Genomic DNA, 134,255 nt, shown 5'->3' with positions numbered 1-134,255 from the left:
GCATCCCAAACATGCTCAATGGGTCACATATCTGGTGAGTATCCAGCAAAAGGTGCGCAAAAAGTGTGCCTGTGTAATGATCATGCTGTTTAATCAGCTTCTTGATATGCCACCCCTGTCAGATGGATAGATTATTTTGGCAAAGGAATTGTGTACACAACAATTGAGAGAAATAAAGCTTTTTGTGCCTATGGAACATTTCTGAGATATTTTATTTCAGCTCATGAAACATGGGACCAACACTTTACATGTTATCTTTATATTTTTGTTCAGTGTATATGCATTCTTCTATACTGTTTCTTGTTCAACACAGAGGTGTATATTCTAGTACTTTTTAAGTTCTCTTTCTTGTCTATGCAGCCAGACGACCTCCACCCACGACACGCCCCAACATGCTGAGGCCCTGACACCTCTGGGCTGAGTGGGCTGGGAGAAGCCCCTCACCCCTCATAGCTAAGCTCTTCAGGACTATATGGGGTAGGGAGGAGCAGAGAAACAAGTACAATATCCGTTTTATACTCTATACAGGTATGCTGGAGCCACCAAAGGTTCCTGTAGAGATAGGACGCGTCTATTTTAGCTTGTGGAACCGTGCTGGAAATTTGGTTTGAAATTAAAATATCTAAGCCAGCTTACACTGCAACAGAAAACTGTAATTTATACGATAATGTGGGCTATTATCAACAGTAAAATACTGTGAAATGTTTTACTGCAGCATACTATAAATTATGGTGCATTATGGGACAAATTTGTGGGCGGGGAAAGAACTGCTGTATTTCTAATGGTACTGTAATTCCATCCCACAGAATACAGTACTGTACCGTATTTTTGGAGTGGTATGTTTTTTTCTGTCTCATTAATATATTTTGAGGCATGCCTTGTAAGAGGCTTAAGTTTGTTGCAGCCGTTAGTGAGAGTGCTGTACCAATTTAACTGATAGTTGTGCCCCATCAAATTTAAATGTATAGGAGACAGATTGGGGTGGCAGCAAGTCTTAAACCTTTAATGGTTGAGCATTTTGCCATGTCTTTTTGATCTGTTTAGCCCTGTAGTCACTGCCAGGTTAGTATTTAGTATTTTATTAGTATTTAGTATTTCATTAGGATCCCTATTAGCAGCAGCTGATACTATTCCTGGGGTCCAAACAGGAACAAAACAACACATCAAAACAACAAAAATAGTCTACATCAAAAATAAAACAACACATTTTTTTTTTTTTTTAAACAGGTCGGCCAGTTGAGAACAAGTTCTCATTTATAACTGCGACCTAGCCAAGATAAAGCAAAGCAGTGCGACAAAAAACAACAACACAGAGTTACACGTGGGATAAACAAAAGTACAGTCAATAACACAATAGAAAAATCTATAGGCCATAGTAGCGAAGTAATTACAATTTAGCAAATTAACACTGGAATCATAGATGTGCAGATGATGATGTGCAAGTAGATGTACTGGTGTGCAAAAGAGCAAAAAAAGTTAATAAAAACAATATGGGGATGAGGTAGGTAGTTGGATGGGCTATTTACAGATGGGCTGTGTACAGCTGCAGCGATGGGTAAGCTGCTCAGATAGCTGATCCTTAAAGTAAAGTAAGGGAGATATAAGTCTCCAACTTCAGCGATTTTTGCAATTCGTTCTAGTCATTGGCAGCAGAGAACCTGAAGGAAAGCTTTGGGGATGACCTGCTGGAGAGCGGTTATGGTGACCAGTGAGCTGAGATAAGGTGACGCTTTACCTAGCAAAGACTTATAGATGACCTGGAGCCAGTGGGTCTGGCGACGAATATGTAGAGAGGGCCAGCTGATGAGAGCATACAGGTCGCAGTGGTGGGTGGTATATGGGGCTTTGGTGACAAAACGGATGGCACTGTGATAGATTGCATCCAGTTTGCTGAGGCTATTTTGTAAATGACATTGCCGAAGTCGAGGATCGGTAGGATAGTCAGTTTTACGAGGGTATGTTTGGCATCGTGAGTGAAGGAGGCTTTGTTGAGAAACAGGAAGCCGATTGGAGATGCTTAATATGAGTCTGGAAGGAGAGTTTACAGTCTAGCCAGACACCTAGGTATTTGTAGTCTACATATTCTAAGTCAGAACCGTCCAGAGTAGTGATGCTAGTCGGGCAGGCGGGTGCGGGCAGCGATCGGTTGAAGAGCATGCATTTAGTTTTACTAGCGTTTAAGAGCAGTTGGAGGCCACGGAAGGAGTGTTGTATGGCATTGAAGCTTGTTTGGAGGTGGATCAAAGAATCACCCGCAACAAGAGCGACATTGTTGACATACAGTGCCTTGCGAAAGTATTCGGCCCCCTTGAACTTTGCGACCTTTTGCCACATTTCAGGCTTCAAACATAAAGATATAAAACTGTATTTTTTTGTGAAGAATCAACAACAAGTGGGACACAATCATGAAGTGGAACGACATTTATTGGATATTTCAAACTTTTTTAACAAATCAAAAACTGAAAAATTGGGCGTGCAACATTATTCAGCCCCTTTACTTTCAGTGCAGCAAACTCTCTTCAGAAGTTCAGTGAGGATCTCTGAATGATCCAATGTTGACCTAAATGACTAATGATGATAAATACAATCCACCTGTGTGTAATCAAGTCTCCGTATAAATGCACCTGCACTGTGATAGTCTCAGAGGTCCGTTAAAAGCGCAGAGAGCATCATGAAGAACAAGGAACACACCAGGCAGGTCCGAGATACTGTTGTGAAGAAGTTTAAAGCTGGATTTGGATACAAAAAGATTTCCCAAGCTTTAAACATCCCAAGGAGCACTGTGCAAGCGATAATATTGAAATGGAAGGAGTATCAGACCACTGCAAATCTACCAAGACCTGGCCGTCCCTCTAAACTTTCAGCTCATACAAGGAGAAGACTGATCAGAGATGCAGCCAAGAGGCCCATGATCACTCTGGATGAACTGCAGAGATCTACAGCTGAGGTGGGAGACTCTGTCCATAGGACAACAATCAGTCGTATATTGCACAAATCTGGCCTTTATGGAAGAGTGGCAAGAAGAAAGCCATTTCTTAAAGATATCCATAAAGTGTCGTTTAAAGTTTGCCACAAGCCACCTGGGAGACACACCAAACATGTGGAAGAAGGTGCTCTGGTCAGATGAAACCAAAATTGAACTTTTTTGGCAACAATGCAAAACGTTATGTTTGGCGTAAAAGCAACACAGCTGAACACACTGTCAAACATGGTGGTGGCAGCATCATGGTTTGGGCCTGCTTTTCTTCAGCAGGGACAGGGAAGATGGTTAAAATTGATGGGAAGATGGATGGAGCCAAATACAGGACCATTCTGGAAGAAAACCTGATGGAGTCTGCAAAAGACCTGAGACTGGGACGGAGATTTGTCTTCCAACAAGACAATGATCCAAAACATAAAGCAAAATCTACAATGGAATGGTTAAAAAATAAACATATCCAGGTGTTAGAATGGCCAAGTCAAAGTCCAGACCTGAATCCAATCGAGAATCTGTGGAAAGAACTGAAAACTGCTGTTCACAAATGCTCTCCATCCAACCTCACTGAGCTCGAGCTGTTTTGCAAGGAAGAATTGGAAAAAATTTCAGTCTCTCGATGTGCAAAACTGATAGAGACATACCCCAAGCGACTTACAGCTGTAATCGCAGCAAAAGGTGGCGCTACAAAGTATTAACTTAAGGGGCTGAATAATTTTGCACGCCCAATTTTTCAGTTTTTGATTTGTTAAAAAAGTTTGAAATATACAATAAATGTCGTTCCACTTCATGATTGTGTCCCACTTGTTGTTGATTCTTCACAAAAAAATACAGTTTTATATCTTTATGTTTGAAGCCTGAAATGTGGCAAAAGGTCGCAAAGTTCAAGGGGGCCGAATACTTTCGCAAGGCACTGTATACAGAGAAAAGAGTTGGACCGAGATTTGAACCCTGTTGCACCCCATAGAGACTGCCAGAGGTCCGGAAAACAGTGAACTCTGTCTGAGAAGTAGTTGGTGAATCAGGTGAGGCAGTCATTAGAGAAACCAAGGCTGTTGAGAATAAGGTGATTGGCAGAGTCGAAAGCCTTGGCCAGGTCGATGAAGATGACTGCACAGTACTGTCTTTTATCGATGGCGGTTATGATATCGTTTAGTACCTTGAGCGTGTCTGAGGTGCACCCTTGACCAGCTCAGAAACCGGATTGCAGGTACGGTGGGATTCGAAATGGTCAGTGATCTGTTTGTTCACTGACCATTTTTGTTCACTGACCAGGCAGGGCAGGATGGATATAGGGCAGGATATATATAGGTCTATAACAGTTTGGGTCTAGAGCGTCACCCCCTTTGAAGAAGTGGATGACCGCGGCAGCTTTCCAATCTTTAGGAATCGCGGATGATACGAAAGAGAGGTTGAACAGACTGGTAATAGAGGTTGCAACAATGGCGGCGGATAATTTTAGAAAGAGAGGGTCCAGTCCTCCCGGGTGGCGCAGTGGTATAGGGAACTGCATCGCAGCGCTAGCTGTGCCACCAGAGACTCGGGGTTCGCGCCCAGGCTCTGTCGCAGCCGGCAGCAACCAGGAGGTCCGTGGGGCGACGCACATTTGGCCTAGCGTCGTCCAGGTTAGGGAGGGTTTGGGACAAGGGATATCCTTGTCTCATCGCGCAGCAGCGACTCCTGCGGCGGACCGGGCGCAGTGCGCGCTAACCAAGGTAGCCAGGTGCACGGTGTTTCCTCCGACACATTGGTGCGGCTGGCTTCTGGGTTGGATGCTCGCTGTGTTACGAAGCAGTGCGGCTTGGTTGGGTTGTGTTTCGGAGGATGCATGGCTTTTGACCTCTGTCTCTCCCGAGCCCGTAGGGGAGTTGTAGCAATGAGACAAGATAGTAATTACTAACAATTGGATACCACGAAAAGGGGTTAAACATTTTTAAAGAAGTAAAAAAAGAGAGGGTCCAGATTGTCTAGCCCAGCTTATTTGTACGGGTCCAGGTTTTGCAGCTCTTTCAGAACATCTGCTATCTCACCATTCCTAGTAAATCATCATTATAATATTGTAATACCTCCCTCCATTCTACCATGGTGCCTCACTAGGGACTGAACCTCCCCATCTGCAAAATTTCTACAGAAATTTCCCCACAAAATACTTTTTTTTTTTACCCAAGAGCACAATGATATTTCCTATTGACTGACTGTGGTCCTTCAAATCCCCCAGCAATACAGCTTGCAGGTCCAACTGCACCCTGATATTATGACATAATAACCATTCCTGGACCCAACTCCAAAAACAAGCCACCGATGGACAGTACCAACAGAGATGCTCTATTGATTCTGTTTCCGGGAGTCTGCACCGGTCTGACTGTTCCACATACTGAGCATACTTTTTGTAGCGAGAATTGTATATAATAGCTTGAATTAAAAAGAAAGCATTGATGCGTCAATTGTTGTTTTGTACATCAGTTCATAAACCCGATGCCATTTTTGTAGCAGAGATGCGATGAGTTGGTTATAATTTTGTATTGAGCATTCATCTCCATACACCTTGATTAATTGGATGTGTGTGGGGTGGAAATTCAACACCGGGGGACACCTAAAGTCAATCTTAAATGAATCACTATATTTTCAGCCGGCTGGAAAGGTTACAATAAACTCTGCACACTGTACAGGTCTATCAGAAAACTCAGCTTGGGCAGTCCCAACAATTGTCTTATATACGGCTATGCACGGACAAGTTATATTTGCATGATTTAGCATAATTCCTTCATTCCTACTGGTGGCTCGTACATGCGACTGACCAATACCTCTTGAGGCTCTCTCTCTCTCTCTCTCTCCAAGTTGAGACCTTGAAACTGAGATACCTCGGTTGTTCCCATAGCAATATTCTGGGCGTACTGCCAAGTTAAGGATCAGTGATAGTGAGGATTCCTCCATGTACGATCAGTCAGTCACCTGCATGAACCCATCTAATTGGTCACAGTAAGTAGTATTGATCTTGATAGATTTTTGATACACAAACATAACACTTCCCTTACATGTGACATAATTCTACCATCGTTGTTTACAATGTAATTCATAAACATGATACCTTCCTTTCGTGTTCTCTTCAAGAAGATTGCTTTATCCTCTATCAGTTAATTGGAGTTTTGCCATATTATTTGCTGTAATATATGTTGTTTTGCCACTTCTGTAGGATAAAATTGGAATTGTAGCCAACTCTGTATAGCTTCATTTAAAAATAAGAATACTTTAAAACAGGGTTCCATTGTCAATCCACTGGAAATTGATAGTTGTAATCTGTATAACAGCAAAGAGCCCTTTTTAAACATTGGATGTGCCTCTCTTAGTAGCCTACTGGAAAAACAGTTTGGATTTTGATAAAGTTTCAGTGTAATTCCATGATATTTAATAGTTTTTGCAGAAAAATGAATTAATTATATACATACATTTAAATGGGTGTATCTGGTTTTCCATTCTAAATAAACATGAAATTTGCTCACAATTTGAAAAAAATATTATTGTGGACTATGTAGCGCCATCAATAGATATTTAAACTGTGATATCACTATAGATTTAATCAGGGTAATTTTCATTTAACTTTTCCGGGATGTGTACACCAAGCAAATAAACTGAACCATCCACCCATTTAATCGGGAGACCACATAGCAATTTAAAGTCTGTCTTTTAGAGACCCAATCCATAATATAGTACATGTATTATAGTTGGCATTTAATCCAGATAAACTGGAGAAACGATCCAGGTCCTCAATAAGACTGTTCAGGTGTAAAGATTGAACGCAAGAGAACTTGAATCATCGGTATACATTGATACCTTGGATCTAATTTTTTATAGCAAACAATTCAATAGCCATAACAAACAAGTAATGTATGGTGATAGTGGGCAACCTTGTTTCTCTCAGGTAAATAACCATTATTTAGTATTTTACATAAGAAGTTTGCTATAAAGATAGTCCCTGCATTCTCATAGTTTGCAATGATTCTTATTGTCTCCTATCTCCAATATATCTTCCTTTTAAGAATCCTGTCTAATCGTGATTGATAATATCTGTTAAGACTTTAAGACCATTTTAATTTTATGAGCAATAAATTTGCCCAATATTTTTGAATCGTAACATTGAATAGTGAGGGGCCTCAATTTTTTTTGCAAGACTGTCCCCCTGGCTCCTGCTTCAGTAGGATAGAAATCATCCCCTCTTTGGTGTCAGACAGTTTATCATGTACAGTTGAAGTCGGAAGTTTACATACACTAAGGTTGGAGTCATTAAAGCTAGTTTTTCAACAACTCCACAAAATTCTTGTTAACAAACTATAGTTTTGGCAAGTTGGTTAGGGCATCTACTTTCTGCATGACAAGTCATTTTTGTAGACCTCCACAATTCTGGCTCATCCTTGGGAGCAATTTCCAAATGCCTGAAGGTACCACGTTCATGTGTACAAACAATAGTACACAAGTATAAACACCATGGGACCACACAGCTGTCATACCGCTCAGGAAGAAGACACGTTCTGTCTCCTAGAGATGAACGTACTTTGGTGTGAAAAGTGCAAATAAATCCCAGAACAGCAGCAAAGGACCTTGTGAAGATGCTGGAGGAAACAGGTACAAAAGTATCTATATCCACAGTAAAATCAGTCCTATATCGATATAACCTGAAAGGCTGCTCAGCAAGGAAGAAGCCACTGCTCCAAAACCACCATAAAAAAGCCAGACTACGGTTTGCAACTGCACATGGGGACAAAGATTGTACTTTTTGGAGAAATGTCCTCTGGTCTGATGAAACAAAAATAGAACTGTTTGGCCATAATGACCATCATTATGTTTGGAGGAAAAGGGGGAGGCTTGCAAGCCAAAGAACACCATCCCAACCATGAAGCACGGGGGTGGCAGCATCATGCTGTGGGGTTGCTTTGCTGCAGGAGGGACTGGTGCACTTCACAAAATAGATGGCACCATGGGGACGGAAAATTATGTGGATATAATAAAGCAACATCCCAAGACAACAGTCAGGAAGTTAAAGCTTGGTCGCAAATGGGTCTTACAAATGGACAATGACCCCAAGCATACTTCCAAAGTTGTGGCAAAATGGCTTAAGGACAACAAAGTCAAGGTATTGGAGTGGCCATCACAAAGCCCTGACCTCAATCCTATAGAAAATGTGCGGGCAGAACTGAAAAAGCATGTGCAAGCAAGGAGGTCTACAAAGCTGACTCAGTTACACCAGCTCTGTCAGGAGGAATGGAACAAAATGTCCCCAACTTATTGTGGGAAGCTTGTGGAAGGTTACCTGAAATGTTTGACCCAAATGAAACAATTTAAAGGCAATGCTACCAAATACTAATTGAGTGTATGTAAACTTCTGACCCACTGGGAATGTGATGAAAGAAATAAAAGCTGAAATAAATTATTCTCCTCTACTATTATTCTGACATTTCACATTCTTAAAATAAAGTGGTGATCCTAACTGACCTAAGACAGGGCATTTTTACCTGCATTAAATGTCAGCAATTGCAAAGAAAACTGAGTTTAAATGTATTTGGCTAAGGTGTATGTAAACTTCTGACTTCAACTGTATGAATAATGAAAACTAGTAGTGGATCTTTCAATAATTCATAAAACTTTTGATACATACTGAAAAATATATAAAATGCAACATGTAAAGTTTTGGGCCCATGTTTCGTGAGATGAAATAACATACCCCAATGTTCCGATTGCACAAAACGCTTGTTTCTCAAAAATGTTGTTCACAAATTTGTTGACATCCCTGTTGGTGAGCATTTCTCCTTTCCCCATATAATCCATCCACCTGACGTGTGGCATATCAAGAAGCTGATTGAACAGAATGATCATAACACAGGTGTACTTTTTGCTGTGGGCAATAAAAAGCCACTCTAAAATGTGCAGTTGTGTCACACAACACAATGCCACAGATGTCTCAAATTTTGAGGGGTTGTGGTTGTGAAGAGTATGAGCAGGCACAAGCTACGGACAACAAACACAATTGCATTTTATTGATGGCAATTTGAATGCAAAGAGATACCTTGGCGAGATCCTGAGGCCCATTCTTGTGCCATTCTTCCGCCGCCATAACCTCATGTTTCAGTAGGATAATGCATGGCCCCACAATCTGAAAATGTCCAAGTTCTTCCATGGCCTGCATACTCATCAGACATGTCATCCATTGAGCATGTTTGGGATGCTGTGGATCGAAGTGTACGACAGCATGTTCCAGTTCCTACCAATATCCAGCAACTTTGCACAGCCATTGAAGAGGAGTGGGACTACATTCCACAGGCCACAATCAACAGCCTGATCAACTATGCGAAGGAGATGTGTGGTGATGCATGAGGCAAATGGTGGTCACACCAGATACGGACTGGTTTTCTGATCCACGTCCCTACCTTTTTTTTTAAGGTATCCGTGACCAACAGATGCATATCTGTATTGCCAGTCATGTGAAATCCATAAATTAGTTCATAATTCATTTCAATTGACTGATTTCGTTAAATTAACTGTAACTCAGTAAAATCTTTTAAAATTGTTGCATGTTGCGTTTATATTTTTGTTCAGTATAATAGAACCCTCCTCCATCCTTATCTTCGGAATGTATACTTCTGAGAGTGTGAGACAATAAAGTAGCGTAGTTCTAACCATAAATTCACAAGGGACTGCCCTCATAAGTCATTGAATGCTGCAAAGCCCGTTTTGCAATGTGAAGAATTTGGCTCATAGAAAAGGAAACTCAGAAGATACCGAGAGGAAGTTATCTACACGGAAGTGCTACAGAAGCCAGACTTTTGCAATAGAGTTGGAAGATCCCATATCAGTCAGAAATTCAGAAATTCCAGGGAGTAGAGGGAAAGTGTAAGGGAAGTGTCCAGGGAGTAGGGTCTTAGGGTCTCTACTTTCTGGACGAACCTTTGTTTCTGTCTGTTGCCCCACTCCTCCTACAGATGGAGACAAAATACATCAAAACTAAAAGAGAATTGAACTTTTCTTGTGTCCAATCAGGTTGTTTTCAGGATGGTTTTCACTGACCTGTGGTTAAATCAGTTTGGTGAAACTTTCCGATTGTTGCAGATAGAACGATATGAACTGATACAGATCAGTGAGTCATATTTGTCCAACAAAATCTATTTATATCTGTAGATTGTTGAAAGTTGCACTCTAATGAATAGATGTTGTACACAAATTTGTTTACATCCCTGTTAGAGAGCATTTCTCCTTTGACAAGATAATCCATCCACCTGACAGATGTGGCATTTCAAGAAGCTGATTAAATGGCATGCTCATTACATAGGTGCACCTTGTGTTGGGGACAATAAAAGGCCACTCTAAAATGTGCAGTTTTGTCACACAACACAATGCCACAAGTTTTGAGGGAGTGTGCAATTGGCATGCTGACTGCAGGAACACCCAACAGAACTGTTGTCAGAGAATTGAATGTTAATTTCTCTACCATAAGCCGCATCCAAAGTTGTTTTGAGAATTTGTCATGTACACTGCTAAAAAAAATAAAGGGAACACTTAAACAACACAATGTAACTCCAAGTCAATCATACTTCTGTGAAATCAAACTGTCCACTTAGGAAGCAACACTGATTGACAATAAATTTCACATGCTGTTGTGCAAATGGAATAGACAACAGGTGTAAATTATAGGCAATTAGCAAGACACCCCCAATAAAGGAGTGGTTCTGCAGGTGGTGACCACAGACCACTTCTCAGTTCCTATGCTTCCTGGCTGATGTTTTGGTCACTTTTGAATGCTGGCGGTGCTTTCACTCTAGTGGTAGCATGAGACGGAGTCTACAACCCACACAAGTGGCTCAGGTAGTGCAGCTCATCCAGGATGGCACATCAATGCAAGCTGTGGCTAGAAGGTTTGCTGTGTCTGTCAGCGTAGTGTCCAGAGCATGGAGGCGCTACCAGGAGACAGGCCAGTACATCAGGAGACGTGGAGGAGGCCGTAGGAGCGCAACAACCCAACAGCAGGACCGCTACCTCCGCCTTTGTGCAAGGAGGAGCAGGAGGAGCACTGCCAGAGCCCTGCAAAATGACCTCCAGCAGGCCACAAATGTGCATGTGTCTGCTCAAACGGTCAGAAACAGACTCCATGAGGGTGGTATGAGGGCCCGACGTCCACAGGTGGGGGTTGTGCTTACAGCCCAACACCGTGCAGGACGTTTGGCATTTGCCAGAGAACATCAAGATTGGCAAATTCGCCACTGGCGCCCTGTGCTCTTCACAGATGAAAGCAGGTTCACACTGAGCATATGTGACAGACGTGACAGAATCTGGAGACGCCGTGGAGAACGTTCTGCTGCCTGCAACATCCTCCAGCATGACCGGTTTGGCGGTGGGTCAGTCATGGTGTGGGGTGGCATTTCTTTGGGGGGACGCACAGCCCTCCATGTGCTCGCCAGAGGTAGCCTGACTGCCATTAGGTACCGAGATGAGATCCTCAGACCTCTTGTGAGACCATATGCTGGTGCGGTTGGCCCTGGGTTCTATCCTAATGCAAGACAATGCTAGACCTCATGTGGCTGGAGTGTGTCAGCAGTCCTTGCAAGAGGAAGGCATTGATGCTATGGACTGGCCCGCCCGTTCCCCAGACCTGAATCCAATTGAGCACATCTGGGACATCATGTCTCGCTCCATTCACCAACGCCACGTTGCACCACAGACTGTCCAGGAGTTGGCGGATGCTTTAGTCCAGGTCTGGGAGGAGATCCCTCAGGAGACCATCCGCCACCTCATCAGGAGCATGCCCAGGCGTTATAGGGAGGTTATACAGGCACGTGGAGGCCACACACACTACGGAGCCTCATTTTGACTTGTTTTAAGGACATTACATCAAAGTTGGATCATCCTGTAGTGTGGTTTTCCACTTTAATTTTGAGTGTGACTCCAAATCCAGACCTCCATGGGTTGATAAATTTGATTTCCATTGATAATGTTTGTGTGATTTTGTTGTCAGCACATTCAACTATGTAAAGAAAAAAGTATTTAATAAGAATATTTCATTCATTCAGATCTAGGATGTGTTATTTTAGTGTTCCCTTTATTTTTTTGAGCAGTGTACATCCAACTGGCCTCACAACCGCAGACCACGTGGAACCACGCCAGCCCAGGACATCCACATCCAGCTTCTTCACCTGGGGAAACATCTGAGGAGGGGGAAAGGGGGTGCTGAGGAGTATTTATGTCCTTCATAAAGCCCCTTTGTGGAGAAAAACTACTTCTGATTGGTTGGGCCTGGCTGCACCTCTGCCCAGTCATGTGAAATCTATAGATTAAGGTCTAATGCATTTATTTCAATGGACTGATTTCCTTCTATTAACTGTAACTCTGTAAAAATGTTGCATTTCTATTTTTGTTCAGTATATTTCTATTGGAATGCCATCAAGGCCAGGGGTTTTCCCCGTCTGAAATAGTCAATTGCCAACTGTAATTGTGTTGCAGCGAGTTTAACCTGATTTTTAAGGAAAATAATATCACAACACTCTTCCTCAAGTTTTAAATGAATTAAACCAGATATTTCCTGGAGAAGTTCCTCAAACTCCTTTTGGTTTGCGTCTAAACTATTCAGTACTTCTGTAGAACATGCGTCCACACCATTGATGTGCCATGTTAGTTCTACCTCTGCTGTAAGTCTTTTCTATGAATAAATTCAGCATATTGACATGTCCCACCGTGCACCATCTGTGACTTATAGGAAGATTTGAACCCACATATCCCCTTTCCTGCAGTCTTAACATTATTAATATTCTTCAGAATATCATAATTAATGAACATTGTTTTGTTTTTTTTACTTGTAGAAATTCCTGTGTTTCTATGTCAAAGGGTTTTGTTATATTTCAGTCTTCTGTGATGTACAGTACCAGTCAAAAGTTTGGACACACCTACTCATTCAAGGGTTTCTTTATTTTTTTACTATTTTCTACATTGTAGAAGAATAGTGAAGACATCAAAACTATTAAATAACACACATGGAAACAAATAGTAACCAAAAAGGTGTTAAACAAATCAAAATATGTTTTATATTTGACATTCTTCAAAGTAGCCACCCTTGGACTTGATGACAGCTTTGCACACACTTGGCATTCTCTCAACCAGCTTCATTCAATTAACAGGTGTGCCTTGTTAAAAAAGTTATAAAGTCATATCTCAGACTGGCCAATAAAAATAAATGATTAAGATAGGCAAAAGAACACAGATACTGGACAGAGGAACTCTGCCTAGAAGGCTAGCATCGCCTCCTCACTGTTGGTGGGTACTATTTAATGAAGCTGCCAGTTGAGGACTTGTGAGGCATCTGTTTCTCAAACTAGACACTAATGTATTTGTCCTCTTGCTCAGTTGTGCACCGGGGCCTCCCACTCCTCTTTCTATTCTGGTTAGTGCCAGTTTGAGCTGTTCTGTAGAGGGAGTACGTCAACAGCGAAGAGCAGCAACCCTTTGCCTTGATGACAGATTTGCGCACTCTTGGCATTCTTTCAACCAGCTTCATGAGGTAGTCACCTGGAATGCATTTCAATTAACAGGCGTGCCTTGTTAAAAATTAATTTGTGGAATTTCTTTCCTTCTTAATGCTATTGAGCCAATCAGCTGCGTTGTGACAAGGTAGGGGTGGTATACAGAAGATAGCCCTATTTGCTAAAAGACCAAGTCCATATTATGGCAAGAATATCTCAAATAAGCAAAGAGAAATGACAGTCCATTACCTTAAGACGTGAAGGTCAGTCAAGTGCAAAGTTTCTTCAAGTGCAGTCGCAAAAACCATCAAGCACTATGAAGAAACAGGAAAGGAAGACCGAGTTACCTCTGCTGCAGGTGATAAGTTCATTAGAATTAACTGCACCTCAGATTGCAGCCCAAATAAATGCTTCACAGAGTTCAAGTAACAAACATCTCAACATCGGCTGTTCATAGACGACTGTGTGAATCAGGCATTCATGGTCGAACTACTGAAAGAAACCACTAGTAAAGGACACCAATAAGAAAAAGAGACTTGCTTGGGCCAAGAAACACAGGCAATAGACATTAGACTGTGGAAATCTGCCCTATGGCTGATGAGTCCAATATTATTTTGTTCCAACCGCTGTGTCTTTGTGAGACGCAGTATAGGTGAACGGATGATCTCCGCATGTGTAGTTCCCACCATGAAGCATGGAGAAGGTGTGATGTTTGGTGGTGGTTTGCTGGTGACACTCTCAGTGATTTATTTAGAATTCAAGGCACTCTTTAACCAGCATTGCTACCATAGCATTCTGCAGCAATACGCCATCCCATCTGGTTTGCGCTTAGTGGGACTATCATTTGTTTTTCAACAGGAAAATGACCCAAAACACATCTCCAGGCTGTGTAATGGGCTATTTGACAAAGAAGGAGCGTGATGGAGTGCTGCATCAGATGACCTGGCCTCCACAATCACCCGACATCAACCCAATTGAGATGGTTTGGTATGAGTTGGACTGCAGAGTGAAGGAAAAGCAGCCAACAACTGCTCAGCATATGTGTGAACTCCTTCAAGACTGTTGGAAAAGCATTCCTCATGAAGGTGGTTGAGAGAATGCCAAGGCAAAGGGTGGCTACTTTGAAGAATCTCATATCTAATATATTTGTATTTGTTTAACACTTTTTGGGTAACTACATGATTCCATATGTGTTATTTCATAGTTTATGTCTTCACTATTATTCTACAATGTAGAAAATGGTCAAAATAAAGAAAAACCCTTGAATAAGTACCAAGCTTTTGACTGGTACTGTATATAAAGTATAATATTGGGATGCAAACTCGAAAACGTAATACATTTCAAGCCCATAACCATGTGTGTGTGAGGTGTATACTTTTGTTTCAAAGTAGATTGGTTTAAGACCAAGAAACACTGTGTGACCCTGATTTAGCCCACTGCAGTAAAAGGTTAACCCCAACATTTCACCATCATTGTAAAGCCCTAGTTATTTGGTTGCTTAGACAAAGACAAGATTATTATTTATTTCATGTGATTAGTTTTAAGGTGAACATTTATTTATGTTTGTCCTTCATTTTAAATCAACCCTGTTATGTGAACTGAACTCTATTACAAGTGAAACTATTTATTTATAAATATTTTTTTCAAAATAAATATTTAACATCTAAAACGTAAACTCAAAGTGTGAAAGCAGGTGAACTGGTTCTACTCCTTTTGGCAATTTTCTGGTGTTCTGTGGTAGACAACTGAGCGGATTGAGCATAACACTTCAACCCTGTTACCCAAAGTCAGGCTATTCATGTTGACAATGTGAGGACGTTGGTAAAATGAAAAAATGCAGAGTCAGGCGCAGGACACAGTTCTGAGTAATCATCCAAAATAAGTACGATTCCAACAAGGAACAAATACAAATAATCCCAAGCACGAACAACGAGAACGCACATGACAAACAATAATGCACAAAACAGAGAGGGAAATCAGAGGGTTAAATAAGGAACATAATTAATGGAATAGAAACCAGGTGTGTATGATCAAGACAACTAAAACATAGATCGGTGGTGTCTAGAAAGCCGGTGCCGTCGACCGCCGAACACCGCCCGAAGAAGGAGAGGGACCAACTTCGGCCGAAGTCGTGACAGTAGCCACCCCCCCCCCCCCCCCCCCCCCCTTGACGCGCGGCTCCAGCAGCGCGCCGACCTTGATCAATCTCCTCAGGACTTTAAATGGCCCCACAAACCGCGGACCCAGCTTCCGGCAGGGCAGGCGAAGGGGCAGGTTTCGGGTCGAGAGACAGACCCGATCCCCCGGTGCATACGCCGGGGGGAAACTGTGGTGGCGGTTGGCACTCGCCTTCTGCCGCCTGATGGCCCATTGTAAACACACATGAGCAGCGTCCCATGTCGCCTCTGAGTGCCAAAACCATTCATCCACTGCAGGAGCCTCGATCTGGCTCTGATGCCAAGGTGCCAGAACCGGCTGATAACCTAGCACACACTGGAAAGGGGATAGGTTAGTGGAAGAGTGGCGAAGGGAGTTTTGGGCCAGGGGATGAAAACCGACCACTCCCCAGGCCAATCCTGGCAATAGGACCGCAGAAACCTACCCACATCCTGGTTTACTCTCTCCACCTGCCCGGTACTCTCGGGGTGAAAACCTGAGGTGAGGCTAACCCGAGACCCCCAGGCGTTCCATAAACGCCCTTCAGACTTTAGACGTGAATTGGGGACCCCGATCAGAAACTATATCCTCAGGCACCCTGTAGTGCCAGTCCATAGGGAGACCGGGCAAAGGAAGGAGAAGGCAGGACTTAGAAAACCGATCCACAACGACTAGGATCGTGGTATTACCCCGTGACAGGGGAAGATCCGTCACGAAATCCTGTGGAACGGGAAGAGGCTGTAATTTCCCTCTGGGCAGGTGTCTAGGTGCCTTGCACTGTGCGCACACCGAACAGGAGGAAACATAAGCCCTCACGTCCTTGGCTAAAGTGGGCCACCAGTACTTCCCAACAAGACAGCGCACTGTCCGACCGATGCCAGGATGGCCCGAAGAGGGTGACATGTGGGCCCAACAGATAAAACGATCGGGGACATCAAACGGAACGTACAGATGCCCAACTGGACACTGTGGGGGAGTGACACCCGCTCGATGTCCGCATCCACCTCCCATACCACCGGTGCCACCACATTCTGGGAACCTGGTCTGTAGGATAGAGTGAAAACAAAGCGGGTGAAAAACATGGCCCACCTCGCCTGGCGAGGGTTCAGTCTCCTAGCTGCCCGAATGTACTCCAGATTGCGGTGGTCAGTCCAAATAAGGAAAGGGTGTTTAGCCCCCTCAATCCAATGTCTCCACGCTTTCAGTGCCCTGACAACAGCCAACAGCTCCTGGTCCCCCACATCATAGTTCGCTCTGCCGGGCTGAGCCTCTTCGAAAACAAAGCGCAGGGGCGGAGCTTTTGTGGCGTACCCGAGCGTTGAGACAGCACAGCTCCTATCCCAGCCTCGGACGCGTCCACCTCAACTATGAACGATAAGGAGGGATCAGGATGAGCCAGCACAGGAGCCGAGGTAAACAGAGCCTTTAGTTGACAAAAAGCCCTGTCCGCCTCCGCTGACCACTGCAGTCGCACTGTTCCCCCCTTCAGCAAGGAGGTAATGGGAGCCGCTACCTGACCGAAACCCCGGATAAATCTCCAGTAGTAGTTGGCAAACCCTAAGAACCACTGCATCTCCTTTACCGTGGTTGGAATCGGCCAATTACGCACGGCTGAAATGCGGTCATTCTCCATCTCCACCCCTGACGCTGAAAAGCGGTACCCTAGGAAGGAGATGGACTGTTGGAAGAACAGACAATTCTCAGCCTTGATGTACAGGTCATGCTCCAACAGTCAACCAAGCACCCTGCGGACCAGAGACACAAGCTCGGCGCGTGTAGCGGAGTATATTAGAATGTCATCTATATACACCACCACACCCTGCCCGTGCAGGTCCCTGAAAAACTTGTCTACAAAAGATTGGAAAACTGATGGAGCATTCATTAACCTGTACGGCATGACTAGATATTCATAGTGCCCAGATGTAGTGCTAAAAGCCGTCTTCCACTCATCCCCTCCCTTGATACGCACCAGGTTGTAAGCGCTCCTGAGGTCCAATTTTGTGAAGAAGCGCAATGACTCTGTCATACTGGCTATGAGAGGTAGTGGGTAACTGTATTTATCGTGATCTGATTCAAACCTCGATAGTCAATACACGGGCGCAAACCTCCACCCATCTTCACAAAAAATAAACTTGAGGAGACAGGTGAAGTGGAAGGCCGAATGCATCCCTGTCCCAGAGATTCGGTGACATGTGTTTCCATAGCCACCGTCTCCTCCTGTGACAGAGGATACATGTGACTCCTGGGAAGTGCAGCGTCTACCAGAAGATTTATCGCACAATCCCTACGTCGATGGGGTGGTAATAAAGGCGCCTTCTTTTTACAGAAGGCGAGAGCCAAATCGGCATATTCGGGGGGGAATGTGCATGGTGGATACCTGGTTTGGACTCTCCACCGTAGTGGCATCTAAGGAAACACCTACACACCTCCCTGAGCACTGACGAGACCATCCCTTGAGAGCCCTCTGTTGCCACGAAATAATACGATCATGAGAGGCCAACCAGGGAAGGTCCAACACAACAAGAAACGCAGGAGTCGATCAGAAAGAGACTAATTCTCTCCTCATGATTCTCCTGCGTTATCATACGGAGTGGAGCGGTGACCTCCCTGATTAGCCCTGACCCCAACGGACGACTATCTAAGGCATGTACAGGGAAGGGGACATCAACAGGAACAATAGGAATCCCTAAACTAAGTGCAAAGGTACGATCAATAAAGTTCCCAGCTGTGCCTGAATCTACTAGCGCCTTATGCTGGGAAAACTCAGGAAAGGCTACATACAACCACATGTCTGCAACAGGGAGCTCTGGGTGAGGCGTGTGCCTACTCACCTGAGATGATCCACCAGTGCTCCGCCTGCCACCTCGATTACCTGGGAAACCTCCCCAGCACTGACCAGCAGTGTGTCCTCTGCGGCCACAGTTGGTGCAGGGAACGGTCCCCCGTCCAGTCCCCCTCATAGCAGCCCCTCCACAACTCCATAGGGGTAGGATCAGAGGTGCTGGGGGATGGAACTGACGGACCCCGATTTGGACGTCCGTGGGATGCCAACAGGTTGTCCAGCCGGATGGATAGGTCCACCAGCTGGTCCAGATTAAGGGTGGTGTCCCTGCAGGCTAACTCCCTACGAACGTCCTCACGTAAACTACACCTGTAGCGGTCGATCAGGGCCCGCTCGTTCAATCCTGCGCCAGCGGCCACAGTTCTAAAATCCAGAGCAAAGTCATGAGCACTCCTCATCCCTTGTCTAAAATGGAACAAACGTTCCCCCGCCGCTCTCCCCTCAGGTGGATGATTGAAACGTAGTTGTCCAACGTCGGGCCTCCTTCTCCCCAGATGGCGTTGTCCCAGACCAGTGCTTTTCCAGTCAGACAAGAGATGAGGGCGCTCACTCTCTCGCGTCCTGAGGGAGCTGGCTGAACAGTTGCCAGGTAGAGCTCCAGCTGGAGTAGGAACCCCTGGCACCCGGCAGCCGTTCCATCATATGCTCCCGGGAGCGAGAGTCGAATCCCACTGGATTCTGATGAAAGAAGTATGGATCTCTGGATTGGTTGATGTGAGAGCTGGGAAGGTGCTGATGGGTGAACCGGAAAACCCCCTCTCTCCCATCGGTACATGGTTTGCAGCAAGCGATCCATGGCTGTACCGAGACTCTGTAACATGGTCGCGTGCTGCTGAACACACTCCTCCATTGGGAGAGGAGGGCTGGCTGTACCTGCTGACTCCATTTGTTGGTGCATTATTCTGTGAGGACGTTGGTAAAATGAAAAAATGCAGAGTCAGGCACAGGACACAGTTCTGAGTAACCATCCAAAATGTACTCCAAAATAAGTAAGATTCCAACAAGGAACAAATACAAATAATCCCAAGCACGAACAACGAGAACCCACATGACAAACAATAACACACAAAACAGAGAGGGAAATCAGAGGGTTAAAATAAGGAACATAATTAATGGAATAGAAACCAGGTGTGTATGATCAAGACAAAACAAAACAAAAATTAAACATAGATCGGTAGTGTCTAGAAAGCCGGTGACGTCAACCTTGTCAGCTTAGGGGTTTGAACTTGCAACCTTACTAGTCTAACACTCTAACCACTAGGCTACCCTGCCGCTCCTGCAATATGAAATACAGTACCTTACCACTAGTTGCTTATAAGTTACTGTCAAATGCAACCCGTTTACATTGTAGTACAATTCAGGTTGGCCCTATAGTGTAAATCTGGTATGAGTATAGTGGCACTGGTAATGGAAGAAAATAGCCACATTTCTCTCAAAGGACTCTGGGAAGACTAGTGTTTCCCTCTATTCCTCCAGAAGGACGGTGGTTTAGCACATCAGCACCTGGCCTAAAAATGAGCTCCCAGACTAAAATTTGATGGATGCATGGCTGCTTTCCCTTTCTTGTCATGTGAGACTGTAGAAACTTCCGGGAGCTAGTCTCAGAAATCCCAGACCTTGGCACTACGTAAGCCTAGATTTCCACAGAGTCGACTCTCTCTCTCATAGAGCAAAAACATGTATTTGCATAAAAAGCATAAACTGCACACCCTTAGGGGAATGTTATATGATTTGACACACTCCCTCAGGTAACAACACAGTAAATCGGGGGAAGTTGCTTTTTAAACATTCTGGAAATTCTTAACTAGATAACACACCCTCATACATATCCTAGGGGCAAGATGAGATCGAGAGTGATGTTGAACCACGTGGAAATGTTCAACAAATGAGCCACATACATACATCAATGAGGTATTTGATCTCTTGCATCGATACGGTGTCTCTCAGGGGATGCACCCAGGGGATACAACCAGCTGTGAAACTTCTCAAATACCACATTCAACGAAGTATGAAATGTATGAGTAATCGCAGTAGGTTCTGTGAAATAACTAACCTGAACCAAGCTTCTACTTCCTCTTCTGTGCTGTGCTCACCAACGGTATTCTCCGTCTCTCTCTCTCTCTCTCTCTCACACACACACACACACACACACACACACACACACACACACACACACACACACACACACACACACACACACACACACACACACACACACACACACCCCCTGCAGGTGGCTGGTTGGCAGGTGGGCTTTGGCGTCATTGGGCGAGACACTGTAATCTGTCTGATCTAACTGGGAAAGACATTTATTTCACCGACTCATTTCTTTATTGAGAAATTGCATATATTCCTTCTTCAGAAACCCGCGAGAGGAATCCCCTCTTTAAATCAGCCTGGCAGTCTCAATCATACAAGTAAGAAAGTGTTTGCTTTCGTATGAATTATTATGGATATTACTTGACACGGGGAATTTCCTCAATAGAATACACTGGAAATGGGAGTACACAGCTGGGTTTATGAGAAACAGGTGGGTTTCTGAGAACATGAATAGGTGAAAAACTATCCACCCTTCCTCCCCTTTTCAAAAAGGCACCACGTATCAATATATCTCATATTTTGTTTTATAGGTATAGTCCTTCACTGTAATCATATCCAAGTTCTCTATTGAATTCATATGTAAACTGAGTATAACACTGGACTTAAGAATAGTTTAAAAGCCTAATTTGTGTTTTAGTTCTACAACAAGGAATATCAAAGGGGAACAGGCATGGTGTGTGAAGGGGAATAAAGGAACATAATTATACAAGTGAGAATGAGAGAAGGGAAAATAGACGTTTTCCTTAACTTGTCCAGTGATTATTTTTGTATTTTTTAGGGTCACCATTTAGAAAGTTCGCATAGAAAATAGGTGCAACAAATGCCTGCTATTGTGCGTTTCGACTGAACGGTCGTGTCGATAAAAACAGTGGCCAACGTGATTTGCACTCCCGTAGATCTGAAAAAAATGAATGGTGAAACTTGCATCAAGTCAACTAGAAAAGCAAGACAAAGCAATTCAGGCAACTTTGAAACTCAAGATGTCCTGCAAGAAAAACCATTGTTATAGTTGAAAAATAGATTTAGCAAGCAGTATGCATTTAGAATTAACTGTTTATAGTTACGTGATGAAATCACGTGCTCCAGGTACTTTCAAAAGGATTCGGCAATCATAAATCATTCGAAAAACACCGCTTCTATCTTTTGTCGCAATACAGTTTGACAAAAGAAAAATCCACCAGGTAGAATGAAAAACATTATAACCCAGATTTTTGGGAGAAGGCCAAGAACTACAGAAAGTAAAACGTGAGTAAGACTAAGACCAGGCAGAAGTAAAGATATCAAATCCGACATGAATGAATGAGTAATCAAATGAATTGGTGACATCATTAAACGTGCAGAGCCATGCCTGATCATTTAAAAAACTATAGGCTACCTAATATACACTCTTAAAAGTGCTTGATTATATACATTGACAGAAACAAAGACATGGCATTTCCCCCAAGCTTGTATTTCTCCAAAAACATATCACATATTCTGATCAACACCCTATTGGTTATTATGTAACCATCAAGCAATGCAGGCAGTGTTAGGTTGTTTTCTGCTTCTAGCTCTTATTTCACAAAAACACTTTCAAAACATTTCATGAATGTAGAATGCCCACAAATGGCAGGTCATTGCTGCGGCTCAAATGACAGTAGAACATATTTGGGTGTACATTTGATGCGACTAGTTGGATAATTAAGGTACAGAAGTAGGATGGCGTGACAACTAGTATGCACATGCCCCTCTCTCTCATTATGCTGTCAGTGGAATAGCTACCGAAACCTGTTATTAGAGCCAATTCAATAGTATCTTCTATGTCAGCGTAATAATCTTGCTGTGTAATTGTCTGAGGATATTGTTCAGAACTTCTAGCATTCATTCATCATTATGTGAATACCTACAGCAGACCAATATGACATCTGAATACTTCATAAAATAGACTAAATGAACTGAAGCAAATATCTGATACAAATGATTAAAGATTGCAACAACAAAAAAATAGTTACATGTATGCCTCACGTCACTTGTAGTGACAGCCAATGGAATTAAAGTAATTGGGTTACAATTCAAAACACACCCGCGAAGACTTACTCACGCACATAAAATCTCTACTGCGAAAAACAACTGTGCACATTTCAAAATACAAAATATTGAAATCGTTTAATGGTATGTGAGAATCTGGACGTTTCCTTCAGATTCTGTATGTTCTATTTTGAACTCATTGTACGTCGCAAATTGCACTCTATTCACGCTTCACCCATGTAGACATTTTCAGTTGAGTTCCCCTTTCTGATGACCAACTTAAGCTGGAAGAGACGTAGAGATATTTTCAAATAGGGTAGAACACAGCAATGTGCCAATTTCCTCGAACTTATGAACATGGACAGATTCTGTATATTGTGCTAGTCAGGGTTACTAGTCACATGTCCAAAATTGTAATTGGTAATCACTTTTGGATTACCCAAACTCAGTAACATAATCTGATTACTTTCCCTCTAAGAGGCATTAGAAGAGGACAAATTAATATTACCAATTGAATGAGATTCACTACCGTTCAAAAGTTTGGGGTCACTTAGAAAGGTCCTTGTTTTTGAAAGAAAAGCACTTTTTTTTGTCCATTAAAATAACATCAAATTGATCAGAAATAGAGTGTAGACATTGTTAATGTTGTAAATGTCTATTGTAGCTGGAAACATCTACAAACTGTAGGACTACAGAGGCCCATTTTTAGCATCCATCACTCCTGTGTTCCAATGGCACGTTGTGTTAGCTAATCCAAGTTTATCATTTTAAAAGGCTTATTGATCTTCTTCAGACTAATTGAGTATCTGGAGCATCAGCATTTGGGTTCGATTACAGGCTCAAAATGGCCTGTAAGGGTATTTCTTCAAGTTGGAAAATCTTTGGATGATGTCGACAGCAGTCACACCATTGGAAGACATAGCTTGGACTGTAGCCTATTAAAATCCTCTTCCTGCTCTTTTCCCGCAATCCATCAAACGCATTGGTGTGTCATAGTGGTCTCTGACTTGTGGTCAGACTCGCTCAGATGGAAAAACGTAAACCTGCGCCTTTTTTCAATGCGGATTTAAATGTCATTGAGAAAACAGAAAGGCGTCCGATTTTTGTTGTTGTTGTTGTTGTTGCTACAATCCTTTCTGAATTTAAAAGTAATTATCTAATTTGATTACAATATTTTTGCAATCTGTTACTCCCCAGCACTGGTGCTAGTAATATGGTCACGCTATGCTCATTCAAATTTAAAAAAAAGTTTTTCAGATGCGTCAAATAAAACAAGTGTACACTTTACCGTGAAGTGCTTACTTACGAGCCCTTTCCCAACTATGCAGTTAAAAAGTACAAATAGATACAAATAAAATAGTACGAGGCTATAAACAGGCTGTAGCCTGCACATTTTTTAGGGCCTTCCTCATTCAGAGTGTTACTTACACTATGTGTGGACATATTTATGTCAACAAATCAAAGTGGCTGAAGCCATGAGAGAAAGACAGTACTTGGCAGGCCGCAGGAATTCTGACACATGTAGGAAAACAAACCATGAAAACTAGAGGCTAAAAGGCTAGGTGAACTAAGCTTGAATTAAAAAAAAAAAACAGCAATAGTACCGTTTGTCCATCTTGAGACGCTGTAGCCAGTGAGACTGCTTCAAAATAGTCTGAATTAATCTAAGATAACTCAAGAAATACAGTACCAGTCAAAAGTTTGGACAAGGGTTTTTCTTTATTTTTTAAAACTATTTTCTACATTCTAGAATAATAGTGAAGACATCAAAACTATGAAATAACACATATGGAATCATGTTGTAAGCAAAAAAACTGTTAAACAAATCAAAATCTATTTTATATGAAATTCTTCAAAGTAGCCTTGATGACAGCTTTGCGTTTTTGCTGAGGAAATCTTAATCACGCAATTTTAAATCTAACTCAGATGTTTGGTGCAGTACTTCTCAAGTGAAAAAATGTGCATGAATATGTTTTGTCTCTCATTGAAAGACATACTTCATTTATGAATCCCTACTGTTGACCAATCACCGATGAAGGGACTTCGGTTTGCAGTGGGCAGCTGGGAGGAGGTGTTCTTATTCTCCATGGACTTTACAGTGTCCCAGAACTTTTTTGAGTTAGTGTTGCAGGAAGCACTGTCACCACTGATAAATCCACTATAATTGAGAATTTCAATAAGCATTTTTCTACGGCTGGCCATGCTTTCCACCTGGCTACTCCTACCCCGGTCAACAGCACTGCACCCCCCACAGCAACTCGCCCAAGCCTTCCCCATTTTTCCTTCTCCCAAATCCAGTCAGCTGATGTTCTGAAAGAGCTGCAAAATCTGGACCCTAGAAATCAGCTAGACAATCTGGACCCTTTCTTTCTAAAATTATCTGCCGAAATTGTTGCCACCCCTATTACTAGCCTGTTCAACCTCTCTTTCAACCTCTCTTTCGTGTCGTCTGAGATTCCCAAAGATTGGAAAGCAGCTGCGGCCCTCTTCAAAGGGGGGGACACTCTTGACCCAAACTGCTACAGACCTATATCTATCCTACCCTGCCTTTCTACGGTCTTCGAAAGCCGACCATTTCGAATCTCACCATACCTTCTCTGCCATGCAATCTGGTTTCAGAGCTGGTCATGGGTGCACCTCAGCCACGCTCAAGGTCCTAAACGATTCATTGATCTGGCCAAGGCTTTCGACTCTGTCAATCACCACATCCTCATCGGCAGACTCGACAGCCTTGGTTTCTCAAATGATTGCCTCGCCTGGTTCACCAACTACTTCTCTGATAGAGTTCAGTGTGTCAAATCGGAGGGTCTGCTGTCCGAACCTCTGGCTGGGGGTGCCACAGGGTTCAATTCTTGAACCGTCTCTCTTCTCTGTATACATCAATGATGTCGCTCTTGCTGCTGGTGAGTCTCTGATCCACCTCTACGCAGATGACACCATTCTGTATACTTCTGGCCCTTCTTTGGACACTGTGTTAACAACCCTCCAGGCAAGCTTCAATGCCATACAACTCTCCTTCCGTGGCCTCCAATTGCTCTTAAATACAAGTAAAACTAAATGCATGCTCTTCAACCGATCGCTGCCTGCACCTGCCCGCCTGTCCAACATCACTACTCTGGACGGCTCTGACTTAGAATACGTGGACAACTACAAATACCTAGGTGTCTGGTTAGACTGTAAACTCTCCTTCCAGACCCACATCAAACATCTCCAATCCAAACTTAAATCTAGAATTGTCTTCCTATTTCGCAACAAAGCATCCTTCACTCATGCTGCCAAACATACCCTTGTAAAACTGACCATCCTACCAATCCTCGACTTTGGCGATGTCATTTACAAAATAGCCTCCAATACCCTACTTAACAAATTGGATGCAGTCTATCACAGTGCAATCCGTTTTGTCACCAAAGCCCCATATACTACCCACCATTGCGACCTGTATTGTTGACTGTATGTTTGATTTACTCCATGTGTAACTCTGTGTCATTGTATGTGTCGAACTGCTTTGCTTTATCTTGGCCAGGTCGCAATTGTAAATGAGAACTTGTTCTCAACTTGCCTACCTGGTTAAATAAAGGTGAAATAAATAAACCATCATGTTTGGAGGAAAAAGAGGGAAGCTTGCTAGCTGAAGAACACAGTTTCAACCGTGAAGCACGGGGGTGGCAGCATCATGTTGTGGGGGTGCTTTGCTGCATGAGGGACTGGTGCACTTCACAAAATAGATTGGATCATGAGGACAGAAAATCATGTGGATATATTGAAGCAACATCTCAAGACATCAGTCAGGAAGTTAAAACTTTGGTCTTCCAAATGGACAATGACCGCAAGCATACTTCCAAAGTTGTGGCAAAAGGCCTAAGGACAACAAAGTCAAGGTATTGGAGTGGCCATCACAAAGCCCTGACCTCAATCCTATAGAAAATGTGTGGGTAAAACTGAAAAAGCGTGTGCGCACAAGGAGGCCTACAAACCTGACTCAGTTACACCAGCTCTGTCAGGAGGAATGGGCCAAAATTCACCCAACTTTTTGTGGAAGCTTGTGGAAGGCTACCCAAAACGTTTGACCCAAGTTAAACAATTTAAAGGCAATGCTACCTAATACTAATTGAGTGTATGTAATTGTCTGATGCACTGGGAATGTGATGAAAGAAATAAAAGCTCAAATAAATCATTCTCTCTACTATTATTCTGACATTTCACATTCTTAAAATAAAGTGGTGATCCTAACTGACCTAAAACATGGAATTTTTACTTGTCAGGAATTGTGAAAAACTCAGATTTAAACTATTTGGCTAAGGTGTATCTAAATGTCCAACTTCAACTGTAAATACATTAATTATTTCTTACCCAAATGGGCGGCGGTTCGGGGTAAAGTATTAGGATCACTGTGAGCATAGTTACAAGAGAGAGTGTCTCACTTTCTTTTTCCCCTCCCTCTTTTGATAAACGGTCATATCATCGTTAGTCCACTAGGGACCTATTTTCATCGTATTAAGTTTCTAATCAATAACCTATACCGTGTGTGTGTGTATCCTGTTTTATCATTTAGTTAGTTAGTAAATAAACAATTAAATCAATTTGTGTGGTACGGAATGATCAGTAAAGCTTAGGTTTGTGCAGATACAAGGAGTATGCAACGTTCAGAATTATGAGACCGATATGAGGTAATGATTAATAAATGACTTATCGATATATAATCTAGAGTTTAATTAGGGAGAACTCGTTAAACAACTTCTTCTGCGGTGCCCCAAATCCTAATGAGTTAATTGTTACATGACTCCTTTAAATCACGTAACAATTAAACATAGTTGATTCGATACATAAGTCATCAGATTAATGAGTCACGTCACGACAGTAGTCATGGAGAGGCTGGGAATTGGGTAATTTATCTATTATACACCGAACAAAAATATAAACGCAACATGTAAAGTGTTGGTTCCATGTTTCATGAGCTGAAATAAAAGATCCCAGAAATGTTTCAGACGCACAAAAAGATTATTTCTCTCAACGGACAAGGTCACAATCAACAGCCTGATCAACTCTATACGAAAGAGGTGTCGCACTGCATGAGGCAAATGGTGGTCACACCAGATACTGACTGGTTTCCTGATTTACATTTTTTTTAAGGTGTCTGTGACCAACCGGTGCATATCTGTATTGTGAAATCCATAGTTTAGTGCCAAATGAATTTATTTCAATTGACTGATTTCCTTATATGAACAGTAACTAAAAATCTTTTAAATTGTTGCATATTGAATTCATATTTTTGTTCAGTATAAATGAGTGAAACACACATCTATATTATGCGATAAGGTGGGGAGGATCACAAAAGAGTGGACCATTCGCAAGGGAACTTCTATCCTAAGGTTATTTGTCTTACCACCAAACTTCCACTCCATGTCAACCAGCTGGTTGACCATAAGAGTCTGCCCTACAGCCAGCCTGGACAACACAGGGTAGTGGCTGCTCCACTGAAAATAATTATTCAATCAATTACATTTTTTCTCAATTCAATATCCAACATGGAGGATAGGATATTAAATGTTGTAACATACCTGTTGTGAAAAATGGGCTGCCTTGGCATCATTGAATCCTATCAATTAAAAGTTATGGTTAAAAGTTGTTTAATGATACTGTAAAGCTCAGTATCAATATGGACTGTGGAGACTGGAGTATTTGCAGCTTTGATAGTGTACATGGGGTTTATTACATATATATTACAACATACCTAAAGCCAGAAGGTCCTCTTAGACTTGGTCTGCCGTCAGATTTTTCTTTAGGGCACCTAGAATTTTTTTCTTCCAATCTTGGTTTTGAGTTAAAATAAACTACAACATGTACTTTGTCCATTTTAGGTTGCTGTAACCACATAATTAAATTGAACACATTTTACAGTGCATTCGGGAAGTCTTCATTTCCTTTGACTTTTTCTTATGTTACAGCCTATTTCGAAAATGTATTGAATGGCATTTTCCCTCAATCTTCACACAATACCCCATAATGACAAAGTAAAAACAAGTTTTCAGAAATGTTTAGAAATTTATAAAAAATGTTTTGTTGAAATATCACATTTAGTATTCAGACCCTCTACTCAATACTTTGTTGAAGCACCTTTGGCCACGATTACAGCCTCGATGCTACAAGCTTGGCACGCCTGTATTTGGGGAGTTTCTTCCATTCTTCTCTGCAGATCCCCTCAAGCTCTCTCGGGTTGGTTGGGAGCGTCGCTGCACAGCTATTTTTAGGTCTCTCCAAAGATGTTCGATCAGGTTCATGTCCAGGCTCTGGCTGGGCCACTCTAGGACATTCAGAGAATTGTCGCGATGCCATTCCTGCGTTGTCTTGGCTGTGTGCTTAGGGTCGTTGTCCTGTTGGAAGGTGAACCTTAGCCCCATTCTGAGGTCCTGAGCTCTCTGGAGCAGGTTTTCATCAAGGATCTCTCTGTACTTTTCTCTGTTGATCTTTCCCCTCAATCCTGACTAGCCTCCCAGTCCCTGCTGCTAAAAAACATCCCCACAGTATGATGTTGCCCCCACCATGCTTCACCGTAGGGATGGTGCCAGGTTTCCTCCAGACGTGACGCTTGGCATTCAGGCCAAAGAGTTCAATCTTGGTTTCATCAGACCAGAGAATTTTGTTTCTCATGGTCTGAGAGTGCTTTAGGTGCCTTTTGGCAAAATCCAAGCTGGCTATCATGTGCATTTTACTGAGGAGTGGCTTCTGTCTAGCCACTCCACCATAAAAGCCTGATTGGTAGAGTGCAGCAGAGATGGTTGCCTTTCTGGAAGGTTCTCCGATCTCCACAGAGGAGCTCTGTCAGATGACCATCGGGTTCTTGGTCACCTCCCTGACCAAGGCCCTTCTCCCCCCATTGCTAAGTTTGGCCGGGCGGCAGCTCTAGGAAGAGTCTTGGTGGTTCCAAACTTCTTCCATTTAAGAATGATGGAGGCCACTGTGTTCTTGGGGACCTTCAAGGCTGCAGAAATGTGTTGGTACCCTTCCCTAGATCTGTGCCTCGACACAATCCTGATTCTGAGCTTTACGGACAATTCCTTCGACCTCATGGCTTGGTTTTTGCTCCGACATGCACTGTTAACCATGGGACCTTATATAGACAAGTGCTTGCCTTTCCAAATCATGTCCAATCAATTGAATTTACCACAGGTGGACTCCAATTAAGTTGTAGAAACATCTCAAGGCTGATCAATGGAAACAGGATGAACTTGAGCTCAATTTAGAGTCTCATAGCAAAGGGACTTAATACTTATGTAAATAAGTTATTTCAGTTTTTTTATTTCATTAAAATTTGCAAAACTTTCTAAAAGTGATATACTAATTGATATACTAATATACTAAGATATGTGCTGGACTCTTTACCATATTTTGGTTTAGGTGTATTTCACGTTGTATACACAAGTTATTCCTAAATCTCTTTATTTGTGAGTGCTGTCTGTCAGTCTCACCATAGGGAAGCAGCATGAAACTCTTCATACGGTTTCTCAGAGGGCCTGCACTCATCCCATTCTCCTCTGCAAACTCACTCAGCTGCTGCAAGAGCCTGGCCGTCTGCAAATACACACCACAATGAATGAAGGAAACACAGTCAAGTGGCAGTCTGTTCACACATCCAGCACACAATTAAGGATAAGATAATATATGTCTGTCCTCATGAGTGTGTTTACCTCTTTTGGCTCCAATAGGAAATTGAAAACAATCTCAGTCAGACTTGTAAATTGCTGCAGAGAAACAGTTTAAGAATACACAGTTTATTGGTCTATTCAGTACATTGATTCATAGTTGCCATAGATCTACTTTGTTGTTAGGTAAGATGGGCCAGACCTCATATGAATCATGTGACCGTACCTAGTCATGTGACCTGGGACGTGTATAGCCTAACTACACACATTTCGAAACATTGCATCATACTAAAAGCAGCATGTTTCGAAATCAGTTAGGCTTTATGTCAATTCGTAAGTACAAGCAAGCATGCAGCTAATATTTGCAGGGGTGTATTCATTTCGTTCACCCTTTAAGAACCACACGGAAGCAAAGAGAAAACGAGAGCTTCTATTGGACAAATTCAGGTAGGTCCCGCCCCGTTTCGTTCCGTTTAAGAAACGTTTTGCATCAGAATCGGACAAATGAATATACCCCTGCAGTGTTTACAGTTAACTTTTGCTCACTGTACTGAGTTCATGCTCAAAACGACCATTTCACGTTATCGAATGCTCACCTGCTCGTTGAATTTGTTAATGTTCAGAAAGTCATTGCTCACAGAATCTGGTAAAGTATCTTTAGTAAATTGAAGTTGCACAATTGTTGCTGTCAGCTAGTGCACTGATCAGCAAATTCAAAGTTAGTTTTCTTGCTATTCAACTCAGCACGTTCCATACTTGTTTCTTCTATTGTATTATGGAGGTCCGCAAACAAACGTTAGAAGTGCATGCCGCCACCTACTAGATGGGGTGAAAACTGATCTTAATAGCGGAAGGGGGAAAAACATACTCATAATATTCCAAAAGTAAACAAAATACAGTATATATAAAAAATATATATATATATTTAGCTCCTTAAGTCGGATTCAGATGTCCCATCAGATCCCCCAGGCTCAGGAGCCTGAGAGGGGGTACATCTTCATTCAGTATTCTCTACAAAGTTTTAGCCATGAAGTCTGGTTTGCCCAATGTGAATATAAATCCTGGTTTACTAATGCTATGTATTGGCCATTGAGAGGCATTGGCTCGATGACAGCTTTGCACACTTTTGGCATTCTCTCAATCAGCTTCATGAGGAATGCTTTTCCAACATATGCTGATTACTTGTTGGCTGCTTTTCCTTCACTCTGCGGTCCAACTCATCCCAAACCATCTCTATTGGGTTGAGGTCGGGTGATTGTGGATGCCAGGTCATCTGATGCAGCACTCCATCACTATCCTTGGTCAAATAGCACATACACAGCCTGGAGGTGTGTTTTGGGTCATTGTTCTGTTGAAAAACAAATTATAGTCCCACTAAGCACAAAGCAGATGGGATGGTGTATTGCTGCAGAATGGTGTGGTAGCAATGCTGGTTAAGTGTGCCTTGAATTCTAAATAAATCACAGACAGTGTCAAGAGCAAAGCACCTTCTGCTCCATGCTTCACGGGGGGAAATACACATGCAGAGGTCATCCGTTCACCTACTCTGCGTCTCACAAAGACACGGCGGTTGGAACCAAAATCCATCGCTCATGTTTCTTGGCCCAGGCAAGTCACTTCTTCTTGTTGGTGTCCCTTAGTAGTGCTTTCTTTGCAGCAATTCAACCATGAAGGCCCAATTCACGCAGTCTCCTCTGAACAGTTGATGTTGAGATATGTCTGTTCCTTGAACTCTGAAGCATTTCTTTGGGTGCAGTTAACTCTAATGAACTTATCCTCTGCAGCAGAGGTAACTCTGGGTCTTCCTTTCCTGCGGCTGCCCTCATGAGAGCCAATTCACAGCGCTTGATGGTTTTTGTGACTGCACTTCAAGAAACTTTGCACTTGACTGACCATGTCTTAAAGTAATGATGGACTGTCGTTTCTCTTTGCTTATTTGAGCTGTTCTTGCCATAATATGGACTTGGTCTTTTACTAAATAGGGCTATCTTCTGTATACCAACCCTACGTTGTCACAACACAACAGATTTGCTCATACTCATGAAGAAGGAAAGAAATTCCACAAATAATAATTTTGTACTCATTCATTATTATCCTGGACAAACGTATTAATTTGTATTTTCACAAAACTATATTTTCTCATATCCTTTGTTTGAGCATAAGAGCAGGGAATACACGATAAGTGGAGGGACTCCCTTCCACTGGATTTGGAAACTCAAGAAGAAGGGATCTAATTCTGCACTAAACAGGACTCGAAACACCATACTAGTGTTTTCAATATTTTCCGTGTTAGTGCTCCCAGCCTCTTGCAAGGTGTTCCACAACTATTAATTAAGTGGTGTTTCAGAACACTTTAGGATGAATGTTTCAGTACACCTTAAATCGGTCTCATAACCCCTTACAACCCACGTGTTTCAAAACTCCAGCAAAGTTTGTTTTGTCTCCTTAACATTGGTGGCAGTTCAGTTGCCACTAGTTTTAGTGTTACAAAACACTTCATTATGACAGTGCAGAAGCAAGTAAAATAAAGAAAGGTGTGTCAAAATATAAAGGATTGTTTATGCTGAAACCCTCATATTAAACACCAATGGTATTCACAAGGTTGATAGGTTATATTTAGGATAATGTTTCACAGCTTTGTCATTCTATTTTTTTTATCTTCTTATTTTACATGTGATAAGGCCACACAGGGGGCCAGCGATAACTACAGACACCTGTGACAGTCTGAAGTATCCAAAAATGCCACTAGATGTCTTGTGATAAATTACATAAAATCCTTGAAAGCTACCAAAACGCTGGTAGTTTATTTGTAAACTTCAAAGGTTGCCAGTAATATACCCTCCCATTGCAACCCTATCAATAATCAACTGCTCTGCCAATGGCCTAGTTAGTAAGTACCCCACTGGTCCTTGTTAGAAGGGTGCGTGTACGTGTAACCGAATGTCCACAATAACAATATATCCAAACATTTGAGGTTGTCACTGAAAAAGGATTGCCCATTCTATTCATTTACTGAAGTCTTATTAAATCCATTGGTATAACAATAAATGCATCATCATAACTGTGCCCATGTAGCCTATGTAATGTGCTTTGTTCACGAATTCAAGTTTGGTTTGCAGGTAGGATGAACAAAGCACATTACATAGGCTACAATACAAAACATAGGAACATGTAAGACAAATGTGCGATAGAATTTAAATGGGCACAGTTATGATGATGCATTTGTTATTATACCAATGGATTTAATTAGACTTCAGTAAATGAATAGAATGGGCAATCCTTTTTCAGTGACAACCTCAAATGTTTGGATATATTGTTATTGTGGACATTCGGTTACACGTACACGCACTCTCCTAACAAGGACCAGTGGGGTACTTACTAACTAGACCATTGGCAGAGCAGTTTATAAATGCTGTATAATGCAACGTAGGTCTATTAAGGGTTAACACTGGAAAAGGTAAATATATTTTTCATTCAGCTACAGCGTGATTCGAGACCCGGGAAAAGTTACGCCTGAATACTGTTGCAAAAAAAATAAGAAAAAAGATTGCAGCAGGCAAGCTTGAGGAGTACAGAACTCGGCTTAAATATTCTCCGCCAGTGTAAAAAAAAGAAGAAGAAGGCGTGTGTAGGTTGAAGTAGGTAGAGTGTGGGCCAAGCAGTGAGAGAGGACCAATCAATTTCAACTGTTCCCCCTCTTTCTTTCCGAATGACAACCTCTGCAACAGGTAATTTTTTGTTGTACAGTTGCCCTTCTCGTGATAAGTGTTCAAGTAGCCTGGGCTGTGCACTCTGCAAAACAGCACTCAGGAGATCAATTTACGCCACAGCAGCATGCTGATGAGACCGTAAGAATTCCTGCATGAGGTTTGACCACTTTCTTACTTTTATAGTCATTTGTTCGATTGGGAGTCATATTAATTCCCACTTTTTTTTGCTTAAAGACATGCCACACTTCGATGTAATTGATGCAACAAGGTTGCGCGGATGTATGATTATGAAAGTTGGAGACAAGGAAGGAAGGGAAATATCCAACATATCTTCAAACATGGCAAATATAGGGCTATTTACTGTGACATTTACTATTTACTGTGAACTGTATTGTGTTCTGTATCGGAATGTTTAATATTGCAGTTTAAATTCACCGAGTTGATCTGGGTCGCGCAGTTAGTAGCCTGTACAGTTGGCAACAGACGTTGCGAGTGGAATCTAATGCATTTTTACGCGTGAGTAGGCTAGTTTGTGATTTTCAAGAAGACGGTGATTCATTTTTTTTTGCGTGTCTTTGGACGTTTATCTAAACGTTGGTTCAACTTGAACTCGACTACCGAAGTGTTACATTGCATTGGCACAATTTCCTCAAAATAATTTCAAGTTCGATTGCGACGTTTTTCATACAAGCCAAGCGCATGTTTCCTAACTCCATGCCATGCCAGAGAGAGAGACATCGTTTTTTTAATGGTTTATTTGGAATAGTTGTTTTCTGTAAGAATATGTGCCTTCATAATCATTGTATGTACTGGGCCTAATGGGCCTACATTGTAATGCGGAAACTTAATATAATAGGTCTATAACCCTAGCCTAGTCGTTTGAGTGTTACAGAATTCGTAAACTGTTGTGCACCTGCGTGGATTTTTATATCAAGTTTGCAGAGTCTTTGAAGTTGGGTCTTTATTCTCTGAGAGTTCACACGCATCAGCGCGAAAGTAATAGGATAATTGGCGTATTTGACTGTAGCCGACACCGCACCGTGTGAACCCGCTTGGGCCTGCTCAAGGCATGCCCGCGGTAGTGGGATTTCCAAAGATACATTTTTATTAACCACACATTCACGGATACCGTTTCTAATTAAGAACAACAACTCGTTGCTTTGGCTTGGTTGTTCATCTCTCGAGAACTATACTTTGTGCTTAGTGGCGAGGGATGGCATGAACCATCTTCGGACCCCTCATACGCGCTGCAGGCACACGTGTGAACACACTCATTTTAAAACATCCACATGTTTCATTTTTTTCTGCCCCAGTTTGAACTATTTGGAGGTTACAAATATAACAAATACTGTAGGCCTACAGTTTCTTGCACACGGAATTTATGAATAGTACATTTAAAGGTAGGCTGCATAATTGTAATGGCTGTTAGCGGTGACACCCCCTGTGGGTAAAAAAAAACCTTTCATGTTGTAGCCCTAATCTCTGACATTCAGGCTGCGAAAGAACTTTGATGTGGCCCCTTATTGTCCCCCCACCCTCCCCTCCACCTCCTACCTTCACCCTCTCAGTCGCCATGGCTTTTGCCAGTGTTAACTTCACAATGTGGCTTTGCATTTCAATGTGTTTCTTAAGAAGCAGTAAAACAGAGGTTTGAAAGCTTGTTGAAAATTAATTTATTTAGAGACTAATCTTGAGTCATTTAGAGAGGATCATTAAGACTTTCCTTGGCTGTGTGAGTGTGAGAGAGAGAGAGCGTGAGTGTGTGTCCCCGAGTGTGTGTCCCCCGTAGTTTGCAGGATGCACCTGTGGCCCTGGCTGTTTCTGGTCTTGTGTATGGGCTTCTTCTTTTAATGCCTGGAATATTCATGCAAATGGGGATGTAGGTGTTGCATCGTAAACTGTATGTGATCTTCCACTTCTTCTTTGGTTTATGGGGTGCTGCAGGGCTGACTTTTGAGCCCCTCCCGTTGATAATAACATTCAGCCAGTGGCTGAAATTATCTCTCTGAAATTATCTCTCAAACAAAACGACAGCAGTGCCCCAACACACAATTTCAATTTGGTAACCGCCTGATCACTAGGCACCAACCAGCCTTATCTGACCTCGCTCATTGCCCTCCAGCGGGGTCAAATCACTATCATGCGAGACAAATTCCTCTCTCTCTCTGCAGAGGCATGTTTGACAATACTGTTGACCTGTTAGGTCCTTCCCGGCCTCTGTGTGTGTGTTTACTCCCGGGGAAGTGTATGGACATGTCTGGTCTGCTCCCGGGCCTCATTATGAGCCCATTGTGCTGTATCCAGTGATGTAGTGGTGAACAAAAAGGTGGGTACGCTGTAAACTTCAGTCAGGGGGCTAACGAGATAAGACGAACAACCACCGATATCAACGTTTTTTTGTAAACTGTTATTTGCATATTGATTGCATTTTAATGTAGGCCTATAGTAGTGTTGAGGGAATAGTGCTTTTTGAGTTCAGTTTTTTTTTATTTTTTTTATTTTTTTTTTTACATTAAATGATTTTAGAGCTTTTTAATGGAAATTCCAAAGCCAAAAATAGTGAACATAGCATAGAAAATGCTATATTATTGCATTGTCTCTGTCAGGTCATTGGGTAGACATCCGTAGAAAAATGTGTATATTTTTGTGTATATTACTTGAAATAAATCAAATTAGGCCCTAATCTATGGATTTCACGACTGGGCAGGGGTGCAGCCATGGGAGGGGGTGGAGGGCCAGGGGGAGCCAGGCCCAGTCAATCAGAATGAGTTTTACCCCACAAAAGGGCTTTATTACAGACAGAAATACTCCTCAGTTTCATCAGCTGTCCGGGTGGCTGGTCTCAGATGATCCAGCAGGTGAAGAAGCCAGATGTGGAGGTCCTGGGCTGGCGTGGTTACACGTGGTCTGCAGTTGTGAGGCCGGTTTGACGTACCTCCAAATTCTCAAAAATGATGTTGGAGGCGGCTTATGGTAGAGAAAGGAACATAAAATGATCTGGCAACAGCTCTGGTGGACATTCCTGCAGTAAGCATGCCAATTCCACACTCTCTCAAAACTTGAGACATGTGTGGCATTGTGTTGTGTGACAAAACTGCACATTTTAGAGTGGCCTTTCATTGTCCCCAGCACAAGGTAAACCTGTGTAATGATCATGCTGTTTAATCAGCATCTTGATATGCCACACCTGTCAGTTGGATGGATCATTTTGACAAAGGAGAAATGCACATAAACAGGGATGTAAACAAATTTGTGCACAACCTTTGGGCCCCGACCTCAAGTTTTGGAACCTCTGTGCTGTCCTCTCTGCTTGCTTCCTATCTCTCTGTGTCTCCTCTGCCTCCTCCTGCATGCATTGCAGCCTTTCTCAAGCTCACCACTGTCTGTGTCACTAGTACTCTCTGTAAAGCAACGTTAGAATGAGAACTAGCCTATTTTTTGCTCCTGCTGAGGTCAGGATCTGTTTAAAGTAGAACTGAAATGCTCAATTCAACCAACAACATTATTTTACATGTCAGTGTTAGGTAACCTTGTTGAACCATTGATTTACATGTCAATGTTAGGTAACCTTGTTATGAAAATGTATACTATTTGAAACAACGTAATGGGAATGGTAGTCTACGCGCTTTACTCATGACTTTTTGATCAAGACTGAATCAAATCTAACCTTAAACAATCAACTTGAGGTGGAAAAACTCTAAAATACTCACAACCATGTTAACAAACCTGTATAGTCCGGTCAAAAATCCACTTGCACATGTTTTTGTGTTCATTCAGCAAGCAAGGTCTAGCTGTGTTAAACATTACAGTAGTTTTGACATGGGCATCATACTCAAGCTAGCTAACAGAAAACAAGATTAGTAAGCTAGCTAACTACATGGTCATGCACCTGATAATAAAGACACTTTTGAAGGGAGATCGTGTACACAATGCAGGAAATGTTATTCATATATATGGCTTGTATTGAGGGTCTTCAGATGTGCCAAATCTAGTAGAGGCTAGCTAGCAAAATATCCATCAATGACAGCTGAGCTTGCCATTGTTTTGGACTAGCTGGCTATGGTAGACCACCTGGCACAGTATAATTGTATATTTGTCATTCATGCCATGTTACCTGGCTAGTCTCTAGCAGGATAGCCTTCTAAAAAGGCACTTGCTTTCAGATTTTTTTTTATTGTTCTCTGGTCTGCCTTTCAGCCGAACCATTCAAGTGATGTCATTGATGACACATTATCAAGATGGTGGCGCACAGTAGTCAGATGAGGCCATTTTCAAATGTTTTAACATAAATATGTCACATTGGCATAAATGGTCGGGAGACAGGCGCAGGAATGCGTAATAGGGTTTTTTATTTACCCAAATTACAGCATGCCATGTTTAGGCACGGGGACGTAGACGTCCCAGACGTAGACCAAACAAACAATTATACAAAACACAGAGTAGAAACCCAAACAAACGTGCGAGGAGTACCTCGAATAAATACACAATCGAAACAATGATACCACACCCGTGAGACTCGTAATCATCTGCACAATCCACGTGGCACGAAAGCCAAAACAACACAGCACAACACGACCAACGGACATTGTAACAATAATCGACAGGACAATGGTGAACAAAGGGCACACTTATACAATTACTAATGAATGGGAATAGGGACCAGGTGTGCATAATGACAGTTCCGGAGGGATCCGTGACAAAATATGAGTTTTTCAGCAGTTTTAAGAGGAGGAACATTATCACATTTGGTTAGCAAAAATCACCTTAATGTTTCAGTTCATCTTTAACATTAGCTTCTTACTTCATCCTAACACGAGAGCCCTTTAACATTACTGGAATATGAATAGAAGTCTCTGGACTCCCGGGTGGCGCAGTGTTTAATGGCGCTGTACTACAGTGCCAGCTGTGCCACCAGAGACCCTGGGTTCGCGCCCAGGCTCTGTCATGACCGGGAGGTCCGTGGGGTGACGCACAATTGGCCTAGCATCGCACGGGTTAGGGAGGGTTTGGCCGGTCGGGAAATCCTTGTCTTATATTGCACCAGCGACTCCTGTGGCGGGCGCAGTGCGCGCCAACCAGTAGCTTTCAGAGCCTATTTTGGTGGGGATCTTCTCTGGTGCTCTGATTGTAGTGTCAATACTGTTGCTTAAAGACAACGAGGTTAAAGCTTATTTTTGAAACATGAGATCTAACTTTTGTGGTGGGCATTTGAGTAGAAGACTCAAGCACTGGTGTATTATAGTAATATTATAATACTATAATAATACATATTCAGGTGGCCCCTTAGCTAGTGATTCTGTGTGATTAGATAAGGAATTTGTATTTGACTCAAGATTCTCTCTCTGTTTAGTTTGTGAGCTTGTAAGAGGGGGGAAGTATGGGAAATGTATGTCAATTGTGTGAAATAATGCACATTTAAATGTGCTGTTTCGTGCACTCTCCTAACTGCTACATTGTTTTTCTGGTTTACCTCCAGGTTAGAAGAGAAACAAAAGAACCATCCCTGAAGAACACAACTGCAACAGTAATGCCATCCAACAAGTATTCTTCAGCCATCATGGTGGAAAGTGACAAGATGACGGCAACAGTAAGTGGGTGGGGGGGGGGGGGGGGGGGGGGGGGGGGCTTAGGTCTTCTGATGGTGCTATTTGCCAACAAAGTCACCAAATATCCACGGTTCACATCGTTTTCCACTGGTTTTTGCTCCAAAATGCACACCACCATTCTGAGCACTGTTATACTATACTATATATTGTCCCCAAATGTTTATTGAAAACATAAATGCACAATAAGCATTTGTGGTCTCTCAAATACATCATTACAGTTGTTGGTTAGCTAGCTAGCGAATTTGACCATATTAGCATAGACGTGACATATAAGTCAAAAGACCTCAACGCAAGAAGGTGGTATCAAGAACAAGATGAAAACTAGCTGAAGGGAGCCATCTACGGTTTACCACGTGGCAGCTTCGAGATGAGAACACATTGTCATGATGTTGTCAACCCACCCTTCATGTCATGGTAACTCATCTGCCTGGCTTTAGTGTCTGCCCCTCCTCCTCTTCCTCCTGTGTTTGCCAGAAGCCTCAGGCCTCTGCTCCCTCCCCCAGTCAACTGGCCTGCCTCTGTGTCTCCCAGCCTCCCAGGCTGAATGTGCATAATCATTTGGCCTCAGAGAGCAAACTGGCAACTTCTCACAGTACATCTGGCCTGGATGTGTCATAGCCTTTCATGGAGCAGCCAGGGCAGCTGCCTCTTTAGAGAGAGAGAGAGAGAGAGGGAAAGAGGAAATGGAAGAGGAGGAGTGTGTGTGTGTGGTGAGATCCATCATCACAGTGGGCTCTTTATGTTCCGAATTAACACTCGCTCTAGTGTGGACTTCAGGTGGCTGTTGTTTCCACCCATTGCTATTTCTTGGTATTGCAGTATTACTAATGTGCTGTTACCTGTCTACACACCCCTCTCCTGTATTGGGGAACTGCAGTGCTTGGTACTTCACAGCAAATTACCGCCGTGTTTTCACCCTACAAAGCCCCCCCCCCCCCCTGCAATTCCATCAACAGGTGGTTTTTCACATCATATCAGATGAGATATGCCCCCGGCTCCAAGAGTTGAGAATCTCATAGTTTCTCGCTGCTCGGATAACACTCCTTCTGGTTCCACCACTAACGCTCTCGCACAGAACTGGATCATGATACATTGGGACAGTTGTGATAGTTTCGGTTGTATTGGTTTTGCCCTCAAATCCCTCTTTTTCCGTTTAGCAGGACAATCTATCTGCCCAGTTAATTAGAGTTGGAAGAATGTTGACTTCCAGGCAGCCCCAATAGCATTCTCTGCCTGTTAGGTTTTGGGTTTCATTTCTGGATTATACCGTTAGTTACTTTGAGTCGCTGGACGAGTCAAATGGTTATGTAGTTATACAGTTACTTGAGTTTGTGCCGGACAACCCCGGCTATGGTGAAAAATGTTGTTATGGGCGAATGTCTCGATCAATCGGCATATCGTAATACACGTCGCAAGTTCTCTTCTGTGGTGTCCGACCGTGTTGGAGCAGGGTGGGAGTGTGGCGTTGGGCTTGTATCTGCTGCTCGTAAGCCGGAGTGTGATCGCTCTTCAGGGCATCAAGGAACAGCTCGATGGAGAGAGAGACCTGTTTCAAACCAGACGGACCTGCTCTTTATTTTCTCTCGCTCTCGGGTTTCTACATGCTTTTCCAATGGGGAGTTTCCATGGTTTCTAGATCGGCCTTGCAGTCTGGTCCTCAGCTGTATGAATCTGTGATCTCAGAGCGTTTGTTCTATGGAAAGCAGTTAAAACACAGACATGTTGTCTTAAGCGTTGTGTCTGTTGACCAACTTCTCCGTTTATGGCTTCTGTCACGTTCTTATCTTGGTGCCTTTGTGCCGAGCAGGCGGAGCGAGTCTAGACTGTGAGAATGAGATTAACGGACGTCGGCTAAGCACCTTGACATGGCAAGCCAGTGACTTGTATTGTAAATGTGTCTGAAAGGTGTGTGTGCTTGTAATGCAATGCTGTATGTGTGTGTGTGTGTGTGTAATACTGTAGGTTCGGGTGTGGGTACATTGAAAGGGCCGATCTCTCTCTCCGACTCTGCATAGTCTTTCCTAACATCTCCTTCCCCTCTGCCCCCCCGGAGACAGACAGGCAGATCAACCAAAGGTGTTGCTCCGCAATCTGTCAACACACTTTGAATGAACCCATACATGCTTTGTCTTATGTCAGGCACGGATATGTTTCCTAAGTTGCCTGCGCTCTCCTAGCCAGATGTGGGGAGGAGGTGTGCAGACAGGGGGGTGGGGTAGCAGACGGAGCGTTAACACACGCAGAGGGGTGTCCTGGTTTGGGACAAGGCGACTCTCTCAGGACTAATCTCACTAATGAGAGAAACTCTGGCACTGACCCCCCCGGCCTGGATGTGTCAATCTCTATCTCTCTCGCTCTCTCTCACTCTTGTCTGTCTTTCTCACTCTTGTCTGTCTCTCTCTCACTCTTGTCTGTGTCTCTTTCTCTCCCTCACTCTGTCTCTCGCTCCTCTCTCTCTCTCTCTCTCCTCTTTCTATCGCTCTCTATATTTCCCTCTCTTTAATTCTCTCTTTCTACCTCTGCCCCCTGTATGGCTTAATAATGGCTGTATCCGGGGTGAGTTGAGTTCATTGGGACCTATGGCTGTACTGTACTGTGCCTTACTATATTATACTGTGCTGCGCTGCCTGCGTGTGAGGCCCAGGTTGGCTTTGGTGAAACGCAATTTGGGCTGACACACTGTTGCATGTGCGTCAGAATGAGTCTCACAGCCTGAGGGCTCTCTTTTCTCCTCCATTAAGTTTGTGAGGAGCGGAGATAGAGAGAGGGAGGGAGAGAGAGAGAGAGAGGGAGGGAGAGAGAGCGGGAGAGGGAAGGAGAGATAGAAGAAGAGGGAGGGAGAGAGAGAAGGACACAAGGGCACAGCAGCCAGAGAGAGAAACTGCTTGGTAGTGCTGGTTTTCCAGAATGAGAGAGAACACACTGTGTGGCATGTAGGCCGCTATAAAATCTATTGAATTTTTTTTGCCTGATTCCGTTTAGTCTTTCGTTTTTTTTTCCAGGTTTTTGTTCTCAAAAGTCACACAGAAAAACAACTCAATTGAATGTTCTAAGTCCACAACAAATCACCAGTGTTTTCTGTAGTGTACACCAGTGTTTTCTGTAGTGTACACCAGTGTTTTCTGTAGTGTACACCAGTGATTCTGTAGCGCTCATGTGATTGCAGAGTTTGCAAAACAAATGGCTACTGGATTCAATGCAAAATGGTGATCATTAGCATTACCACGAACAGCTACTCAAAGTTTAGACTAAACATAGGCGCACCACATGACACACACAGACAGGGCTCTTCCTGTGCCGTTTCACAAAGTCGCCGGACAATAGAAATCACTGATGCATTTTGTTCATGTCGTATGATTAACTTGGGCAAATGAATGAATGCTCGATTAGATGATATGTTTTTATTTAGTCACATGCACAGGTGTAGTTGCAGTGTACAGTGACATTCCTAAGCGCCGAGCTCCCAACAGTGCAGGTGTGAATGAAACTATGAAATAAAAAATGTAGAATATATACATGTTTACAACCGTGACAGTGATGAATATTAATGTCCATTGGTGTGTGGGCAGGGTAATTGTCTGTTGGGAGGGGGTAGGTAACTGACTAGTGGTGGCTATTCAGCAGCCTGATGGTCTGGGGGTAGAAGCTATTGGCCAGTCTGTTCGTTTTACCCATGACTGCACGCGTCTGAGTGATGGAAGTGGGGAGAACAGGCCATGGCTCAGGTGGCTGAGGTCCTTGATGATTTTCTTGGCCTTCCTGCGACACCTGGTGTTGTAGGTGTCCTGGATGGCAGGCAGTGTGAACCCAATTGATTAAGTTCAATACATTTAGTTGATTTCCTACTAAAGTTTTTATTTTATTTTAATATTATTATTATTTTTTATGTCTGGATTCTGTGATTCCATGCACGTTTTCCGCAACACAGATTTTATAGGGCCCTAGGTATGTTATTGAACTGTACTCAGCTCTGCTGTACTGCTGTGCTATTGTGCTCTGTGCTAGCCTGGTCTAGGTTGGGTTGTGTCTTGGCCTGTGTCTGCTGGCTGGCTGCGTTAGCTTTGGCAAGTGACAGTGCCACCGGAGGACAGCTGTGGTGGGAAGTGTACCGTGTCTCAGTCTGGCATTCCAGAGGAAGATTCCTGATAACCCACAGCTGCCGGCATTGTTCCAAGGCCAAGGGCTTACGCTCCCTGAGGAGGAAGCCTGACTTTGGTGAAGGCCCTTAACTCTCTCTTACCCCTCATTCCACCTCTCTCACCCTCCTCCCTCCTCTCTCACCCTCCTTCCTTCCTTCCTCCTCTCTCAACCTCCCTCCCTCCTCTCTCACCCTCCTACCTCCCTCCTCTCTCACCCTCCCCTCCCTCCTCTCTCACCCTCCTTTCTCACCCTCCTCCCATCCCAGCCCCGCGTTCCCTGTCATTGCAACAGAGGTGTGACAATCTAAAGATGTCAGATAGATGCTTTCACTCTTCTCAGTCCATTCTATAATCTCTGTATCTACAGTCACGTCCATAATTATTGGCACCCTTAATAAAGATGAGCGAAAGAGACTGTATGAAATAAATAATACCAATTTGGAGCTACACTATATAGTGTGGACACCCCTTCAAATTAGTGGATTCAACTATTTCAGCTACGCTCATTGCTGGCAGGTGTATAAGATTGAGTACACAGCCATGCAATCTCCATAGAGAAACATTGGCAGTAGAATGGCCTTACTGAAGAGCTCATTGACTTTCAACGTGGCACCGTCATAGGATGCCACCGTTCCAACAAGTCAGTTTTCTGCCAAATTTCTGCCCTGCTAGAGCTGCCCCGGTCAACTGCAAGTGTTGTTATTGTGAAGTGGAAACATCTAAGAGCAAAAATGGCTCAGCCGCGAAGTGGTAGGCCACACAAGACCAGAAAATGGTAGCACCTAGTGCTGAAGCACGTAGCGCATAAAAAAAATCATCTGTCCTCGTTTGCAACACTCACTACCCAGTTCCAAACTGCTTCTGGAAGCAGCATCAGCACAATAACTGTTTGTCGGGAGCTTCATGGAATGGGTTTCCATGGCCGAGCAGCCGCACACAAGCTTAAGTTCACTATGCGCAAAGCCAAACGTCGGCTGAAGTGGTGTAACGCTCGCCATTTTTGGACTCTGGAGCAGTGGAAACTCGTTCTCTGGGGTGTGGAATCACGCTTCACCATCTGGCAATCCGACAGATGAGTCTGGGTTTGGAGGATGGCAGGAGAATGCTACCTGTCCCAATGCATAGTGCCAACTGTAAAGTTTGGTGGAGGAGGAATAGTGGTCTGGGGCTGTTTTTCATGGTTCGGGGCTAGGCCCCTTAACGTTACAGCATACAATGACATTCTAGACGATTCTGTGATTCCAACTTTGTGACAACAGTTTGGGGAAGGCCCTTTCCTGTTTCAGCATGACAATGCCCCCCCATGCACAAAGCGAGATCCATACAGAAATAGTTTGTCGGGATCGGTGTGGAAGAACTTGACTGGCCTGCACAGAGCCCTGACTTCAACCACGTCGAACACCTTTGGAATGAATTGGAATGCCGACTGCGAGCCAGGCCTAATCGCCCAACATCAGTGCCCGACCTCACTAATGCTCTTGTGGCTGAATTGAATGAAGTAACACTAACACAGTTTTGCTTGTGCCTGTCGTTTTACCCGTAAGCATTACGTCCGCGGAAATGTTTGTAATGACCTGTCAAACACACCCCGTTATTAATGGCAGAAATGTGCTCAATGGAATACATTGTCTTTCCGTCTATAGGAACGCTAAAGCTTTGTCTGGGATTGAACGCAACGTCTCGACACATACATCACCAAATAGAGAAGAAAGATAACTTTATTTTGATGGGTGTACTTTAAAAAAAAAGTTTAACAAAATAATAATTTAGTGCAGATGAAATGTTTTCAAATGATATGTGCTGAAATGAAAGCAACTTCCTAACATGTGCCCTTGGACTACAGTGATATTATGTCTGATCTCGCAAACAATGTAAAGTATGTTTAGATAGGTGTTATCTAGAGACAGGCGTGTTGATTTTTAATCTGAGCATATCCTGCTATTGAATTATGCAAAAGACCTTAACAACAACAATAGTTAATGAGGCAGTCTAGACAGCACAAGTGAGTGCAAGTAGGGTAGACAGAGCAGGTGAGTGCAGGTAGGGTAGACAGAGCAGGTGCGTAGACAGAGCAGGTGAGTGCAAGTAGGGTAGACAGAGCAGGTGAGTGCAGGTAGGGTAGACAGAGCAGGTGAGTAGACAGAGCAGGTGAGTGCAGGTAGGGTAGACAGAGCAGGTGAGTACAGGTAGGGTAAACAGAGCAGGTGAGTGCAGGTAGGGTAGACAGAGCAGGTGAGTGCAGGTATGGTAGACAGAGCAGGTGAGTGCAGGTAGGGTAGACAGAGCAGGTGAGTGCAGGTAGGGTAGACAGAGCAGGTGAGTACAGGTAGGGTAGACATAGCAGGTGAGTGCAGGTAGGGTAGACAGAGCAGGTGAGTGCAGGTAGGGTAGACAGAGCAGGTGAGTGCAGGTAGGGTTGACAGAGCAGGTAGGGTAAACAGAGCAGGTGAGTGCAGGTAGGGTGGACAGTGCAGGTAGTGTAAACAGAGCAGGTGAGTGCAGGTAGGGTAAACAGAGCAGGTGAGTGCAGGTAGGGTAGAGAGTGCAGGTTGGGTAGACAGCAGGTGAGTGCAGGTAGGGTAGACAGAGCAGGTAGGGTAGACAGAGCAGGTGAGTGCAGGTAGGGTAGACAGAGCAAGTGTTTGGTGGTTTCAGCCCTGCCCCACCCCTTTATGTTAATTTAGTCATATATGCAATATGCCCAATGTATTTATGCAAATTAGGCACATATCATTTTCTTTATTTTAACACACCATAATAAAACAATACCTGATACAATATGAACATTTATATATGAATTCATTCTAAAATAAAATAAAAAGGCCATGTTTGACAATAAATTGAATACCTTCCCACCAAAATCCCTCATTATTTGTCCATGCCAGTAAAATGTTTTATGTGCTACAATTTAGTCAATATCTGATGGATTATAAAAATGCTAAAAGTTTGGAGTTTCTTCATCCATTGTCCAACTGTTGTATTTATTAGAATTGTAAAAAAAATTATTATAAAAAACGATGACCGTTGCTTCTGTTTTCCATAGTGTTGTTGAGTGCTGTGTGTTGATAGATCCTCTCCTGTCGTCCCCAGGCTGAGGTGAATGGGGACATGCCTGCAGCCAACGACAGTGGCATGGAGATGACAAATGAGAACAGCCCGCTGACCCTGGCCGAACCTCACTCCCCGTTCAGCCCCAAGCAGAATGGAGATGCTGCCTCACCTGCAGGTCCGGAACACACACACACACACACACACACACACTGGACATTCTCGGAAAGCTTTCACCCCTCTCAGTTGACTTCAGGCCTTTGATCTCGTTATCACATCACACCTTCTGACCGCGTTGAGTTACATCCTTCTCTCACCTCTCAACCCTCACCCTTCTCACACAATCTCTGAAACCTGTGCTTGTATAAAGGGGTCAGCATGCTTCAGTTCGAGTGTGCTGGCATACTCCCTGGAAAGACCTTCGCTTGAAAAACAAGAAAAAGCACCAATCGTACTGTTTGTCCATTTTGAGACGCCGTAACCAATATACACTTCCTCAAAATAGTCCAAATTAATCTAAGATAACTCAAGAAATCTGTCATTAATTTTTCAGTTTTTGCCGAAGAGATCTTATTTTACATCTAACTAAGTCGTTTGGTGTCTGAAAATGGATGGTCTCTCATTGAATGACAAAGACTTTATTGAAGAATCCCCACTGTTGACCAAACACAGTTGAAGGGGCGTAGACTTCGGCTCCGAACTTCGTCTTGCCTCCAGAAAGAATGCTGTGTGTCCGAACAGCCGAAAAAACCCTCACCAAAGTCCAAACCGGGAAAAAAACATGACAAAATGTCAGTGTAATTTTGGGGCGTCAGGTAGCCTTGTGGTTAGAGTGTTGGGCCAGTAACTGAAAGGTTGCTGTATCGAATCCCCGCGCTGACAAGGTCAAAAATATGTTGTTCTGCCCCTGAACCAGGCAGTTAACCCAATGTTCCTAGGCCGTCATTGTAAATAAGAATTTGCTCTTAACTGACTTGCCTAGTTAACTATTTTTTTAAATGTTTTATAATTATAATATATGAACAAATTATACTGAGCTGTTTTGACTGGGAAGCAGGCGGATGGCTTAAGTCACCATCCTTACCTTGTATCCCATGTCTCTCTCTCACTTTCTCACCTCCCCTCTCTCTCCCTCTTGCCCCCCCTCTCTCTCCCTCTTGCCCTCCCCACCCCTCTCTCTCCCTCTTGCCCCCCCCTCTCTCCCTCTTGCCCTCTCCCTCTTGCCCCCCCTCTCTCCCTCTTGCCCCCCCTCTCTCTCCCTCTTGCCCTCTCCCTCTTTCCCCCCTCTCTCCCTCTTGCCCCCCCCAACCCTCTCTCTCCCTCTTGCCCCCCCTCTCTCTCCCTCTTGCCCTCCCCACCCCTGTCTCTCCCTCTTGCCCCCCCCCCCCCCCCCCCCTTGCCCCCTCTCTCTCCCTCTTGCCCCCCCCACCCCTCTCTCCAGACTCAGATGTGAATCAGTTGTCTGGCAGCAGAAAGAGAACTAGGAAGAGGTCCTCAGAGGAGGAGTGCAGCTGGGACTCTACCTACAGTGAGGTGAGTTTCACACACACTACACACACTCACACACACACACACACACACACACACACACACACACACACACACACACACACACACACACACACACACTCTGAGGGTGTCTCAGGGGGAGTTGGGATATGAAAAAAAACACATTTTCATTATACACCTCATACTCGTACAGGTTACCCACTTGTGCATGGACAAATATCTTCTTTCCCCCCCCATTTTTTAAAATGTATTTCAATGTTATGAATATCGCTAGCAACAACAGGATTAACCAATTATTATTTATTTCTCACCTCCTGATATTGAGCAAATTACACTCATTGGAGCCATTTACACTCACTTGCGTATCTGACAAAGGCTCTGAAAAAGCACCTGGGAATAGGCTGCGTCGAGCCGCTGGCTGCTGGTTTAGCTTTCTAGACCAGCTGCTCGTAGGGAAAATGCTCTGAGCCCATTACCTTTCTAGCTAAGAGGCTATGTTATAGTTTATACTTACTCTTCCAATTGTAATGTGGGGAGTTCAAAATAATGACAAACTATCTACCAAATCTATTTTTTTGTTTTTTTAAATGTGAATTACTTCTCCTTGCATTCACCTGATAAGACAAGACTTGTGATTATTATAATTATTTTTTTGTCTGGGAGGGGGACTCTGGTCAAGAAAAGGTTGAAGACCCCTGCCTGATATAGATATATGCGCACGCACGCACGCACACACACACACACACACACACACACACACACACACACACACACACACACACACACACACACACACACACACACACACACACACACACACACGCACGCACGCACACACACACACACACACACACACATACACACACACACACACACACACACACACACTGCTCCAGCTTTCTCCCCCAGTCACTGTCATACCTGTGACCCGTAAACCAAAATAACTGTCTGTCTGTCTGGCAGACAGCAGGACTAACTGGTTCTAACTGTTAGGGTCACTGCTGGTATCAACTCAGCTTTGATATAACCACACATCTCTCGTCAACCCGAAACCTGAACGTTGATGATGATCTTCTCGTAGCCAGACACCCTCTTCTCACACTCCTCCTGCACCCTGGAACCAAGACAAGCACGGCTGGTAATGCTGAAACCTGAGCTGTGTACAGTTGGTGGAAACGTTTTGAAACGGCGAGGCGATACTTGAAATTGCCCAATGAGAACACAGATTGTTGTGTTTTTTTAAACACTTGCCCTATTAAACACGACTCTGACGCTGTGTTTGCCTGGATCTTGGTCCCCTTGGTACCTATTGGTTGAGTGAAAGGGTTGTGTTGTGTCTTTTCTACAGCAGAAGGCCAAGGTGGCAGGGGTGGGGGCCTCGGAGTCGGGCTCGGGCCTGAGACAGAGACCTTCTCCCAGGACCATCTTCCAGGCCGGTCTGCTGGCCCCTCACAACAAACCACGCAGCCGCGAGCAGAGAGGAGGAGGATGCCAGAGCAGGCTGGAGCACCACAGCAGCTCTCTGGTGAGACTAGACTGAATGTGCAACAACGTAATGAACAGACACGATAACTCCCAGGGCATATCCTTGCCAGTCTGTTACAATATTCAGCTCTGATCTTTTGTATTAAAGTTCATTATTTACAATCATCTTTTTAACCCCTAATACATGTTTTACTTTGTTCCAATAGTACCTGAGACATTATTTGACATTAAAAGAAGACATTGTGTCAATCGCATTAGCGATGACATGACTAGGTAGTCATGCTTTTGGCAGTCTCTCTGACTCTTGGCCTCAAAAGGCAATACATGTTTCTCTCTGCGCCTTCTCTCAGTTCTCTGAGACATGACAAGTCAGCACCTGTAGAAACACACCATCCAACATGACTTGTCACTCTCAAACAGTCAAACAGACACACACACCCACACACACAGGAGATATGACGCTCAAACAGGAGATATGAGTGGGTAGGTAGAGCTAAACCAAACCAAATCGTTGGAGACATAACACCGTAAGTGCTGCCTTTGTTTGAAAGGCTGTGGTGATTATTTCTCTCTCACCCACTTTTTCCTCAGTGTTTATTTTCTGAAGCCTCTTCTTTGCAGCGAGAGCCAGTTAAAACATGATTGTCCGCAGTCCGCCACGTGATGAGATTCCAGAAGTGCTTACTTAAGTCCTCGCCGTCTCCGCTTCGTGACGGCGTTGACAACGTTTGGCGCCTCTCTGGATCTCTTTCTTTCCCTCTCTTTCGCTCTCTCTCTCTCTCTCCCTCTTGCGCTCTCCTTCTCCCTTTCCCTCTCTTTCGCTCTCTCTCTCTCTCTCCCTCTTGCGCTCTCCTTCTCCCTTTCACTCTCTTTATGTTCTCGCGCTCCCTCGCTCTCTGTCTCGCTGTCTCTTTCTCTCTCTCATACCCTCTCCGTCTGTCCCTCTGTCACAGTACCTGCATGAAGAGTTGCTTTGGTTCGGTTACCACTGAGAATCTTAATTGAATCGGAAAGAGAAAAGAACACTTGAGCAGGTTTCAAGGTGTTGGTCTGAATTAGCTGTGTAGGTGTGGGAGTCCATTTGAGTCAAGAGGTCTAAAACACACACGGATGGCGCTGAGAAATAGGGTTGGGTAGAGCAGAGAACATCAGGACCAACTTAAACCACAAAAAACACATACAAAAAAAACACAAGTTCAACAGTTACTTGGTAACATTGTGTACTTTACACTGTAGTTAGACAGGTTGTAATGACCAATGCAATACAATACACCCCAACTAACGTTTCATGCATTGTGCCTGCCTTTCCCCCTCCCTATCTCCCTCCCTACCCCTTTCTCTCGCTCCACAGAGCCTGGCCTGCGGTGTTGGCCCCGGGCCCCTGGTGTCCGTGGTCCCTGAGGGCCCCTCCCTGGAGCTCCTGGAGCAGGACTCTAAGGACTCGGCCCAGAGCACCTCCACCTCCTCCACCTCCCTGATCTCCCATGCCACAGAGATTGCCTGCCAGCCGGAGTACAAGGTAACTGAACGGGGATCGAGGAGAGGGTAGGGGGGAGAAGTGAGAGAAGGGAGAAATGGAAGAAAAGTGAATATAGGGCCAATAGAAGAGGGACTGAAGGTGAAACAGAGAAAGAAAGGGGAGGAGATCAAAGAGGTCTCTCATCCCGTCTCCTGCTTGTCCACCTGCAGAGAGAGTGTGTGCGTGGAGCATGGCTACCTGTGTGTGTTTGTACATCTCTGCACCCTTTGATGCCGGCAACCTCACAGGTCTACACAGCTGTGTGGCGTGTGGTTAGTCGGTGGCACATGAAGTGAATGAAGTGTAACATTCTCATGGTAAGACTTGAGTCTTTGTAATGTGTGGTTGGAGACCAACCCGTATCCGCAGTCCCCTAGCAGCGGTATATCCATTATGATTATGTGCACCTGGCAGTGTATCTATGCACTGACATGTCCCATGGAAGCTAAGACCTCCCCCGTCTCAAACTCCAAATCCAGGTCTCACACGCACACCCCATTTTACCCCTCTAACCCCCCCTCCCCCCCCCTCTCTTCCCCTCGCAGGACAACAAGGGTTTTGGTATTGGGGAGCTAGTGTGGGGGAAGATTAAGGGGTTCTCCTGGTGGCCAGGCATCGTGGTCACCTGGCGCGCTACGGGCAAACGACAGGCCACGCATGGCATGAGGTGGCTGCAGTGGTTCGGCGACGGCAAGTTCTCTGAGGTGAGCATTGAGGAAGTGGGTTCCACAACCCTCCGTCATTGTTTTGGGCGAGCGAAACATTTTGGGTGTTATCCTAAGTCTGTCATAAAGTCTGCTGTATTATCAGGGCCAGCATGCACAAAAGCCATGTTTATACCTGGTGCTAACATGTGTCCTTGTCCTGATCTTGTCCACATTCTGATTGTGCCCACATTTTTAGACTGGTGTAGATGATTAAAAGATGCATTCCCTGTGGAGATAGTTAGGCACAAATTGTATCTGGATATCAATCAAGTGTAAACAGATCTAGATGGTGAAACTATTTAAATCATCATTATACCGGCTTCTAAAATCATTGACAGGTAGCACCATTGCCTTCATAATTATCTTAAAATAAATACAATTATCTGTATGCCAAAAAATTGCATACAGGGAGGGACTAGGAAATCTGCAGTCACAGTGGCTGGATAAGATAGACATTTTAATACCATGTGTAGATGCGACACATCTTGATCAGATTCTGATTGAATCATCTTGATCAGATTGTGATTGAATCATCTTGATCAGATTGTGATTGAATCATATTGATCAGAACATAAAACCCACATACACTATATATACAAAAGTATGTGGACACCCCTTCAAGTTAGTGGATTTGGCTATTTCAGCCACACCCGTTGCTGACAGGTGAGTAAAATTGAGCACACAGCAATGCAATCTCCATAGACAAACCTTGGGAGTAGAATGGCCTGTACTGAACTGCTGTACTGCTAGAGCTGCCCCGGTCAACTGTAAGTGCTGTGAAGTGGAAACATCTATGAGCAACAACAGGTCAGCCGCGAAGTGATAGGCCACACAAGCTCACAGAACGGGACCGCCGAGTGCTGAAACGAGTAGCGTGTAAAAATCGTCTGTCACTCACTACCAAGTTCCAAACTACCTCTTGAAGCATCGTCAGCACAATAACTGTTTGTTGGGAGCTTCATGAAATGGGTTTCCATGGCTGAGCAGCCGCACACAAGCCTAAGATCACTATGCGCAATGCGAAGCGCCGGCTGAAGTAGTATAAAGCTCGCTACCATTGGACTCTGGAGCAGTGGAAACACGTTCTCTGGAATGATGAAATATGCATCACCATCTGGCAGTCCGACAGACGAATCTGGGTTTGGTGGAAGCCAGGAGTACCCTACTTGCTCGAATACATAATGCAAACTGTAAAGTTTGGTGGAGGAATAATGGCATGGGCTGTTTTTCATGGTTCAGGCTAGGCCCCTTAGTACCAGTGAAGAGAGATCTTAATGCTACAGCATACATTCTAGACGATTCTGTGCTTCCAACTTTGTGACAACAGTTTGGGGAAAGCTCTTTCCTGTTTCAGCATGACAATTATTTTTTTTTATTTTTTATTTTACCTTTATTTAACTAGGCAAGTCCATTAAGAACAAATTCTTATTTTCAATGACGGCCTAGGAACGGTGGGTTAACTGCCTGTTCAGGGGCAGAACGACAGATTTGTACCTTGTCAGCTCGGGGATTTGAACTTGCAACCTTCCGGTTACTAGTCCAACACTCTAACCACTAGGCTACCCTACCTCCCTTTGTGCACAATGCCCCCGTGCACAAAGCGAGGTTCATACAGAAATGGTTTGTCGATATTGGTGTGGAAGAACTTGACTGGCCTGCACAGAACCCTGACCTCAACCCCATTGAACACCTTTTGGATGAATTGGAACGCCGACTGTGAACCAGGCCTAATCGCCCAACCTCACTAATGCTCTTGTGGCTGAATGGTAGCAAGTCCCTGCAGCAATGTTCCAGCATCTAGTGGAAAGCCTTCACAGAAGAGTGGTGACTATTATTGCAGCAAAGGGGGAACAACTTCATATTAATGCCCATGATTTTGGAATGAGATGTTTGAGGAGCAGGTGTCCACATACTTTTGGTAATGTCGTGTCTTAACGCAAGGTGTAAACTAGGCTCATGCGACACAGAGTAGGATTGCTGATCGAGAATCCGTTTCAGATCATAATGAATAACATTATAGGGACAGGGCACCTGGTCCTAGATAAGACGCTTGGGGCCTTTCCTACAGACTTCTCAGTATTTGGTATTCAGACTTACCTTATTCAGTAGGGTAACGCACTCTGCAGATGTGGGTACCTTGCACGCTCTCAGGGGCATCATGCACCCCAAGAATTTGAGGGGGCACAAACTATGTGACTATGTGAGGATGGCCCCACCCCCCAGTTCGTAAGTTGTAGAATCTTTCAAACACCTGAAACAGCTTTTTCCTGCTGTCTAGAGCTACAATCATTATGCTTAATTCTATGACAAAAATATTTTTCTGCATATCTAATCATACCTCTTGAGCTGTCTGTATCCACCTGACTGGTGTTTTTGTTGTGTTGGAACTAAATATGCTTCTTTGCATCGCTTCTAAAATCTGTGTAGAAGATGGAAAGGAACGTGAGTCTTATTCAGTAGTTATTTCTTGCTTTTCTAAAGTCTACCAGCCTTACCAGCAGGCATGCCAGCTAAGATAGTTAGACAAGCTAGCTACTCTAACTTGATTGACAGCGTTTTATATATCCCTGTTAGTGAACATTTATTCTTTGCCAAGATAATCCATCCACCTGACAGGTGTGGCATATCAAAAAGCTGATTAAACAGCATGATTATTACACGGGTGCACCTTGTGCTGGGGACAATTAAAGGCCACTTTAAAATGTGCAGTTTTGTAGCACAACACAATGCCACAAAAGCGTGCAATTGGCATGCTGACTGGAGGAATGTCCACCAGAGCTTTTGCCAGAGAATTGAATGTTCATTTCTCTACCATAAGCTGCCTCCAACGTCATTTTAGAGAATTTGGCAGTATGTCCAACCGACCTCACAACTGTTTACAAAGGAAGCAAATGAAGGTAAACGAAACAATGTAATTAAATGATAATGTAGGCTATACCAACTGAAGGGAACTAATAGTAAATTGGCAGTTGAATATCTGTGGTTATTATTCCTGCTGACAGTCGATACTGATAGTGGCTAATATTTAACATGATAGAAATCGGAAACAGAGAAAGTCGGGGTAGCCTATAATTGAGACATTAGAGAGTGCCCATCCCTGCAAGTTAAAAGGCTGTACAAATTAAATGATGCATAATGGCACCAGCATTTCATAAACTTTACATTGGGAAAGTTGATATGTTGATATGCTTCAGTTAGCTGCCATATCACTAGTTTCACATTTTTTCTCCAGCCATCATAAGGTAAAATAGATCTAAAACCACCAGTCATTTATATTTACAATTCCCTTATCATTTACCTAGTTATTATCACGAGCTCTTATCGAGTTGTAAATGACAGTGCGTGGAGAATGGTGTAGATGTTTTTCTCCCCCACTTGGAACCGGTTGGATCGCTAGACCTTATTTACGGTTTCCTCGCGAGAAAAAGGCGGTGGAATTATTAGGGAATTAAGTCAAGGTCAGAATAGGGAGTCTGCGTAGACAACACCTCCGCCACACCTTCCTTTATGCCATCTACATCCCAAATGAATAGCGAGTGAATAGCATGCCGTTCTCATGCTGATGTTATAAGGGTCAGAATATGCATAGAGAGAAAAAAGGGAATTCCACTCCACGGTTAACTTGTGTCGGAATTCCCCCCCCTATGTGAATGCAGACCTTGTTTTACAGTAAAGCAATGAATGAGCGTTTAACCCTCCATATCTCCACTCATCATCCTTCCTCCAGGTGTCTGCTGACAAGCTGGACTCCATCACTGCTTTCCCCAAGTTCTTCAACCAGGCCTCCTACACCAAGCTGACATCCTACCGCAGGGCCATCTTCCAGGCGCTGGAGGTAAGGAAGGGGGGGGGGGGGGGAGAATGTGACAGAGTGAGAAAGGCTATATGTGTGTGGTTTAACGCTTACCTGCCTAGTGCCTACCTTCATGTCAGGTGTGTGTGTGTGTGTGTGCTTGTGTGGGTGTGTGACAGCTGCACAATAAAGTCAATACAGGGCCTTGCTTTCCCTGCAGTTCCTTTATCAGTCTCTCAATACGAGGAGCTGTTAATAATTTTTGAAGACAGACAGACAGATAAGCAACATGATGCTAAGTAAGCAACATGATGTTGAAAATCAATCTAAAATACATATTTTCCAGGCTTTGAAGTTAGCTTAAATGTAGGTTCTGAGTGAAAGGTGAACATTCTTATTTTCTGGATGTTGAAATAAGGTTAATTTTCAGTTCTGAATGAAAGTTGAAAATACATAATTGGTAGACCAATATATAATTTATAGACCAAGAATCTATGTCCGTGGACGTTGACATTAAGGCCAGACCATACCAGATCTAAACCAGACATAACCATCTATGTTTGGTTCTGCCCCTGAATGAGGCAGTTAACCCACTGTTCCTAGGCTGTCATTGTAAATAAGAATTTGTTCTTAACTGACTTGCCTGGTTAAATAAAAAATGTGTTATCCTGAGCCTATTTGCAATGTGTTTACACAGCGAGAAATGCAGAAATATAAGGAAACATACTTGAAACCACTGATCATGACAATTTAGCCCACGGGATGAAACTCCTGGACAGCAGTTGTGAGTAGCCTGATTGTCTATTTTACCTGTCCTGTGTTTAGGACATGTTGTTTGTTAACATCTCAGCACAATTTTTATCGGATCGCCCGGCATTTAGGTTAGGCTATTCGATCGGATAAACATGATGTTTCCGTCTCTTTGCATTGTCTTTCATTTTATCTCCAGCCTGTAGGCTACAGAAAAGGCCACATAGCCTACTCTGTCTACCATATGCTATATCTGATACATGATTTATGTTCGATCGTTTTTGGGACGGAACGTCGGTGGAGCGCTGCAGAGATGAGTCCCTCCAACAGCACCCTGGACAAGCACGCTGGGAATGGACAAGATAAATATTTTGCTTCCTTGCCTTTGACAAAGTGGGCACTGTTTATCCCAAGGCGGCGTCAGCCCTCACCTAAAAAGCACATATGCCACTGGTTGAGAGAAATTGTCATAGTTTTTTAGAAGAATTATGTGAGGTTTTATGTGTTGTTGAAGGTGCTTCTTGGCCAGTTTAGCTCCGAAAATGCCGTGCTCCGAAAATGCTGCCTAATCCTGCCTAATGAGCGGGCCGACCCTACTTGTTCTCGACTCCTTGTCATGTTCTTTTGTGTGTTTGTTTGACTCTTTTCTCTGGTTAATGATGATCTGTCCGCCTTTGTGAGATAGAGCGAGAAAGAGGAAGACCTGTGTGTCTAGTGAGATGTCGGTCTGTCTGTGTCCCTGTCTGTCTGACTGACTGTCTGTCTGTCTGCGAGCACAAGCCCCTTCTTGTAGTAGCCTAGTTCAGTCTGTTGTCTCTGTCTACCAGGTCTGTTTGGTCTCTCTCGTGTGCTTGACTGTCTGTATAGAGTACCTGCCTGTTTGATCACCTGTTTGTTTAGCAAGGCTGACAATCATCTCTTCTCAGCTCCATTCTTCTCTCTGCCCCTCTTCCCCCCTCTCCTCTCACTTTCTCTCTCCCTAACATCTCTTATTATCTCCCCCCCCCCGCCTCCCTTTCCCCCTCCCTCTCTCAGATGGCAAGTCTGCGTGCTGAGAAGACGTTCCCTCAGTGTGAATCAGAGGGGCCAGAAGACCAAGTCAAGCCCATGCTGGACTGGGCCATCGGGGGCTTCCTGCCTAAGGGCCAAGAAGGCCTCAAACCCACAGACAACCCTGGTGAGACTCACCATCCAAAGCCAATATAAGGTCTAAATGAGGTCTAAATGTCATGGCTGGGGTTTTCTCTTGCCTCCTCCTGTCTTGTCTAATGTTAAAGGGATAGTTAAATTTTTAGAATTGTTTTGTTGTTGAAACTTCTCAAATGCGAATGATCCCTTGAAGCAATATTTTAGTTTTTACATCATACAGTAATTGTGAATGTGCCTAGGAAGTACCTATGTAGTCCAATAGATCACTGTTATAGCACCCAACTTAAAGGTGCAATGTGCAGAAATTTTGCCGCCATTTTGTTGCTAAAATTCTAATAGTTCAGGTGCTTTCAGTTTATTGTACCGTCTAAACCGCTGTGAAATATATTTTCAATGACCAAAAATATAATATTTTCAGCTTTTTAAAGCTGGTGTACAAAATCGAAAAATAAAAGATGCAAAAACAACATTTATGAACGGGAAGCATAGAAATAGTGCATATATAACAGATCTACTGCTTCTTGAGAGTGACAGATCCATAACTCATATTTCTATGTGAATTTGGTCGGGTCGCCCCAAAACGTTACATATTGTGGCTTTAAACGATAGCCCCAGGTAGGGCTGAGACAATAGTTGCTGAAGTATTTAAGAGTTCCACCATTACTTTCTCTTCGATCAGTATGACACGTTTTTAATTAAATACTTTTAAGACTGACGTCATTTATTCCTGTCTCTACATGGCATCCTAATCTGCCTCTCCTATCTCTGTCACATGATCGGTTAACTGTATGTTGGCACGTTGGTATTTCATTAGAGAGGAGGGATGGTTATAGCCTAGGTACCAGTTCCTTTAGCTAATCCATTTCCTGTGCTCCGGTTTCCACTAGTTCCCACAGCCACAAAGTCAAAATGGCCTAGATCGTAAAAATGTATGAAACGGTTAGGGTTAGGCATAAGGTTAGCAGTGTGGCTAAGGTTAGGATCAGGTTTAGGTTTAAAACAGTGGAGGCTGCTTGAGGGGAGGACAGTTCATAATAATGGCTGGAACGGACCAAATGGAATGGCATCAAATACATGGATACCATGTGTATTTTCTATCATTCCACTGATTCCGCTCCAGCCATTACCACTAGCCCGATCTCCCCAATTAAGGTGCCACCAACCTCCTGTGGTTTAAAATCAGATTGTAACAAGAGAAGTGTTAGAAATAGATGGGGTTTTATGACTTTGTGGCTGTGGTAGCTAGTGATGACCAAAGTTGCTAGCTCACATCGAAATTCTCAAACTAAATACATACTGCAATTCCAACCACAAAATGTCATCTTAGTTTTGATTTCAAACCTAAAAATACCACAACTTGCCTAGGTAACAGCTAAATGTTTGTTTTAGACTTTGTTCTAAATTCTAATTCTATTTCCGAAGCTCCGCATGCGGGATAATATTCATGTTATTTCCAACAACCAATGAGCAACTCCACCGTAGATACTAATGAGCGTTGAGATTGCCAAATGACAAGGAGTGGAATGTTAGCAGAGAAGGCTGGTACTCACACTAGGGTGGTTAAGGGTTATCTTCTGAGTAATATGTTTTATTATGTCATCCGCCATACTCCGGAGGTAAGGGTAGGATAGGTTTGTCGGGTCTAGTGGGCCAATATTACTTGTCCAATAATACACAGTAATATCAACTGGTATACAGTAATATTACATATATTCGTTGAGTATTTTAGGTACCGTATACTTTCTTCTACATGCTTTGACAGTTGTGTGTGTGTGTGTGTGTGTGTGTTTGTGTGTGTGTGTGTGTGTGTGTGTGTGTGTGTGTGTGTGTGTGTGTGTGTGTGTGTGTGTCCTCTCCAGATAGCAGCACGTTGAACCACCAGGTTTTGGACGTCAGTCTGCCAGAGTATTTCCCGACAGCCAAGAGGCCCCGCGTCAGCCTGTGTAAGGCCAAAAGCGGCCCAGAGGAGGTCTACAGTCGAGGTCAGAGGTCAACCAAATGGGTCAACCCGGGGTTATCAGGGTCGTATTTATTAAGGCTCCAAACGGAAGAAAACAGAAACGGGAAGGGGACTACTTGGATTTGTTCTATAAGAAACACTAATTTCCCATTTCCGTTGCAACATTTTTCTGACATTTTATGCCCTAATGAATACGATCCTGGAGTCGTCTGTGATTTATTGCTATGGCATGTTATTATTCATGTGACTCAAGACCTGTCTTTAATTGTTGACCTGCATGTGTCTCTCTCTCCTCTCTGCCCTTCAGAACAAATGGTGCATGAAGTTTTGAAGAATAACAGAAGTATAGAAGGTACGTTCTCCTTTTAGTTTCAGATATTTCTTTCTAGTTAACATACAAGGGTCTTCAGATATTGTAGAAAGTATTCATACCCCTTGACTTATTCCACATTTTGTTGTGTTACGGCCTGAATTCAAAAGGAATTAAATTGTTATTTTCTTCCTCACCCACCCATTCCTTCTTCTCACTCTGTCAATTAGGTTAGTGTTGTGGAGTAACTACAATGTTGTTGATCCATCCTTAGTTTTTTCCTTATAACAGCCATTAAACTCTGTAACTATTTTAAAATCACCTTTGACCTCATGGTGAAATCCTTAAGAAGGACACCTGTATCATTGTGGTGACTGCGTGTATTGATACACTATCCAAAGTGGAATTGATGACTTCACCCTGCTCAAAGGGATATTCAATGTCTGCTTTTTATTTGTACCTGTCTACCAATAGGAGCCCTTCTTTACGAGGCATTGGAAAACCTCCCTGGTCTTTGTGGTTGAATCTGTGTTTTAAATTCACTGCTCCACTGAGGGACCTTACAGATATTTGTATGTGTGGGGTAGAGTTGAGAAAATCACGTTAAACACTTTTATTTCACACAGAGTGAGTACATACAATTCATTAAGCACATTTTTACTCCTGAACTTTTTTAGGCTTGCATAACAAAGGGGTTGAATATTTATTGACTCAAGACATTTCAGCTTTTCATTTTGTATTCCTTTTTATTTTATTTATTTATTTTTTACACTTTGACCTTATGGGATATTGTGGGTCGGCCAGTGACTAAAAAACACCTCAACCCGTTTGAAATTCAGGCTGTAACACAACAAAATGTGGAAAAGGTCAAGGGGTTTGAATACTTTCTGAAGACACCGTAGCCGTTGAACATGAGCTGCGAAAAGTGTTTTTGTCAAAAGTCTCCGTCTAGCTCATATTTGTTTCGTGCAGACTTTTGCCTCTCTTGCGGGAAGACAAGAGTGGCAACCTTCCACCCACTTTTTGAAGGAGGCCTTTGCCAAGCATGCAAGGTTAGTGCACTTCTCTAATGCCCTCTCATTCAGAAATGACACGCCGACAAGAAATACACCTATATTACATTTACACTGTCATCACCGTCATCACTGTCATCAGTCTCACACAGCCATCTTTACCAACCGCCACTGTGTCTCGATCCCATTGAAAGTCAGGACACCCTGAGGTGAATGACACCTACCTACCTGAACGTATAATCCAATCCTGAATCCCTGCGCTGGGGGTGAAAGTGTTTATTTGTGTGTTTGTGCGGCTCTCTGGAGGAAGACTTTCCACAGAAGTCATCTAGAGCTATTTTGTCAATAGAACCACTGTGTTCAGAACTTAAGAGTGAGACATGCCTAGGCCTGCCTCTCTTGTGTGAGGGACTAGAAGCATCGATACCAGGCCTGGCTGACTGCTTCTATTGACATTACCTCCAGTCCAATAGATCATTACCACAGGTGTGACTGTTCACTACATGATCATATTACGTCATCTCATCCAGACCTGGGTTCAATTACTATTCAGAGTCTTCCAAATACTTTTAGCGTTTGCTTTAGCTTGTATAGAGTGCCAGAGGGTTTGTGGCGTTGAGGCTATTCTATTTGCTCCAGGAAAGCTCAAAGCTCATCATTGTTGAACCCAGGTCTAATCACACCAACTTATTTGGTTTCTGAAGCAATGGCCTTTATCCAGATTTATCAAGGTCTCAGGAAGTTCTTATAGAAACTAATGGCTGAAGCATTATCTTTATTATTAGCAGCTTTGTTGTTATGGGCTCGGTTCCATCATAGTTCAAATAGCTTTGTTAAGTGCAATGGGTGCATGGTGAGTGACTGGTACAATTGCAGTGATGTTGATGTCAGTTTACAGCTTTGTCAATGTGTCCCAGAGCGGTGCCTTTGTGTCTGTGGACTTTGTGTTTAAAATACACAGATGTTAATATTTCCCTTCCCAGGAACTGAGGCCTAGACTGAACCATGAAAAACAGACAACAGACCATTATTCCTCTTCCACCAAACTTTACAGTTGGCATTCGGGCAGGTAGTGTTCTCCTGGCATCTGCCAAACCCAGATTTGTCCGTCGGGACTGCCAGATGGTGAAGCGTCACTCCAGAGAACGTGTTTCCACTGCTCAAGAGTCTAATGGCGGTGACCTTTACACCACTCTGGCCGACGCTTGGCATTGCGCATGGTGATCTTAGGCTTGTGTGCGGCTGCTTGACCATGGAAACCCATTTCATGAAGCTCCCGACGAACAGTTCTTGTGCTGACGTTGCTTCCAGAGGCAGTTTGGGAACTCGGTAGTGAGGACAGATGATTTTTACGTGCTACGAGCTTCAGCGCTCGGCGGTCCCATTCTGTGAGCTTGTGTGGCCTACCACTTCGCGGCTGAGCCGTTGTTGTTTCTAGATGTTTCCACTTCACAATAACAGCACTTACAGTTGACCGGGGCAGGTCTAGCAGAGCAGAAATTTGAAAAACCGACTAGTTGGAAAGGTGGCATCCTATGACGGTGTCACGTTGAAAGTCACTGAGCTCTTCAGTAAGTCCATTCTACTGCCAGTGTTTGTCAATGGAGATTGCATGGCGGTGTGCTCGATTTTATACCCATGTCAGCAACAGGTGTGGCTGAAATAGTCAAATCCACTCATTTGAAGGGGTGTCCAGATACTTTTGTGTATATTGTGGATCTTTGTATTCGCATTCTTGTTTGATTTCCTGCCTCACCATACATGCTCGAACTGGTTAAAGGTCCTGGTGTCAAGAAATGTGGTATTTTGTTGTTGTTCTGAAAATGAACACTGGCATCTAGATATTGTTGTTAATGACTGTTGTTGCGTGCGTGTGGTAGGACGTGTATCTGGAGATATCCTACATGTATGATGACGACGGCTACCAATCCTACTGCACGGTGTGCTGCGGGGGCCGCGAGGTGCTACTGTGTGGGAACGCCAACTGCTGCAGGTTTGGACTCAACACTCACCTCGTTAACCGTATCTCGGTAATCTTCTGAGAGTGTGGCCCAAATGCTACCCTTTTATTAGGGAAAAAAGGGGCGCTTTCTAGAACCAAAAAAAGTTATTCGGCTGTCCCCGTAGGAGAACCCTTTCCAGTGAGGTTTCTGCATGGAACCCAAAAGGGTTCTCCTTTGGAGAACCCCTTTTTTTTTCTAAAAGTGCAGTGCACTACTTTATGGGCTGTGGTCAAAAGTAGTGCACTGGGGAATATGGTGCTATTTGGGACGGGCTGTATCTATACTGTGTCATTAGTGTATTATTCTGCATCTTAACTGTAATCTGCTGTATCTTAGTTCATTTCAACCCTCTTTTACGTTTTGCCTTCTCAGTCTGCTTCTACTTTTTCTTTCGCTCTCCTTTCTCTCTAACCTGCTGATTAGATGTACAGTGCTGTGAAAAAGTATTTGTTTTCTATTTTTACATGTTTTTTTATACTGAATGTACTGTTTGGTTTTGCCAGACGTAAAGGAACCCATCTCGTCCGAAAAGTTGACTCAAGTTTGCCAACAAAAAAAGCACCTGGATGATCATCAAGACTCTTGGTAGAATGTTCTATGGACAGATGAGTCAAAAGTCTAACTTTTTGGACGACATGGGTCCCATTATGCCTGGCGAACACCAAGCACTGAATTCCACAGTAAGAACCTCATACCATATCAAGCATGGGGTTGGTAGTGTGATGGTTTGGGCATGCTCTGCTGCCTCGGGACCTGGGCGACTTGTCTTAATAGAAGGAACCATGAATTTTGCTCTGTATCAGAGAATTCTACAGGAGAATGTCAGGCCATCCGTCTGAGCTGAAGCTGAAGCGCAGCTGGGTCATGCAGCAAGACAATGATCCAAAACACACAATCAAGTCTACATGAAAATGGCTAAATATTAACAAATATGAAGTTTTGGAATGGCCTAGTCAAAGTCCAGAGCTAATCCAAATCGAGATGTTGTGGCAGGACTTAAAACGAGCAGTTCATGCTTGATAACCTACAAATGTTGCTTAGTTAAAGCAGTTCTGCATGCAGGACCGGACCAAAATTCCTCCACAGCGACATTAGAGACTGATCAACAACTACAGGAAGCATTTGGTTGCATTCATTGCAGCTAAAGGTGGCACAACCAATTATTTAGTTTTTCACATAAGGGAATTGGTTGTTGCATACCTTTGTTAATTAAATAAATTAGGTATATATTTTTTGTGTTATTTGTAAACTTTATCCAATATTAGATTTTGGTTGAAGATCTGATAACATTCAGTATAAAAAATATACAAAAATAGAGAAAATCAGAAAGGGGGCAAATATTTGTTCAGAGCACTGTATATGTTTCCTCTATGTTACCTCTTATTTTCACTAGTTCCACCTGCTTTCTCTCTCTGCTTTCTCTCTCTGTCTCTCCCCCTATCGCCATGTCTCTCTCTCCCCTTCCCACAAATCTCTCTCCCATTCCCCCCATATCCCTCTCTCCCCCTCTCCCATCTCTCTCTCCCCCCCATATCTCTCTCTCCCCCTCCCCCCGTATTTCTCTCTTTCCCCCCATATCCCTCTCTCCCCCTCTCCCATCTCTCTCTCCCCCCATATCTCTCCCCCTGCCCCATATCTCTCTCTCCCCCTCCCCCCGTATCTCTCTCTTTCCCCACATATCCCTCTCTCTCCCCCTCCCCCACATATCCCTCTCTCTCCCCCTCCCCCACATATCCCTCTCCCTGCCTTTCCTCCCTTCTCCCTCCCTCCCCTTCCCCCACTCCCTCCCCATATCCCTCTCTCCCCCTACCCCCCCTCCACCCTTTCCCTTCCCTCCCCCTCTCCCCTCCCGTACTCGTCCATCTCCCCTTTTCCCCCCTCAACCTTATCACACCCGTCTGTCTCCTCCCCTGCAGGTGTTTCTGTGTCGACTGTCTGGACATTCTGGTGGGCGCAGGGGCGTCGAACAGTGCCCGTAACCTGGACCCGTGGCGCTGTTTCATGTGCCAGCCCCTGCAGAACTACGGCGTGCTCAAACGACGCCACGACTGGAGCATGAAGCTGCAGGAGTTCTTCGTCAACGACAACGGCCAGGAGTTTGTGAGTCCCATCAAGATGCTTTAGTTAACTCCTAACATTGACCCTTGTCCCACTACCGAGGCCAAACTAACTTCGCTCATACAGTATGTAGGGCCTGCCGTTCTTCTTGGTCAGGTCACAGGGTCAGGAAAAGTTTAGGGTCCCACTGCATAGCAACACTACTACAGTACATACAGTGTCTGTGTTTGTTTATATAAACATTTTGATTTGGTCTATATGTTTCTCAGGAAAGCCCAAAGATCTACCGGGCTGTCCCTGCAGAACAGAGGCGCCCCATCCGCGTGCTCTCACTGTTCGATGGCATCGCCACTGGTAAGTGTGTGTGTGTGTGTGTGTGTGCGCGCACGCGCGTTAATGCATTACTCGAGTGTAATATTCAGAACCCGCAAAAAAAAATATCTTGACGTATGTTTACCTGTGTGTGTTTAGGCTACTTAGTGCTACGAGACCTAGGATTCAAAGTGGACCATTATATTGCGTCAGAGGTGTGTGAAGATTCCATATCGGTGGGGGTCGTCCGACATGAAGGAAGAATCCAGTATGTGCACGATGTGCGCAACATCTCCAGGAAGAATGTAAGCAGATCTCCCTCCTTCTTTCTCTCTTTCTCTTCTCTCTTCACAGTCTTTACATATGGTTGGGCAGAACAAATTGAATCTGAGTTAAATCATATAGAGGGAGGGGTGAGAGAGGGGAGAGTAGAGTACTAGGTTTGTCTCTAAAGCAAAGATCCCATCCGTTCCCCAATGACTCATTATGTTGTCGTGTAAAGCAGGTGCTTCTTTTCCTTCTCATAATTCAACATATGACAAAGTATCGTTATATTTAACAAAAGTAACACGTTACTTTACAATGTCACTTTGTGTGGAAAGTAATCAGTTATATTACTTTGTTTTACTTTCATGGAAAAAAATCTAAATCTCCCTGTTTGTTTGACTGTCGGAGGGAGCAAGGCGATCCATGTGCTCTCTACCAAAGATGACTAACTCGGGTTTGATCGCTGGTTTCTCCTTTCATCGGTGGTGCTGCTTTCCTGTACTAGTCTACAAGTACTGCGCTATCATATGGGCTGCTTAATTAGCCATATATACTACTGTTCAAAAGTTTGGCGTCACTTAGAAATGTTCTTGTTTTTGAAAGAAAAGCACATTTTTTGTCCAATTAAAATAACATCAAATTGATCAGAAATACAGTGTAGACATTGTTAATGTTGTAAATGACTATTGTAGCTGGAAACGACTGATCTTTAATGGAATATCTACATAGGCGTACAGATGCCCATTATCAGCAACCATCACTCCTGTGTTCCAATGGTACGTTGTGTTAGCGAATCCAAGTTTATCATTTTAAAAGGCTAATTAATCATTAGAAAACCTGTTTGCAATTATGTTAGCACAGCTGAAAACTGTGGTCCTGATTAAAGAAGCAATAAAACTGGCCTTCTTTAGACTAGTTGAGTATCTGGAGCATCAGCATTAGTGGGTTCGATTACAAGCTCAAAATGGACAGAAACAAAGAAATGTCTTCTGAAAATCATCAGTCTATTCTTGTTCTGAGAAATGAAGGCTATTCCATGCGAGAAATTGCCAAGAAACTGAAGATCTCGTACAACTCTGTTTACTACTCCCTTCACAGAACAGCGTAAACAGTCTCTTACCAGAATAGAAAGAGGAGTGGGAGGCCCCGGTGCACAACTGAGCACATTAGAGTGTCTAGTTTGAGAAACAGACTAGAGGTCAACCGAATTTGATTTTTCAACGCCGATACCGATTATTGGAGGACCAAAAAAAGCTGTTAGTCGGACGATTTTATATATATATTTGTAATAATGACAATTACAACAATATTGAATGAACAATTTTATTTTAACTTCAAATAATACAGGTTGAAACAGGTTCAATGTGGTTTAAATAATGCAAAAACACGTGAAATATGTGCCATGTAAAAAAGCTAAAGTTCCTTGTACAGAACACGAGAACTTATGAAAGCTGGTGGTACCTTTTAACATGAGTCTTCAATATTCCCAGTTTTAGGTTGTAGTTATTATAGGAATTATAGGACTATTTCTCTCTATAACATTTGTATTTCATATACCTTTGACTATTGAATGTCCTTATAGGCACTATAGTATTGCCAGCCTAATCCCGTGAGTTGATAGGCTATGCTCCAAGCATTGCGAAGAGCTGCTGGCAAATGCAGGAAAGTGCTGTTTGAATGAATGCTTACGAGCCTGCTGCTGCCTACCACCGCTCAGTCAGACTGCTCTATCAAATATCAAATTATAGACTTAATTATAATACAATAAACACACAGAAATACGAGCCTTTGGTCATTAATATGGTAAAATCCGGAAACTATAATTTCGAAAACAAAACGTTTATTCTTTCAGTGAAATATGGAACCGTTCCGTATTTTATCAAACGGGGGCAACCCTTAGTCTAAATATTGCTGTTATATTGCACAACCTTCAATGTTATGTCATAATTATGTAAAATTCTGGCAAATTAATTACAATCTTAGTTAGGAAGAAATTATCTTCACACAGTCTTCATCCAGGCGGCCCAAACTGCTGCATATACCCTGACTCTGCTTACACTGAACGCAAGAGAAGTGACACAATTTCCCTAGTTAATATATTGCACTATTAAATCCACTATTAAAACATTTTAAGAATATGGCACCACAACAAACCTGCTAAGAGAGGGCCGCCCACCAAAACTCACGGCCCCGGCAAGGAGGGCATTAATCAGAGAGGCAACAAAGAGACCAAAGATAACCCTGAAGGAGCTGCAAAGCTCCACAGCGGAGATTGGAGTATCTGTCCATTGGACCACTTTAAGCCGTACACTCCACAGAGCTGGGCTTTACGGAAGAGTGTCCAGAAAAAAATCATTGCTTAAGGACAAAAATATGCAAAAGGCATGTGGGAGACTCCCCAAACATATGGAAGAACATACTCTGGTTAGATTAGACTAAAATTTTGCTTTTTGGCCAACAAGGAAAAAGCTATGTCTGTCGAAAACACAACACCTCTCATCACCCTAAGAACATCATCCCCACATTGAAGCATGGTGGTGGCAGCATCATTCTGTGGGTATGTTTTTCATCGGCAGGGACTGGGAAACTGGTCAGAATTGAAGGAATGATGGATGGTGCTAAATACAGGGAAATTCTTGAGGGAAACCCGTTTCAGTCTTCCAGAGATTTGAGACTGGGACGGAGGTTCACCTTCCAGCAGGACAATGACCCTAAACATACTGCTAAAGCAACACTTGAGTGGTTTAAGGGGAAACATTTAAATGTCTTGGAATGGCCAAGTCAAAGCCCAGACCTCTATCTGTGGTTTGACTTAAAGATTGCTGTACACCAGCGGAACCCATCCGACTTGAAGGAGGTGGAGCAGTTTTGCCTTTGAGAATGGGCAAAAATCCCAGTGGCTAGATGTGCCAAGCTTATAGAGTCATACCCCAAGAGACTTGCAGCTGTAATTGCTGCAAAAGTTGTCTCTACAAAGTATTGACTTTGGGATTGTGAATGGTTATGCATGCTCAAGTTTTCTGTTTTTTGTCTTTATTTCTTGTTTGTTTCGCAATAAAAAAATATTTTGCATCTTCAAAGTGGTAGGCATGTTGTGTAAATCAAATTATACAAACCCCCAAAAATCTATTTTAATTCCAGGTTGTAAGGCAACAAAATAGGAAAAATGCCAAGGGGGGTGAATACTTTCGCAAGCCACTTTTGCCACAAGTGTCACTTTTGTAATGCATTACCCCCAACACTGGTCATAAGGAGTAGTCCTCGTCAGTGTCATGGAAATTACAATTACACACATTCATACCACACACCTGTTACTGGTTTGTCCTGTCTGGACCAGGCCATTGCCTGTCCAGACAGGACAGTAGTACCTTATTGTAACCTAATGAGCCTCACCTTATAGTGAATGCCCTCCCCCCTGACCTACATTATGTGGATCCACAATGAAACGTATACAAACTCATGGGCTCGCAAGGGCTCTTTTGAGAGCTTCAACACAAGAGCACAAACACATCAACAGACAACATGAACCACTCCCAAGTCGAACCTAAACACATAGCTCCACCACAGCTGCAGACGAGTTGCGTGCTGGCGAGTTGCATGAGAGTCCGTGAGGTCATCTGGTTTAGAGGACAAAGCACAGCCTCTTGTCAGAGTAAATCCCCCAGAACCCATTCACCCCTTTGTCAGCGACTCAGAGCACTCCTCAAAGAGGGGCTGGGCCCGGAGAGGGTCTGCTCTGGCCTTGCTTGGGGAAGCTACACCCTCTCTCTCTCTCTCTCTCTCTCTCTCTCTATCTATCCAAGGCCTTTGTCACAGATGAAAAGGCCCCTATGTATAGCTGGGGAGGAGGGGGGTGTTCTGTAGGGAAGTGGGGTGGGTGGTATGGGGGGGGGGGGGTTCTGTATGGGTCGTTCTGTAGGGTGGGGGTTGGTGTTTATACAGTGCCTTCAGAAAGTATTCACACTCCTTGACTTTTTCCACATTTTGATGTGTTGTGTTTCATTCTTACAAATTAAATATGAAAAGCTGAAATGTCTTGAGTCAGTAAGTATTCAACCCCTTTGTTATGGCAAGCCTAAATATGTTCAGGAATAAACATTTGCTTAGAAGTCACATATTGTATGTAAATGTGATATCAGTTTTATTTTTTTTATACATTTGTAAAAATGTCTAAACCTGTTTTTAGTTTGTTATTAAGGGTTATTGTGTGTAGATTGATGTGGGGGGGGGGGGGGTAAACTATTTAATCCATTTTAGATTAAGGCTATAATGTAACAAAATGTGGAAAAAGTCAAGGGGTCTGAATACTTTCCAAATGCACTGAATACTTTCCAGTTGCATGGACTCTGTGTGCAATAATAGTGTTTAACATGATTTTTAAATGACTACGTGATCTCTGTACCCCACACATACAATTATCTGTAAGCTCCCTCAGTCGAGCAGTGAATTTCAAACACAGACTCAACCACAAAGACCAGGGATCTTTTCCAATGCCTCACAAAGAAGGGCATATGGGTATAAAAAAAGTCGACATTGAATATTAATTTTAGCATGGGGAAGTTATTCATTTAAATTTGGATGGTGTATGAATACACCCAGTCACGACAAAGATATAGGCGTCCTTCCTAACTGAGTTGCTGGAGAGGAAGGTATGGGGAATTTCACCATGATGCCAAAGGTGACTTTAAAACAGTTAAAGTTGCAGAGTTTAAGGAGCTGTGATAGGAGAAAACTGAGGATACTAACCTAAATGACAGCGTAAAAAGATAAGACTGTATCGCTCGCATAAAATATTCCAAAACACGCATCCTGTTTGCAATAAGGCACTAAAGTAAAACTGCAATAAATGTGGCAAAGAAATGAACTTTATGTCCTGAATACAAAGCCTTATGTTTGGGGCAAATACAACACAGCACATCACTGAGTACCACTCTTCATATTTTCAAGGATGGTGGTGGCTGCATCATGTTATGGTTATGCTTGTCATCGGCAAGGACTAGGGATTTTTTTTTTGTTGATAAAAATAAACGGAATAGAGCTAAGCACAGGCAAAATCATAGAAAAAAACATTGTTCAGTCTGCTTTCCACTGGAAGACAAATTCACATTTTCAAGTTTTGCCATAGATTTTCAAGCCGATTGAGGTCAAAACTATAACTAGGCCATTCAGGTACTTTCAAATATTGTCTTGGTAAGCAACAATGTGGCTTTGTGTTTTAGGTTATTGTCCTGGCTGTCTAGCAATATATCAACAACCAACTTGACATAGCTTGAAGAATTGTAAAAAGAATAATGTGCAAATATTATACAGTCCAAGCTCTTAGAGACTTACCCAGAAAGACCGACAGCTGTAATCACTGCCAAAGGTGATTCTATCATGTATTGACTCAGGGGTGTGAATACTTATGTAAATGAGATATTTCTGTATTTCATTTTCAATAAATTTGCAAACATTTCTAAAGACATGTTTTCACTTTGTCAATAAGGGGTATTTTGGGTGAGAAAAAAAAACATTTCATCCATTTTGAATTCAGGCTGTAATGTAACAAAATGTGTAATAAGTCAAGTACTTTCTGAAGGCTCTGTACTACCCTGTGTTGGGGGTGGTGGGCAATATGGATGAGGTGATGGGGGGGAGGTGACACTATGTAGGGATAGGATAGGGGGGATTGGGAATGACAGAACGGCAGATGGGGGCAGATGTTGGGGCATTGACGTGTGTTACACTCAGTCTGACAGGAGGGTGGTGTGATTGTCTCACACAGATAGAAGAGTGGGGTCCATTTGACCTGGTGATCGGAGGAAGCCCTTGTAACGACCTGTCCATCGTCAACCCCGCCAGGAAGGGGTTGTACGGTAAGAAATCAAATCAAAATAATGCATTTGAATCAAACTTCATTACATGTATTAACAAGCATGCTTCACTTCACTCCAATTAGGGTTTAGAATTCATGCCAAGTGTTGCAGGCTAAAATTCCAGTGAAGTAGTTCTTATGAAATGTCATTTATACTGTATCCATTCCCTCTTACATGTACATTATAGACGTGTACCTCTAAAAGTCCAGGGCAACGTGTAAGGTATAAGAATCAGGGATATTTGAAACTCATAATGACAGATGCATTATTGGAATTAGGGCTGGGCGGTATACCGTATTTGACTTTAGACCGGTTTTGATGCACGGACCGGTTTGGGTTTTTACTTTACCTTCTGTAACGGTATGTGAATGTTTGGTTTGTTACATGTGATACGCTGTGTGTAATGTCCCTTTTTATAGTTTACTCCGCTACTTGAGTCATCTCTCTCCTCTGTCTCTCTCTCTCCATGCTGTTTTGCACCTGGACCGAGCTCGGCCCCGTCGATTAAGGAGCGCATTTGTTGTTGCTCGACCACGAGACGGTTGCGTTCAGTGGTCCATGCAGCACAAATGTTGATGACTACGATTCTGTTTCCACTTTGCTTCTTAATATAAGTCCTCAAGCGTTCTATAATTACACTATTATTTAGTGTTTCTTACATCTGCAAACAGCTAATTTGTCTTTTCTTAGCAGGTTGTGGCTAAGTCGTGTTAGCCACTAATGCTAATCACTAGTTAGTCAGAGCAAACGTAGCTAGCTATACAGCCTGATACCAGTGTTGGTGTAGGCTTCAATCAGCATGTTGTTTGTGTAACAATATCTTCTAAATCAAAGAGCATGAATATGTTAGCTACATGAAGTAGCTAAGAGAAATCATTGAATGTAGCCAAAGATTATAGTGTCCCCTAGGAAACACTGACCAACACTTTGGTTCCTACCGTGTCACAATAACTCCTCCCTGCCATTTTCATTTGTTATCGTGTCAAATAACACTGTATTCAAAGTGCCCACTATTATCTTCTAACTGTAGAATTTGAATAAACATTATTTTTCCATCATCCCATCAGTTCACCCAAGTGTTTTGAACTAAATTGTAAGTCAAATCACAACATTTGGTTAAAAATAAGGCCTAGTTGTCACGTTGGTCATAAGGAGGAGACCAAGGCGCAGCGTGATACGAAGAAAGACTAAACAAAAGTGACGCTATATAAACCAAGTGCTGCCATAGGCAACTACACATAGACAATAACCCACAAACTATCCAAGGCATATGGCAACCTAAATATGGTCCCCAATCAGAGACAACGATAAACAGCCTCCTTTGATTGAGAACCAATCTAGGCAACCATAGACATAAAAACACCTAGACTGGAAACCCCATAAACATACAAAAGCGCTAGACAGGACAAAACACATATATCACCCTCGTCACACCCTGACCTAACCAAAATAATAAAGAAAACAAAGATAACGAAGGTCAGGGCGTGACAGTAGTTTTCTTGCCCATATCGTGAAGCCATATGTGGCAGTGTGGAAATGACCTCCAATGAGTGCAGGAAGTGCAGAAATGTGTGAAAATTAAGAAATGTATTTTTGGTTTAAGTTTAATTGAACAGTATAAAGCAATCTGAATAGAGATAGATAGACCCATTGGAATCACTTAGAACGTATGTGTTGGCACCCTAGGGTCTCACGTCACTCATAAAGCAAAATTAGAACTTTTTTTAATCCAAAACATAAAATACAGTCATATTATTTTTAAATACAGTGATATGATATTTTGGCCATATCGCCCAGGCCTAATTGCAATTGATGTACATTATTATTCAGTTTACATTGGACTGTAGTAGGAATCTCCTAGTGTGTTCTCCTCATCCCCCGTCTGTCTGTCTGTCCAGAGGGCACAGGGAGGTTGTTCTTTGAGTTCTACCGTCTGCTGAGTGAGGCCAAGCCCAAGGAGGCCGAGGACCGCCCCTTCTTCTGGATGTTCGAGAACGTGGTCGCCATGGGCGTCAACGACAAGAGAGACATCTCCCGTTTCCTCGAGGTTTGTTGTGTCCACAATATCAATTCAATATCAACGGATCAATACAAGTGACAACCTCAGAGGTCTTTGGCAGTACCTCGTGAGATAGCTTGAGAAGTCGTCTCGTCTACTGAAAATGTGTAACCCACGGTAGCAGCGGTATGTTCAATTAAACACCAACCTGTGCGTGTGTGTGTGTGTGCGTGTGCGTGTTCTACAGTGCAATCCAGTAATGATCGACGCCATTGAGGTGTCTGCGGCTCACAGGGCTAGGTACTTCTGGGGCAACCTACCAGGGATGAACAGGTGTGTGATGACCACAGTGTGTTTCCTATACTAACACAATCTTTCATATTCCTGTTGTTACTTTACAATACAAAAATTACCAAATTGCACTGTAAAATCTAATGGTAATTACACAGTAATAACTTATGAATTACTTTTACTTGTTTGTTCATTTGGAATTCATTAAACGCACCATTTGATAGTTGCCAAATGTGTTTAGTAAGTAAATGCGAGGAAGTACACATTGTTACGGGTTGATACTAGTGGAAACCGTACAGTAAAACAAAGTGCTAGCCACTTCACTTTACGGATGGAGGATTCCATTTCTAATGCCCATTCTTGTTGTCAGGCCTCGGTGTGCATCTGGGATGGACAAGCTGGAGCTACAGGACTGTCTGGACCATGGCCGTGTGGCTAAGGTAACACTCTCTAGCTCTCCTTCATTCAGTGGAACTGGACAGGAATCACTAAGTGATTTTATTTCAATGTACACTACCGTTCAAAAGTTTGGTGTCATTTAGAAATGTCCTTGTTTTTGAAAGAAAAGCCAATTTTTTGTCCATTAAAATAAAAATACATTCAAAATCAGTCGTCTCCAGCTACAATAGTAATTTACAACATTAACAATGTCTACACTGTATTTCTGATCAATTTGATGTTATTTTACTGGACAAAAAATGTGCTTTTCTTTCAAAAACAATGACATTTATGAGTGACCCCAAACTGACCCCTAATTAGAGCAGTAAAAATACATGTTTTGTCATATGGTCTGATAACTTTTTACTGCTCTAATTACTTTGGTAACCTGTTTATAATAGCAATATGTTACCTCGGGGGTTTGTGGTATATGGCCAATATACCACAGCTAAGGGCAGTTCTTTAGCATGACGCAACGCGGAGTGCCTGGATACAGTCCTTATCTGTGGTGTATTGGCCATATACCACGAACCCCCAAGGTGACATATCGCTATTATCAACTGGTTACCAAAGTAATTGGAGCAGTAAAAAGATATCAGACCATTTACAATGGGTATGACAAAACATATTTTTACTGCTCTAATTACGTTGCTAGCCAGTTTATTATAGCAATAAGGCACATCAGGGGTTTGTGGTATATTGCCAATATACCACAGCTAAGTGCTGTATCCAGGCACTCTGCGTTGCGTCTTGCATAAGAACAGCTCTTATCCGTAAGAACAGCCCTTATCCATGGTAAATTCTCCATATACAATACACCACACCCCTTCTGGCCTTATTGCTTATATATATATATATAGTACCGGTCAAAAGTTTGGACACACCTACTCATTCAAGGGGTTTTCTTTATTTATACTATTTTCTACATTGTAGAATAATAGTGAAGACATCAAAACTAAGAAATAACACAAATGGAATCATGTAGTGACCAAAAAAAGTGTTAAACAAATCTAAATATATTTTATGTTTGAGATTCTTCAATGTAGCCACCCTTTTCCTTGATGACGTTTTTTGCACACTCTTGGCATTCTCTCAACCAGCTTCATGAGGTAGTCAACAGGAATGCATTTCAATTAACAGATGTGCCTTGTTAAAAGTTCATTTGTGGAATTTCTTTCCTTAAAACTTCTTGATGCACCCATCCCGTTTAGCGGGATCATTTTCATCAACATCCGCTGAATTGCAGAGCGCCAAATTCAAATTAAATTACTAAAAATATTAAATCACAAGTGCAATATAGCAAAACACAGCTTAGCTTGTTGTTAATCCACCTGGCGTGTCAGATTTCAATAAAGCTTTTCGGCAAAAGCATACCAAGCGTTTATGTAAGAACATCTCTCTCAGTAGACACAATATTACAAACAGCTAGCAGCCAAGTAGATTGGTCACGAAAGTCAGAAAAGCAATCAATTAAATTGCTTATCTTTGATGATCTTCGGATGTTTGCACTCACGAGATTCCCAGTTACACAATAAATGTTCCTTTTGTTCCATAAAGATTATTTTTATATCCAAAGTATCTCCATTTGTTTGGCGCGTTATGTTCATAAATCCACAGGTTCGAGAGGTCACGACATCGCAGACGAAAATTCTAAATAGTATCCATGTCAAATGTTTTTTATAATCAATCCTCAGGTTGTTTTTACAATATATAATCGATAATATGTCAACCGGAATGTAGCTTCTTCCATAGGCGAGAGAGAGAAAATGTCTGTTGTGCATGAAAAACTCTGCTGGCACCCAGCCATCCACTGACGCAATGGGTTCGTTCTCGCTCATTTTTTCAAAATAAAAGCCCAAAACTATGTCTAAAGACTGTTCACAGCTTGAGGAAGCCATAGGAAAAGGAACATGGTTGATATCCCTTTAAATGGAGGAAAGGCATCCAATGGAACAGAGAGCTTTCATGAAAAACAGCACTTCCTTGTTGGAAGTCCTCAGGTTTTTGTCTGCAATATCAGTTCTGTTATACTCACAGACAATATTTTGACAGTTTTGGAAACTTTAGAGTGTTTTCTATCCTATTCTGACAGTTATATGCATATTCTAGTTTCTGGGCCTGAGAAATAGGCAGTTTCAAATGGGTACGTTTTTAAGCCAAAAACGAAAATACTGCCCCCTACACTCAAGAAGATACTCAAGAAGAAAATACTGCCCCCTACAGAAGATGGCCCTATTTGGTAAAATACCAAGTCCATATTATGGCAAGAACAGCTCAAATAAGCAAAGAGAAACGACAGTCCATCATTACTTTAAGACATGAAGTTCAGTCAGTCCAGAAAATTTCAAAAACTTTTACGGTTTCTTCAAGTGTAGTCGCAATAACCATCAAGCGCTATGATGACACTGTCTCTCATGAGGGCCGCCACAGGAAAGGAAGACCCAGAGTTACCTCTGATGCAGAGGATAAGTTAATTAGAACCCAAATAAATGCTTCACAGAGTTCAAGTAACAGACACATCTCAACAGCAACTATTTTATTTTTTAAAATGTTATTTCACCTTTATTTAACACTTGTGGTTACTACATGATTCTATATGTTATTTCATAGTTTTGATGTCTTCACAATTATTTTACAGTGTGTAAAATAGTACAAATAAAGAAAAACCCTTGAATGAGTAGGTTTGTCCAACCTTTTGACTGGTACTGTATATACAGTGCATTTGGAAAGTATTCAGACTCTTTGACTTTTTCCACATTTTGTTACATTACAGCCTTATTCTAAAATGGATTAAATGTTTTTTTTTGTCTTATCTACACACAATAGCCCATAATGACAAAGCAAAAATAGGTTTAGACATTTTTGCACATTTATAAAAAATAACAAACTTAAATGTCACATTCACAGTGCCTTTGGAAAGTATTCAGACCACTTAACTTTTTCCACATTTTGTTACATTACAACCGTATTCTAAGATTGAGGGGAAAAAACCATTGAATCAACCTACACACAATACCAAAGCAAAAATATGACATTTACATAAGTATTCAGACCCTTTACTCAGTACTTTTAAGCACCTTTTGCAGCGATTACAGCCTCGAGTCTTCTTGGGTATGACGCTACAAGCTTGGCACACCTGTATTTGGGGAGTTTCTCACATTCTTCTCTGCAGATGCTCTCAAGCTGTCAGGTTGGATGGGAAGAGTCGCTGCACAGCTATTTTCAGGTCTCTTCAGTGATGTTCTAATCAGGCTCAAGTCTGGGCTCTGGCTGGGTCACTCAAGGACATTCAGAGACTTGTCCTGAAGCCACTCCTGCGTTGCTTAGGGCTGTTGTCCTGTTGGAAGGTGAACCTTCGCTGTCGTCGGAGGTCCTGAGCGCTCTGGAGCAGGTTTTCATCAAGGATCTCTCTCTTCTTAGCTCCGTTCAGGCCAAAGAGTTCAATCTTGGTTTCATCAGACCAGAGAATCTTGTTTCTCATGGTCTGAGAGTCCTTTAGGTGCCTTCCGGCAAACTCCAAGCGGGCTGTCATGTGCCTTTTACTAAGGAACGTCTTCCGTCTGGCCACTCTACCATAAAGGTCTAATTAGTGGAGTGTTGCAGAGATGGTTGTCCTTCTGGAAGGTTCTAACATCTCCACAGAGGAACTCTGGAGCTCTGTCAGAGTGACCATCGGGTTCTTGTTCACCTTCCTGACCAAGGCCCTTCTCCCCTGATTGCTCAGTTCGGCCATACGGCCAGCTCTAGGATGAGTCTTGGTATTTCCAAACGTCTTCCATTTAAGAATGATGGAGGCCACTGTGTTCTTGGGGACCTTCAATGCTGCAGACATTTTTTGTAACCCCTCCCCAGATCTGTGCCTCGACACAATCCTGTCTCGGCACTCTACGGACAATTCCTTCGACCTCGTGGCTTGGTTTTTGCTCTGACATGCACTGTCAACTGTCTGACCTTATATGGACAGATGTGTGCCTTTCCAAATAATGTCCAATCAATTGAATTTATCACAGGTGGACTCCAATCAAGTTGTAGAAACATCTCAAGGATGATCAATGGAAACAGGATGCACCTGAGCTCAATTTCGAGGCTGATAGCAAACGGTCTGAATACCTATGTAAATATGGTATTTCTGTTTTTTATTTTTCATACATTTGCAACAATTTCTAAAAAATATGTTTTTGCTTTGTGTAGATTGAGGGGGGACAACTATTTAATAAAGTTTAGAATAAGGCTGTAAAGTAACAACATGTGAAATAAGTCAAGGGGTCTAAAGACTTTCCAAATGCACTTTGTGTGTGTGTGTGTGTGTGTGTGTGTGTGTGTGTGTGTGTATATAAACATACACACATACAGTGTATTAATATGAGTGTGCATTTTCTTTGTCTGGTAGTTTGGAAAGGTGCGCACCATCACCACACGCTCTAACTCCATCAAGCAAGGCAAAGACCAGCACTTCCCCGTCATGATGAACGGCAAAGAGGACATCCTGTGGTGCACCGAGTTGGAGAGGTGAGACCTAGACCCACAACTCTAATCTGACTGTGCCACTCTCTTTGTCCCAAGTGCGCCCTCTACCTTTTTTACTCTGTGGTGCCTCTGTTAAAAAACAATGTCAAATCACATTCCTGGGTCATAGTCACTAGGCACCAAACAAAAGAAAACAGACTGAAACAGGGAGGGACTACCGGAACTTGTCTTAAGCTCGTTTTTGTTTTCTGTTGCAAATTGTTTTGCTACTGTGTGCACTAATAAATAAGACCCAACTCTGCCCACAATGCCCTCTGATGTCATTTTAATACTAATAATAATAATCATACATTTTATTTTAAGCGTTTTCCATGACACCAAAAGTCACTTTACATACACAAGAAAATCAGCAGGATAAATAGCAATAAAATTACATATGAATAATAAGTAATAAGTAATAATAAGTATAAAAAAGTATAAAAATAAGTATAAAAAAATATGATGACAGACTAACCAGGGAGAACACTAAACATGATGACAGACTAACCAGGGAGAACACTAAACATGATGACAGACTAACCATGGAGAACACTAAACATGATGACAGACTAACCAGGGAGAACACTAAACATGATGACAGACTAACCAGGGAGAACACTAAACATGATGACAGACTAACCAGGGAGAACACTAAACATGATGACAGACTAACCATAGGGAACACTAAACATGATGACAGACTAACCATGGAGAACACTAAACATGATGACAGACTAACCAGGGAGAACACTAAACATGATGACAGACTAACCATGGAGAACACTAAACATGATGACAGACTAACCAGGGAGAACACTAAACATGATGACAGACTAACCATGGAGAACACTAAACATGATGACAGACTAACCAGGGAGAACACTAAACATGATGACAGACTAACCATGGAGAACACTAAACATGATGACAGACTAACCAGGGAGAACACTAAACATGATGACAGACTAACCAGGGAGAACACTAAACATGATGACAGACTAACCATGGAGAACACTAAACATGATGACATACTAACCAGGGAGACCACTAAACATGATTACAGACTAACCATGGAGAACACTAAACATGATGACAGACTAACCATGGAGAACACTAAACATGATGACAGACTAACCAGGGAGAACACTAAACATGATGACAGACTAACCATGGAGAACACTAAACATGATGACAGACTAACCAGGGAGAACACTAAACATGATGACAGACTAACCATAGGGAACACTAAACATGATGACAGACTAACCAGGGGGAACACTAAACATGATGACAGACTAACCAGGGGGAACACTAAACATGATGACAGACTAACCAGGGGGAACACTAAACATGATGACAGACTAACCAGGGAAGTGAACTAGACAGAGGATAAAAGCTAAGAGAACAGAGAATCTGGGTAAGCCTGTCTGAAGAGGTGTGTCTTTGGTGTAAACATATGGGAGTGTAGGGGGGCAGGAGGTAAGTGAGGTCGGTGGGTGCCAGTAAGTGAGGTATGTGGGTGCTTTGTAGGTGAGCATGAGCAATTTGACGATGGTCCTGTAGTGAATTGGGAGCCAGTGGGGGTGACGTGGTCCCAGAGTCTGGTGTGTGTGTGTGTGAGGAATAGTCCAGCTGAATTTTGAATGTGTTGAAGTCTGTCCAGTGTTTTAGCGGGGAGTCCATAGAGAATGGCGTTGCAGTAGTTCAGGCGTAAGAAAACAATGGTGTGAATGAGGGTTTTAACATTGTGGTCAGTGAGAGAGGGTCTGAGTTGTGAGATGTTTTGGTGGTGTGGAGTACAAATGCCAGAGTGGGGTCAAATGTAACACCAAGGTTGCTTACTGTGGAGTTGGATTGGATGGTGAAGCCGTCGATTTCCATTTTGAGTTCATCCAGTTTCTTGATGAGAGAGTTGGGGCCCATGAGTTTTGTCGTCATTTAGTTTTTAAAAGTTTTCACCTCACAGAGATAGTCAACACAGGGGGGTTGCAGAGTGGTGGTGTTTTGTGTGGATGTAGATGTATGTCTGCATAAGAGTGAAATCTGAATTCAAATACTAAACGGTAATGGACCTAACACTGAGCCTTGTGGGACAACTTGTGATACACCCTTGTTCTGATCATCTGTTTCCTCAAGGATCTTTGGCTTCCCAGTCCACTACACAGATGTGTCAAACATGGGTCGCGGTGCCAGGCAGAAGCTGCTGGGCAGATCCTGGAGCGTGCCCGTCATCAGACACCTGTTTGCCCCACTGAAGGACTACTTTGCATGTGAATAATTCCCTCCCTGATCCATAACTCTATCCATTCCACACCTCACCTTGACCTTCTCCAATCATGAGGCTGTGTAGGTAATGGTAGGGGAGGGCCCCTTCTGGAAGAGCAGGAGGACACAAGACTGGGCAAGTACAAATGGTGACTATGCTCTCACCCCTCTCCGTTCAGCCTAGGTGTTTTCATCCAACACACTTGAAAAATACCCTACAGTCAAGGAGCCAATCCTGCTTCTACTGAGCGAAACCAGCCCTGCCATTGGAGAAGCATTTGAGGGTCCGGCTCCTATAGCCTTTCCTGTAGCAAAAGGCTGGGCTGAGTGTGACATGGAAAACACCATTGATCGTCAATCAGAAGTGCCAATGCCAAGTTAGACCATCTTGTTGTCCCCTGGTAGCCAAAGTGTTATTTTAGGGTTTTAAGGTTTTAAACACTGCTTTTATTTTATTTTTTACTAATGACTTCCCCTTATGTTGTCTTTGACTGGTTTTGTTGTGATCACCATTTTGTTTTGTTGGTCAAACTTATTTTGATACCACGCTGATTTATATAAATTCTTAAATTGATATAGATCTTTTTATGAATGAGTAGAAATGTTTTTTTTATATATATTTTTTTTTTCTTCATTTTTATGTCAACATAGTCAGGGTTGGGAAATATACATGCTCCCAAATGCCAATGCGACTGAAGAAGAATCCGTTCTCAGCCATATCCAAAAATATGTATTTTTTAAATACTGTAAAATCAATGCAAAGACAGACATGTAAAGACATCTCAATATTGGACATTTTGACATTTGTCATTTGTCTATGGTATCCATATTTTTTTAACTGGAAGTTTGTTTTTTTGCTTTCACCAAAAATAAGTGGGCATTACCTCATCATCCAGGGCATCTATATATATATATATTAAAAAAAACTTGGTCATCTGTGCAAAAACAACAACAAAAACATTTGACAATTATTTTTTTAGTCACTGGAATGTTTTATAGAACTTTTATACTTCACTGTTATACTGTATATTTACAAATGTTTACAGGATTTAACAGTATTTGATTGGACTGGGAGTTTGACTGTCCTAATGTCATCTTAAATTTATATGTTTTAAATCTGTGAATTTCAGCAGTTGATAACCCCCGTATGCCTCACCTCACATTAAAGTACTCTGGACTTCAGATTGAAGTACAATATACACTTTTTGTCTACTCATTTTGGCTACATTTGTAGCCCATTTTTGTTTTGGTAATTGAATGTGTACAGTTTGCTATTCAGTTTTTTTTAAATACTGGACATTTAACAGATTTTACATATCATATGTGCACAGTGGAGACCTGCCAGTTATTTGTTTTTGAGTTGTCTGTACTCACTGAGTACTACTCAATAATACTCACTCATTCAGGGTGCCTTTTATGAGTATGTTCAAAGAGCTACTTCAGTTACACACTGATTGTATGTCCATGACATAACCAGCAGTTGTTTTACTTCAAAGGTTATTTTTTACTAAAATGCCAAAATACATAAATCGTTTACATGCTTTATCACTACTGTATTCTTTTAAGTTTACTGAATGTCATGCTTATGATTTTGAATATTCTAAACGTTTTTTTTATATAATTTTATGACTGTACCTTTAAAATGTTTAGTTTTATATACTCGGATATTCTGCTTACTTGCAACAGTATCTGAAATAGTAGCACAACATACTGTATATAAGGCTTGCTTCACATTTATCATTTCATAGAGCATTTTAGAACATGATTTTAATCAATAGGATTGTTTTTATTGTCAGTGGATGTTAGATTCGCAACTTCGACAAATGTTAGATGTATTTGATTTATCTTTTGTGAAAAATACTTTCTCCAATAATACTGTACTTTCATTGTGCTTTCAAAAAAATGTTTTCATTAACCTTTTTAATTCAACACTTGTGATTTGAAGTGCAAGCAGTTCAAAAAGACCAGTCTGCAATTTTTAGTACTAATTGTGCACTTTTTGAAAAAGCAGCAAGAAAGTATTTCTGTGTACTCGGTATATGTTACTTTTATTCAATAAAAAGCCTTCATTCTAAGCTGACATGTGGAATTGTTTTAAGAAGGTCATACCGTGGATCATTTAGCTATTTGATTTTGAATTTTAGGACCCCTTTAGACATAAAAAAATATATACAAACATTTGATAAAATATTGAATTTGGCCTACTACTACAGCCCATAGAAATGCATTGAATAACACATTCATAAATGTTTAAGTCTCTGCCTTAGATCTAGGAAATGTAAGAAAGTGTATATATATATATATATATATATATATATATATACAGTTGAAGTCGGAAGTTTACATACACCTTAGCCAAATACATTTAAACTTGTTTTTCACAAATAAAAAGGTCAGTTATGAACACCACTTTATTTTAAGAATGTGAAATGTCAGAATAATAGCAGAGAGAATGACTTACTTAAGCTTATATTTCTTTCATAACATTCCCTGTGGGTCAGCAGTTTACATACACTCAATTAGTATTTGGTAGCATTGCCTTTACATTTTTTAAATTGGGTCAAACATTTCGGGTAGCCTTCCACAAGCTTCTCACAATAAGTTGGGTGAATTTTGGCCCATTCCTCCTGGCAGAGTCAGGTTTGTAGGCCTCCTTGCTCGCACACGCTTTTTCAGTTCTGCCCACAAAAGTTATGCAGACATTTCTATAGGATTGAGGTCAGGGTTTGTGATGGCCACTTCAATACCTTAACTTTGTTGTCCTTAAACCATTTTGCCACAACATTGGAAGAATGCTTGGGGTCATTGTCCATTTGGAAGACCCATTTGCGACCAAGCTTTAACTTCCTGACTGACGTCTTGAGATGTTGCTTCATTATATCCACACCATTTTCCATCCTCATGATGCCATCTATTTTGTGAAGTGCACCAGTCCCTCCTGCAGCAAAGCAGCCCCACAACATGATTCTGCCACCCCCATGCTTCACGGTTGGGAGGGTGTTCTTTGGCTTGCAAGCCTCCCCCTTTTTCCTCTAAACATAATGATGGTCATTATGGCCAAACAGTTCTATTTTTGTTTCATCAGACCAGAGGACATTTCTCCAAAAAGTACAATCTTTGTCCCCATGTGCAGCTGCAAACAGTAGTTTGCAGGCTTTTTTATGGCGGTTTTGGAGCAGTGGCTTCTTCCTTGCTGAGCAGCCTTTCAGGTTATGTCAATATAGGACTCGTTTTACTGTGGATATAGATATTTTTGTACCTGTTTCCTCCAGCATTCACAAGGTCCTTTGCTGCTGTTCTGGAATTGATTTGCACTTTTCGCACCAAAGTACGTTCATCTTTCGGAGACAGAACGGGTCTCCTTCCTCAGCAGTATGACGGCTGCGTGGTCCCATGGTGTTTATACTTGCGTACTATTGTTTGTACAGATGAACATGGTACCTTCAGGCGTTTGGAATTTGCTCCCAATGATGAACCAGACTTGTGGAGGTCTACAATTTATTTTTTGAAGTCTTGGCCGATTTCTTTTGATTTTCTCATGATGTCAAGCAAAGAGGCACTGAGTTTGAAGGTAGGCCATGAAATACATCCACAGGTACACCTCCAATTGACTCAAATTATGTAAATTAGCCTATCAGAAGCTTCTAAAGCCATGACATAATTTTCTGGAATTTTCCAAGCTGTTTAAAGGCACAGTCAATTTAAATTGGAATTGTGAACCAGTGAATTATAAGTGAAATAATCTGTCTGTAAACAGTTGTTGGAAAAATGACTTGTTTCATGCAGAAAGTAGATGTCCTAACCGCCTTGCCAAAACTATAGTTTGTTAACAAGAAATGTGTGGAGTGGTTGAAAAACGAGTTTTAATGACTCCAACCTAAGTGAATGTAAACTTCCGACTTCAACTGTATATATACATCGCAATCGCAATCTCTCTATTGAGACATATTGCAGACTCGTTGAAAAATATGTTAGTAATCTCCTTAAGAACAAACAGGAGTACATATCTTTCCATAATTTACCTATGGATGAAATATAAACTTTGCTTGATTTACATTCCGATATGTCAGTCCTTACCTGTCCTGGTGATAAGGGTGGGTCAGTAGTACCCATGGATTGGATAGCTTATGTAAATGAGTGTCATAGACAACTGCTTGACAACACCTTTTACAAGAAACTCCAAAGTGACCCCACTTCCCAATTTCAGAACACAATCTTTCCTGTCCTAGATGGGTGTTTAAATTCTGGTCAGATTACCAAAAAATAACACTTTTTTGCCAATTCAACACCCTAAAATTGCCACATTATATACTTTGCAGAAATTACACAAGAATGGTACAAAACCTCCAGGGCGCCCTATTGTATCAAATCAAATTGTATTGGTCACATACATACACATGGGTAGCTGATGTTATTGCGAGTGTTGTGAAATGCTTGATGGGCATTATCAACTTTTTTTTACTTCTTTATTAGACCAGTCGCAGAACAGCTCCCATCCTTTGTAAAGGACAGCAGCAGTATGATCTCTATTATTGAGTATCTTGATCCTCTCCCTGATAATACTTTATTACTTTTTATGTTGAGTCGTTATACACACATATTCCACACGAGGGCTGTATTGAAGCCATGGAACATTTTCTTCTGCAACGTGACCCTAATAAATTACCTTCCAGTGCATGCATTATTGGCTGAAATAGTACTCACACACAACTATTTCATGTTTCCAAACGATTACTTTATTCAGGCGAAGGGTACTGCTATGGGATCCCCTATGGCTCCTATATATGCTAATTTGTATGTGGATTACATGGAGAAACAGTCCATTCTCAATCCTATCAAAAATGTTTTCTTGCCTAACATAATTATTTGGAAATGGTACATTGATGATATTTTTGTTCTATGGAGGGGTGATGCAAAACAGCTCCAGGCGTTCCATGCTTTTCTTAACTCTTGTTCTGAGCACCTGAGATTTATTATGCAATCTGACACACGTCAAATCCATTTCCTTGATCTTCTGATTTTGTGTGAGGATAATGTTCTATACACTGATCTTTACAGGTAACCTACTGATCGTAACAATTTGTTGAGGGCTGATAGTTGTCACCAGCTTCCCTTAAAAAACTGTTTCCCTACAGCCAATTCTGTTGAATAAAAATAATTAGCAAAAAACAAATCAGATTTCGACAGAAATATGGTTTAGACGCAAAGAAAATTCAAGGAGAGGGGGTACAATAATTGTCAGATTAATACTGTCATTGAAAAAAATCAAACCGAAACATCTTTCAATAACTACCCTATATTCAAAATGCTCTGAACATATGAAGGGAATTGTTCACAAACAAGATCCGATAACAGTATCGGTAATGTGTTTTCCGATTCTCCCTTGGTCCTATTCTCGCCGGGCAGAAATCTCAGAGATCAATTAGTAAATGAAAGGTCAACTGCCCCTTAGAACCAACTTCTCTGGTTTTGAATGGCCTATGTTGCATCGATATGAGTCAGAAACATTAATTCTACACTCTGACTTTTTTTCTCCAAAAGGGTTCATCGGCTGTCCCCATAGGAGAACCCTTTTTGGTTCCATGTAGACCCCTCTGTGGAAAGGGTTCTACCTGAAGCCAAAATAGGTTATTCAAAAGAGTTCTCTTATTGTGACAGCTGAAGAACACTTAAGATCTAGAGTGTAGTGTCAAAATTGACTACAAAGTGTAAATAGGATCATTTTGGTCATGAAGTTTTGTCCAAAGCAGAGTTTTGTAAATGAGTTAGTCACGACTTACTGGAGGTTGGTTATGGATTATGAATATGGCCACTTGCCCAGTGCCCACTAACACCGGAGAAGCATCTGTGCTGCATGCACTCTATCCAATCAGAGCAGCCAAAACCTCCAGACAGTGAGACAAACCTGCGCATTACACAGAGCCTAAGACTTGCTTACATAAGACAACACGTTGCCAACGTTATGTTGAAATAACCCTTAGCCCTAAGCCCTTTATGGAGTGGCCATTTGCTGATATGTTTGATCGTGTCAATCACTCCAGTCTGCCACTTTATTGGGCAAAATTAGAATTGAGATGATCAAACGCCCACTTTTATCCCAACTGCAACGTGTCAATATTGCAAAACACATTCGAGAGCATCTTATGTGCCCCACAACCTGTTTTGTAACACGATTCCTTGTGAAACACTGCTAGACAGACACATACTCTGTTGATAGGTTGTAAAAAACAAAACGGCACTGCAGCACACACGTCACCACTTGCCAGTGACTTGATAAGCTAATTGTGGCCTGGCTGCTCGATGTGCCTGCTAGCTACTACTTGTAAGCTTCATTGACAAACACAGAGTTGGATCTTAGCTAGCAAGCAAGTGATTTTGGGCACTGATAAACAGCTTATACTTTATTTACGATAGTTTGACAGCTTGCAGATGACGACGCTGTAGATATGTTATTGTTCTCAGAAATCAGTCCTGAGCACGCAGACAGACTTTCCTGACTCGATAGGCTGCATGCAGTGCACTGACAAGTTTTTCATGCACATGTTTTTACCTGAGAAATATTACACCAAAAACCTTAGCTAGAATTGCATGACTAACACCTCTTCTGCAAAAACATTGAAATTAATGACAGATTTCTTGATTGATATTTTCAGGAAGTGACTATTTTGAGGAAGTGGCTATGTGACAAAGAACAAGGTACAATATGTGAACATAACACACCCACATCAAACCTCACCCTAAGACAACTCTTGTTTGGCTTCAGTCATGGATGAGGCCTAATCAGGAAGTGCAGTCACTCTTGAACAATTTTCTCTTCTCTACTGCCTGTCACTTCAAGGATCTTCGGCTTCCCCAAGCACATCTAGTTCCTCAGCAACAGAGGTGGGGGAGAGGTCAATGGCTGGCCCTTTGTGGTGTAATCCCCTGGAGTGACAGTTGGGTTCAGCAAGGATGCTTAAACTTGACATACATTAGACAACGACAAAAATCTTGACATTTTGGGAGTACTCCCATTATGGGAATTGTCTGCATAATCTTGTCATCCTGAAGTCTGTGACCGGTGTGCTCACATTACACGAGTTTACTCACATTGCAACCTGCCTAGACCCCTGCCTGTCCCACGATTTCCAGATGTGTCGTATCGACCGTGGTTTTAAGAATTGTCATCATTGCCCCTTCTTCTCTGTTGCTGTAGCCGAGCAACGAAGACCAAGTAACAGAAGTCACATTGTAGCACACCGCTCACTATACAAAATACGACAAAAATATCTGTCATGTCAAAAAAAATATTTGGACCTAAGGTGCAGATCAGGAGAGCGCCAGACCCATAATTGCACGTCTTTCGCCCACTCACATTATGCGACCTATGATATATATATATGATTTACCTGCTACTCCAGAATTTCTTTGTGGATCCCAAACTTTGAAATGGTCTGAAGGTACCTGAAAATAGCTGTGCAGCGACGCTACCCATCCAGCCTGACAGAGCTTGGGAGGATCTGCAGAGAAGAATGGGAGAAACTCCCCAAATACAGGTGTAGCGTCATACCCAAGAAGACTCAAGACTGTAATCGCTGTAAGGGTCTGAATACTTATGTAAATGTGATAATTATGTTTTGTAGGTTTTTATACATTTGAAAAATATCTGAAAAACTGCTTTTGCTTTGTCATTATGGGGTATTGGGTGTAGATTGATGGGGGGAGAAAACAATTTAATACATTTTAGAATAAGGCTGTAACGTAACAAAATGTGGAAAAAGTCAAGGGTTCTGAATACTTTCCGAATGCACGGTATATCTTTGTAAATAGAACTGCAATTGTTATTGTATGACAATAACGTAAATTATTTGGACAACTATTGCGTGTTTTTAAATGGTTCCTTGATTGTGTGAAAGAAGGCTTTTGACAGAATCATGTGTAATTCACAAAATATATGCTATGTTGTTAAACTATATGTCCTATTTTGTCAATTGAAATGATTAATATAAATATTTGTATTTATTTTTTATGCCATGGCTGTATTTTATGGTAACATAAATCAATTGCATTGGGTGATTCCACAAATGGCAACTTTGTGATATAAATGTAATAATCCAAATATATTCTTATAGTAATTCATATATACTGAAGAAAAATATAAATGCAACATGAAACAATTTAAAAGATTTTACTGAGTTACAGTCCATATAAGGAAGTCAGTTTTATTAATTAATTAGGCCCTAATCTATGGATTTCACATGACTAGGAATACAGATATGCATATGTTGGTCACAGATACAGTGCCTTGCGAAAGTATTCGGCCCCCTTGAACTTTGTGACCGTTTGCCACATTTCAGGCTTCAAACATAAAGATATAAAACTGTATTTTTTTGTGAAGAATCAACAACAAGTGGGACACAATCATGAAGTGGAACGACATTTATTGTATATTTCAAACTTTTTTAACAAATCAAAAACTGAAAAATTGGGTGTGCAAAATTATTCAGCCCCTTTACTTTCAGTGCAGCAAACTCTCTCCAGAAGTTCAGTGAGGATCTCTGAATGATCCAATGTTGACCTAAATGACTAATGATGATAAATACAATCCACCTGTGTGTAATCAAGTCTCCGTATAAATGCACCTGCACTGTGATAGTCTCAGAAGTCCGTTAAAAGCGCAGAGAGCATCATGAAGAACAAGGAACACACCAGGCAGGTCCGAGATACTGTTGTGAAGAAGTTTAAAGCCGGATTTGGATACAAAAAGATTTCCCAAGCTTTAAACATCCCAAGGAGCACTGTGCAAGCGATAATATTGAAATGGAAGGAGTATCAGACCACTGCAAATCTACCAAGACCTGGCCGTCCCTCTAAACTTTCAGCTCATACAAGGAGAAGACTGATCAGAGATGCAGCCAAGAGGCCCATGATCACTCTGGATGAACTGCAGAGATCTACAGCTGAGGTGGGAGACTCTGTCCATAGGACAACAATCAGTCGTATATTGCACAAATCTGGCCTTTATGGAAAAGTGGCAAGAAAGCCATTTCTTAAAGATATCCATAAAAAGTGTCGCTTAAAGTTTGCCACAAGCCACCTGGGAGACACACCAAACATGTGGAAGAAGGTGCTCTGGTCAGATGAAACCAAAATTGAACTTTTTGGCAACAATGCAAAACGTTATGTTTGGCGTAAAAGCAACACACCATCCCCACTGTCAAACATGGTGGTGGCAGCATCATGGTTTGGGCCTGCTTTTCTTCAGCAGGGACAGGGAAGATGGTTAAAATTGATGGGAAGACGGATGGAGCCAAATACAGGACCATTCTGGAAGAAAACCTGATGGAGTCTGCAAAAGACCTGAGACTGGGACGGAGATTTGTCTTCCAACAAGACAATGATCCAAAACATAAAGCAAAATCTACAATGGAATGGTTCAAAAATAAACATATCCAGGTGTTAGAATGGCCAAGTCAAAGTCCAGACCTGAATCCAATCGAGAATCTGTGGAAAGAACTGAAAACTGCTGTTCACAAATGCTCTCCATCCAACCTCACTGAGCTCGAGCTGTTTTGCAAGGAGGAATGGGAAAAAATTTCAGTCTCTCGATGTGCAAAACTGATAGAGACATACCCCAAGCGACTTACAGCTGTAATCGCAGCAAAAGGTGGCGCTACAAAGTATTAACTTAAGGGGGCTGAATAATTTTGCACGCCCAATTATTCAGTTTTTGATTTGTTAAAAAAGTTTGAAATATCCAATAAATGTCGTTCCACTTCATGATTGTGTCCCACTTGTTGTTGATTCTTCACAAAAAAATACAGTTTTATATCTTTATGTTTGAAGCCTGAAATGTGGCAAAAGGTCGCAAAGTTCAAGGGGGCTGAATACTTTCGCAAGGCACTGTACCTTTAAAAAGAAGGTAGGGGTGTGGATCAGAAAACCAGTCAGTATCTGGTGCGACCACCATTTGCCTCATGCAGCGCGACACATCTCCTTCACATAGAGTTGATCGTGGCTTGTGGCCAGTGGAATGTTGTCACTTTCCTCTTCAATGGCTGTGCTGGATATTGGCGCAAACTGGAACACGCCGTCATACAGATTGATTCAGAGCATCCCAAACATGCTCAATGGGTGACATAGTATTCAGGCCTTGGAAGAAATGGGACATATTCAGCTTTCAGGAATTATGTACTGATGCTGAAACATGAGGTGACGGCGGCGGATGATTGGCACGACAATGGGCCTCAGGATCTCGTCATGATATCTCTGTGCATTCAAATTGCCATCGATAAAATGCTATTGTGTTTGTTGTCCATAGCTTATGCCTGCCCATACCGTAACGCCACCGCCACCATGGGGCACTCTGTTCACAACGTTGGAATCAGCAAACCGCTCACCCACACGACGCCATACACGTGATCTGCAGTTGAGGCCTGTTAGACGTTCTGCCAAATTCTCTAAAATGATGGCTTATGGTCGAAAACATGAACATAAAATTCTCTGGCAACAGCTCTGACATTACTGCAGGCAGCATGCCAATTGCACACACCCTCACAACTTGAGATATCTGTGACTGTGTTGTATGACAAAATTGCACATTATAGTTGCCTTTTATTGTCCCCAGTACAAGGTGAACCTGTGTAATGATCATGCTGTTTAAACAGCTTCTTGATATGCCAACATTTTAGAGAAATAAGCTTTTTGTGAGTATAGATCATTTCTGGGATATTTTATTTCAGCTCATGAAATATGGGACCAACACTTTACATGTTGCATTTATATTTTTAAAAGCTAAACTACTATACTTGCCCACAAGATCTTCGGGTAAAATATTCACATTTGAGCCAGGCCTAGCTCAAAGCAGCGAGCCGTGCAGCACTGGGAACAACCACTGTTCTTTTATCATAATGAGCTCCAAATGGAATGTCTTCACTGGAAATGCCCCAATGTCCATGTAGATGATTATCTAATTTGTGTGTTTCTCTTGCTCTTCTCTCTCTCGTTTTGTGCATGCGTGCATATATTGCATTGTGAGTGTGTAGGGTCATGTCTCGTGAAAAGAGGCCATTCAGAGGAAATGTCCCTTTCATAGCACAAAGGAGCCTTTGGTGACTACTTTACAACCAAATAGGAGAATAAAGGCTTGAAAGGGATGAAGTCACCGTGATAGTACATTAAGTAGAATTAGACCACTGTCAAACTCTGTGCCACCGGTGTAAAGTGTAAAGAAATAATGTAAAGTAAGCGTTTCAAATCATATTTGTCACATACTTCATAAAACAACAGGTGTAGACTAACAGTGAAACACTTACTTACAGGCACTAACCAACAAATCAGAGAGAAAAATAAAAAATAATATCACAAGGAATAAATGACACAATGAGTAATGATAACTTGGCTATACACAGGGTACCAGTGCTGAGTTGATGTACAGGGGTATGAGGTAATTGAGGTAGATATGTACATATAGGTAAGGATAAAGTGACTAGGTAACAGGGTAAATAATAAGCAGTAGCAGCAGCATATGAGTCAAAATAGTTAGTGCAAGGGGGTTGGAGTCAATGCAGATAGTCCAGGTAGCTATTTGGTTAACTATTTAGCAGTTTTGTGGCATGGGGTTAGAAGCTGTTCAGTGTCCTGTTGGTTCGAGACTTGGTTTCTGCTTGCCATGCAGATCGGTAGGAGGGAGAACAGTCTATAACATGGGTGGCTGGAGTCTTTGAGAATCTTTAGGGCATTCCTCTGACACAGCCTGTTATAGAGGTCCTGGATGCCAGTGTTTCAAATTAGTATGTTGCCTGTAGTAATAATGATGTATAAAGGTTGGTTGATACAGAAAGCGTTAGTCTAGCCCAGCGTTGTAGCTGTGTAGTGCTAGGGCAAAAAAAAAACACACACACAAAAAAAACGTGCACCGAGTTTGTGAAACCCTGTTCTAGCTCAATGACTGTAGGTCTAGCCTCGCCCAAGCTGCTCCGATCAGTGCTATTTAGAATCCTTGGGACGTCCCTACCATTTAAAATTTCTACTTCGATGTGGTAAGGACGTCCCAAGGATTCCAGATAGCACCGACCAAGCTGCTCCCCATCGCTACGCACGCAGTCGCGCTGAAAGGAATCAACCCGCTGTCGCCGGCATTATTGAACTCGGAACTGGCTACCAGGAGAAGAAAATAGTAGCAAACATTGACGTCTGTATTTATATGAGAAACAGTTTACGTTGAATTAATATATTAGCAACACCTAGAGTTCTGAAAGACATTCCAAAACAAGGTAATTATTTTGTTTGCCATTTTGCTAGCTAGCCGTATAGTTGATGCCTAGGCGGGGGCGCAGAGGCCGGGGAGGCGTCTGTCGTTGGGAGTCTAGCTGTAGCACGCTAGCCTTCTGAGTTGGGCAGGGGACATGTTGGTAGCTAACCATTCAGTATAAGTCAGCTGACAGTTGTCTAACTAGCTAACGTTAGTTTACTCACTAGTTAGCTAACTATTTAAATATAACTAGCTAGCATGTCTAATATTCAAACGTCCGCTAAGTTGATACAGTAACGTTTGCTAGTTCAAAAAGCTATGTAGTAACTTAGCTACCTTGCTAGCTATTTAGCTCATACTAGCAGGCTTGCTGGTGGTGTTATAACTAGCTAGTAAGCTAACGCTGGCTCTGATTACCTTGGTGTTAGCTGGTTAGCTGGCTAGCTGACTACTGTTGTTAGCCTTTTCAGGCCCACCCTACCTAGCTAACTAACGGTATCTGGCATGCAAGACAGGTCAGAAACGGTACAATCTTTAGCTAGTAGTACTGATTTTATTAGGCAAAACTGAAATGATCGTTTCTCCTCATTTCAGAAATGGTCCCCCACTGAACCAGTGCTAGGTGGCACCTGTTGTGCCGCTGACATGATTACTAGCTAGTAACTTTGTGCTTTTTCTAACGTGACATACACTTGAAAACAAATCTCTCCATTGTGCTTCAACAGAAAATGGCTGTGAACGTTTACTCAACCTCAGTGTGCAGTGACAATTTGAGTCGTCATGACATGCTTGCATGGATTAATGAATCGTTACAGATCAACCTTACCAAGATAGAGCTGTTATGTTCAGGTGAGTGGATGGGTATGGATGGCACAAATGCATTTGTTCTTGCATTACATCATATGGCAGAGATTGCTTATACTTGAGTAAATGAAAGTAAATCCTATAATTGATGTAGCCTAAAGGTTTAGCCTAATTTTCTTTTGTGTGATCAAAGAGGAATAGTTCAATAGGATTTGTGATGACCCCTGGTGTGTCTGTCTTCTAAAGGTGCGGCCTACTGCCAGTTCATGGACATGCTTTTTCCCGGCTGTGTGCCTTTGAAGAAAGTCAAATTTGCTGCAAAACTAGAGCACGAATTCATTCACAACTACAAGATCTTGCAAGCTGGCTTCAAAAGAATGGGTGTTGACAAAGTAAGTAGGCTATTCTATTTTCCCTCTCAGCATAGCCTAGGCTGTAGAGCAGTGGTATTCAAACTTTTTCAGCGAGGACTCCATTTTCTTCCCCAGCAGAATTGATGGGGAACCAATTTGTCCCCAATAATTTCTCCAAAACCACATCCCAAATCTAATAATACAACCATAAAATATATACATTTTGATTTTTACATCAAATCAAATTTATTTATATAGCCCTTCGTACATCAGCTGATAAAGTGCTGTACAGAAACCTTGCCTAAAACCCCAAACAGCAAGCAATGCAGGTGTAGAAGCACGGTGGCTAGGAAAAACTCCCTAGAAAGGCCAAAACCTAGGAAGAAACCTAGACAGGAACCAGGCTATGTGGGGTGGCCAGTCCTCTTCTGGCTGTGCCGGGTGGAGATTATAACAGAACATGGCCAAGATGTTCAAATGTTCATAAATTACCAGCATGGTCCAATAATAATAAGGCAGAACAGTTGAAACTGGAGCAGCAGCACGGCCAGGTGGACTGGGGACAGCAAGGAGTCATCATGTCAGGTAGTCCTGAGGCATGGTCCTAGGGCTCAGGTCCTCCGAGAGAGAGAGAGAGAAAGAAAGAGAGAATTAGAGAGAGCACACTTAAATTCACACAGGACACCGAATAGGACAGGAGAAGTACTCCAGATATAACAAACTGATCCTAGCCCCCCGACACATAAACTACTGCAGCATAAATACTGGAGGCTGAGACAGGAGTGGTCAGGAGACACTGTGGCCCCATCCGAGGACACCCCCGGACAGGACATCAACAAATAACCTTCAATTCATTGCATTTTAATCTCTTATCAAAAGGAAAATAAACTCATTTCCTCAGTAAAAAATGTTTTGTTGTTGTCCCATACAATAATCTGTTCTCTCTGTTTAAAACAAATAATTTTGGTGACCCCTCTGCAGTTCCCCCGTAACTGTGACTTTGAATGTCACATCTCTAGTCCACATCCAGAGCTGTACCTATTTGCCGGGCTACGTATATTTGTTTTTTCATCTGTTGAACCGGTTGCTTTTGAAGCATATGTATCTATTAATCCTTTTGCTTCCTGTCTTTACCATGTGTTGTCTTGCTATATATATATATATATATATATATATATATATATCTCCCGAGCCTGTATGGGAGTTGTAGCGATGAGACAAGATAGTAGCTACTACAACAACAATTGGATACCACGAAATTGGGGAGAAAAAGGGGTAAAATTTTAAAAAATAAAATATATATATTTTTTTTATTTTGGATTTTATTTTTAATTTTACCCCTTTTTCTCCCCAATTTCGTGGTATCCAATTGTTGTTGTAGTAGCTACTATCTTGTCTCATCGCTACAACTCCCGTACGGGCTCGGGAGAGACGAAGGTTGAAAGTCATGCGTCCTCCGATACACAACCCAACCAAGCCGCACTGCTTCTTAACACAGCGCACATCCAACCCGGAAGCCAGCCGCACCAATGTGCCGGAGGAAACACCGTGCACCTGGCCACCTTGGTTAGCGTACACTGCGCCCAGCCCCCCACAGGAGTCGCTGGTGTGCGATGAGACAAGGACACCCCTACCGACCAAGCCCTCCCTAACCCGGGCGACGCTAGGCCAATTGTGCGTCGCCCCACGGACCTCCCGGTCGTGGCCGGTTACGACAGAGCCTGGGCGCGAACCTAGGGACTCTGATGGCACAGCTGGCGCTGCAGTACAGCGCCCTTAACCACTGCGCCACCCGGGAGGCCCGTCTTGCAATATATTAACCATTTCAATATCACCACCCAGTGTGTACAGGAATTCATACAACCGAAAGACATGGCCTACTTGTCTCTTAGATGTTCTCTAAACCTAATATCCTAATCTTTGGCTTCTCATTTGGATTTATACATCTGAGTTGCCCATAGTGTGTGTGTGTAATCATTACGGCGATTCTGTTGAAAAACGTTTTGCACAAACCATTTACTCCAAACGGAAAATGCAAACGAGTTTCAATTGGAGAAATTCGGGTAGGTCCCGCCCTGTTTTTTTCCTGTTTGCTTCCGTTTTGTTTTTTAAACTGTACAGTTCCCTGCTTTATACTTCTCTGGCACTGCTTGCTAATTGTTTCCTGCTGAGCTAGCATGGCCTCTGTCTACTGTGGCTCACTGATATTTACTTTCCTGTGCCAGAAGAGAGGGGACTGTTGGCATCCTATACAGACTCCTCTCTGTTAGTTAGTCGTTAGTTCTCAGCCAGTAGTTGGATGGCGTATTTGTTGGCTTCTGCTACTGCACAGTCGAGTGTGTGAGATGGAGAGCAAAAAATTGAGTCTGGATTTTCTCCCTTCAAGTGTCATGACGAAGTCCCTCAAATCAAATTTTATTTGTCACATGCAGAGGTTAATGTGAGTTTAGTGAAATGCTTCTGTTCCGACAGTGCAGTAATATTTAACAATTCCCCAACAACTACCTAATACACACTAATCTAAAGGGGTGAATGAGAATATGTACATGTAAGTATATGTATGAGAGATGGCCGAGCTGCATAGACAAGGTGCAGTAGATGGTATAAAACACAGTATATACATGTGATATGAGTAATGTAAGATATGTAAACATTATTAGAGTGGCATTATTTAAAGTGCATTATATAAAGTGACTATCCATTTATTAAGTTAAAATGGCCAGTGATTGGGTCTTAATTTAGGCAACAGCCTCTCTGAGTTAGTGATTGCTGTTTAGCAGTCTGATGACCTTCAGATAGAAGCTGTTTTTCGATCTCTCGTTCCCATATTTGATGCACCTGTACTGACCTCGCCTTCTGGATGATAACGGTGTGAAACGGCAGTGGCTCGGGTGGTTGATGTCCTTGATGATCTTTTTGGCCTTCCTGTGACATCGGGTGCTGTCAGCGGGCAGGTGGTTTGCCCCCGGTGATGTGTTGTGCAGACAGCACCACCCTCTGAAGAGCCTTGCGGTTGAGGGAGGTGCAGTTGCCGTACCAAGCTGTGATACAGCCCGACAGGATGCTCTCGATTGTGCATTTGTAAAAGTTTGTCAGGGTTTTGGGTGACAAGACAAATTTCTTCAGCCTCCTGTGGTTGAAGAGGCCCTATTGTTCCTTCACCACACTGTCTGTGTGTGGACCATTTCAGTTAGTGACGTGTACGCCCAGGAACATAACTTTCCACCTTCTCCACTGCTGTCCCTTTGATGTCAATAGGGAGATGCTCCCACTGCTGTTTCCTGAAGTCCACAATCATCTCCTTTGTTTTGTTGACATTGAGTGAGATGTTGTTTTCCTGAAACCACACTGAGTGCCCACACCTCCTCCCTGTAGGCTGTCTCGTCATTGTTGGTGTTAAGGCCCACTACTGTTGTGTCGTCTGCAAACTTGATGATTGAGTTGAAGGCGTGCATGACCACGCAGTCGTGGGTGAACAGGGAGTATAGGAGGGGGCTGAGCACGCACCCTTGTAGGGCCCCAGTGTTGAGGGTCAGCGAAGGGGAGATGTTGTTTCTTATCTTCACCACTTGGGGGCGGCCTGTCAAAGTCCAGGACCCAATTGCACAGGGTGGGGTTGAGACCCAGGGCCTCCCGCTTGATGATGAGCATGGAGGGTACTATGGTGTTGAATGCTGAGCTGTAGTCAATGAACAGCATTCTTACATAGGTATTCCTTTTGTCCAGATGGGATAGGGGAGTGTGATGGCGATTGCATCATCTGTGGACCTATTGGGGCGGTAAACAAATTGAAGTGGGTCTAGGGTGGCCAGTTAGGTGGAGTTCTTGAAGCATGTGGGGACAACAGATTGGGATAGGAATTGGTTGAATATGTCCGTAAACACACCATCCAGCTGGTCTGCACATGCTCTCAGGATGTGGCTAGGGATGCCGTCTGGGCCAGCAACCTTGCGAGGGTTAACAAGTTTAAATGTTTTACTCATGTCAGCCATGTCGAAGGAGAGGGGGAGGTTGCAGTCCTTGTTAGCGGGCTGCGACGGTGGCACAGTATTATCCTCAAAGCGGGCAAATAAGGTGTTTAGTTTGTCTGCAAGCGTGACGTCGGTCTCCGTGACGTGGCTGGATTTATTTTTGTAGTGCGTGCGATTTCCTGTAGATCCTGCCACATACGTCTGGTGTCTGACCCGTTGAATTCCCTGAATTCCCTGAACTGGCATTTTGCTTGTTTGATTGCCAGTACAGGGACCAGGTGGAGTCGCAATTCAACGGCTCAGACAATCCTCCTAGTCTGTGTTCTATCCATATTCATTCAGCATTTAACGGTAGTTACCTCTGCAATGCATGTTTAGGCTAAATCAACTGTGTCTGGCGTTGCCATCCACTAGTGTTTATCTAGCCCATTTTTGTGGTGTTGAATCCACTAACATGGTTATTTGTTCCTCTCAAGATCATCCCTGTTGACAAGTTGATAAAAGGCAAGTTCCAGGACAACTTTGAGTATGTGCAGTGGTTCAAGAAGTTCTTTGATGCCAACTACGATGGGAAGGAGTACGACCCTGTGGAGGCTCGCCAGGGCCAAGACACCATGCCCAGCCCTGCCGTGTCTGCCCTCAACAAACCCAAAAAGATCCTCAATGCTGGTGAGTGGTGGCTCAGCCTGTGCCATGATTGTATTTTTATTTTTTTTAGGAGAAGGTTCCCCTAGATAATGTTCCAGGCAGGGCACAAAGGCCCCAAAAATCAACATCTTGAGACCTTTTGAACTAAAATTGTCAATCGAAAGCAACGAAAACCAAATTGTTTTGGGTTGGAGGGAGAATAGAAACGCTGAGAGAAACTGACTGCTGTAAGCAGTCGAGAGATGACTCTTTCCATATTGAAATCTACTGAGCTTGTCAATAACAACCTCTCCCCATCTCATTCTAATTAGTTGCTTGTTCCCCTCAGCACCCCAGCGGGCAGCAGTTGCCAAGGTAGCACCCAAAATGGCGCCCAGCTCGGCACGAAGACCAGGGGCTGGCGGAGGTGACGAGGAGCGGGCTGAACTCATCCAGGAAGTACTGTCATCCATCCTTCCATTCATGTGCCTTGACATGTATTAGAATAAACAATTGCTGTATTCACATATTGTTTGGCTGAAGTTGTAGCAAAAGTTCAGATATGCATATTGCCCTTTCCCTCCCAGGTGAATATACTGAAGTCCACCATCCAGGACATGGAGAAGGAGCGGGACTTCTATTTTGGCAAACTGAGGAACATTGAGCTCATCTGCCAAGAGAAGGAAGGCGAGGGCGACCCCACACTGCAGAGGATTGTAGATATACTCTACGCCACAGACGTGAGTTTAGTAAACGTTACACGCAGAGCCTCGTGGGTCAACTTTAGCTTTCTTAGATTTTAAGCCTGTGTTCAAGCAACTGCTGATGCCCTCTAAAATTCCATTCGTGGATTGGCATGTAATGTAGCTCAAGTGGAATGCTAAAGTACGATCATACAGCTTGGACAAACTGTGCTGTTTCCCTCCATCAGGCCGCGCATGATTGGTTCAGTCTGTTCGAAACTCATTCATCTGAGTCAAATAAATGTCAAAACACTGGTGCGCTTGATTTAGTGTGGTTTGCACTTTTGGCACTATTCCAACTATTTTATTTGCCTCTACCAGGCAAATCAAACGCTGCGCAAGTGTTTTTTTAAGAAGTATTTGACACATGTCAGGTTTAGATCAAAATGTGAGTATTTCGACTCTCTTTATCCATCTGTCTGTGCTTTCAGGAGGGCTTCGTCATACCGGACGCTGAGTCAGAGGACCACGGGGAGTTCTAATGTTCAAGACTGGACCGTGCAACTTTTAATACTACTCCCCCTCCTCCCAGCCCCTTCAATCAGCTACAACAGCTCCCATCCTCACCCTGCGTAACACACCCTAAACATCCAGATCATGTTATTCATTGCTTGGTCTCTGAATAGACTATATCAACAACAACAACAAAAATTGTCTCTCAGATCAAGTTGAAATAAGTAGTGTGAAGTACCTCTGAAGCCCCTTCTTCGGGTCATCCTATTGGCCTGTGCCAGGGTCGGTCTTGGCATCATGTTGGAAGAAGGCGACTATTTTGGCTCTCTATTTGGGTCCAGAAGAGTGAACTGTCAGTCTAAGATTCTGCTTTTTTTCTTGGTATTTTCCCTAATTTTCTGTCTCTTCCGGGAATTGGAGTTAAAAGTTTGTTGGCACCTGCACTCACTTTTGTACATTGTATTTTTCTTAGTTGACTTGTTTCCCAAATTATCACAGTCTTTCCCACATGTATATTGTTTTATGGGTCTGAGAAAATGTACTAAGTTCCTAATCATTTCAATAGAGATAGTGTTTTAGATGGGTTCAATGAAAGGTTAGTGTACTTATTGTGGAAGAATTGTTTTCTTCACTAACCACAACTCTCATATTTTCAAAATTCTTTAATTTGGTCTCATCCAGTTTGGAGATGAACCTGTTTTAAATAGTGCTATTCTTTATTCCAGGAAAGTGGATATTATTATTATTATTATTATCATTATTTTCTCAAAGATACAGGACAGCTCATAACATGACAATATTTAATGCTGAAGAAACATGTTAGAACTACAAGTTTACGGTGGAATACTTTGTGCGTGATTTATCTGTTTTGTTTGTCTCTTGGCTGTTGGAAGGCACTGTGGATGCCAGATACTCCCCTGGTCCCAAGCCCATCCCAAACTACCTGCTTTGGGTTTTTTGTCTTTTTTCTCCCTCCCGATATATCATTTGTCAGTTGGCAGGGGATGGAGGTTTTAACTTCATTTAGCCTCTCGTGTCTAATTCATCCTCTTAGGGAATGTGAAAGGTGAGTGACTTTGCTGGGGTTTTTTTTTTTTTCATTTCTACTTACTCAACAGAATCTCAACAGAATACTCCTGGTTCTGTAGCATGTTTTAACACTCCAGTTGTGAGTTTGTTTTGATCATGTAGCAACTGCACCAGTGACAGGTTCTGAGGCCCAAAACGCTGATATGCAAATAGAACTGCCAGTCTGCGCTAGAAGATCAGATTATTTTTTTGAATTGCTTTATTCTTAATGAGTAAAAAAAAATATTAAAAAAATTAATAACCTACATAGATGTGACTTTGATGTACTCCTTTTTTTTTTTTTTTTTTTTGGCAGATGTTTGTAATACGATTTAAAGTATTGTAATTTAAGCTCTTATCAATTTTTTTTCTCTCTGCTGCTCTGAAATAAAGATGTGTAGAGAATCTGGCAGAAGTTTGGGTATTTTAAGCTATTATATAGACTTTCAGTCTTCCGGTTATACGAAAGCCAATGACATTTTTATACGGTTGATGGTTCATTGATGTGTAATGAACCTCCAATTGGTGTTCTTAATCTAACTGGTGCCGCCCAACGTTTGAATGAAATACCTTCATAGAAATGACCTCTCCAATGATTAGCAATACATAACTGTTCAGTCCAAGGTATTGCCTCCTAGCAGGGCTCGTTAAATAATGTTTTATATTGTACAATAATGCGACAATGGGAGCAGCAATAGGATCAATCGGTTGCGTTTAGCGAGGCATCATTCGCTTTTCATGATGGGGATTTTCTGATTTTCTTAGGTAATTGCCCATTTGGTTTGGAGTCCACATGGGAGCAGCACACATTTTAACATTGCAGGGTACTTCAGTTTTCTGGCACTAAAACAGGCCCTTTCTATGCCTTCGACACTGACAGGCCAAGTTTGAATGTCATGCAAAATCCTTACTCATGCCTGGTATCATAATTATCATTTTCTGTTACGTTTGTCTATTGCTTAATCAGGACCACAACCCTAATTCAATGTGTCAACTTTTTGGGCATAACCACTTCCGGAACGTATTGGGACATGAAAGTGTATATTTAATACACAGATACTAATTGTGACGATCATCCTTTTCAGCAGATTCCATAGCGCTGAGCGATTTAGTGCTTTTCGAGGGTCATTTCGATTAATAGAAAACAATCACGGATTTCGGTTTTGATTATTTGGGTTGAATGCTGTAACACAGAACACAACAATTAAGTCCCATTATGGTAGTGACTGCTCATTACTGCTTATCACTTATAAACGGGTGATTGGCTGACAGCTGTGGTATATCAGACAGTATACCACAGGTATGACAAAACATTTATTTGTACTGCTCTAATTACGATGGTAACCAGTTTATAATAACAATAGGGCACCTCGGGCGTTTGTGGTATATGGTCAATATACCACGGCTAAGGGCTGTATCCAGGCACTCCACGATGCGTCTGCTTAATAACAGCCATTGGTCATATACCACACTGCCTTATTGCTTAATTAACATTATATTACTTTCCTTTAATGAAATATCTCAGTTGTGTGTGTGTGTATATTACATTGGTTTTATTTGATGACTTCATTTAATTCTAAGTCATTTCAGCTCTGCTGCATATGCTATCTAAAAATCACTATTTTGTAGTTATTCCAAGTAAATAAGGCATACTTTGATCGCTGAATACCAACTATCAATCACTTGGAGCATGTATTTTCAGGTAGAAATACTGCTCGAAGCAACAGCTGCGCTATATCCCTCACGATCGCGCATTCTAAAAGAAACAGACTGGATACGTTTATGCGCAATGGATCATTGTAGTTGATTACCACGTTTATTATTTATAGAGAAACTGCAATGTGCACGTTGAGATCAAAGGAAGAAAAAAATGAACCAAATGTAATTCAAATAATTGAACCGATGTCAGGCAACTAGTTGTTTAAAACGAAAAAATAACCGCAATTCCGGTTAATATCTCCGCACTAAGATTTCAACAACTTTGAGTGATATAGGCTTGAAAGTTTGAGAACTTCACATTCTCTTGTGTTTCAAACATCTAGCTTGTGGTTTGATGACTAAACAAGTCTGATGGCTGATATTGAGGGGTTTTGCCAAGACAAATCTTAGAAACACTAGTCTGTTCCAGGCTGACTACATTTAAAGGTGTTTTATTGCATCAACCAATGGTTGTGTGCCACGTCGTCGTCTGCGCAGTCGGGCTTCAGTTTTCTATGCCATATGATGTGGTTTGCTGATATTAAACACCTATCCAGGCGTTTTGAGGTCTGGCATGCATCTACAGTAGTCAACTTGGAATGCTTTCATTGTCTTTGTAAACGTCCATTTTATATGCAAGTGGGACAACCCCTCAATGGCCTCTTCATCTAACCCTTTGCCAATCTTAACCTCTAACTTCGATCAACTTTCTGTTTGCCTTTTGATTCCCATTTTTTAAAGTTTTTTGTTGTTTATTTTGATATTTTCAATGATTAGAATAGAGTGGAAGGATGTTACTCACAGCACACACTGTAAGCAGGCCATATGTTTTGGGGGTGCAAAAGATCAGTGGTGCTCATCAGATCTCCACTGTGACATTCTCACCAATCTGTGCTGACATTCTTGTACACTGTGGGCCTTGTGCCACCTTTTTTGTTCTCTTTTTTTGCTTTCTCTCTCCTGCTCTTCAACGGGAAATCCTATTTGCTGAATCAAGTTTCTTACAAACAATAAAACAGTATTTCCATGTAAATGTTTTCTGTTGGCTGTTTCTTTTTATCCTGGGGCAGCAGGGTAGCCTAGTGGTTAGAGCAGGGTAGCCTAGTGGTTGGACTAGCAGCCGAAAGGTTGCAAGTTCGAATCCCTAAACTGACCATCTGTCGTTCTGCCCCTGATCAATGCAGTTAACCCACTGTTAACTAGGCTGTCTTTGCTGTGAATATTGTGTTGACAAAAAACAATCCTGGTTCAGAATGTGAAATTCACATTACACCATTTCCAGGTGAAGCTTTTAGAATGGAATTCCACTGCTGTGGCATTAGCTTTTCTGGAATGCCAATAATTTTCTGTGAAACTCCATTGTTGAAAACCTTACATAGATTCCACCTATACCCCTCTCTTATATTATCCTAATGCCTCTCTTTTCTCCTCTCTCTCTCTCTCGCTCTCTCTCTCTTGCTCTCTCTCTCTGTCCACCTCTGTCTTTCTCTCCCTCTCTCAAAGGATTGTATATGGATGAGTTTCTCGAGGCTATCAAGAAGATGATGGGTGATATTGACGATGAAGATGTGGACATCATCTTCACGAAGGTGGACACCAACTGTGTCTGTCTGGCCAAGCTGGTAGTTTTGAGGACCCTGGAAAAAGGCTGTTGTCTATTTTATTGCTCAGGGCAGGGGTTAATGGGTGGGTAATTAGAATTACGGGGATAAATAGAGTTTAAAATCCTTCTGTCCTCAGGCTTTTGACATGCTTGTGTGGGTATGTCCCATAGAACGCCACTTGTGTCCCTCATAAGACAGTGAGCCCCCTCTGACTCACCCCAGCCGCCACCCAGAACAATTATTTTATGAGCATCCCTGCCCTGTTACTAGACAGAGGGCTAGACCAGGAGGTGTCTGTGTGCTGAGACACCGAGGAAGACTGTGGTGGGAATCTCCTATCTGAAATGACTGAAGGACTACTCACACACACACACACTGATACAGGCCAGACTTCTACTAGACTAGACTGGAATGCAACGTCCACAGGGACTTATTTGAATAATACATGATCCCATTGTTTCTGTTTCACATGGAATAATTTGAATTATTCATCATTCCTCACCCATGATTTTACTGTCTTCTATCTTAAATGAATACATCCACAGGCAGCTTGCTCATGAAACCCATGGATCATTAGACTCTTTGGAGAACCTCTATGCTCACAAGCAGGAAGCAACATTTATAACTCTCCACTTTCCTCCTAAATCCTTGATGACTGCATCCAACATGACACACTATTCTCAACCCTCTATATCACTCATGGGGAATAGGGTGCCGTTTCAGATTTGGCTTTGGACATAAAGTACATTTAGCTCATGATGTGTGCCTGCCTGTCTGCCTGTAGGATCGTCCCTGTATTAGTGGTCGCTCACCTGGGTTCTATTCATTAGGGCACACCGTGGCCAAACGTTTTGCAATAGAAAACTAGTCCATCCAAGTTTTAGTCTGTGAATACAACCCTGGGTTAGGTGTATTGTCATGGTATGGTACCGTCCCTTGGATCCCTGGGGAGACCGGAGAACGATAGGATGCTACTGCTTTATGTGAGACAAAAGAGGCTCACAGATAGACATGGATGATTCCCATTGTGGTTGGCTATAACATGATGACTACTTCCCGTTTATATGTATGTGGAGAGAGTGAAAGAGATTATTTGCATCTAACAATCCATTTCTAGTTTTACATGTCGATAATTCAAAGAGGCTGAGGATTTTGGCCGGGAATCTCCCAAGAACTCTCTAACTCCCACTTTTTACTTTGCATTCTGAAATGTATATTCTCTCGCTCTCTCTCTGTGGTGTTCCGCGCTCATGTTTGTGTCTGGTGTGTGTATGCAGGCATATATTCCCCCCTGTCTGTCTGTGTCAGGGACTCATGTCTGTGGATGACACATCGCTGCTACTCTTCTTACTTACTGTGTAATGGGAGTAGATTACTCTGTGGGTCGGCTCTTACCTGATGACTGAACTTTATTCCACTGTTTTATCTGTCGCTACATACATTAATCGTGGAGAAGTGACGTCAGTGGGCGTGGCGTTTGGCCGGAGCGACGTGGATGGGTAGCCAGACAATGTAGGCCCCATGTGTCTAAGAAACGCTGCATGGTGAAAACTAATCAGAGCATCAGCATTTAGGCCTCCTGGGTTCTATTTTCTGACTATAGGAGACATGGATACAGGCACAGTCTATAAATATCAACACAGAATGGCTAAGATAATCCAGTTGAATCATCGTGGAATAGGTCTTTAGAAATATTGCAGCTTGCCACATTTGCTCACGTACGGATTTTGACCAACAAAAAATATTCTGATTCCTAAATGTCCAACACATAATCCACACATAGGTTTTGTTCTTTGACTGATGTCTTGGTGGTCTGTGGGGTTTCTCTGTCTGGTTCTCTGCAGTGCCCACAGTGAGCCTATCGTCCGGCTGCAGTTATACCCCTTCCAGACATCCCAGGTGGAGAGCAGCAGGGGTCAGGGCAGGGCCGTGCCCAAAACCCGCACCAAGCTGGGATGCTACCTGTCCATCAGCCGAGACGGCATCCTCAACTACTGGAGCGAGAGGTTCAAACTGACACACGCGGCCAACGTGTGCGTGTTAGCGCTTGTGTGTAAACACCAGAACACTTCACGTTTGGGGTTGGACTGAGTGAGGAGAGAGGAATTCAGCACATTGCGTGGTAGGATGAAAATATTAGCTGAGTCAATGCTGCGCTTCCATAGAGAAGAATGGATGGATGTCCCGTCACCACCTAGCCTATTCTAAAGTGGGCCACTATGACACCTGTCATGGCAATAAATCAGATGACGTAGTTTAGCTCCGCGGGGGACAGGGGGCGCCACACTTAGCAACTGCTTGAGTAGGGTGGGCCACTGTGGACGCAGTTGTCAGGCGGATAACCACGAGTCTATCCATGGTCTCTCAGTTAACCTCTGTGCTTCTGTAAAGCCTGGCTGAGATTAGCAACATCTCATGTTGCAACATCTCTCAACCCTCTGAATCTTGTATTGGATGCCATCTCAGTAATGTGATCCAATCGGCATAAGCGCCAGCCAGGTGTCTATAAACAGCATGTAACGTATCATAATGTATCATAATTCCAAGCCCCTCCTTCCTAGCCATGTACAGTACCAGTCAAAAGTTCGGACACACCCACTCATTCAAGGGTTTTTCTTTATTTTTACTATTTTCTACATTGTAGAATAATAATGAAGACATCAAAATTATGAAGTAACACATGGAATCATGCAGTAACCAATAAAGTGTTTAACAAATCAAAACATTTTATGTTTTAGATTCTTCAAAGTAGCCACCATTTGCCTTGATGACAACGTTTCACAGCTGGCATTCTCTAAACCAGCTTCACCTTGAACGCTTTTCCAAAAGTCTTGAAGGAGTTCCCACATATGCTGAGCACTTGTTGGCTGCTTTTCCTTCACTCTGTGGTCCAACTCATCCCAAACCATCTCAATTGGGTTGAGGTCAGGTGACTGTGGAGGCCAGGTCATTTGATGCAGGACTCCATCACTCTCCTTCTTGGTCAAATTGCCCTTACACAGCCTAGAGGTGTGTTGGGTCAAAACAAATGATAGTCCCACTAAGTGCAAACCAGATGGGATGGCGTATCGCTGCAGAATGCTGTGGTAGCCATGCTGGTTAAGTGTGCCTTGATTTCTAAATAAATCACAGACAGTGTCACCAGCAAAGCACCATCCAACCTCCTCTTCCATGCTTCACGGTGGGAGCTACATATGCTGAGATCATCCGTTCACCTACTCTGCGTCTCACAAAGACCCGGCGGTTGGAACCAAAAATCTCAAATTTGGACCAGATTTAGGACCGATTTAATGTCTATTGCATGTGTTTCTTGGCCCAAGCAAGTCTCTTCTTATTATTGGTGTTCTTTAGTATTGGTTTCTCTGCAGCAATTCAACCATGAAGGCCTGATTCACACAGTGTCCTCTGAACAGTTGATGTTGAGATGTGTCTGTTACTTGAACTCTGAAGCATTTATTTGGTCTGCAATTTCTGAAGCTGGTAACTCAGCAGAGGTGACTCTGGGTCTTGCTTTCCTGTGGCGGTCCTCATGAGAGCCAGTTTCATCATAGAGCTTGATGGTTTTTGCGACTGCACTTGAAGAATGTCACGTTCGTTGTAACGAGGAGACCAAGGCGCAGCGTGATGAGAATACATTCCTCTTATTTATTTAACGAAGAACACTTGAGCAAAACGACCGTGAAGCTATTAACAACTAGCGCTGACATGCAACTATACATAGACAATAGCCCACAGATAAACCAAGGAATATGGCTACCTAAATATGGTTCCCAATCAGAGACAACGATAAACAGCTGCCTCTGATTGAGAACCAATCCAGGCAACCTTAGACATATAAACCCCTAGACTAGAAAACCCCCTAGACATACAAAACCCCCTAGACAATACAAAAACTAAACACACCACCCTTGTCACATCCTGACCGAACCAAATAATAAAGAAAACAAAGATAACTAAGGTGACAAAGAAACTTTCAGAATTCTTGAAATTTTCCGGATTGACTGACCTTCATATCGTGAAGTAATGATGGACTGTCATTTCTCTTAGCTTGTTTGAGCTGTTCTTGCCATAATATGGACTTGGTCTTTTACCAAATAGGGCTATCTTCTGTGTACCACACATACCTTGTCACAATAGAACTGATTGGCTCAAACGCATTAAAAAGGAAAGAAATTATAAAATGAACTTTTAACAAGGCACACCTGTTAATTCAAATGCATTCCAGGTGACTACTTCATGAAGCTGGTTGAGAGAATGCCAAGTTTGCAAAGCTGTCATCAAGGCAAAGGGTGGCTACTTTGAAGAATCTCAAATATAAAATAAATGTTGATTTGTTTAACACTTTTTTTGGTTACTACATGATTCCATATGTGTTATTTCATAATGTTGATGTCTTCATTATTATTCTACAATGTAGAAAATAGTACAAATAAAGAAAAACCCTTGAATGAGCAGGTGTGTCCAAACTTTTGACTGGTACTGTAGATCTGTGATTGTATTGTATAAGATAGGTATATGGTTCTGGGTCAACTGTACCAGGTTTTGACTTATGACCTTCCTCCTCTGTTTGTCCCCCATTAGTTGGACCACTTGAAGCATTTGTTCACCGTTCGTTCGCTTGCTGTCTGCGCAGTGTGTTTTAGGGACCACCTGCTGGTAGTTGTCTGACTGACCGAAAATGTTAACCTGTTGTTGAATCGGTTTACACTCGGTTTACAAATTACATCCGGCACTCTGTTCAGAGATGCGTCCATGCCTCAGACCAGATTTGATAGTAGCAATTGCCCCAAAAATGTTACCCTTATTTTACCATGTAAAATGACTGAGTGAGAACAGGTTCTCATTTACAGCAATGGCCTGGGGAATAGTTCCAAAGGAGAGGAGGGGGGCATTTATATGTGTGTGTGTGTGTGTGTGTGTGTGTGTGTGTGTGTGTATATATATATATACACACACACACACACACACACACACACACATATACATTGTTTGCAAACTGATACAGTGCCTTGCGAAAGTATTCGGCCCCCTTGAACTTTGCGACCTTTTGCCACATTTCAGGCTTCAAACATAAAGATATAAAACTGTATTTTTTTGTGAAGAATCAACAACAAGTGGGACACAATCATGAAGTGGAACGACATTTATTTGATATTTCAAACTTTTTTAACAAATCAAAAACTGAAAAATTGGGTGTGCAAAATTATTCAGCCCCTTTACTTTCAGTGCAGCAAACTCTCTCCAGAAGTTTAGTGAGGATCTCTGAATGATCCAATGTTGACCTAAATGACTAATGATGATAAATACAATCCACCTGTGTGTAATCAAGTCTCCGTATAAATGCACCTGCACTGTGATAGTCTCAGAGGTCCGTTAAAAGTGCAGAGAGCATCATGAAGAACAAGGAACACAACAGGCAGGTCCGAGATACTGTTGTGAAGAAGTTTTATGCCGGATTTGGATACAAAAAGATTTCCCAAGCTTTAAACATCCCAAAGGAGCACTGTGCAAGCGATAATATTGAAATGGAAGGAGTATCAGACCACTGCAAATCTACCAAGACCTGGCCGTCCCTCTAAACTTTCAGCTCATACAAGGAGAAGACTGATCAGAGATGCAGCCAAGAGGCCCATGATCACTCTGGATGAACTGCAGAGATCTACAGCTGAGGTGGGAGACTCTGTCCATAGGACAACAATCAGTCGTATATTGCACAAATCTGGCCTTTATGGAAGAGTGGCAAGAAGAAAGCCATTTCTTAAAGATATCCATAAAAAGTGTCGTTTAAAGTTTGCCACAAGCCACCTGGGAGACACACCAAACATGTGGAAGAAGGTGCTCTGGTCAGATGAAACCAAAATTGAACTTTTTGGCAACAATGCAAAACGTTATGTTTGGCGTAAAAGCAACACAGCTCATCACCTTGAACCCCTATCCCCACTGTCAAACATGGTGGTGGCAGCATCATGGTTTGGGCCTGCTTTTCTTAGCAGGGACAGGGAAGATGGTTAAAATTGATGGGAAGATGGATGGAGCCAAATACAGGCCCATTCTGGAAGAAAACCTGATGGAGTCTGCAAAAGACCTGAGACTGGGACGGAGATTTGTCTTCCAACAAGACAATGATCCAAAACATAAAGCAAAATCTACAATGGAATGGTTCAAAAATAAACATATCCAGGTGTTAGAATGGCCAAGTCAAAGTCCAGACCTGAATCCAATCGAGAATCTGTGGAAAGAACTGAAAACTGCTGTTCACAAATGCTCTCCATCCAACCTCACTGAGCTCGAGCTGTTTTGCAAGGAGGAATGGGAAAAAATGTCAGTCTCTCGATGTGCAAAACTGATAGAGACATACCCCAAGCGACTTACAGCTGTAATCGCAGCAAAAGGTGGCGCTACAAAGTATTAACTTAAGGGGGCTGAATAATTTTGCACTGCCAATTTTTCAGTTTTTGATTTGTTAAAAAAGTTTGAAATATCCAATAAATGTCGTTCCACTTCATGATTGTGTCCCACTTGTTGATTCTTCACAAAAAAATACAGTTTTATATCTTTATGTTTGAAGCCTGAAATGTGGCAAAAGGTCGCAAAGTTCAAGGGGGCGAATACTTTCGCAAGGCACTGTATGATCAGTAGATCATTAGGACTGTGGTAGAGATTTGGGTGGACCTCTCTCCTGCTCCACAGAGTCTAGCAGAGATGTTGTAAAGGATTTAACGTCAGTGATAAAGCTATCCATTGTTATAATAGTCGACAGCTTTACATCTCCTTTGGTAGCAAAACTATTTTTGGCTCTTTGTTCGCCTGTTGGAGAGGAAGGAAATAGAAGAGAGTTGTCAAAAGAAAGGGACGTATCCCCTATCACTGACTAATACATACGGAACTAGGTTGAAAATATACAGGTTAAGACCATGCTGTCACAAATCTGGGACCAGCACCTTTGCTAACTAGCATTGCTGGTCCCATTGTTGCAAAGAGATATGAGATATTAGAATCCTGTTGTCATCTTCAACCTAGATAATGAACAGGATGGAGATGCTAATGCATGGCAGGGAGGAGAGAAGATGGACTGACTGACTGCAGTAGACCTCTTACTTCCATTAGACCACGTACACCTTCATTTCCCTCTCAACAGCCTTCATTATACTACTCTATTGCCTAGTTGTATTACCTTGGTCTTGATTTCTTCTTTTTTTTTCTCCCTATGTTTTCATTATCCCACCCATGTTTTAGCTATTCTCACAGTATTACTGTATCTCTTCTTCTCGTATCTCTCCCCCCACCCGCCATCAGATCCGCTTCCTACCTGAGTTGAACGCTGTCGCCACCTGCTGTGCGTCTGACCAAACTTCACTGGTGCTCACCATTGTGCCCCACTCTCTAAAGGCTAAAATACAGTAGCTTCCCCTGCTTACATAGTGGTCCTTATCCAGGAACCAGGGGTGCAACTTTCACTGGGGTCGAGGGGGGGGACATCCCCCCCACATTCTGAAATTGCATTTTGGTCCCCCCCCAGTTTTATCATTGGAATGTGATACAAAATGAGGCAACGGTGTGCTTTAGGAGCTCCAAGCAGTCGGGTAGGCTTGTTTGGAGTGTTTATCCAATTGGATAAAAAATAATATATATATTATGTTCCCCCACTTCTAAAACCAAAGTTGTGCCCCTGCCAGGCACAATAGATGTCTCTAGCTTAAATTGACAGATTTTAATGGGGATTACTTTAATGTTACTTAGATTGATGCACCAGCACGTCAATCGACTCTAGGATTTAAAAAAAATAACTTGTAGAAAATACATTTTGACACTGTCACAAAGCATTATGATCATCCTTTGTCACTTGGACTAAGAAAATGCACCTTATGAAATGTCATGAAGCATTTATGACCATCTTGTGTCACTTTACTTGGAATAAGAAAATACACTTTATCACACTGTCAAGAAGCCTTATGACCATCATAATCATATATGCCAGATAGGCCTATCAGGTACATGCCCTTATGTCAGTCATCAGTCACAAAGTGGGTATCTTGTCCAGGCTCCATCACATCTGGCCGTGATTGGGAGTCCCATAGGGCGGTGCACAGTTGGCCCAGTGTCGTCCGGGTTTGGCCGGGGTAGGCCGTCATTGTAAATAAGAATTTGTTCTTCACTGACTTGCCTAGTTAAATAAAGGTTAAATTAAAAAAATTATGTTCTGCTCATGAAATATTCTCCTGCATCCATCCCAGTCATCAGAAACAGAGCATTGGGGTAGGTGCATATCCAACAACGATGTGTGCAATTACAATGATAATTTAATATGGTCAATTTCAGATTTTTTTTTATATAACATGAACATTCTGTTGACAAGTAGGCTATGGTGTAAGTAATGGAATGTTTTGCCTTGTGTGGTAGATTTTGTGGGTTTTGACACTCTTATATAGTTGTCATAAACAACCATAAAATAATGCAATATATGTCACAACAGGTCTAAATATGCGCCATGACTGTGTTATGACCATATTATAAAGGTTATGACAAGTTATGTCAGCTGTTCTGAGATATTATGACATGGTTATGACCCTGCCATAAAGTGTGATGATGCTAGGTGTCAAGTAAAGTGTTACCAAAAAGTGTTAGCTAGCACGGCTAATTGAAGGACTGTCAGTGACTGACATAACAAGAGGAAAACTGCTGTTGCACAACCAAATTTCGAAATTTAACCCGGTGTATTCTACTATTCTTCACTCTCAATAGTACATTTCCTAAAATATAAATTAAGTGGCCGTGGATCTTAAATTCTGACACGTGGTCCCTTTTAAAACCTGCCTTAATATGATCGGCCGCGGTGGTGGTGGGTCAAACGGAGTACACCTCCTGAGCTCCCACGCGTACTACCTTAGCGGTGTCTCTGCGGTTAAACCAACGAGGTTTTTGGACGAACGGTAGACCACCTCCACTTCAGGGCAAAACGGATACCATTGCAGATAAAAATGTCATATTTCAGTATGAATGCAATAGGTGTTGTTTGAATGGAAGAAGGGTATATCAAGTCAAGTGGTGTTCGACCTAGCACGTCGAAACAGAAAGGCCTTGTCTCGCAAGTCCCAGTGAATCTTGTTTGCTTGCTACTTTCCTAGCTGCTAGGGAGCTATTGGATGCTAGCTAAAACGTACAAGGATTTGAACTCTAGCCAGCTCAAACTGAAAATGCAGTTGCATTGAAACACTTTTCTTAGCCAAAAAGTATTTTATATTTTAAATTTTTATAGAGATGGCTAGTTGATGTAAGTAGTTCGCTGCTAGTTCATTTATTTGGGTTCCACTGCCTAGTAATATTGATTTGAATGTGCAACCAGCCAACGTTAGCTAGCTGTCATTTTCTCAGTAGCTAACTACATTGCTTTATTATGCTTCTTTAGCTACCATAGTTGTAAGCATTAACGTGGAAGTAGCTAGTAGGAGGCTAAAGGAGCATCCGCAGTCAAACAAGGAAGTACATTAATTTGGCTAACTAGCCCTTGTTTTTGTGCCAGACCAATGAGAGGGTGACTCACTGGAGGCTGGTTTGATTTGTACGTTACTAGAGCTGCATTGGGCACGAACAAATTTTTTTTTTTAACCCTCAAACCATTCTAGGTAATTTGGCCACCTGTCTCGTATCTCGACAGCTAATCGATAGGTAGGATAGCTAGCTAGTCAGGCAGCTGACTCGAGGGCAAAATGATTCCAGACAAAGCACCAAAGGAGGACGTTTTTCATGCAGGAGGAGCCTTGAAGAAGAATGCTCATGTTCCCAACTTTGAAAATTACAAAGAACTCTACCTGAAATCCATTGAAAATCCAGATGGTAGGCTTTCGCTACACCCGCAATAACATCTGCTAAATATGTTTATGTAACCCATAATTTTTTATTTGATTTCTACAAATACACGTATCAAAGCCTTGTCAACAACTTGTGGAAGTACAAGCATTGCATGAGCGAACACCTTTTCACTTCTGTTTTTACAAATGATTTGCCTCGTCTTTCGAGAAGCTGAAATGAATGTATACTGATTGCACACTCCACAAAGCACCTACAGCCAGTGAGCTCACTGACTCATAGAAACGAGTTCGTTTCAGAATGGATAATTAACAATAAACTGTTCATAAATGCATCTACAACCAAAAGCATTGTATTTGGTTCAAAGCATTCTTTTAGACGTAATCCTCGCCTGGAGTTGTGCATCAAGGGTGTGACCATTGAACAAGTTGAAGTAACATTGGATGGTCATTTATCACAGTCAAGTCATATTGATAAAGTTTTTGTGAAGATGGGGAGAGGTATGTATGCTTATAAAAAATATCTGTATTTTTGATACACAGGTCAACTGTACTAGCTAGTTGTTCAGGCCCTGATCTTGTCCAATCTTCATTATAATCCAGTAATATGTTAAGGTGCAGAAAATAAAGTCCTAGCAGCACGCCTTCCCCTTAACTGCATACCAAGAAATAACAACAACCATGCATGATAGTGTTACATGGGTGTGGAGAACTACTTCTAGTCTTTAAGAAAAACGTGTGAAAACGCCCAACCCCTTGTATAATGTATTTGCATACACTTCAAACATACACCACTATGGATTTCTTCACGATACCCAAACCAAAAACAGATTTAATGATTCGCTCAGTTATGTATAGAGCCATGTCGTCATTGAGTGCTCTGCCGCCAGAGGTTACTCAGGCAAAAAGCCAGTTTAGCTTTCAAAAACAAACATCTTGTATCACAGCGCCTATACTATTTTTCTAAAGATATAACTATACTCTATATATGAATAGTGTGTAAATAGTATATATGTTTCTTTGTGACTTTATTTTGAATTGAATGTTATATATTCTTGTCTATAACTGTTCTGTACTTTGTTGTGTATTTGTATGGTTTATGTGGACCCCAGGAAAAGTATCTGCTGCATGTGCAGTAGCTGATGGGGATCCTAATAAACTAAACTTATGCCAGTAGGTCTTGTTTTACTTGGGACCAAACAATGTATACATTTTGCCAGCATATCCTTAATATTTCTGTGCTAATGAGCATAAAACACACCCCTTCCCTACTTGCCTCGCTTCATGCTCTCTCATATCTGCAGGGGTGGATAAGGATAGCTAGCCAACATCATGCAGTAATACTGTTTTATTTATTTATTTATTTTTTATCTGTCTAACATGGATGGCAGTTCATGAGTGTTTACACATTTGGAAATGTCACAAGAAATGCATCTGTCTGACATTTCTGTTCTTCCTGGTGGTGGAGGCTGCAGGTGGCCTTGCATGATTGTCCCTTTCAACCACCAGTTAGTTAGTGGTCATCATAATGGCTCATTGTTTCCTTATTCCAGAGTTCTGGGGTGACATTGCAAAAGACTTCTACTGGAAGTCGAAGCACACGGGCCAGTTCTTGGACTACAACTTTGACGTGACGAAGGGGGAGATCTACATCAAGTGCATGGAGGGGGCCACCACCAACATCTGCTACAACGTCCTTGACCGCAACGTTCATGAGCGGAAGCTTGGGGACAAAGTGGCGTTCTACTGGTCAGTGTGTGTGTGTGTGTGTGTGTGTGTGTGTGTGTCAAGGGAATTATGGAGGTTGTCAAAGCACTCTCTTGTTGGCCGTTCTATGGTTCTCTGCTTGGGGGGGGGATGGAATGCTAGGAGAGGAGGCTAAATAGTTCAACAGTGATCCGTGGTCCTTCGTCTCTTGCCTCATTGCGCTTTAGTCATATCAAATATTTTTTTACCCCCCTCCTTTGTGAAAGCTAGCCTCAGTTCAAAGATGTCCCCATGAATGAATAGTGAATCCATGGGGACGAATGGGCTTCTAGTGCTGGATGGGTTATTTAGGGATGTGTTAGCTATTTGTGTGTTATGTTGGTATAAGTGAGCTTTGAAGTTGAGACGCAAAAATACACATATAAAATTGGTTGTTTGGATCCTGGCTGCTGATTGGACTAGCAGCGTTCCAAGCCTTTCTGTTTTAGCGTCACAGACACACCTATGCCTGCTAATAGTTAAATCTGAAAATTATCACTGCGCCGCCATAAGAATATCATGTTCCTGTCCGAATCATCTCTTGTATTTATCTCGTGGATTATTTCTTCTTGCTTCCAACCTAGCATTTAGTTTGGTACAGCGGGGCTTAATTAATACAAGCCTCGCTGTCTGATTTCGGGAAACAATATTTCACTTTTTAATTTTGATCTCTGTAGTACCAGTGCTCCCGAGTGGTGCAGCGGTCTAAGGCACTGCATCTCAGTGCAAGAGGCGTCCTACAGTCCCGGGTTCGATTCCAGTCTGTATCACATCCGGCCGTGATTGGGAGTCCCATAAGGCGGCGCACAATTGGCCTAGCGTCGTCCGGGTTTGGCCGGGGTAGGCTGTCATTGTAAATAAGAATTTGTTCTTAACTGACTTGCCTAGTTAAATAAAGGATATACGTACATGCATGCATACATACATACATACATACTATTGTTCAAAAGTTTGGGGTCACTTAGAAATGTCCTTGTTTTTGAAAGAAAATCACATTCTGTCCATTTAAAATAACATAAAATTAGAAATGCAGTGTAAACATTGTTAATGTTGTAAATTACTATTGTGGCTGGAAATGGCTTAATAAATAAAATGGAATATCTACATAAGCGTACAGAGGCCCATTATCGGCAACCATCACTCCTGTGTTTCAATGGCACGTTGTGTTAGCTAATCCAAGTTATCATTTTAAAAGGCTAATTGATCATTAGAAAACCCTTTTCCAATTATGTTAGCACAGCTGAAAACTTGTTCTGATTAAAGAAGCAATACAACTGGCCTTCTTTAGACTAGTTGAGTACCTGGAGCATCAGCATTTGTGGGTTCAAAATGTCCAGAAACAAAACTTTCTTCTGAAACTCGTCAGTCTATTCTTGTTCTGAGAAATGAAGGCTATTCCATGTGAGAAATTGCCAAGAAACTGAAGATCTCGTACAACGCTGTGTACTACTCCCTTCACAGAACAGCGCAAACTGTCTCTTACCAGAATAGAAAGAGTGGGAGGCCCCGGTGCACAACTGAGCAAGGGGACAAGTACATTAGTGTCTAGTTTGAGAAACAGACGCCTCACAAGTCCTAAACTGGCAGCTTCATTAAATAGTTTCCGCAAAATACTGGTCTCAACGTCAACATTGAGAGGCCACTCTGGGATACTGGCCTCCTAGGCAGAGTTCCTCTGTCTAGTGTCCGTGTTCTTTTGCCCTTCTTAATCTTTTCTTTTTATTGGCCAGTCTGAGATATGTCTTTTTCTTTGCAACTCTGTAGTCTCAATTCATTGGTTTACGGACACCCAAGCTCCCAGTCACATCAAAGTTGAATTCATTTAGGTGTCTGCGTTGCGTGTCTTGCAAATTGTAGCGCAGATATTGGCTTATGATGAACAAGATTAGGCCTACACACAACTTGTACTATGGTGACTGAGGTCTCAACTCTGATTTTAGAAAACTGACTTCTCACTACAGGAGAAGTTCTCACTAGTCGAATTTTGAAGTGTATTCCGTACCGACGGGCTACTCATTACATTGGTTAAAGTTAGAAGAGATTTTGCAGAACGTCCTACTTTGCTGTAGCTTGAAATGCCATTCTCTGTGCTCATGACTTCTCAAGTGTGAAATGTTTGTCCCATCAGTTCCCATGTCCGATCAGCCTGTGCATACCATTATTTTGGCCCTGCTGCTTATCTTAGTCAGTCCAATGGATATGTCCTTTCTTTAGGAATTACTTTTTTTTTGTCTCTGACTGATGTTGTAATAGGAAAGCTGGGGTACTTTAGCTGTTTTTGTCCCTAAATGCTCTAATTTGTACTGTAGTTCATTGTGTTTATTCTGTGCTGATGTAGGTGCTAGGCAGGCATGTTTTTTCTTTCTGTCCTCTGCCAACCTCTACAACAGTGGAGTGTTTCATCATCTTGTCTGTGAGTGCTGAAAGTGTATTCATAGGACTGGCTGCCTTGACTTGTGTGTGTTTAGTCACACTCTGTCACCACCATGGGGAGGGGAACTAGTTGGATAACCTTGACCTGCCAGCAGTCGTGTGAGACTCCACCAGAGAGCAGAGTGAAGCTCATAAATAAACATCAATCTAAACGGGAGGAGTGTACAGTCTATTGAGAAATCCATGTTGTGTGAAAGCAGAGCTTTGCATGGGCCTTTTCGTGCTTGCACATAAACAGTTGCGAGATAACAACAGTGGCCCTCTACAGTATCTGGCAGGCCTAATGTTTCTCAATCTAAATTCACAGCCAGACCCAGAAGCACTCTCTTCCCTTTAGATTTCCTATTACACACAGCCTAATAGGCTTTGTCCCTAAATGCCCTAATTGTTACTGTAGTTTGTTATGTTTATTCTGTGCTGATGTAGGTGCAAGGCGGGCCATGAACCATTTTAGGAATGTTTTACTTGTCCGAAAGCTCAAATTATAGGTGACTTTAAATTGCGCTATTGTGTTATTAAAAATGTACATTTATTATTACCATACAGAGAATCATACAAAAATGTATGATACCATCTGCCTATTGTCTTATTTGCAAATTCAAGCCGGTCTCAAAATAGGACACTTTTTTCCCTTCTAAGAAAAAAGCTCGCTTTTCATAGACTGATATGTACAAATTCATGCTCTTGTAGGAAGCAATGACTCTCCCATTGCTGACTAAAATTTGCTATAAGTGGGCTAGAAACGAACTAGCAAATAATGTCAACAAATGTGTAAACTTGGCTGCACGCGTGCTAAGTGGTTAAGTTTGTTGGACCAGTACTTTGTTTGAATCCCCAAGATGACTACGGTGAAAAATCTGTCGACGTGCCATTGAGCAAGGCACTTAACCCTAATTGCGCCTGTAAATCACTCTGGATAAGAGCTTCTGCTAAATGCCGAGTGTAAAATGCTCTGTGATTTCAGATGTGCATCTACTAGTACTCTGACTACAGGTGATGGAAAGACCGCTCGTGCCAGTGAAATAGAACAAGGCTACTCCAATGCGCTCCTCAGCCTACAAAAAAATGACCAATTCTGTTTTAAAGTGTGGTTACTGGGCAAGTTTGTTTCTCTGTTAAAGCACTATGTCCCTCCTAACACAGTTGGCTATGTCATCCCTCTGTGTGAACACTGGCCCATAACAGGAGCCCCAAGAGACTGCTGAGAAGTCAGAGCAAAGATCACTTATCAAGTTCACCCATCTATCCCACATTCTGCCCAAGGATAGCAATCACTGTGCCATCCTAAAACATACATTTACGGGGGGTGGAAATCCGATTGTGAAACTCCAGATTGCTTAATATTACACAAGGCTCGGTGAATTGATGATAAAATAACTGACAATATAAACTAGCCAACGCCCTGTGAGAAATGTTCCCTCTAAGCTGTGGTGCAACAAACCAAATCAGTGCACACTCTGCAGTCTTAAGGGCTTGTCTTTAGAGTTTACCAGTCATGCTTTTTTCATTTTAAGAGGATATTTCAAGAGATAAATTACTCCACAGCTCAGGCACATTGCTGAGTAAAGCAGAGGCAAAATGTCACTATATTACTTCAACCTTTGGCACACGAGACTTAGCTAGAATAGATCCATCGTGAGCACGAGCTTTGTGAGCATGTTGGTATGAGTGAATGTTTTGAGTAGAGTTCGACCAATTCTGATTTTTCAACGCCGATACCGATTATTGGAGGACCAAATAAAGCCGATGCCGATTTGTATATATATATTTGTAATAATGATAATTACAGCAATACTGAATGAACACTTTTATTTTAACTTAATATAATACATAAAATCAATTTAGTCTCAAATAAAAAATGAAACATGTTCAATTTGGTTTAAATAATGCAAAAACACAGCGTTGGAGAAGAAAGTAAAAGTGCAATATGTGCTATGTAAAAAAGCTAACGTTGAAGTTCCTTTCTCAGAACATGAGAACATATGAAAGCTGGTGGTTCACTATTCCCAGTTAAGAAGTTATAGGTTGTAGTTATTATAGGAAATATGATGTGTTGGCTATTTCTCTCTATACCATTTGTATTTCCTATACCTTTGATCGGCTATGAAAAGCCAACTGACATTTACTCGTGTGGTGCTGACTTGTTGCACCCTCGACAACCACTGTGATTATTATTATTTGACCCTGCTGGTCATTTTTTAACATCTTGGCCATGTTCTGATATCTCCACCCGGCACAGCCAGAAGAGGACCGGCCACCCCTCATAGCCTGGTTCCTCTCTAGGTTTCTTCCTAGGTTCTGGCCTTTTCTAGGGAGTTTTTCCTAGCCACCGTGCTTCTACACCTGCATTGCTTGCTGTTTGGGGTTTTAGGCTGGGTTTCTGTACAGCACTTTGAGATATCAGCTGATGCAAGAAGGGCTTTATAAAATAATTTGATTTGATTTGACTATTGGATGTACTTATAGGCACTATAGTATTGCCAGCCTATTCTCGGGAGTTGACAGGCTTGAAGTCATAAACAGCACTGTGCTTCAAGCATTGCGAAGAGCTGCTGGCAAACGCAGGAATGTGCTGTTTGAATGAATGCTTACGAACCTGCTGCTGCCTACCACCGCTCAGACTGCTCTATAAAATATCAAATCATAGACTTAATTATAATATAATAAACACAGAAATATGAACCTTTGGTCATTCATATGGTCAAATCCGGAAACTATCATTTTGTTTATTCTTTCAGTGAAATACAGAACCGTTCCATATTTTATCGAACGGGTGGGAACCCTAAGTTTAAATATTGCTGTTACATTGCACAACCTTCAATGTTATGTCCTAATTATGTAAAATTCTAGCAAATTAATTACGGTCACACAGTTCGCAACGAGCCAGGCGGCCTAAACTGTTGCATATACCCTGACTTTGCTTGCACTGAAAGCAAGAGAAGTGACCATTTCCCTAGTTAATATTGCCTGCTTACATGAATTTCTTTAAAATATATATATATACTTCTGTGAATTCATTTTAAGAAGGGCATTGATGTTTATGGTTAGGTACGTTTGCGCTTTTGTTAAATTACCCGTTTGACGAAGTTGAAGTAGGCTGTGATTCGATGATAAATTAACAGGCACTGCATTGATTATATGCAACGCAGGACAAGCTAGTTAACCTAGTAATGTCATCAACCATGTGTAGTTAACTAGTGATTATGTGAAAATAAACTTATCTTATAAAAAATCTAACTTCTTTGGGATAGAGGGCAGCATTTTCACTTTTGGAAGAATAGCCTGCCCAGAGTAAACTGCCTCATACTGTCATATTATTACAATTGAATAGAAAACAATCTGAAGTTTCTAAAACTGTTTGAATGATGTCTGTGAGTATAACAGAACTCATATGGCAGGCAAAAACCTGAGAAAAAAATCCAAACAGGAAGTGGGAAATCTGAGGTTTGTAGTTTTTTAACTCAGCCCCACAGTGGGATATGGGTTATTTTGCTCTTCCTAAGGCTTCCACTACATGTCAACCGTCTTTAGAACGTTGTTTCAGGCTTCTACTGGGAAGGGGGAGTGAATGAGAGCTGTTTGACTAAGGGGTCTGGCAGCAGCCTCGTTCTCAGTCACGCGCTTTCACATGAGAGGTATCTCTCGTTCCATTGCTCGGGAGAGACGAAAGTTGAAAGTCATGCGTCCTCCGATACACAACACAACCAAGCCGCACTGCTTCTTAACACAGCGCCATCCAACCCGGAAGCCAGCCGCACCAATGTGTCGGAGGAAACACCGTGCACCTGGCAACCTTGGTTAGCGCGCACTGCGCCCGGCCCGCCACAGAGGTCGCTGGTGCTACCGGCCAAACCCTCCCTAACCCGGACGACGCTAGGCCAATTGTGCGTCGCCCCACGGACCTCCCGGTCGCAGCCGGTTACGACAGAGCCTGGGCGCGAACCCAGAGTCTCTGGTGGCACAGCTGGCGCTGCAGTACAGCGTCCTTAACCACTGCGCCACCCGGGAGTGTAATATAACTTTTTGAACTTTTCATCCGACGTTCGTCTGAACGCGCGTTTGGATTTGTTTACCAAACGCCCTAACAAAAGAAGCTATTTGGATATAAATATGCACTTTATCGAACAAAACATACATGTATTGTGGAACATAAAGTCATATGAGTGTCATCTGATGAAGATCATCAAAGGTTAGTGATTAATCTCTATTTGTGCTTTTTGGGACTCCTCTCTTAGGCTGGACAAATGGCTTAGTTTTTCTGTGACTTGGTGGTGACATAACATAATCGTTTGTGGAGCTTTCGCTGTAAAGCATTTTTGAAACCAGACATTGTGGCTGGATTAACAAGAATTCCGCTAGCGGAACCCCAGTCCTAGACGGGTTAATGCTAGCTAGCAACTTACCTTGGCTCCTTGCAGCCACAAGGTCCTTTTGACACTGCACTTGAGTAACAGGTGGTCAGCCTGCCACGCAGTTTCCTTGTGGATTGCAATATAATTGGTGTCCAAAAGGCCGATTTTTACAGATTATGAAAACTTGAAATCGGCCCCAATTAAACAGCCAGTGGTTAAATTGAACACTGGACATTGGCATCCCGGCAACATGACTAAAACTATGGCCGTCTTGGTCGGGAAACATCTCTACAAACATTATGTATGATACATCTCTGTTCTTGATCCCATCACAGGGAAGGGAATGAGCCTGGCGACATGATGAAGGTGACCTACAGAGAGCTGCTCCAGCAGGTGTGCCAGTTTGCCAACGTGCTCAAGTCCCAGGGGGTGAAGAAGGGGGACCGCGTGTCAATCTACATGCCCATGGTGGTGGAGCTGGTGGTGGCCATGCTGGCCTGCGTCCGCATCGGCGCTGTGCACTCAATCGTGGTGAGTAGCTAACTGCCACCATCTCAACCATGTCTGGATGAGGCCTTTAGGTACATACCATACCAGCCTGATTTTTCTACGGCTTGCCATGCTTTCCACCTGGCTACCCCTACCCCGGTCAACAGCACTGCACCCCCCACAGCAACTCGCCTTCCCCATTTCTCCTTCTCCCAAATCCAGTCAGCTGATGTTCTGAAAGAGCTGCAAAATTTGGAACCCTACAAATCAGCCGGGCTAGACAATCTGGACCCTTTCTTAATAAAATTATTTGCTGAAATTGTTGCAACCCTTATTACTAGAATGTTCAACCTCTCGTGTCGTCTGAGATTCCCAAAGATTGGAAAGCAGCTGCGGTCATCCCCTTCTTCAAAGGGGGGACACTCTTGACACCAAACTGCTACAGACCTATATCTATCCTACCCTGCCTTTCTAAGGTCTTCGAAAACCAAGTCAACACGCAGATTACCGACCATTTCGAATCCCACCGCACCTTCTCCGCTATGCAATCTGGTTTCAGAGCTGGTCATGGGTGCACCTCAGCCACGCTCAAGGTCCTAAACGATATCTTAACCGCCATCGATAAGAAACAATACTGTGGTTCACCAACTACTTCTCTGATAGAGTTCAGTGTGTCAAATCGGAGAGCCTGTTGTACGGGCCTCTGGCAGTCTCTATGGGGGTGCCATAGGGTTCAATTCTTGGGCCGACTCTCTTCTCTGTATACATCAATGATGTCGCTCTTGCTGCTGGTGAGTCTCTGATCCACCTCTACGCAGACGACACCATTCTGTATACTTGTTAACAACCCTCCATGCAAGCTTCAATGCCATACAACTCTCCTTCCGTGGCCTCCAATTGCTCTTAAATACAAGTAAAACTAAATGCATGCAATTCAACCGATCGCTGCCTGCACCTGCCCGCCTGTCCAACATCACTACTCTGGACGGCTCTGACTTAGAATACGTGGACAACTGCAAATACTTAGGTGTCTGGTTAGACTGTAAACTCTCCTTCCAGACCCACATCAAACATCTCCAATCCAAAGTTAAATCTAGAATTGTCTTCCTATTTCGCAACAAAGCATCCTTCACTCATGCTGCCAAACATACCCTTGTAAAACTGACCATCCTACCAATCCTCGACTTCGGCGATGTCATTTACAAAATAGCCTCCAATACCCTACTCAACAAATTGGATGCAGTCTATCACAGTGCAATCCGTTTTGTCACCAAAGCCCTATGTACTACCCACCATTGCAACCTGTACGCTCTCGTTGGCTGGCCCTCGCTTCATACTCGTCGCCAAACCCACTGGCTCCATGTCATCTACAAGACCCTGCTAGGTAAAGTCCCCCCTTATCTCGGCTTGCTGGTCACCATAGCATCACCCACCTGTAGCACACGCTCCAGCAGGTATATCTCTCTGGTCACCCCCAAAACCAATTCTTTCTTTGGCCGCCTGTCCTTCTAGTTCTCTGCTGCCAATGACTGGAACGAACTACCAAAATCTCTGAAACTGGAAACACTTATCTCCCTCACTAGCTTTAAGCACCAGCTGTCAGAGCAGCTCACAGATTACTGCACCTGTACATAGCCCATCTATAATTTAGCCCAAACAACTACCTCTTCCCCTACTGTATTTATTTATTTTGCTCCTTTGCACCCCATTATTTCTATCTCTACTTTGCACATTCTTCCACTGCAAATCTACCATTCCAGTGTTTTACTTGCTATATTGTATTTACTTTGCCACCATGGCCTTTTTTTGCCTACCTCCCTTATCTCACCTCATTTGCTGACATTGTATATAGACTTATTTTTCTACTGTATTATTGACTGTATGTTTGTTTTACTCCATGTGTAACTCTGGTGTTGTATGTGTTGAACTGCTTTGCTTTATCTTGGCCAGGTCGCAATTGTAAATGAGAACTTGTTCTCAACTTGCCTACCTGGTTAAATAAAGGTGAAATAAATAAAAAATAAAAATTAGATGCCGTCTTAAGCCACTTAAGTGCTAAATGGATGGAATAGCCATTTTACCAGCTCTTCCTCGTACAGATTTCGAAGGAACAAAACTATCTACCCACACCCTACAAGGCAAACACTTACGCACACACTGCACAGTGTATTTGATTAGTGTACTTGTGTTTTTATTTGTGTGCTTTCCAGTTTGCAGGCTTTTCGGCAGAGTCGCTGTGCGATAGGATCCTGAACTCCCAGTGCTCGTTGCTGATCACGGCCGGTGAGACTGCAAACTAAACTGCAGTAATAATGAAACTCTTATTAGATGGATTATAGTGCCATAGATTATCCCATGACCTCCTAATCCACGGTTTTAATTAGCCCTGCTCTATTTTGCTCATAGAGAGAGAGAGCCCAGTGTATAGGCTTACCGCATCACACTACAGATATTGATCTGGAGTGACGCTAATCGTATAAACGCCATAACCATAACCTCTTTAGATGGGGTTCCTTTGTGTGCGCCAGTGGGGCGGTCATTGGCAATTTCTCCCCTCTGATAAAGACTGTTGCTAAGGGGACTAAAAGTTGTTGTTTTTAAACTATTAAATTATACTAGAACCCTAGATGTGCATTTTGGGATTGTTTGACATCTGAAAACCCTCAATACTAAAGTGTTTTGTCACTTTGCTATACATATAATCTAAGACGGAATCATTCCTTTTCATAGTCAGTGGGTTTCAAAATATCAAGATGAAGATTGTTCCCGGGCTGTGACGGGTTCATGCCAGTTCACTGACAGTCACATCTTACAGTACCAGTAACGTCCTGTCTATGGCAATAACTGTCCTGCCTTTCTCTTATTGTTCGGTGTGCACCCTTTCACCTCATCCATTCTGAACTCCCCCAACACTGACATGCCCCCCCCTCTCTCAGATGGGTTCTACAGAGGAGATAAGCTGATCAACCTGAAGGTGATCGCTGACGACGCGCTGCAGAAATGCAGGGACCGGTAAGGACCAAGCTCTTCATGGCGCACTGCTTTATCTGACTAGCTCACAGGAGGTTGGTGACACCTTCATTGGGGAGGACGGGCTGGTGGTAATGGCTGGAGCGGAATCGGTTGAATGGTATCAAATACACCAAACGCATGGTTTCCATGTGTTTGATTCCATGCAATCTGTTCCAGTCGTTATTATGAGCCGTCCTCCCCTCAGCAGCCTCCACTGGACTAGCTAGTCGCATTTACACACTTCTACTCGGTTTGCCGTTCCTGAAGAGATGGTTTGTCTTGGTATTTCCAACAACACATGCCCATGCTTGCCTCCATTAGATGTCTCCTTTGTGTGTTTACCTAGAGTGGGCCGTGAAGACGTGAATCACGACTCTTCTTTCTCTCTTCCTCGTCTTCTTAATCTTCCCCACTCCCCCCCTCTCTTCCCCTTCTGTCAGGAGTTTCCCAGTTCAGAGGTGTATCATGCTGAAACATCTGTCCAAGGAGGTGGAAGCCATTCCCCTGGTCTCCCAGTCCCCCCCTGCCAAGCGGCCCTGTCCTGACCTGCAGGTGAGACCAGCAGCAGAAGCCCCACTGTCCTATTCATCAGGGCACACCATAGTAAAAGGTTTTGCAATGGAAAATAAAAATGGGTGTCGCTTATTAAGAAGATCAGGTAGTACCTCCATTTTCTTCCAGTTGGTGCCTAATGAATACGACCCGTTTGTTCATAGGGCAGGTCGATCAACTTTACCACATGCTACGGGGGCTACTGTTTAGTAAATAATGGCTTAAGTCGTCATCCCTTTAATGTTAACTCCCTCCTGTGTTTTGTTTTTCCACTTGTATTTCCTGAAACAGTCAAGACTTTTGCCTTGGTGTTTGTATAAGATGAGAAGTATAGATGTATGGCTTTGTCTCAGATGTCACAGTTCAAATGACATGAAGCCACCCCTCCTTTTTTTTATATACGTCTGTTGAAATAACCGTTTCTATTAACCCCTTCTAGCAGGAGAAACAGAGAGACGGCGTCAAGAAAATCCGTCCCGTCTCTCAGGTATTTCAGATTTCCCTGAGCTTGAATTTCTTGTTTCCTTGTTTATTTTTTTTATAAACACCTTTGCCTGATCCTCTTCTCAGCGGTAGCCTAACCCTGGGGGTCGATCCTGTGTTCCACCTATATTAACACCTTAACTGCTGTCTCTAGAGGTTCTCTCTCTCTGTCAGTGTCTGTCTGTGGTCTTACTAACAGCACTCTGCTCACAGCTGGTCCGGGGTCCCTTACCTTCTCCGCCTGGATTTAGCCTTTACTTTTAGCTATACTTAAGTTAAGATGATCAGATCATTGGGTTTAAATTGGACCTGAAAGCAGCACTGAAGGATAAACAATAACTAGAAGGTTTCAAATGGTAATTGACTCCTGACTAACCATGTAGATGTAGTGTATCAATATTGATCTCTTATGCCACCAGTGGGGCCTTTCGTTTCCTGCTATAGATAATGACAATATTTATCTTACTGTGATTGTGCAGCACTGTCAATATACACTGAGTGAGTGTACAAAACATTAGGAACACTTGCTCTTTCCTCGACAGACTGACCAGGTGAATGCTATGGTCCCTTATTGATGTCAGTTGTTAAATCCACTTCAATCAGTGTAGATGAAGGGGAGGAGACAGGTTAAATAAGGATGTTTAAGCCTTGATACAATTGAGACATGGATTGTGTATGTGTGCCATTCAAAGGGTAAATGGGTCAGACAAAAATATTTAAGTGCCTTTTAAATGGGGTATGGTAGTAGGTGCCAGGCGCACTGGTTTTAACATGTCAAGAACTGCAACGTTGCTGGGTTTTTCACACTCAACAGTTTCCCGTGTCTATCTAGAATTGGCCACCACACAAAGGACATCCAGCCAACTTGACACAACTGTGGGTAGCATTGGAGTCAACGTGGGCCAGCATCCCTGTGGAACACTTTCCACACCTTGTAGAGTCCATGCTCAGATGAATTGAGGCTGTTCTGAGGGCAAAAAGGGATGCAACTCAATACTAGGAAGGCGTTCCCAATATTCTGTACACTCAGTGTATATCAGTATATGTGCAACACTATCAATGTGATGCACATGTATGGCATTTTTCAGAAATACTATGACGATAAAAGTGGGCTGAAAACGCAGGACCCTACCCACAGTTTAAGAACATCTGTACAGTATATTTAATTAACCCCACCAGTGACGTTTAACCCCCAAGAACAGCAGCCTGGGAGATGCGTTTGATTATTATTCTGGAAGTTGCATTATTTGCTCACTTCTCTCACCGTAGTTTCCCAGACTGCTCAAGTGTATACACTGCTGCTTCACTTAGACTTGAATCCCTGGTGCCTCGCTTTCTTATTCTCTCGTTTGTTCTATTCTTTCTTGTCTAAGCGGAAGGGTTGATATGAGCTGACTTCTGATTTAAGCGATTTAAAAGCATTTAATATTTCTTCCTACAGCTTAATATGAGTGTTGTCTGTTAGGCTTGGATGTTGCTCTTGACTGAATAGAATCAGCTGAATTAATCATTATTGTTGATGCGGTCTCTCGCACGGTCTGAAAACATTCAGCTATCCGTGTCACCCGGTCAATTATTCTGTGTGGGTTTTACCTGTGTGTGTGTGGTTCTGCCAGGTGCCGTGGAACCCAGAGGTGGATCAGTGCTGGCACAGCTTGCTGAGCGGCGTGTCTGACGAGTGCGAGCCGGAGTGGTGTGACTCTGAGGACCCCCTTTTCATCCTCTATACCAGCGGCTCCACGGGGAAACCCAAGGTGCACAATATCGCACGCAAAAATGACACTCCGTTTCTGTCTCTCTGTGTCCACTCTGGGAAACCTAAAGTGCACGTCTTCATCTTTCTCGGTCTCGTTATCAATTTGTTTGCCTCCCCCTCTCTCTGTCTCTTCTAGGTTTTTGCACTCTTGTTTTTCTTTCTTTCTTCACATGCACGTCAGTCAGTGCTGTCATGACCATGTGTGCTTCTTCTCGTCAGGGTGTTCTACACACCGTCAGTGGCTATATGCTCTACGTGGCCACCACCTTCAAGCTGGTGTTTGACTACCAGCCTGACGACGTGTACTGGTGTACAGCCGACATCGGCTGGATCACGGGCCACTCCTACATCACCTATGGACCCCTGGCCAACGGTGCCACCAGCGTCCTGGTGAGTGGAGGACCCCACAGGCTTACTACTGTCATTAGTTCCGTTTGGGCTCTGGTGCACTATATAGGGAGGCTTTTTGTGATTAATTATGAGGAACCTGTTGCTTTTCTGGGCTTCCACTTCAGATTTTGTGCAACAGGTTTATAATATTGTTTGATTTTAAATGGTGTCAAAAACCTCCACACTCCATGTTGACAAACTGTATAGAGATATTTGTTGTAACCAAGGCATGTTTTTATTGTGACTCATCTCGTACAGCAACTCATTAAAATGTTTTCTCATAAAAAAAGTTGTAAAACCGGAGGAGAGCGATCAAAGGAGATGTTATTTTCCACCTCTACATCCTCACGTAGTTGAGACAGCATTATCTTTGTTATCAGACAACCAATGATGACTTAGTTAGTTCATGATCATAGTTGTTTTGACATAATCTGCCTCGGGCTCTGTGTGGTGGTCATTTTGTGACTGCCTCTGACTCTGTTGCGATGTGAATCTGATCGGTGTCCAGTTCGAGGGTCTGCCCACCTACCCGGATGTGAGCCGCATGTGGGAGATAGTGGACAAGTACCAAGTAACCAAGTTCTACACGGCGCCCACAGCCATCCGCCTCCTCATGAAGTATGGCAGCGAGCCCGTCCAGAAGTGAGTCTCCACACACTTGGCTCATACACCCTGTTTCTAACCAGGATTGTGTTCATTAGGGCACACTGTCGCAAAATGTTTTGCAACAGAAAACAAAACTGTTCTAATTGGAGAGTACTTCATGATTTGACCCAGTTTCAACCATTTCTGCCCTATTGAACACAACCAAGGCCTGAATATGACAGGACTTCATACAGAAAAGGGTCAGTGTCTACAGATGGGGCTATTGAGTGCTCCATCTGCTTAAATGATCCTTTAAGTACGTCTACTGTGTAGATGGTCTGTTTTTGCCTTCTCAATATACTGTTATATACACACATGCCTGCATGTTTGGTTTTGTCCTTTTGTGTGAGTCTATGGGAGTGTGTCTTCCAGGTTAACACGTTCCTCCCATTGTTTGTGTCAGGTACAATCGGGAGTCTCTGAAGGTGCTGGGGACGGTGGGGGAGCCCATCAATCCAGAGGCGTGGCAGTGGTACTACAGCGTGGTCGGGGAAAAGAGGTGCCCTGTGGTCGACACCTTCTGGCAGACTGAGACCGTCAGTACCCACTTGTTTGTTTTTAATGAATTGGTCGTTCTCTGAATTCAGCACACACAGCTGTGTTTCTATTAGTACAAATAGAAAACAATAACGGGCCACGGTGGCTTCCTTGCGGCATCGACATCTCTCCTCTGTTTCTGTCACTGTAAACAGTAAATACTGAAAGGTAGTTTCATTTAGCCCTTTTGGTGTGTGACTGAATCTCTCTTTCCATTTGTTTTTCTCTCAGGGTGGCCACGTGTTGACTCCTCTTCCTGCTGCCACGCCCATGAAGCCTGGCTCTGCTGTAAGTGTTACGGTGATTCTATCAAGTTCTCCATTCCTGCCCACTAAGATGATGCCTGCCTCCTGTCATTATGAGGGCAGAGTCGGTCTAATTTGCGCTCTGGTCTTTCTCCTCCACCACAAGACCTTCCCTTTCTTTGGAGTTGTCCCAGCCATTTTGAATGAGTCTGGGGAGGAGCTGGAGGGACCATGCGAGGGTTACCTAGTAAGAAAACTGTAGAAATTACCCAGTACTTTTATTTAGCTGCAAAAGTCATTATTTCTCATATATGCAATATGTTGTCGGCATTTGATGAATTGGACTTTTAATGCTTTTTAGACTTTTTTTGACATCCTTGCATCTTGTCCTCCTCAGGTGTTCAAACAGCCCTGGCCAGGAGTCATGAGGACGGTGTATGGGAACCACCAGAGGTTTGAGACCACCTATTTCAAGAAATTCCCTGGATACTACGTCACTGGTGATGGTAAGATGAGGCTAACATGGTCTTGAGCACCATCATGACAGATGTTTATAGAATACCGCACAAATATGTATTCTTTAAGTGGCATCATATTATAGACTTCCAATTTGTTTTATGTATACTTGTTTAAATCAGGACCCCCTGTAAATGGCACTTATGTATTAACGTTTCCCCCCCAGGTTGTCATAGGGACAAGGATGGTTACTACTGGATCACAGGGAGGATGGATGACATGTTGAATGTCTCAGGTCAGTACTATCAGCTGGAGCTCTGTGAAATGTAATGCGTAGTGTTGGTATGTCTACTATGTGGTCTCTTGTTCTTCCCTACTGCTAATGGTGGAATTCCCCTTTGTGTTGTAGAACATAATACATTATGCACAGGATACAGAAGATGTAAACTGTACAGTGAAATGGTTACTTGCATAGTGGAGTCTTTTGTTTTTAGACTTGTAGCTAGCTAGCTAAACAATATGCCATGATTCCAACTCTAATGCAGAGTTCAAAACAACTGTGAACTCGGAAATCTCTGACTTCAGTGGGTTCAAAACAACTGCGAACTCAGGGTAAAAAACGTGCTCCAACTGGGGAAAATATATTTGAACGGTCATCCAACTTGGAATTCCAACTCGGGAACTAGAGCTCTGACTTTCCGACCAGAAGATAGATCTCTGACGTTGTGATTTGAACTAGTATTTCTAAGAGTTACCAGTTCTGCCCCTCTGTCATGGATGCCCTTAGTTTGAAGATGTAATCCGGAGACAGGTGTTTTATATAACAGCGTTCTCGTTTGGACACTCTCCGCGTTTGGCACTCCTCTCTGCTTCCACTGGGCATTCCACTGATTTAGAAACTCGAGTCAACCTTTCCTGTGATAACGGCACCGTTTCCTCCTACAACTGTCATCAGAAGAATCTACAATGTCTGGTTCAATGATAAATGTTTTTAACTAAATCAAGGATTTCCTCATTGTCTGATTCATTTTCAGAGTCATGAATAGTGTTCTGCTGTTGTGAAAGATTAGATAAAGTTAGTCCTCCAAGAAGGTCTGACTGATTGATAGAGAATGTTACCTTACATGCTCCAGCACTGAAATATGATTCAGAGCTAAGTAGACTGTTGTACTATATTCCTTTCAATGGAGTGTATGCATATCTGGGTCATGTTAAGTAGGGCACACCGTAGCACAATATTTTGCAACAGAAAATATCTTTGTTGGATAAGTTTAGCTAGTACCTCCCCGTTTCTAAAGGTTTTCTCCCTACTGAACACACACCAGGCCATCTGCTGAGCACGGCAGAGGTGGAGTCAGCCCTGGGAGAGCACGCGGCGGTGGCCGAGGCAGCAGTGGTGAGCCGGCTGCACCCTGTCAAGGGGGAGAGTCTCTACTGCTTTGTCACGCTCACCGATGGAGTCGGCTTCAACCACACCCTGGAGGCCGAGCTCAAAAAACAAGGTGTTTGCATGCGCGTTAGGCCAAGTACTGCCACTGAACATGACGAAAGGGATTGTCCTCGAAGGCACCATCCTTGTTTACATGCATCTCAGAGACGATAGGTTCCTGTGTTGAAGCAGATGAATTATAACTGGGATTGAGGATGTTCAGATGACTAATGCTGTGTATTATTATCTGTTGTGACAGTGAGAGAGAAGATTGGTGCCATTGCCACCCCCGACTTCATACAGAATGCCCCAAGCCTTCCAAAGACCAGATCAGGTGAGAGAATAGCACATATGATGCAACATTTTACCCTATGATTTGAAAGCCGTTCTGAATGAGAGCTTGTAAATTGCGTTATTGAACAAATTGCCTTTCTTTCTCTCTGTGTATACAGGTAAGATCATGCGGCGCGTGCTACGTAAGATTGCCCGTAACGAGCGGGACCTGGGGGACTTGTCCACCCTAGCCGACTCCTCGGTCATCGAGCAGCTCTTCCTGAACCGCTGCTGTGGCGCAGTGTGAGCTTCCACCTGCAGAGGGAGCCAGAGAGCCCTGCCAGGGCAAAGCTGGAAGGAAGGGGAGGAAGAGTTGCAGAAGGAGATGCATGCATTGAACTGTAGAGCCGTCACTGTGGGGCTCAAGCCAAAACTGGGTTTGAGGAATCACATCCCTCTAGTTTGTCAGGAGTTTCAGTTCTCCCCAGTTATAAAGTACAGTTGATGTACTATTAGATTCAAAGTTAGCTTTTTTTCATTTGAACTATGTAGACTTTTGTCATTTTGTTTTATTTTCTTTGCAGGTTGACATAGGATCGCTATGTGTGTTTGTGTCTGCATGCTTGAAATGTTTTAAGTTGTTGGTGTATTTTCTACTCCCTCTGTAATCTAGAGACAGAGGGAGCTTGTTAGTGTGTACATCTCTTTTAGTCTGTGAGTGTGGGATGATTGTACTAGAAAGAAAAGGTCACATTTTGAAAAAAACAACTGTTATGGTGCCTACCTACTGGACGTCAGCCCCCGGTGCTGTGGTAGAACGTTGCTGTTATTCATGAACAAATGTCATGGGGGTACATATTTGGCATAGATGCAAGGGCCTGTTATTGCCCTTTATGTCATAGGACCTCGCTTATACATGATTGTAGTTCTAATGAAGACTTGTTTATTTCAAAGTGGGACCAAACATAAAATGCAGGACCCGTTTAGATTATTATTATTTTTTTTTTAAATGTAATAGCAGAACTGTCATTGTGTCCATGTGCCAACAGAACATTGAAGCTGGATGTTATAATCGTGTCGGTTAAATTTTTAAACATTTATTTTGAAATAACTTCTGGTATTAGGGCCTGGGCAAAAATGTTTTTACGTTTTGCAATTTTATCTTTTTGTTGCCCCTTTGTATCAAAGCG

The 134,255-nt window shown here is 42.6% G+C and overlaps 3 protein-coding genes and 1 pseudogene across 6 annotated transcripts; 3 read left to right on the top strand and 1 right to left on the bottom strand.

The window, feature by feature from the left end:
- Positions 1-22,800: 22,800 nt before the first annotated feature.
- Positions 22,801-35,501, bottom strand: LOC139417554 (COMM domain-containing protein 7-like; annotated as a pseudogene).
- On the top strand, positions 33,835-81,149 carry LOC139416365 (DNA (cytosine-5)-methyltransferase 3B-like). Of its 2 annotated transcripts, none has more exons than XM_071164901.1 (22): positions 33,835-33,944; positions 39,403-39,513; positions 46,762-46,897; positions 48,161-48,252; positions 49,577-49,753; positions 51,065-51,232; positions 51,778-51,936; positions 55,667-55,774; positions 57,518-57,659; positions 59,491-59,613; positions 59,899-59,943; positions 60,874-60,953; positions 62,795-62,907; positions 64,834-65,017; positions 65,245-65,329; positions 65,447-65,592; positions 71,319-71,409; positions 73,308-73,456; positions 73,656-73,741; positions 74,070-74,139; positions 78,528-78,646; positions 80,780-81,149. In XM_071164901.1, the coding sequence occupies exons 2-22, from the start codon at positions 39,454-39,456 to the stop codon at positions 80,919-80,921; spliced, it is 2,475 nt and encodes an 824-aa protein (XP_071021002.1). In that variant the 5' UTR covers positions 33,835-33,944; positions 39,403-39,453; the 3' UTR covers positions 80,922-81,149. The 2 variants fall into 2 exon arrangements, with proteins under 2 accessions (XP_071021002.1, XP_071021003.1); XM_071164902.1 differs by lacking the exon at positions 33,835-33,944 and adding an exon at positions 33,984-34,083.
- An 11,664-nt stretch (positions 81,150-92,813) lies between these two features.
- Positions 92,814-103,890, top strand: LOC139416363 (microtubule-associated protein RP/EB family member 1-like). Its single transcript, XM_071164900.1, has 7 exons — positions 92,814-93,162; positions 93,866-93,989; positions 94,191-94,336; positions 98,745-98,937; positions 99,245-99,354; positions 99,483-99,635; positions 100,070-103,890. Exons 2-7 carry the CDS (start codon positions 93,869-93,871, stop codon positions 100,118-100,120), a joined length of 774 nt encoding a protein of 257 aa, XP_071021001.1. The 5' UTR covers positions 92,814-93,162; positions 93,866-93,868; the 3' UTR covers positions 100,121-103,890.
- A 9,169-nt stretch (positions 103,891-113,059) lies between these two features.
- On the top strand, positions 113,060-134,066 carry LOC139416362 (acetyl-coenzyme A synthetase, cytoplasmic-like). 3 transcript variants are annotated; one of them, XM_071164897.1, is made up of 18 exons: positions 113,060-114,295; positions 115,821-116,016; positions 123,134-123,329; positions 125,498-125,570; positions 126,224-126,299; positions 126,740-126,851; positions 127,291-127,338; positions 128,951-129,088; positions 129,310-129,480; positions 129,989-130,122; positions 130,529-130,661; positions 130,894-130,950; positions 131,074-131,154; positions 131,305-131,413; positions 131,590-131,658; positions 132,689-132,865; positions 133,052-133,126; positions 133,245-134,066. In XM_071164897.1, the coding sequence occupies exons 1-18, from the start codon at positions 114,169-114,171 to the stop codon at positions 133,370-133,372; spliced, it is 2,100 nt and encodes a 699-aa protein (XP_071020998.1). In that variant the 5' UTR covers positions 113,060-114,168; the 3' UTR covers positions 133,373-134,066. The 3 variants fall into 3 exon arrangements, with proteins under 3 accessions (XP_071020998.1, XP_071020999.1, XP_071021000.1); XM_071164898.1 differs by having other exon boundaries at positions 113,930-114,295; positions 127,294-127,338; XM_071164899.1 differs by lacking the exon at positions 127,291-127,338 and having other exon boundaries at positions 113,930-114,295.
- The last annotated feature ends 189 nt before the right edge of the window (positions 134,067-134,255 follow it).

The sequence above is a fragment of the Oncorhynchus clarkii genome, chromosome 9, assembly GCF_045791955.1.
Source record: "Oncorhynchus clarkii lewisi isolate Uvic-CL-2024 chromosome 9, UVic_Ocla_1.0, whole genome shotgun sequence".
Lineage (NCBI taxonomy): Eukaryota > Metazoa > Chordata > Actinopteri > Salmoniformes > Salmonidae > Oncorhynchus > Oncorhynchus clarkii.
Note: the sequence above shows the minus strand (reverse complement) of the source record. Positions and strands in the feature narration are given on the sequence as shown.

Coding starts and splice junctions, on each gene's coding strand:
- LOC139416365 (XM_071164901.1), top strand. CDS start 39,454: ATGCCATCCAACAAGTATTCTTCAGCCATCATGGTGGAAAGTGACAAG. Junction 46,898..48,160: donor AGATGCTGCCTCACCTGCAG/GTCCGGAACACA, acceptor CCCTCTCTCCAG/ACTCAGATGTGAATCAGTTG. Junction 73,742..74,069: donor AACCTACCAGGGATGAACAG/GTGTGTGATGAC, acceptor TCTTGTTGTCAG/GCCTCGGTGTGCATCTGGGA.
- LOC139416362 (XM_071164897.1), top strand. CDS start 114,169: ATGATTCCAGACAAAGCACCAAAGGAGGACGTTTTTCATGCAGGAGGA. Junction 129,089..129,309: donor GCTCCACGGGGAAACCCAAG/GTGCACAATATC, acceptor TCTTCTCGTCAG/GGTGTTCTACACACCGTCAG. Junction 129,481..129,988: donor ACGGTGCCACCAGCGTCCTG/GTGAGTGGAGGA, acceptor ATCGGTGTCCAG/TTCGAGGGTCTGCCCACCTA.
- LOC139416363 (XM_071164900.1), top strand. CDS start 93,869: ATGGCTGTGAACGTTTACTCAACCTCAGTGTGCAGTGACAATTTGAGT. Junction 94,337..98,744: donor AAAGAATGGGTGTTGACAAA/GTAAGTAGGCTA, acceptor GTTCCTCTCAAG/ATCATCCCTGTTGACAAGTT. Junction 99,636..100,069: donor ATATACTCTACGCCACAGAC/GTGAGTTTAGTA, acceptor CTGTGCTTTCAG/GAGGGCTTCGTCATACCGGA.